Genomic DNA, 144,179 nt, shown 5'->3' with positions numbered 1-144,179 from the left:
GCCACAGACGAGACAGAAATGCACATTCAAAACAGATTAAGTAGAAAAGCAGGAATTTTTCCCCCCAGGAGTTCATTTTTCAAAAAAAGGCTTTTTTCAGAATCCAACAAGTTGCAGGTGATTAGAGGCTCAGAGCTGAGAAGACCCATGTATTCACCCAAATGCTCCTATACATATCCACTTAACCTCTCACTCTCATATGGTCCTAATCAGAGTCCATCTTCAATGCATAAGCAAACAACTGTGTCAAACTGATGCAATTATTTTATCCTCTACCCTAGTTAGGAATCTCATTTAAACTGTAATGAGGGCAGGAACATGTCTACTTCCAATTATGAATCGGCAATAGCTTTGCCAGAACTAATACAAAATATTATCAGCTCCAAGTAAACTAAACCTTTAATTCCAGTTGTATCTTTAATGTAGTCAGTCATGCAATTTTTCTGCTCAATTGTCATCTCCCCTGTATCTCCTGCTGTTAAGCCAGGTAAGTAGCAAGCATGTGAGCATCTGAACTGGGTAAATGCTACCTCAGCATTGCTGAATACCAAGATCTCTGTAGCAGTAATTCTACTGCTCAAAGTGATGGTGTGACGAGAAGAGATATTCCTATGTAGGGATAAAAATAAAAAGTTACATGGGAAGGGAAAGGGGAAACGGAGGAGGTAGTGGAGATCTGTAATTCAGCAGTCTACTGATATTTCACTTATATGTATAACCTTGTACAGGTCAAGCTTATGGTTTAATTCTTTTTCCTTTCAAGTAGTTTGGTGTATGCTCCTCCTCAATAATGCATGTGTCATAGCTACCATTTACAAACTGCTGTCAGTATTGGAAAGCACAAGTTTTTAGATAGCTGCCAACAGAAAGTAATTTTAACGTTGCTTTCACCATACTTGTTACGCTAGAAGTTACCTTCACTTTCATGCAACTGTGTTACTATTTCTTTGAAATTCATAAGACTACTCATAAGTTGATAAGCATATGCAGCAAAGTTTGCAAGCAGGTGGACTGTTACTGTATTACCACTGAACTGTACCAGATGCACCAGACTCTCATTTGGCACTTACAAATTGAAAAATGTCTTTAAATAAAGTCATCCAGGCAATTTGCTGGCTAATTCTTCAAGTTTACAGAGCAAAAGAGCAACTACTACTTTAAAGGGCTTTAATTATTCCTACACTGTACATACCTACAGCCGTTAGCAATGGCCTATTTAGACCATGAGATACCTATAATGTTTGCACAAAAAGAACGCACCTATGCACTACCAAGACCAGGATTATAGTTTAGGAGGTTTCAGAACATAGCCCTGAATCAAGTCAATGGACTACAGCATTTCAGGCAACTACTGCACAATGACTTGACTGCTGACTCATGTACACTTACATCCAAAAGGCTAATAATTCAGCATATTTTGCTGGCTACCTGAAAACATACACATTGCTTTAAGCGGCGAGTCCTCAAGATTGAGGTTGGAGGGCCTATGCAGAACTCTACGGCTTTACAAACTACAAATTATACCATGCAAAAGGAAGTCCTTCAAATATATCAGTAAATTACATATATCTCCAAGTACAGGGTTAACTGATGACTATTCAGACAAAAAAACCCCAACAAACAAAAACCAAACACATAAACGTAAGCAATTCAAAATTACCTTTGGAAAGCCAACCAAAATATTTAGGACTGGTATTGTAACATCACACTGTTTAGGCAATATGAAGTCTGGATGATATAAGTCAGAGTATTCCCAGAGATAAAATTGTTTATATTAGTATTTGACAAATATCAGAACAACAGCCAGTTGAGCATCATACATTTAAACTGAAAATCAGCTGGCACTGGAAAGCCATTTTCCTCTTGAAAGAGGAGTTAATATATTATGCCAGGCAGTGGGAAAATAACATTGCAAGCAAGAGTTACTGGATAAAATTAGGTCATTTCCAATAATAAAAACTTTCCTTCTCTTACAGGGACACTTGACAGCCAATTCATGAGTAGAGATTTTATCTAAGCAATCAACTGGCAAGTATTTGACAAATGTTTTTTGGATATTATTGCGATTATATTTACGAAAGGCAATTACTTTATTTCAGTGGCAAATAGGACATGTTTCAGGGAATTTTCAATAAAAAGTTTGTTCCCTAAACTATTGTGAATGGCCAACAGACAGCTGGTGGGCTTTTGTGCATTTACAATTAGAAGATCAGCTGCCAAGTCTCACTTCCGTATTCTAAGCAGTAAAAATGCACAAGTTTCACAGCTGAAGCAGAACTGGCATATTTAGATACCTATGTTACAAGCATAAAGAGAGAAAAATACATAGGACTTAAAATTTGGGGAACTGGGAGTTAATTTTGGGCTGTGGGCTTAGCTTTGTCCAACATAATGGTAGCAAATGCCACATGCTAGTTTCATCAGTTAAGATATTTCCTGCCACTCATTTCTCCCCAGCATTCATTTCTCCCAAGGTCAACATCTTCACCCTCTTGAAACATTGCACAACACAACTGAGAACTGGAAAGGACAGCAGCACAGATTTTGCTTTGATGGAATGTGACACAGTTTCAAAGGTATAGCTGGTAGAGATCATTAGACGTGCACAGTTCTGCTCCAGTCCTGTAGGTTCAAAATGTGCACACGACCACAAGCTAGCTCTTGGTTGTGACTCAGTGGGAGTAAGAGACATAGTACTGCACCAGGACACAGGAGACCTGAACTCTATTTCCAAATCTATGGAAGGAAACAAGAACACATAAGACACTCATCAAGGAGGTGATATGGAGCCTAACTTACCGTGCACACTTTGATTCTTCATCATGCTTTTGACAATGCTCAAAACCCTTTCCAGCAGTCTGGCAATACATTTAGGGGTTGTGTTAGCTTGAGATAAATTCAAGTATGGTTGGTTGGATGTGACCAAGCAGTGGCCCAAATTAGAACAACAGTGCTCACTTTCACAGCGTCAGTAGTCTCTGCAGTGCATGCCACCTATTTTTATCTCTCCGTAAACTACATTTATTTCTTATCCTCACAGATTCACAGCAGAGATTAATAACAAGATGGTCATATAAAACCTGAAAAGGATGGGCCGAATATTTTATGGTTTTAAGCCAGTTGCACTGTCTTTTAAAGCTACTGATAAATTTGATCTATATAAATACAAGTGTCATGATAAAGTCACAGTCTAGCACATTTGAAAGCACTTACTAGCCTGTCAGGGACAAGACGATTAAAATCAAGTTAGTGAGGTGAATAATGACAGTGTCATTTTTGCTAATGCACTAGACAAAACCTTTCTGTCTATATATATATAGTCTTCAAGAACCCCATCAGCACCTGTGTGATTCACTTCATAATCAATAATGACTAACAGGAACTCCAAGATCAGATCTGTGATGTTATCCTTGTCAAAATAAAATGTCGGTTATCTGAAATACACATCAGGAATATTAGACCTTTACAGACATGATTCATAGCTTTGCAGTACTTAAGAAAATCGCTATGGCTACATACACCCTCAAAACAAAGCAGTTTTACTTCTGATTTTCTTTACTATTTCTTCTGCCTTTACTCCTTGGTGGGAACAAATTGGTTAGAACGAATGTAAATAAATCCTATAGGCAAAAGAAGGAACAAGAAAAGTGTTGCCATTTTTATTTATTCACACATGACCCTTTGCTGTTGACAAGTCCAGCCTGTAAACTGCAGGCTGTTTTGCAAACTGCAAACACTACCAGCACTCAGCTGGAAAAGCACTCTTGCCTCCTTTTCCACCTCCCAGCTAACACACCCTGGGAAGTAGTGGTACCCACGGGCTGCTCAAGCTGGGTCAAGCTGCTTCGCACCTCACCATCTCACAGCTAATTCCTCATCTTGAAGTCGTATCAACCCTAACTTACCATCCAACCTTTGTTCTTCACAACCAGTTCTCCGGGAAGCCTCCATCCATTATGGCTGCCTCTACTTTTTATGCATTTTCCCAACTGCTGCTCAAATTATTTACTGTACTACCCACAGAGCCAGGAAACTGCTAGCCATCTATCGTACTCCTTTACACCTTCCCAAATTGGCTAATGGTTAAATGACACTACAACAAGTAGATGTGCTTCAGAACATTAGGTGGACTTAAGCAGTCTTATGCACTCCCAATTCAAAGTATTGCTTTTTCACATCTGGTATGATAGCTTTCAATATGACATTGCATTTCAAGTCTCAATCCATAAATAAATATTTTGGAGAACTCCCTACCAGATAAAGTGAAAAGCTAAGTGATAGCAACCAAAAATATAAAAAGACACACTGGAGAACAGAATTCAGCTTAATTTTCAGACTAAGGCTTAGTCTCTGTTGGATAACCTCAGCTACTATGTTGTTTTTCTTTTGTGCTTTCAAATTGTGTACCTTTAAAAGTAATGTCTCGTGCCCTCTGCTTCAGTCATCTGTTGTGTGCAGCTAGAAGAATCTTATCTTGCTTTCAATGAAACATTCGAAGGGTTTCTATTCAGAAACTGATGTAAAACATGAATTATACTGTAGTTCAAATCAGTCAGTCCCAGTACACAATGAAACCTGCAAAACAGCTCTAATGCAATCACAAGGCAGTCCTTTAGCAAACAAATAAGAAGCAGTGTTCTCATTATTCATCTGTTTGATCATACTTCTAAAGAAGCCACTTAGAGAAGGAAGTTTCAAAAAACTGAAGGCCAACTGCAATAACGAGACAAGCATGTTAACTTGCAACATGCTAGCTTATGCTTCCCCAAGATTGTTAATCAAAAGCCACTGAAGACCAGGAATCATTAGCCTGGAGTTTTTCTGTCCAGGTAAAATACTTTGTCTAGTCTAGAAAGTCAGTTCATTCCTGTCCTCTGCATATGATTTTCACACAAATTCCACCTATTAAAATCCACGATTAAAATCGACTTCTATATTTTTTCCAGATCTCTATCTGTTGGAATTTTTAGTTTGTGACTGCCAGCGAAGTGGAATAGGTTCCCCATATAAAATTGAATTATTTTCTCCAAGTTATTAGAACTAGAACATCACAAGCTTCGTTTTGGCACACAAGCTTATAGAGGTTCAGATCACAGAAAATAACTTTCTTTTGCTTTGGCTTCACCCTCTCTCTCCCCAACTCTTCTCATTAAAACTTTTAAGCCATATTCTTCAAACATAGCACCTGAAATGATCAAGATACTTTAAGATTGATACTGCGTCCTCTTTCCTTGCTATCCTAGCTATTTTGGCAACAAAACTACTGCATTTTTAAAAATAAATCTAACTTGCAGCTTTTTGTTTTATCCTTCGTTTCCTGAGGCAATATCACCAGCACCTTTCCATCATGCTCTAATTGGATAAAAGAGGGTAAGATCACAATTACTAAAGTACATTTGGTCAGATAAAAAAACCAACACAATTTATAAAAAACAGTTTTCTAAACTCTTGCAGCTTTGAAATATCACACTTTGAGGCCCGAAAACAATTTGGGTATTCGAGTCTTTTATTGTACAAATCTGTCTTTTAAACAACATTTAAAAAAAAAAGCAGAACAACTACTTTATTTCATCTTTCAGTATAAATGGAACAATTTCTTCCAGGTCAGCCCTAATTGTCCTTCTATGAAACAGCAATTATTGAACTGCAAAATACCTTAGGGAAATGTAATACCTGCTAAAGTTTCTCATTGCTGCCCTCCCTTCACTTGAAGGTAATAGGCTTCCTTTGTGATTGTTGCTTACTGCACTTTGTACATCATTATTCGTGATGGAAAGGTAGTGTGAAGTCACAGAAATATGCATAACAAGCATCCTTTATTGAGTGCAACAAGTCACTGTCACTCTGATCGCACCTGTACTGTCATCACAAGTGTCACCCTTTATTACCGAAAGTGCCTTTGCTGGTAGGATTTTCTATTTATTGAAGGGAGGAAAAAAAAGCTACATGATGATGAGACAAGATGATGGTTTGTTTGGGCTATTTTTGTCAGAGTCCCAAACTCTGCTGCATTCAGCATGCTTAGACATACCCTCCCCAAGCTCTTATCACTCTAAACAAGCACTTCCAACCCTTTATCATTCCTTTACAAAGTCTTTGGACAGCAAATCATAATCTTCAGAAAGATTTGCATCTTAGGATGGTCCTCCTTCACTTGGAGCAAGCCATGAGATTTCAAAAGGAGTGACAGAAACTGGCCCTTGAATGTTGTTTTAAAGCAAAAAGCCTTATTGACAGCAACTCTAGATCACTCAAGGCTAACGTTCACTGCCCACACCCTTTGACATGGACAGGCATGGCCCATGCACTCAAAAGAAACTGAGTCTTGGCATTCTAAATATGTTGCAAAGAGCAGATTTCTGACAAGCTGAAAGAAAAAACTCAACAACGTACAGTTATTACCACCTTGATTTGACTAACACTTCCATTTTAGTCATTTAGGGTACCAGTCCCTATCAAAGGATATGCAATGTTGTTTTTCAAATTCGTTACAACTTGTTCAAATTTCAAATGCAACGTTGTTCCACATATTCAAGTTCATGAGCACAGACCACCTTTCCCCCATTGAGGCCAACACTACCTTCCAAGGAAAACCTTTTACAACAGACTTTATGCTGCATACTTCTGCATCAGCTGGGCAAAGTATTTCTGTTTGCTACTTCCCAGTTAAGCTTCATTGTGTATGAAGCACACGCTACTGATAAATTAAGGATTTGAATATTTTCTGCATAGTTTCAAGTAGTATCTGTCTACGTGCTCTTCTGTGGCACTATTTTCAGTATATTCATGGATGATGTCCAAGTTACGTTTTCCCTTAAGTATTTCCAGAAATGAAGTATTGAAGTAATCTGTGTAACAGTTGCCTTTGGGTTGTAAATTTTAATTTATTATTAAACTATCTACATTACTCCAAGTCCACTACATCACATCAGTACTTAAAGTATCTTTGACAGTAAAGCTATAGTCAGAAAAATCACTACTAAAACAACTTATGTCTGTTCTCAATGTATTACGTTGCATATCTATTTTATCAGTAAAGTTTCCCCAAGCCTGAACAAGTACAGTATTTCAAGAAATCCCAATTCTTGTATTACCTAAGAAAAATAATCAATTTAAGGGGCTTCTTTTGGCATTACTGCCATATTTTCCTTGAACTAATTTCTGTAATATTTTCCTTAGAATAATTCTGATGTTTATGAGCAAGTGTCATCATCATAGTCTGCCTCTTCCTGTTTTCAGTGCAGTTTCAGGGGGAAAAAGAAGCATCATCAAACCTTCAACTCATGTGATAAACATAAATTGTTCCAAATCAGAGTATACAGGAACAAAAAGTGCCCCTTATCTCCCAATTCTCAGCCACAGTAGCTTGTCCACTTAACGTGCATTAGTATTTGACCACATTTAGTAACTGTAACTATTTCAAGGCAAAAATTATGTTAATAGCTTCCTTTTCAAACCCTAGACATTGACTCTGAAGACTAAACCCTCAGGCAAGCACACTGTCAAGGTGAACTCACCGTGCTAGATTCCCTTCCACCTGCAGGTCCTTTCATAGACTAACTGCAGTTCTAAAGACTTAAGTTTTTGGAAATTATTCTCAGAGTGTTATTCCATTTTGTTTTTACAAGAACAAAATTGTCTTTGATAGTGTCCCACATGCAAGGAAAAGCACAACACTGACCATTGCTTGCTCACCTCCAGTAGATGTTAGGTATTTTATTTCCATTTCTTTTCACTGGGGGAGGGAAAAGGAATAAGGGTCAATTACTACCTAACTTTGAAGCAAAAGCAGCACCAAAGATGTCTGAAAGTTTTCAAAAAATAAGACTGACCACCTTTCATCCTACTGGAATCATATCTTTCTCTGATGCCTTTGTAATGTTGCCCAAATTTTTCCCTAACCTGCAAAACGATTAGAAATACCTACCTTCCCATGGAAAAACAGACTTCCTCTAACCATATGCAAGTATTAGTTAGTGATCCCATAGCCCAAACAGAACTGTGCGTGTTTCATAGGGAGTAAGGGAAGGGTATCCTCCCTTAGCATGCATATTAAGAACAGTTAGAAGTTTTAATGGAAAGTTTTTAGCAGCAATTAGAGATACGTAAACTGACATCAACTGCTAATCAAACCTTTGTAAACCTTGCATAGTTCAGACTTAATTTGACTAGTTAATGTTGTAACAGATTATACAAGTCATAAGGTGCTTCTTATAGCACAAAGGACTTTCTCATCCTTGCGCTTGCCAGACTACTAACTACATTACAACCAGTAAAACCTCAGAAATGGAAGAACACCAACCTGCAGCACCATAAAGCCTGGCTCAACCTTGGCAGTTGCACTGTTGGAAGAAAGCCCCTTTGTGTACATCCTTCACCCATGGACCTTTTCCTTCTCCCATTTTTAAACAAACCAAAAAAAAATAATCTAGATTTTGTCTTTGAGAAGCCCAGAATCACTGAGTTTCCCCAAACCATGGGCCCATCTAGAAGGGCTAGGATTTCATCTAGAACATTTAGCAAGTGAAAAGGATAAGTGAAAGTAGAAGAAAGGGGAAGGATACATTGCTGAAAACCACAACTGCATCACTGAACTCTGGCAGTGACAAGTTACCATTATTGAGTGATTAATGCTACCCTGTAATCTCATGAGAATGCAAAATACTAGCCAGTTTCTCCACTTTGTGCTTAGTTATTTGTTACCGATTAAAACACTACTAATCTAAGTTTAGTGACATACCATATTCAATTACCCCAAATTTAAACAGCTATGCAAAGACTGCAACAACAGAGAATAAAGACCATAGCATGTCTTTTAGCAATCCCTAATACTGCACCCCCAACTATCTACTGTTAAGATCAAATTAATTCACCACTTTTTAGAAGTCAAGTCTTGTGAAGCATTGATCACTTTCACTGCCTACTGTATATTTAAATACTGTATCCTATACTCAGGCCTCAGTAGAGGGCAGATCCTCTTGATACTTTATCATCTCTACAGCTATAGATTTTGCCATTATTGTATTTGCCTTGCGTTACACTGGACTAAGATTGTATTTTTGATTTATAGTAGCAGAGAGGCAATTTATTCAGCTGTTTACTTCTTATAGTTGTTTAGGTAGGAGTAATATATAGAAAGAGATACTTGCCTAAGTCACTAATATCTTCTATTGAGTCGTATATATTTTTCTTCAGAGAACAAAGACATTTGGCAATTTGAACAAAAAGGAAACAGCGCAAACTGCAGAAAACAGCAGCATCACCACTGTCTCCTAAGGGTGATTAGTCATAGTACTATACACCCAGAAAAGTCTTGATAGTACTGACTTTCCTTAGGGCAACTGTCGTGCCTCTCAGAGTGCAATTAGTCCTGTTAAGGTAAAGAGTGAGTAGTTTACATATGCACACAATGCCAGACCTAAATGACATTCTAGCAGCAAGTTTAAAACCAGGGCTGGTTAGTTTGATGCTGTCATCATGCGTCATGTTTCCCTGCTTCCCATCTCCTGAAGGAGGGAGCAATGGGCTGTCTTTGTGTCTATTTTCACATTAGCAGAATGACAGCCCAAGCAGGTATGCAATTTAACTGGGAAAACACTAGACAAATCGACTCTGCTGTAATAGCAGGATCACACAAAATGCCTAGAGGTTGCAGTCCTGTTTGGACTGTGGCAAAGAAGTGCCACACGCTTGTAAACCAGGTGAGAATAGGGTGTTTTCTGCTCATTTTCTATTATGCAGATTATCACAAGGTGCTAGATAACAGAGTGTGATGCTTTTGTTTTCCATTAATAAACCGCCTATGTATCTCCAAAGGACCACAGAGATCACAGCCCAGAATGAACTACTGGATTTGTTGCAAGAAAACCTAGTCAAGCTTTTTATCTGCAGAAAATAGCCACTTTTTCAATTTTATAAACATTTTTCCTTCTAGCCAGGACAGCCTTGTTGTCAGACAGCTCCCTATCAGCTTTCCTCCTCTTAAACAGCTTCCACAAAGCACTCTACTACAGACTTCAAGCATTCTACTCATGATACATCTGGATCCTTCACCATGAGATAATCTTTTAGCTACCATGGTTATCAGCTGCAATATTACATCTCCTGTCAAATGGAAGTATGTCACTAGAAGTCCTCACGTGCAGTACATAATGCATAATCCATGCTTCAAAACTACTTTTCAAAAAATACTTCACCAAAAAAAATATCACAGGAGCATTAAGTTACTGGAGTAAAAAAAAGGCAATGAAATGCCTTTAAAAAAAAAAAAAGGCACCACCAAGTTTAGTATTTGGATTGAAGTCAATTCTTCTTTTCCTACAGATATATACTCCCACACTTGCTGATGCAAATGAAGGATGTATTTGACAAGTGAAAGACTAATACAGCTGAAGAGGCGGTAAATCACTGTAGGAGGAATAAACCAAATCAACGCTTAGAGCTTTTTTTTCAAGGGCTCCAAAAATCTATATGAACAACAATTTGCTTCATATACTTGCAAGTGATTTCTGCCTGTCACACAGCTTAAATTTATGAAAGAGAAAAACAATGCCTAATCAAGCTCTTAAAAAAAAATACACTACAGAAAGCTAGAAACCTTTTAAAAATATGTGCATGCATTTCTAAATAATAAATAGAAAGTGTCCAATAAGTACGCCAGGCTGTGCATGTGCAGAGCAACTAAATCACACAAATCCTTATGATGTGCTCACATGTTCTGAACACACGATTCATTTTCAAGGGATCACAAATACACATCTTGAAAGCCTGGGGCTCCGAAACTGTGGACCTTTTGTTGTTAAAGTTTCCTTCAGTAAAAATAATTCCTCTGGAGACTTGCTCAAATAAGAAAAGCACACTTGGGAGCAAGCCTGTACAGAACTCTCGTGTTCACAGTTGAAAAACTCTGTTAACTTCTGCCTTAGTCAGCAAAGTACTAGAAATGACACCATTCAAGGAAAAACGTCTCTATACAGTTAAGAGCTAGGGAAAAATTCTAGTCATCTCTGCAGTGAGGACATCTTATTTATTTACCTATTCCCTCAAAACCAAGTATACTCCTTTCTGCCACAGGAAGTTGAGGGTTACTGCTTCAAAATAATTCCTCTAAGAGAAAGCAGCAGACAAGTCACCAGCTTGCAGTTCCTTGAGGATGAACATTTTCCAATAATACAGCTGTTTTTTGGGGCACAGGAATGAACACGCTTTAGACCACTGAACTGCTCTGGGGAAGAATCAATCACTACAAGATTCTTTTCTGTAGAGTTAAGTACATAGCCTGGAGGAGCAGGATCCAATAGAATTTTTCTTATTCATACACAGAAGTATCTTTTAGTATTAGAATATAAAATATTTGTGGGATACCACCACAGTATCACAGAATTGACAGAAGAGACTCCTCTTCCCTCATTTAATCTCCATCCAGAATTCCCCTTTACCTCACCCCAGACCAGCAGCACCCACTCAGTATCCTCAGAAGTGCCAGAAAGAAAAAAAACAGTTAGCGATGCAAACACACATATTCTGAGGCCTCGCTGAACAGGAAGGGAAGTGTAGCTCCAAATCATATTAGAAGAAGAGAGGAAGAATCAGTTATCACCTTAAACCTGAGGCAACAAGGCCCAAGATACCCACCATAAGCCAAATGTATTCAACACAGCCCAACCTCATAAGAATTTATTATCACAGCTGAGAGCATTGTTATTCAGTTTACAGAAAGGTTATCTATTGAATTTGGCATTTACACATACAAATCCAAACCAAGTATGGTCATAATAAAAAGTAGCACTGCAAGCGGTCAACTAACAACTTTTAAAATACTTACTCCTGAACACCTTCCAGCACAGCCTGTACACACTCCCAACCCTGCTGGGTTGCTCATCCCCTTCCCTTTAAACTTTCCAGTCCCACAGGTGCTGCCAGTCTCTAAAGACTGGGGAACTAGGTCCACCTGCTCCTCCAGACAGGCCAAGCCGCTGGACGCCGCTGCTTCCAGCCCCCTGTGACAGGGATCTGCTTCATCCCCACCCTGCGAGGCACAGTGCAATATAGCAGCAACCACTCACAACTTTACCAGAACTCTCAAAGGCTGTGGCTAGAGCCTATGGCAGCTTTTGCAGGAGCACAATGTATTTAGGCACAGGCAAAGCACAAACTTGACTTCACTTCAACATTTCTCATTCCAAAATTCCCACTGATGGTATGGGTGCCTCCTTCCGCAGGGACTAGCAGGCGCTATGGCCTCCTGCATGTCCTGGTCACTTTGTACTGCTGTGCTGAAGCATTGTGGCCTCAAAGCAGACACACGTCTCAGTCACAGCCCTTTTAAAACATCTATTAGTTTCTTTTAACCTTCCAACCCGCTGCCTTGGCTCTAGTTCTAATGATTGATATAATGACTCTAAAAGAGTTCTAAGAGGTAACCCCTACCTTTTTCCCATTTCTGATGTCACAGCACTGTAGAGTTACCCCTCCTCTTTAAACATTCTCTGTACTTTTTGAGCAGAAATGCAGAAACAGAAATCCTGCACGTCACCACAGACAGAAATCACCAGCAGTACAAGGGAACTGGAGGGGGAAAAAAAATTAATTGTATTTTTACAAATTTCTTCAGTATAACTCTAATTTATGTCTCAAAATACTGCCTTAAATATATACAGATAAGATGCTTTATTGCAAGATCAAATAATTAACTCTGCCTTTAATAAGGAAATGTATCTCTCAGTGCCTTACATATATTTTGTCCTATTGCCTTCATTCCCAAGTCCCATCTCTCAGATTCTGATCTGCAAAGACTCACATACAGAAAATTAACCAAATTCAGGACGGATCAGGACTGAAGTTCAGAAGTACATCCCCTTTGTCCCCACTGCTTCATGAATCCTCTAGTGGAATTTCTGAGGGATTTGGGGACAAACTTTGCCTAGTTTCCTCTGAGAATATCTGTTTAGAGCATTCTAGTTCCCACAATTCACTAGAAACATTTAAGTTTTTGTGCTGGTAAAAGATTATTGATTCTACTTTTGGGGGGAAAGCTTCTGGAGGATTAGCATAATTTTGTAAACTCTAAAGAAATATTCACAATAATTCTGTGTCTACATTGATGTCAATGTTAATTATTACTAAATTAAAAATATGGCCTTGATGTAATGCTGATGAGATCTTTAAATCTGAAAATAGTATTTTAATGTCAGGTAGAATAAAGATCTAAAACCACATTCTGTATCAAATGGTAAATACTACAGAAAAACTAGAGTGGAAATCATGGAACTACACCTCATAAAATCAAGCTCATAATTCTTTTTGAACTACACTGACATAAACTCTAGTCCATCTCATAAGGAATACAGCCATCACAGAATTACTCACAGAGCAGCCTGGCTCATGGTGAGGTTTTTATGTTTGAATTTCTTTTCCAGAGTCACTCAGCTGTGCTGTATTGGATGTCAGAAAGAAAGTATTTTTCAGAAGTAAAGAAAAACCTTTGCCTGACAGAAAGCTAATGATCTTCATTTTATTTATGATGTAAAAAAATCTCAACGAAACATTCATGCACAAAAATTAAATAATATGAGAGTTTACCAGCCTCAGTAGTGCAAGCTTAAAATGTCTAACTCTGATTTCAAGCATCAATTCTTGTTCTGGAATACAAGGGATCTTTTTTACATTGACAAATCTGCAAAATTGATTTTTTTCATTCCTGGCCAAAATTCATCATCTTCAGAAACATGACGCCACGCAGCACAGGAAAAAAAGTTCTTTTAGAAATGGTAATACATTTCAAAAAGGTATTTTAAAATATTTTCTCCCTATTGTAGCCAAGCACAAAAGAGGAGAACCATCCTCGAAAATCAATTAAATTGTTATGCAGATGTAGAGCCAAAATTGCCACACAAAGACCAGAACGTGGTCTGAGGCTCATACACCAGCATAGTAAGGCCAGGAGAGAAAACTTACTGTCCTGCTTTGCTGTGATGCAAGAATAACGGTGCTGTTCCTGGACACAAAGCAGGGCACGTGCTGCTGCTCCCAACACCGTCTGTTATCCCAAAGGTGACCTGATTTTGGCATTCTGCAGCACTGTGCTTTATTTTGGTATCTCCAGAATGGGAGGCGCGCATCCCAGTGCTTTGACTGCAAAGACTAGGCTGTCCTCAAGGTATTCCTGAGCCTGAGCAAATTTCTCCAAGAGCTCCAGCCATCGGTTGTCTGAAGTATTCAGTTAATGTTTTCCGGCACGTATGGTAGTGAAAATGCACAATATACTCTCAGAGTTTCCAAATACCATTGTTCTTTACTTAAAAGGAGAAGTGACAGTACATAACACAGTAACTGCACCTGAACCATGCACTTCCCTTTGGACGGTATCAGATGCTCTTTTCTCAATAAGTTGGTTTGCCTATGCAGCAGCCAGTTCTGAAAGTGCTTCCCTTCGATTAGAAAATCATCTGGATTTAATGACCTCCCTGTTCTTAGCCCTGTATCACACCTCACATTAATTTCCAGCCTTTTTTTCAGATAAAGAGATGAAAGATGGATAAAAAGCTGAAAGTCCAGCAAAAGTGCATAGGATTTGTAATTCACATAGAACTAACAGGTTACGTACAGCCATATTACCCCAAATACCACTCTTCCATATAGACAGGTTTTACTTTCTACCCTATAAACAATCAATGAGAGAAGAGGGATAACACTATGAACCACAAAACGATATGTAATTTCATGCCCTTAAAGTATATGTTTCCTCTTAAGTCACTTCAAATCACTAGGCATCAGAATGCAAATACCTAAAATTAAGCTCTACATATTTAAATTGAAAGAAAACCTTATCTTTATCTGTGGAGGTCTGATTATACTTTTCAAACTGCTTCTATGAAAGTGGAAGTTAATAACAGTATTTCTTCTGTCTTCACAAATACTGCTAAATAATTGTAAACCTTTTTCTTATTTCAATAATTGATCTAAGAAAAATCTAAACCAACTTATACCATTTTGAAACTGAAATCTGATAATTTATATATAGCTTTCTGTTATGCAGTGCATTATCAATGGCAGTAAAACTATACAAAAATACCACTGAGACATTGGTATATACACCATTACCGATATAGCTTTCAGAATAAATCACCCTTTTTCTCCCCCATGTATTTTGATATAGAATCATAAAATTGTCCAGGTTGGAAGGGACCTTTAAGATCATTGAGTTTAACCATTAACCTAACACTGACAAAACCACCACTAAACAATGTCCCTCAGCAGCACGTCTACTCATCTTTTAAATACCTCCAGGGATGTGATTCAACCACTTCCCGGGGCAGCCTGTTCCAGTGCTTGATGACCCTTTCTGTGAAGAATTTTTTCCTAATATCCATCCTAAACATCCCCTGCTGCAACTTGAGGCCATTTCCTCTTGTCCTATCACATGTTACCTGGGAGAAGAGGCCAACACCCACCTCACTACAACCTCCTTTCAGGTAGTTGTAGAGGGCAATGAGGTCTCCCCTCAGCCTCCTTTTCTCCAGACTAAATAAGCCCAGTTCCCTCAGCCTCTCCTCATAAGACTTGGTCTCCAGACCCCTCACCAGCTTCGTTGCCTTCTCTGGACTCACTCCAGAACCTCAATGTCTTTCTTGTAGTGAGGGGCTCAAAACTGAACACAGTACTCAAGGTGCGGCCTCACCAGTGCCGAGTACAGAGGGATGATCCCTTCCCTACTTCTGCTCATCGCACTATTCCTGATACAGGCCAAGATGCTGTTGGCCTTCTTGGCCACCTGGGCACACTGCTGGCTCATATTCAGCTGTCTGTTGACAAACACCCCAGTCCTTTTCTACCAGGCAGCTTTCCAGCCACTCTTCCCCAGGCCTGTAGCGCTGCATGAGCTTGTTGTGACTCAAGTGCAGGACCCGTCGCTTGGCCTTGCTGAACCTAAACACATTATGATGCAGTATTGGTTGGGGCAACGATATTAGTGGTCCATTTATCAGTGGTGGTATTTAGTTTGAAGATAATTATCATCTCTACTTTTGAATAGAAACGGGATTTCCAATTCAATTTGTATTTGCCCACTAGGAAAAGGAAAGCCAAAAAATGCCTGCATTTTTGTGAGTATTCTGCTGAGTAGAAATAAACACATTGCTTGCTGCCCGAACAATTCCTAATGAGGTTCATGCATACCTCATACATACAATGAAGAAATGAAAGAACTTTTTAAAGAAAGGTTACATATTTTGATACTCCCAACTTTGAAAAAAATGAAATCAATACAGTCGATCAGTTAAGAATCACAGCAGCTAAAAATGTCTATCTGTCATGATGTGTTGGTTCTGACATCAGGAAACCATAACTATAAAATTTGTATTTATGTGCAGCCAGAATGAACTGATTTAGAGCTTCCTTTTCTTCAAGACAACCTAATTTATATTTTAATTTGCTGGAGGTAATTGATTATCATGGAGTAAATGCATTGTACTGAAAACTCTATTAAATCACTGACTTAATGGGAGCAGAATGATTTTTTTTCTTTTTTTGGATAAAGTTTAACCTTTGTAAGCATTTTAAAACTAATGTATCAGACTCTAAATATTTTATGGTCTGTATTAAGCACTGTTTGGGGTTCGTGTCCCTTTAGACTCCAACACAGTACATTATACTATACAAAGCAATTTGCCCAGAGTAATGAGTTCTGTAGTAGCTTCACGAAGACCAGTATCGAATTGCTGCTGCTGCAGGCAAGCACTTGATCTGATATAAAGTATAGTGGGGAAAAGGCTGGCAGATTGTTTCTCATCCTATTTGTATTGTAACTGGCAAAGACATGAATATTCTTTAACTAACGGGTGGTCATTGGTACAGGGCCCATAGAAACCAATCCAAATTTACAGACCAGAGTGGATAAACTCATCTTTTTAAATACTCAATATCAATATGGCTATGAAGTGTAATCTAGTAGATAATTAGACCAAAAAAATCAAGGAAAATTGATGAAGTGTAAAGGAAATAGAAAAATCTATGCATTTTCAGCAACCAATACCCTCAAACTGAAGACCAGAACTAAATGAATAAAAGCTGGAAAATTAATTCAGATAATATCTATGTTTTATTAACCTCATGCCTCTATGTTTCTGTAGTGTTTGCTTATACTGATCACATTTACCAAAGTAATTTTTATTTTATGAGGAGTGTAATTTTTTCCTTGGGAGTAGCTATCTAGCCTGTTTGCTGATTGGGTTTTGATATGCATAAGACATACTCAGTTGAAAAGGTTCAGATTTTACTGAGCATTGAGAATCTTTTAGAATCCAGGAATATTATGTTTCTAGTACATGGCTTATTCTCTTGTGAAAAAATAGCTGGTCAGGAAATGAAAAAAAAAAAGAAAGGTGGTTCTTCTCCAATTTTTTAAATTTACATCTGTAGCATATTCTATACAAACATTTTGAGGCTTCTTCTATGTACAGAATAAATTAAAACCAACTCTAATATTACTGACAGGGGGGTTACCTGATAATTCATGCTGCTTAAGAGGAAGTGCATAAGCTCACTTGTGAAACTCTACAGAGATGAGACTGAAACTCTAAAAACCTCAAGCTTCATCCCTGCTGACCATGCCAAATGGCTCATTGACTGGTTTTGTGGCCATGTTCTAATGGAAGGGGCAGGAACCTTTCACAGGAGGCAAAGTAAAGTTCTTATGACAGTAATATAAAGGTTTCTAGTTGACATTAGTGGCAATTATATTATCATTTTACAGCCCTGGTGTAGCGCCAGCTATAGCATGAATTAGATGGATAAAAACTGTATCCTACCTTTGGTCTAACTGTGCAGCCACATGGGCCACTTTCTTTCTCATCCTGCCTGTGATCAAAAATGCTTCAAAGCATACTCCTCAGCTACATGCCTTACCATGACTCCTGCTGTATCCTTTTTTTCTAATCTGAAATATGGTAGTCCTGGGCTTACTCACCAGCTGTACTCTAACATACATCTGGAACAATCTGTTATTCTTTGAAGCAAGCAACAAGAAGGCAAACAATGCTAACACCAAATTTCTGGGCAGCTTTGTGGATACCTGCCTCTCTGTTTCTCACTTCCCCACATCTGCTAAAACATTTCACATTAAATTACTTTCCGTTTCACAAACTGAACTCTTTTAAAGCAGATGGTAAACTTCCACTGCAAATTAAGCATGCTGCTCCTATTATTTTTTAACAGAAGTCAGCCTAATTTCCTGTACACCATTCTGATAATTTAACTCATCTAGTCCAAGCAGAGAAATATTTAGAAAATGAACCTTCTCTGGAAATGAACTGATAGCTGCAGGCCTAATGCAAGCTGTAAAGTAGAAAGACCATGAAACACTTATGATAAAGAAAGAGCAACACATAATCCCATGATCTGGATTCTTACACCAAACTTACAACTGAAATCCTGGGAAGTGCTATGCATGTTGATAGTAAAATATTGGGTCTTATTCCTTACAGATTTTTCAATTAATCTCCATCTTCTCAGGCCTAAAGCCTCATAAACAACATTATGTGCTATCAGACCACATACCTGACTTCAACTTTTGATCTAAGTAAACCCTGGGGTGAAAATATTCATTAATTATCTCATTTTGTCTTTTAGAAGTGAATACAGTTCCTTCAGCTGAGCTCAGAGCAGCATCAAGGACTGATCCTGAGCACTTTCAGCTACTCTCAGATCAGCAACAAAGGGATGATGCAATTGCAGAAGCTATAACATAAAGGCAAATTCAGGGAATGTTTGCTGCTAAATCAGAAATTCCCCATGAAGAATTCATCAGCGTCAGGCTGCTCTCCTTGCCTGCAAGAATGATGTTTCATAAAGTTGGGAACCTCTTCTCTGCCACAGCACACACAGAAGAATCCCCCAAATGTCAGTCAGTCAAACAGAGGAGGGAGCAGCACGGCAACTAAAAGGCATGTCCTTGATTTTTATAAAACAAGGTCATTTGATAACCTAATGGGACTATTGCACATTGGGAGGCTGTTTCAAAGAGAAAAGAAAAAGTAATGCTTTTTATACTGCATTGTCAAATTAAAATTTTAAAAATCTGTAATTTTATTATGACTCCTTTTATATATAACTATATATAATCTGCTTAAAAGCATTTATAGTTTTTATGGCTATAATGATTTGTTGACTATAGAGTAATATATACTAAATAGTTCCTATAACACTTTGGTATAGAGATTTTGCTGTACGTCTTACCAGTTAACCTTCCCAGAAGCTAGCTTTCAAATGCCTCAGTACTCACCACTATTAACCTTTATCTCTCTAAATTCTGAGCATTCTGAGAGAAGTGGGAAGCTGAAAAGTCTTTTCCTCTTTTAAAAATATATTCCTTTCCATTCAGTTCCAACCTCCAAATTGTATTTTCTCCCTAATTTAGCACCAACAGCATCAAACTGCAAACATAAGCCATGGCTGAGAACAAGCCTCATTTTCACTGGCTAGAGAGATTAAAGTTGTCTGGGTATCACATCTGGAGAGACAGACATGTCTTTCCTTGTTGAGCAGAACCATAGACTCTTTGAGGATATCTGGAAATATCTTCACCAAAAGTATGAAAAATGAGTACCTTATACTTTGATATTTCTTTAGAATCAAATAGATCTCAATATATCAGACTGTCTGAAATAAAATAAGAATTGATTTAAGAGGCAACAAAAGCAGAGATGGAGTTCACTGGATTAAAGGGATCTCAAAAGCTAGTCTGTGAAAGACTGAAGCATAGGTAAGAATACAGGCCCTTTTGGCTTCAGACCTCTGCTCTGTACACTCATTGTGCCGGTAAAAGAGTAAAAGGTGAAGGAGCTTGTTACTGTATCAGTTTATAAGTCACAACTTCCCAAGGCCAAAACAACTTCCTTAAACAAACCTTAGTTGGGTTAAGAGGCAGAAGGCTACAGAAAAAAAAAAGTCTACAACTTAGAAATCTAGAGCTTCTCACTGTACAAGGATGTAAACCTGCTTTTGCAAAACATCAAAGGCAAGCAGGTCTGTCATCTTAAAGATGCATTAAGGAAAGTTTGACAGAGACCTAAATTACTGTTTACCCTGAAACTGACAAGACAAATACTCTGTAACACACTATTAGGCAGCAGCATCTTAGCTAAGTATAAGTAAGTGCCATAAGCAATCTTACCATGGCAGCAGAGTTCTGCGCAGCCTGATTGATACTTCTGCAGCTCGTCAACTTCTTCACTCCACGCTGTCTCAGGTATCTCTACAGGGCAGGTTTGATATAACCTGTTACATCAGACCTCTCCAAAATTCTGCATTGTGACATCAGTGCTCTGGGGGTCAGCAGTGACATATGAAGATCGTAACAAATAACTTCTTCTGATTCACCTTAACCTAGGTCATAAACAAATTCACAAAGGTGGCTGCAGCGTCCACAATCTGCAGGCACCTGCAGGCACAACCTGCAGTACTGAAAGACCTTTCTCCAAGCACATCCTGACTTACTTCAGGAAGAGAGTCGTTTAGGGAAGTGAAGGCATGGTTCAAACCAAGCTGTCCTAAAAAATCTCCTCTGAAAGAGAAAGAACTGAACTTACTGAACCCAGAAGACTACAAAAATTTTGTATTATTATTTTAAACATCCTATGATTTTTTTTCAGCCAACCTCATTTTAAGGCCTAACTCTGTTGAGTGTTGCTGACAATAGCAATTAAATAAGAATAAAAACAGGGCAGAATTCAGTTCACCCTGATAAATGTGGAACATTAGGGCTTTCTAGGGCTTAGAAGCCATTAAGCCTGGAAATATATCATGTTTGCATGCACAGAAAAATCTAGTCTACACAGAGTTTTGCTAAAATTCAGAAACTGATACTTTCTGAGTTGAAAGCTATTTGTTCACTAAAATTAAAAAACAAACACAGTAAATCTCAGTGCCAATGCCAGATTTCTACTCTGCAGCTACCAGCGTTTTTTCTGTATTAACATCTGTCTTAATGGTTGTGTTCCTAGATCCATCTAGATCCCAGACAGCGTTTCGTACATTGAAACAATGACTGCCTATTGTTGCTGAATTTATATAGTGTAATCACTTGTTATCCATTCACAAATCTTGCTTTTCAGTCACATATTTCAGGCCTGTCCAAGTGCTGGAATACCAAGCACTACAAGAAAAAAATGGCCAAGATGTTCTAGTCCAAAACTACTACTTGCTATGACTGAAGAGATCTTCACTACTCATTTATCCATTTAATGTACTAACTCTCTTCTGTCTTGACTGGCTATTTATTTGCATAATCTCCCTCAGTGATGCAGTTATCAAGTTAATCAAAGTAATTAATGGAATAAGAATATATGGCAATGAAGCCCCTCTGAAAAGGAAGAGAGAGAAATTGTTTGCAGGTATTAAATGTCTGAGAGGGGAAAAGCAGACAGACGCATTATTTTTATACGTGCCGTATATTGCTGCTGGTCACACTGGTTTTGTAATTGTTCTTTGATATAAGTACGCCTCTAAAAAGAGTGCTGGGAATCTTGTGCTGGTACCTGTATTATGTAAGTGTACTGTCAGACAGAGTGACTCAGGAAGTAGCTCTTGTTTTGGAAGAAAAAGAAAAAAGAAAAAAAGAAAAAAAGAAAAAAAAAGAAAAAAAAGGAATACATTTATGGTTTCGGTTCAGAAATTCTCCTCCGGAGGCATAACATAGAGCTAAAATAATGAAAATCCATCCTTGGAGGTATCTCTTACCAAGAAAGAGCTATAGTCTAAAATTGCAATGCTAGAAACACTGCCCTAGAGAAAGTTATAATACAATGATGAAAGACAGATTCATTTCCGCAACATAAGAAAAATTCTACCATGGCTCTAAACCAATGCCACTATAAATCTAGGAACATTTGTGCCCTGAAGATAGATCCTACTACAGCACAACACTACAACTGTGGAAGCCTGGACTTGACAGTAGAAATGTAATATCCTGAAAAAGAGTATTTCCTCCACTGAAAGCTCAGGAAGATCTGTGCCATTTAACAATGTTTTGAAGGTTGCTCTGTTTCACAGTATGCTTAGTAACTGAGGCATTTTAACACCTACCACTTCATTCTGCAGTGAAGGGTGGACTTTGAGACAGTTTAGTAAGATGTGTTATCCCTTCTTTGTGGCAACTTTAGAAAACCATTCATCCTGAAGGACAGTATGAAAGGCTAACTTGCTACTAGTTGCATTTGAGACTCCCCTACTAGGAGAAGGCTCTCCTCTAGAAATGATGAATGCACAGGTCATGATGATTTACACTAGAAGTCATCTGAGGAAGCTACCTTGATATCAGAACTAATGGCATCATTCCTTTTCTAAATTGAGATAGTATCTGCAGAAAGCTTTGACCCTAAGCAAGAACTTCATCATTTTACCACATCACATCAATAAGTCACACTCCTTTATCGACCATCAATGGGTTCACAGAATTGAAAAGATTATTGTAGGACAAAAGTTAGCCTTTTAACAGACTCCAATTAAGTGACTCATCATTAGAAAAATATATTAGAAATTTATGGTAATCATGTAATAGGAATAAAATTGACAGCATTCTTGTATCCTTAATGGTGTGTCTGAAAACTTGTCTGTGCTATCGGTATCAGTTGGTCAAGAAAAAATAAATATTATCTCTTTTCCCAACCTTATCCTGTCACATCAATTCTATGAATAAACTGGAATTATATTTTAATTTCATATTAAACCTATGGTCATATATGACTCAAGGTTCACAGACTTGTGAAGTGTAGTTCTGACATTGGAAGATTGCTTGGGGTGACTCCTTATGTGTTACTGTGGTTGACTGTAATGAAAAGATGCAAGAGGTTACATTGAAAGGAGAATTACCAGAATAAAGAGGCTACTAGTGGTATTCCCCAGAGACTGATCTTGGGATATGACACAAAATTAAAGGCACTGCCACTACCAAGGACTGTGAGATGAAATTTAGCACTATAAGGTGCAGCTCTTTGTAGCTTCTTTTGCTATTATTTGTACATTCATAAACTGGAAATTATGAAGACAGAAAATCTAGATTATTGCTTAGACAAAGGATGATTATGTACTACCATCTTGATGCAGCTGTGAAGAAGATGAACACAATTCTAAATTTGATGAAATGAAGCATTTTTATTAGGCACAAGGGAATATTAGCACTAGGAAATAAGAACATGGGAAAGACCTAATTTGGCATATTGTGTATCTGGTATAGTTCTGAGTATCCTTGATCCTTATCAATGAACAGAAGTGAATGAAAAATATGAAGGAGGGTTAGTGTTTTAAGCATTTGTCTTCTGAAGAGAGATTGGAAGAGCTTGCCTTTGTTTAATCTACCTAAATAGAAACTCGGAGGTGGAGATGTGAGCACTCTGATGATCTCCTAGAGTAAATGCTGAGCGATGAATGACAGAAGTATAGTAGACACAAAAGATCGGGACTCTTTGGGGTGTTACAATACAGAGACCTGACTGGTGTGTCCACTGGAGAGACACAGGCCACTGACAGTGCTAATGAATTCTCCTGTTTCTCTTTTGGTTTTATTTAAGCCACCTTAAGATTTATTGCTTTAGCGTTTATAGCATGGTTTAAGTTAATTACAGAGCATAGAGAAATACTTTATGTAGATTCCTTCATATCAGGTAATTATGATGTGGTTGCCACTGATCAATAAGGAAATAACTCAGTGTTCCAGGTGTTCTCAGCATTCCTTTCCAGTCTTCTGCTTAGAAGTTTAATTGTAATTTATTTACCATCTTCCCGGTGTGTGTTTGAAACAGCAGACATCCACAGAGTCACAGAATAGTTGAGAATGCAAAGTCAATTCAGTCAGTTTTCAATTCAACTGACTGTCCCAAGTCTAAGTAGGTATCCACATTTTAAGAAATATAGTTACCATTTGATAATGAAAAACTATTTTTTTTTTTTAAATCTTACATGCAATAATGGATCATTCTTGCTCACATATATATTTAAAATTGTACCTTCAAGGGCACCTCTAGGTGTCTAAATCTTCATCAGTTTGTATGCAGCTATTTGAAATGCATCCACATGTTCTCACAAATATTAGAAAGTCTGTATATATATGAAACGTGGAACTGTATTACTAATCACTACTTTGATTCCTCCTCCAGTTCATTGCTAAATATCCATGGCTAATTTATACAGCATAGACATACTGCCAAGTCATTTATTGTTTGATACAGCAGGAAAACTTCTCAGACATACAATTACTTTAGACCATCCTCATGTGGGCAAACCCATTCAGGCCAGTATGGAGCTATACTTCCATTTTGACCTTAGTATGTATTCGACCCAAATAACTCCCCAGTGTAAATCTTATTTACATATTCATATTCTTTACTTTATAGTTCATTCAGAGAACTCCAAGAAAATACAAAAATGCATAGGATACTAAGGATTAGTGGTGGTGTAATTAATGAGAAACTATCAAATAGATGTGGTAATTACAATGCTCTCTGGGACAAGGTGTTTAATGGGACAATTCAAAGTACATCCAGGGTATTTAATCCCTTGGAACTCATTTCACATCTGCTTTATTACAAATGAAATGTGAAGACTTAAGCATTGGTCTTGCTTTCATTGTTCAGGAAATAGAGCTTATAATTATCTCCATAAAGCAGGAAAGTATTTAAATACTTTGCCTTCTATGTACAGCAACAGGGTACAGTTCACAATGCAAATCCTGCAGGAGCCTAAAACACAGGCAGATCAAAAAGAAACCTGCAAGGTAATACAACTGAGATGTGATAAAGTGTTATATATAAAATCTTGTGCACTTAAAAATAAATATCACTTTCCTGTCTAAGAAAAAAAAAGAAAAAAAAAAAAGAACGAACTGCCCCTTCGATTTCAGAGAAACCAGCAGTCCTTGCCACAAGAATAAATCAGACAGTAGGAGACAAAAACTATTATAGATTCACTGTGTGAAAAAGTGACCTCACTGAAATTGGCTTTAGCATTGTGGATGAATGCCCGATAGCTCGAAACAGATCTAGTTTAGTCAACCTTATCTTCTTCAATGGGAGATGTTATGAAACATACCGATTACAGGGTCAGCACTGCAAGGTCAAAAGCATGTGTTGTCACGTCCTATGTACTGCATTTTTAAATGCAAACTAAATAAGGGAAAAATACAGTAATATGTCACATATTGGGAAGCTAGGGACAGTTATATAAGAGAAGGTGAAAAAAAAAAGCAAGGGAAAGTAAAATGATTGATTCAGCCAATAACCGAAATCAAGACAGCATGTATTTGTGCCCCAAATGCTTCACACAGTATTTTAGCTCCTGAAGCTGTGTTTTAGCTTGCTCTGCCTCTTTGAGCCTTTTCAAATGGCAGAAGTCATCACAGATGATTGTGTTCAATATAGTAAAATCACCCATACTGTTTCAGTTCCTCTCCACTGTTATCTGCTGGACTGGCACTGTAAATCAGGCATGACCAAATTAGCTAAAGACTAATGGACCACTTGCCAAGGTACAGCTGTGTGCCTTTAGATGCTGAAGTTTAAAGAGGAAATTCTTGTTGTATTCACTGGCAGCATCTGCATTCTTATGGTAAAAGTAGTACAACAACCCACATAAACTAATGTCTTTCTCATTTTTAGCAATCTCACTGACCAGTGCCTACTGAGCCACAGCCCAGTATATCATTTGGAGTATTACCAGTCACGTTAAGAGAAAAGGAAAAGAGAAAAGGTAAAGTGAAAGAAAAGTCATGAATGGTATCCCTACTGCTCTAATAAAGAGCTGGAAAACAAAACAACTATGCCATCATGTTGAGGAAAGGAGGGAGAGAAAACAAGTTGGTTCAATCACATAATGCAAAGTTTAATGAAGATGACAAAACTTGGTCAACAAACACAAATACTATGTGGGAGAATAATTTATTCTGTCCTTATTGTCAGAACTCTGCACCTGCTTTGGGATAATGGAATTCTCTCTGATAGCTACAGTGTCCTCACACTAAAACCTCCAGCTATTTGGAGAAGCTGGTGCATGTAACAGATGCATCTCTGTTAAAAGTATTCATTAGAGGAGTTTCATCTGGCAAAATATGGCTTTGACAATGCTATAGGAAGCATGGCTCTAACAGTAATTTCCTTTTTCCAGTTTTACTCTAACTTGGGCAGGTATTTGCAGAAGATTGCAGAGAAGTGCCAGGTGAAGGTTCAGGGCTTCGCGGCTGGACGAAGAACACAATTTGTGAAGGATGGAGAGAATCATTGCCCAGTGCTGGTCGTCAAAGACATACTGCATAAAGAGGCAGTTTTTACACAAAAACACAATTCCTTGCCTTAAATGACATGCATATCGACATAGCTTTTTCCTTTCCAGGTGCTGAGCAGACTGGATACCTTACATCTGACAAGGTAACCTTACATCTGGTAAAAGAACTGCTGCACAAGTGCAGTTAAAATGTGCATCTTCTAGTTCTGCAATGCCCAGTTCTGTAGTGCTTGTGCTGTCAGATTCATACAGTGTGGCAGAATCACTCAGATAATATATGATTTATCTGCACAGAGATACAGGGGCCCCTTTTTTCAGAACCTTCAAAATCCTAAAGCATTCCCTGCTGCAAATAATGTACATAATCTCAGACTTCCCAGGTATGAAGCTTGTGCACTGAATTTGCTCAGAGCAGGTTACTCTACTTTCCCTTGTCTTTCTTGAAGGTTTACAAGGAGAAAGGGGTATTTGAAATTTAAGGACAGCATATGTGGAAACATGAACAGGAGAAAAAAACTGAATATGCTTCAGTGAATTTTTTTGCCCATGTTACCTACATGACTTTCCTGGAATTCTACGCTAAGGACACCCCAAGGACTTGTCATTCCCTGTTATGAAGTAAAAGACAAACTGAATCACAACATAGGAAAACAGAAAAACTCTAAAAAGAAACCAATCTAGCAGGAATTCAGTTAGTCATCCTCCTCTAAAAATTACCATTGTTGAATTCAGTGAGGCCAGACATGCACACTAGCCTCGGGCTTGACAATCTGTCAGAAAACAGTGCTAGTCTCACATGTCATTTTGCATTTGGATATGAAATAAATCATGGAATGGTTTTTCAGGCCTGAAAAAGTTATTTGTGTTCTAAAGCTTCTAAAAAGATAGGCAAAGTCTATTCATGATAACATTTGTCTGGGAAAAAGCACATGGATATGTACTGGGTTTGAAGGAAGAATTGCATTCCAGAAACCCTTAAGCACATTGGAACGTCTCCTGCACTGAGCTCTGGGTGGATAATCAAAAGCCTGACTTCTCAGCTCTTGTGGTACATTCCATTTTCAAAACAACTTATAAGAACTACCTAATCCTCACAGAATCACAGTGAAGTACCATTAGCTCCAGAGTTGGTTACGAGACTGTAATCCCTGGCTCTCAGTGCCTCCTTCCCGCTGGGAAGAACATGCTTCTCTCCCGGTTGAACTTGGCTGTTTAACAAGACTTAGATCTTTGGAAAATATTGATTGGTGATGACATGAACAGGTTACTTTGAAGAGTAAGAACGAAGAGTGAGAGGATAAAGAAATTTATTACGCAGCAGAACCATAAACAATTTATTTAGTAACTAATCCTACCTCCTTTTTGACAGAGTGGCTGAAAGGTTCCTCAAAATAAAATATCCTGATGCTAAAATATTGCTTTCTTGCTTGAAGGCTTTGATTCCCTGGACTATTTCCAAAAGACCAAGCCAGCAGGCAGAATATCAATACTGCACAGGAACATCAGTGAATGTAGCCTGGAAGCAAACTCCAAAGTGAAATGCGTCTTCATATTAATATTGTGTCTGTTCCTTTAGGATCTAAATGGTTCTTTATTTTCACAAACACCACTGACAACATAGATGCGTATCACCTGCCACAAACTTGCATGGATCATGTATGGAATATGTCAGAAGCTTACCATTTGTCTAAATTCTTCAGAGAGATTTCAAAGGATGTATCCTTCCTTGAAGATTTCACTTTCTCAGACCTAAAACTGCTTTTCAGGAAAAATGGTTTCAGAGTTCTTTTGGGATGTATGGATAAAAGTCAGTTCTGTTTCAGATCAATACTTACAATTTTGGTAAACTTACAAACATTTCTAGGTATCATGGAAAATGCTGGGTAAGCTTCACTCTCAGCATTCCTGTTGCTTTCAACTGGACGTATCTTTGTCCATCCATCACATGCTTCACTTCCCATAACTTGACAGTTTTGTGCTTTTTCAAAAGGGATCAGGTCAGACAGGCTCTTATTGATGTTGCAATGCCTTATCAGCCCTGGGGATATGAAGATCTTATTCACCCAGAGTTAAACCTCAACAAAAGAATCCAAGAGGACCAAAATCTCACTTTGAGAAAGACAAAAACTGGAAAAAGGAGAAACTATCATCTCCTGCATCCACCAGTTCAATCACAGCATTTCTAATCGTTCAAATGCAAGCCATAAAATGCCACATCAGAAGTCAGAACAGTATCAGCACCCACACACCACCCATATGCCTGACACCATGCGAATACATAGGCAATGCAGACATGCCTATTGTTTGTATACAGTCTCTAGAGGCTCCAGGAGTCTGGATCCGCACATCAGAAGCAGATTTATTGGACTGTGACTATGTGCTCTGCACAGTAAGAACCAATGAATCTTGTGTTGGATTGATTAAAATTGTAATTGTACAATCTCTGTGATCCAAAGAACAAGGAGTCATTTTTCACACTGAAACACTTGGCAATTGGACAGACTCAAACTGTCTGCCTCATGGCATTTGTAGCTGTTCTTTACATTGCCACATAAATCAAAGGCATGTATTTTGACCCTTCTACACATAATACAGCCAAAAAGGAAGCGATACGACAAAAAGAACATTGCTGTTGAATTTATAACAGCTTTTCAGAAGGAAAAACTGTAGTGGATATAAACCCCTTATGTTTTCACAAATCTGATATGATCTTCATAATAAAAAATACAAGTATACAATTAACAATTGCTTAAACTGTACTGATATTCCATTTTTACTACTACATATAAGGGGAAGAGAGAGGGGGAAATGCAAACATAGAAATAGCCAGCGAAATGATCAGGTTCATTTCAAAATTAGAATTGGCGGGGAAGAAGAGACCTGAATTACCCTCATTTATTTGTTTCTTTTTCTGTAAAAGCTGTTCATAAGACCAAGAATTGAAAGCCCTTGCTCTCCATACCTAATAAGGTTTTCAGGCAATGAAACCTCTTCCTCAAACCAGGAATTCTACTATAGCTCATAGGCTAAGAATAGGGTGTCAATTTACATTGCTAGTGCTCAGAAAAATTCTTCATTATAGTAGAAAAGCTGCAAGTATTTATCTTTGAGTGACATCCCACCCCCCAAAAGAAAAAAAAAAAGTGAAAGAGGTAAAAAAGCACAGACACTCAGAAGAAACAACCGTATTTACAGCAGTCAGAAGGTTTTCTTAGGAGACTGCTCAGATAGCTACTGCCATCTCGTATGTCTAGGTTGATAAGGAACTGAAGCTAGGGCAGAGTTCAGAGACAAAGCCTAGGACAGAACGACTCACCAAAGGGACTGCTATTCCCCAAGACTCTTAAATCTGATTGTTCAAACTCACTGTGTTATGCAGTTAATGAGTTACCTTGGTATTACATTATTGATTTTGTGCTCTAAACTATCTATTTGCAATTCAAAGAGCTGCACAGAGAAGAGATTAGAGACGCATTAGTGACACCAGTGGAACACAGTTTAGCTGCCCATCAGAGCACCCCTGCTGTATATATGACAAAGATCACACTAAGGCTCCAAATGCCAGTTTGTGCCATGAGCAACGTTAAACTGATGAAGTCAGCATATGGGCAAACAAAAATAAGGATCTTAAGATGGAAACCACCTATGTGTTTCAAGTTCATATACTCTGCTAGTAACTGCAACTCCTGTTGCAGTCTTCAGCAGCTACGTCTGCTGCTCAGATGACACCTACAAACTAAGCCATTGTCACCTAGCCAGTTTATTCACATTCTGTGGAATCACTTGCACTAGGCATCACAGTCGTTTATTTTGAGTCATCCATGGCAAAGTCACTCGCACAGCTCCTGCAGCTCTTACCTGAAGTGATAACGGAGCAAATAAAAATTGTATCCTCCTTACCACAATTAATATATTTACCACAGGTGATGCCACAGTTCTATCCAATTAGTGATAGTACAAACATATTTTCCACTGAAAAACAGAGTGGCTATATTTAATCGCTTCCTCCATTTCACATTATTTGTTTAGATTTAGACACAAATGGAAGCCAATAGTATTTTTTACAGCCTGCTGAATTAAAAGTGCATTCACAGAGATTTGACCATTCAGAAACACAAAACTCAGATCCAACAAAACAAATTATTTTACCTAATCTGCAATCTAAGATCATAAAAGATACCTTTTATCCACCCATAATAATTTCAGGGGACAGATGATCAGTGTAAGTACTTGCCTGCAGCTAAGGTAGAGTCAGACAAGTCATCCAGTATTTTATTGACAGTGAGAGTTTCTGCATGCACAGTTTCTGCCCAAGATCCTATAGGAATATCTGTTACCATGTCAGACCTCAGTCTCCAATACTACAGTTGTCAAGGTCAACATTTTTTCAACTCTTTAGAAACGGTAAGGTAAGGGATCATCATAGCCCACGGCATCCCAACAAATTCCTTTTTCTTGGAAGGTTGCAGAACCACTGCTTTTACTTAGAAAAGTTGTAGCAGGATGACAAGTCAGGCCTCAGAGCAAAATCAAGACTTTAAACTCAACCTTGACACCAACAGATTCTGAACTAAAAAAAACCCGTGTTCAAAAGCTTCTCCTACAGGGTTTACTATTTTCTGCACCTGAACCCAAGTGGCTTGAAAATACAGTTCAATTTTTCATTTCTCTTGAGAGCCCTTCCATGTAGTGGAAGAACAGAGCAACTGCATTGCTAAATCACTGAATCAATGTCAAGGTCATGTGTTTATTTGATAATCTCTGATAGGCTGTAAAAAACATTTCTTGAGACAAATGTACCACCATGACTAGGATTCTGTACCTTTTTATCAGAGATGATAGCTACTTCAGAAGAAACAGGAACAAAGGCATACTTAGCTTTTTAAAAACTGCAGTAGTGATCTGTTTTCTTCATTTGAAGCCTCCTCCTGTTAAGTCACTGAATATTAGGATCAGAATTGTCCTACCTGGGATGCTGAACAAAAGTTTGTTCCAGAACATGTTGGTCCAGTTCCTAGCATTTGCTGGTAACTTTCTTTGCCAAAGTGACACAAAGTAATCCTTGTTCTAGGAGTCCATTCCTAGGACAATCAGGAGGGCTGTACCGGGGGACATGTCAAGGGCTGGCTGTCCTACAGGTTACCGTAAAGTAAGGACACACTGTAATTACAAAATAAAGCAACTGGCTGTGAAAGATTATAGCCAGACAAACAGGCGTTTGCTTTTCCTTATAAATATGTAGGAGATGTTCTGTTTCCACTTACTATTTCAGCTAATGGCCATAGAAATTTTGCCTATTTGCTGTGTCAGGTATGTCAGTGCTCGTTTGACTTTACTAACTGGGCTTTTCCTAGTAATGTTCACCAGAAATAAACTAAAAAAACAATTAAACAAGCGGTAGATCCTTTATCATCTGTCGCAATTAGAAGCTTTCTAAGATCAGATTGTTATGACAAAATGTTTATATATACATAAACTATTTTATAGGTGAATGATCAATAATTCAACATACACAAATGGACCACTAGAAAAAGCTGTTGTGAGCTTGTACCAGCCTTCAGCTCTGACATTCACTGCTGTCCTTTCAGATGCTCACTAGTGTCAACTTCTAGCTATACTTTTTCCTCCTCTTTCTGAGAGCAACTCAAGAACAGAATAAACATCAATAAAACCAAAACCTAGTTTAACACCAGAGGAAAAATATTATAATAAGAAATGCCATCTAGCATTCTCCTCTTCTGTGCAGCCCTGGAAGGCTGCAGTAAGAACAAAGCCCCCGGGAACAGATGCCCTCAGTCTTGAAGAACGCTGGTTTTGTTAGCAAATCACCACCAGTGTCCCTTTCTAGTGAAAAGCTTTCCATGCGACAGCAGAGAGGAAAACTCTAACATTTTGCAAAGTCAGTGATATACAGGGCATTGCAGAGTTCCAGAGGCTTATCCCAGAATGACTCCCAACCAGTTATTAGCACAGGTCAAGCCCTCTAAGTGCCATTCTCTGGAACTATGTGGTACAGATAAGAAACATGACTGCAGCTGACTTTCCATGTAAGCCTTTTCTTTTTCCTTTGTCTTTTTTTTTTTTTTCCACTCAAGAGAAAGGGAAGTGAGTCCTAAGTCCTACTGTCAAGAATCTGTGAGAGGAAACAAACCGCAAAGCAATTTATAGCGAGTATCGATCACTTGGTTGAATGTCCAGGAAGTCAATCTGTGCTCAATCTTCCCTAATGTACACTTAAATACTATAAACTAACTAAGAGGGACAGCAGAGGTCCGATGGCCCATCTATACTAAGCGTCATTTAATTGTGCACATACCTGAGCGATCTTTAAATGAGCCACAGCAGCCAAGCCCTCAGCAGCAACCAGCTGTCTGAACACTTTGTTTCTTGGTTGAATTTTGCAGCCCATCCTGAACTCTGCTGTTTTCCTGTAGCAAGCTTAAAGTGTTTGTATAGATGGGCAAACGTGCACCAATGTACACAGCGTATGTGCCTGCCTACCCTGAAGCAGCTTGTGGCGGCTGTCTGTGCCCGGGGCTGGCAGCCGGGCGGCAGGGCCTCTGTGAGGAGAGGCCGGGGCTGCCCAGGGCCGGTTCCCGCCAGTTCCAGCCAGTTCCAACCGCCTCAGCGCAGGGCACAGCTGAGCCCTCAGTGAGGCTGGGGGCACCTCTGTGGAAACCGATTTGGGAAAGGGCAAAACACTGCCCAGCAACAAGGGCAAAGCATGAGGGGAAAGTGTGAGGAAAAGTGTGAGGAAAAGTGTGAGGAAAAGTGTGAGGAAAAGTGTGAGGAAAAGTGTGAGGAAAAGTGCGAGGAAAAGTGCGAGGAAAAGTGCGAGGAAACATGAAGAACTGCCCTAGAAGCAGCGAGGTTGGAGGAGAAGGGGGTGGAGGAGGTGCTCCAGGCCCTGGAACAGGGATTCCCCTCCAGCCTGTGGGGAGACCATGGAGGAGCAGACACCCCCACTGCAGCCCGTGGAGGGCTCCATGCTGGAGGAGATGGACATTTCCTGAAGCAACTGTGGCCTGAATACCCACACTGAAGCAGGGAAAAAGTGTGAGGAGGTGGAAGCAGCAGAGAGGAGTTATTGTGGACTGACCACAACCCGCCATTCCCCAGAATCACCCCAGGTATCGTCTGTACGTTCTGTTGTCATGTCCCATGTCCATTGTTTCAGAGGAAGAAGTACACAATTCTCACAGTAAAAAAAAAAAACTTAGCCTACAAAGTCTAGATAACAGGTAATATACATCATCAATTCTTGTAAAACCAAATCTCCCTTTACAGGCAAATACAGTCAATGAAATTATGATAAGTATCATCTTCTATCCAACTTACATTTAATTACTTCAAAAAGGCTGAATAAATTTGAAGGAGGATTGAATCTCTAAAATACACTTCTTTTATAGCAGTTTCTTCACCACTAAAAAAATTTATTAGTTTTCCTGTGCGATATAGGTAGGCACATATACGCATACTCCAGGCTACAATAAAATGAAACATAAATTATACTATAAAGTTGTACAGTATATGCAAAATATACATTCTATCTCTAGCTGTTCATTAAATTTTATTGCCAAAAATGATTTTTGCAATAGACTTCAAGTTTTAACACAAGAAACTAATCTTAGATTTTTCTAAATTTTCTGATTCACATGCTAGTTAAAGCATTAGTGTGTAATGTGGCCTTGCCTGACTAGCAGATGTTTTATTCTGGCCAGAGATAGCTTATTACTATATAAAAGCAATTTTGTAATTTAAGTCATGTGTATATTTCTATCCTAAAACAATAAATTACAAGAGGTGAGGAGAAAGGAGAGTGCAATCATGAAATATTTCATACGTAACAAAACAACATATGTAAAAAAGTATTTGTGATGTGCAAAAGCAGGAAACGTTTTAAATACACAGAATATCATTACTATTGCCTGTAAGTAATAGAATTTGACTGTTTCACCTCTAGATGTCAAGGACAATAGTTAATTTGTACAAAGTAGATAAATGAGGTGGAAACTAATCAGAAGAGGTTTGTTTATCTGTTCTTTGATGATATATTACACTGCAATAATAAGACAGTAACTGTGTTCTGTCTGGCTGACAATAACTTCCAACATCATTTCTCATTTTTACATATCAGATCTGAAAGCACCTCCCAGTCTTTGAAGTTCAGCAAAATTCAAAAACTGTAATTAAGCCCAGCCAACTAGTAGCAAGGGATTTTAACAAGAGAAGTAACAACATTAAATTCCACCAAGTCTGTAATACATTACTTCTCTCAACTGACTTGTGTGCATGTCACGTCCTGTCTCCTCTGAATTTAATGGTCATGAGCACCAGATTGCATTAAATTGGTAACTTTTCTTTGTACTGGGCAACTCCAAATGAGCATGTAGTTTTAAATGCATTTTAATTTTTTAAAAAAATGTTAAAATACTCATTGTCTTCTGTTAGTACATTGTGTTACAGTGCAAGAAAAGAATTATTTCAGAACATGCATAATATCATACTTTAATTTAAAAGTCTGTATGGATAAGCATGCCCTTAATAACCCACTACAACCTGCACGCTTGCTGGGAGATGGGATGATGGGGAAGGTTTTTAAAAAAAATAATTCCGTCTTATGCTGAAAATCCAGAGGTTTACCAAAGAGCTGATGTGGTTCTGCCTTTGCCCTCCAAAGGCCAAGACCTCCAGAACCGAAGCAATGTGATAGCACACACAGTGCTTCATTTTTATCCCCAATTACAAAACACTGCTATTTGGTTTCCCTTAAAGATGCCAATTATCAGCTGCTTATTAAAAAAAAAAATTCACAGGCTGGAGGAAGTTGATGAGAATCTACCACACATTTTTCAACAGAGAAAATGATAAAATAAATGAAGAGGGGGATGAAGTCTATTTAAGCAAGTCAAAGAGACTAGATAGAAAAAAATAAATTTACGTTGTGATAAGTGGTAGGAATTTGATTTAACAGAATTTATAAACCATACATATGGTCTTTCACAAACGCATAAATGCAAGTAGAGGTCTAATAAAATCCTATTTCCTTCCCTGCCATCTCACTTTTATAAACGTAAAAAGAACTGACAGCCAAGTAAAAATAATGCATTACTTCAAAAGATTTTAAAAGAAAAGAAACTGAATTATTGTTATGCAGTAATATTTATATCATCTGCCAGTGTGCTATATCTCCTTTTTATAAAGCATACATAAATTTTCAAAGAAAGAAGCATATTAGAGCCCTGCCTGCAACAGTGAGCAGCTGTTTCTGGAGTAAGTCACATAAGCAGTCATAAGCAGACATGGATTCACCTTGGGCTTTTAGGAAGGCACAGAAATACACCAAAATATCTCATTATAGAAAGAGAGAGTTTCATTCTGGTAGGCCGCAGTTCAATTTTTCAGATTCTTGCAAAATCAGAATTGCTGATAATTTTAGATATCCTGTAAATGTTTTGCTTTAGAATATGATGTGGTAAATGCATGATATTTGAAAAATGTGAAGAACCATCTACACTATGTGAATTGAGTTTTTCCATGGATGCTAATAGCCAGCTGCAATCCTAGACTGAATACAGATTAACTGCACTTACGTCTTAGGTTGAGCAAAGGGCATATGTGTATTTTGTAATTTAAAAGCAAACATATAACATACTGTTAACAGACCACATGCCAAAAATTAGGAAGATACACTTTTCAAGGCAACAACAGATTATTTCTATAGGTTTAGGAAGAAGTTACATGAGGCTGAACTTCTAAAACTGGTGAATCTATTTCTTCTTTTGCTGGGTTTTTAAATTTCTTTATCTGCAGCACAGCTTAGCTTCCCCCCCTAAAAAAACACATGGGGGGTCTGCTCCTAATGTTTGAATTTCTTCTGTTTTTCCTAAGAGAAAACAGCGACAGGCTGTGCTTACCTCACAGCACTGATGGCTGGAGTGGCTCATGGGAACGCTGTTTCCAGTCAATTTTAGCCTAAGTGGCAAGTTCTTCAGAGTGCCTTAGTCATTCACAAATAATCCAAAGTGTCAGATGGGGAGGGATTCTCTCCTGCAAGACTAGAGCTATATAACGAAAATGCTGACAGTCTTTTAATTATCAGTAGCACAAGTGGGTGCTACTATAATAAATCCCTCTTTCCTAAACACAGATGAATCAAAAAACTAATTAGTAGCTTCATCACAGCTCTCTAAGATCAAAGCTGGTCAAAAAGATTATATAGGAAATGCTACTCCAACAGAGTTTAAAATGAAGACAGTCATTTGGATATACTTAAAACACCCCACACTGATAGCCCAATGAGAACGTACTCCAATATTCTGCTGACATAAAAAGATACCACATAACATTACATTATGGAAACACACATAAACTTTTATAGTTTTACTTTTTTTCATTTTCTTATTTTGTAAGGAAAACATAAAATGCATTAAATAGGGTAAATGAATGCCATGGAACCATGTAACAATTACAATGATGATTATAAAACATTAAAAGATCTCTTCAGTCTACACTTTACAGCAAAATCAAGAAAATGGACATCAGACACTGATAATCTGTCAAAACAATGGCTCTGGATATCTATTTCTATCTCTCTCTTACATGAGTGGCAATGATGCACTGTAAAATCATAAACCAAGGCAGTTCATTCACACAGCAATTACAAGCTCTAATAAGGAGCAGCAAATCAGCAGTTCAGCAAAAGCCTCAAGATATAAATATATCAATGTAATATATTTGTATGATTCTGAGCATGTTAACTGTAAGATATCCTAGCATGTTTGTTGGCATGCTAGAAACATGAAAAATTCATCTTAGAAATCCAACTCTGTATCTGCCGTTGAGAAAGGATGATTTATCAGTGGAATTCTGTTAATACACACACTATGTAGAGCCCTAAAGCTCTGATACTTGTCCTATTAAATGGCAACATACATTTCTAGAGTCGAGTAAATCAGTCTAAAATACTGCCAAAAATATTATTTCACATTTAAAAGACTGTTGTTCATTTCAAATGACTGAAAACAATTACAAGTATCTTCCAGTCTTTCATTAATATCATGAAGATAAAACAAATGCATACACCTTGCATCCGCAAAACAAAAGAAATCACACTTCTGAAAGAAAAATTAACAGAAAGATTCACAAAACCCATATAGTTAGATAGATAAAATCTTACAACAGGGCTTCTGTGACATGGAAATAAAACATTAAGGAGGAGATTTTATAAATGCAAACGACATTATTTTGTCAATGAGAGCTGAGTGCCAGCCTGCCCCTTCATGACTTTGAAAGCCTTGCCATAAAGGACTGAAATAAGGAAACCTTTATTATTGTCTAATTAGCTGTAGGGAAGTACGTGGAAAATACATTTAGATAACAATGCTGATCTGATAAAGAACAATAAAAAAACAATCCCCCTTCAATATCAAATGTACTAGATACTAGACTAAGAACCAAAACATTTTGCAAGTCCTATTAAATCATAAATTGCAAAATCAGTATGTACTGTGATTTACACAAGAAATTGCTGAAGATGTTACGGTATGAAATTCAGTTCTTACAGATTGCTTTTGAAAGCATTTGGGTACAATTTGCTAAATACAGCTTTCTAAATGACGTAAATTATTCTCCTAACTGCAAAGAAAGAACAGGTAAAATTTATCTCAGCTGAAGTCCTGACTGAGTTATATTGTTTGGTGGCACTTCATCCCTTGATGACTGCTCAAGATATCCAATAATACAAATACAACAAAGCCCAGGAAGAGCAACACCAACATATTGTTTGGACCCAGCAAGTTCAGTGAAATGTCCTTCTAGTGATTCGATCTTCTTTCTTTTCTTTCATAAGAACTGTTGAACTTCCAAACTTTCTTACTTGAATTATGTTTCTAAGTGTACACATTGTAAAAAGTTATTTTTCACTGTTGGAGAAAGATACTGAATTCTCACTCATCATATAACAAGCAAGCAACAGAAAAGGTGCAAGCTGGACACCTATGGATTTCCATCAGATGAATGTTTTTCTGGAGGCTGAAAAGGTACAACGTCATCTGAAACCAGAACATCTGTTACGTTCTGCAATGAAACTAGATAAGAACGATGAAGCAGCATATGGAATACCCATGAAAGTTACTTTTAGTTTAGCATATATGTACAATGTTTATATGAAATCAGAATATTGCCAGAGACGAGTTCAGTTTTGTGAAATGAAACCACAAAGCAAGATATTTCAGGTCCACGTTATGAGTTCAGATACAACACCTGGGCATTGGTCAAGCAAAACAAACTCACCTTCAAGAAGAAGTTCTTTTTATATCTTTTTCCCAGGGCACCTCTCATGGGAGTAGCATCTAAGAACAGCAGAAGTAACTAAGTTCCTAAAGGACACTGTAACACCTGACATCAAGTGATACATTTAGAACTTTTGTTATATTGCAAGATAAATGGATTCTTTCAATTTTTTCTTGTATGATGTATAGGAGAAGGAAAATATTCATTCATTATAATGATAATGAAAGTTTACTGAAAATATTTTAACACCACAAGAGTACACATACCATCAAAAGCCAGCCTCTTAAGAGAACAGCCATGGTCCAAGTAAACAAAACCTATTACAAATTTCTACCCTTTTCCAGAGCAGATAGTTTTTCTCCTGATCCTCTGTGGTAAACATTTCACTTAAACTTTAAAATACAACTATATTTCCAGGCACAAAACTATTTGTCCATACTGTAGTGACAAAGCTTTTAGATTTATGTTAAACAAATAATTGACTTCCTTTAAAAAATTAGATTTTGTATTACACAGACATTCCCTATATGTTTTCACCCCTGCCAAAGGTTTAGAGTAAGATATGCAAGCCTACCTATCCAAGAATTCCTTCAATTCCTTCAGTATGCTTTAAGCACTAACAATGGTCAGGCATGATTAAGCCACCATTATTAATGACTGAATGGGATTTTCTGTGTGTGAGGTTTCTGCCTGCTCTGTTTTCCTGTACACATGTTAATCAGTTACAGTCATTGCCTAAGCCTAAAATACAGATAAAATGAAAATTGCCATAATCTGGGCTTGCATAGCTTTCTGTGATTCTAGGGCTGATGCAAATGCAGTACGCGGGACAAAGAGGTGAGATGAAAACAAGGCCGACATATTTATTCCATTTCACCTCCTGCTTTTCCTTTTGTTGGACTCAGAGTATTTTCAAACAGCAAATAGGATAAGTAAATAGGATGAGATAAGCTGTAGAAGGTGATACCGGTGAATAAGAGCACAGGCAGGAAAAGCAATCAACAGGAAAACATGATATAGATGAAATCCAGAAAAATAAAATGAAACCACTGTTTCAAAACAAAACATGGGGCATCCCGGGGCTGACAGTGTATTTAACTGGTTTATGGTGAGGCCACATCCTGAACTCATGTTTTCTCAGTTCCTGTGGAAACCAAACCTAGACTGAGGCGCAGTTTCTGTGGTTATGCATGAATACCAGCTGGTTTATCTCCATGGATGGGAAATTCAAATTATCTTTTACCAATGTGCATTTTCTGAAGTCTACACATGTGCCACTGATTAGCTTCTGCTAATAATACTTCTAAGCTACCAGGCTAGCCAAAATTCACATCAATCACCTGCTGTCTTTTGGTGTCTGCCATACCAAGGAAATACCTTCTAGCACCCCATGGTGCTGCTGGGACAGCTGCTAACTGTGCTGCTTAATATTTTTGAGACTTCCATACTTTATTAAACACAGCTGTCTGTTAGCAGAGCTATCAGTGTAGGAAAAAAAAGGATGACACAGACAGCATAGTTTAATTATGTTCATGCAGAATTATTTTTAGATTTACTGTAAAAATAATAAAGACTACTCTTCCACACAAATCGTGAATGGCACAGTTTATTTTTTTAAACAATTTGGCATATATATGCACAGTATGAACAAACATGTAGCCAGCCATCTGATCACGTACATGTTTTTAAAAATAATTGAAATTTATACATTAGTAACACTTTCAGTGGGGTATTGCTAACTCAAAAACCATCTGTGGTATTCAAAATACTTTCAGGTTCTCTGGAAGTCTTTATTAATCACCTCGTTAGCAGTTCTGAAATGATGCAGGATCAATTTGGAGTGCATCTCCCTTTGTGTGTAGGCTGAAACTGGACCACTGCAGAATTCCACAGGCAACAGTCATAATCATTAAGGGCAAGCCATTTTTAGATCATTAAGAGACACAAATCACTGCTACGTGATTTAAAAAGCGGAAAAAATCCTAAACACCACTACAATTGTTGTTGAGATACTGATAAGCCATTTCATCAAAAAATGGATTAGGGACGCATTGGCCTTTTACTAATTTGCTTCAGCTTTCCTGGAGTTCACCCCTGTCTCTTCAAGGTAAGTCAACTTATATTGCAAATCTCAATGCTAGATAGAAGGTCCTGAGATTCATTGCTTTTTCTGAAATAGCCTTTCTGATCTTCCCTTGGCTGCATACAGTGCTGTATTGGCTGCCAGTGTGTTTGCATAATGCGTGCTCTGCACTAAATTGATTCCTTACTGAAAAATATAACATTTTAATGCTTGTGGAATTTGTTGCAAAGAAAGCAAGCTGTCTGGGACAAGTTTCAGTTGAATAAAAAATTAATTTGACCAGGCCTTTTAAAGGATGACTGTAAATATCTCTTTAAAATCATCAGTACAGCTAAAACTAAGTGTACCCAGAGACAGTTCTGAGTTAAGGGGAAAGACACCCCTCAACCTGAGCCAATGCTTTCCCTTTGCTTATTCATACATATGAAGAAAGTGAATCAGAGCTGGACTTGGGGTACAATGTAAGAAGTGACAGAAGAAGTGCAGTGACCTGCTCATCTCTTACCATTGCTCTCCCCGTAGTTGTGACATGCCTGAAAACAGTAAGAGCAGGTTGCATTGCTGCAGTGAATTAGCCAGTCCTCTGTAGAAAACATTTCTCCAGTAAATTGAGTCAGTGCTTGGTTCCAGAGTCATCTAGAAGAGGCTGCTGGCCTGTGGTGTTCCAGCATTGATAGCCAGACCTTATGAAATATGATGACTTTTGTCCCTGTAAAAAAGACAACTACCGTCACGAATGGGCATTCCCTTATTAAATTTTAACATCACTTTGCCCCCCAGCAGGGCCCCAATGCTCTAAACTCAAAACTCAAGAATTTCCTCCCAACATGTGAGCAAACGATTTTTAGAAATAACTTTTGTGAAGATGAGAATGAAATTTTTCTTACCATGATGCAGGGGAGTTCTTGTCACAGGAAACTGTTTGATGCCTCTAGTGAGGTAACAGCTCCCCTGAAGTCAAGGCACTGTCATAGATTGCTGCAATAAAAATGAATGCTCTGGACTCCAGCTAAAATAATCCTTTGTTGTCTGGGAACTCACAAAATGTTAACATATTCTAATAACATACTTTTAAAAGAACATGGTAATGATGAGCAATATAACCACTGAGATTTCAAAGTTTAGGGAGAGGTAATATCCATCACACCATTCTCACGCTGTCAGAGGACTTTAAGTTTGCTATATGTATAAAATGTAATTCCTTTCCCCACGTAGCTCCTATGTCTCAATAGTCTGAGAAGATTTTAAAAGAAAAATCTTGCATAAAATTCTGATTGTGAGGACTTCAGACCCATGTCCTGTTATGAATACTTGTCTGACTGCTAGATAAGGAACATGGCACAACCCAGAGTTTACACATTTTTCTAGCTTATATCCTAAAGGATGTCCTGTAAAAAGGAAAAGAAAAAAAGAGCTATTATTCTTTTTGAGGCTAAATCTTTAAATAATATGGTTAACTGAATAAAATACTGAAAGTAGATACCGGGATCATCTAACCTAAGCTTATGCTAGAGATTAAGTAATGATGTAGTACATGTAAAGTTTCCTGTGGGAGGGACAGAGCATTGAATATCTGCATGTTGTTGACAGTGGAATTTTAAGTAGTGTTTTTCATAAGATAGTCAAACTTACAAGGCAAATAAATTTAAGAGGACATGAAGGGCAAGTGCATAAGCATATCTGAATGAAAGTCATTAATAGCATAAAATATTCTTCATAATAGCCTGATAAATGAGCTTTCATGCACCCTACTCAGGATTCACCGCATTTCAATATGCCTTTTTTTAATTACCGAATGTAAATGAATTGACCTTGAGCATAACTTGAATGCTGGCTCATGATTCTTTACACAAAGACTCAGTTCATTCAACAATGTCAGTGCAGTAAATTTACAGTCATTTTGTTTCTAATGCATAAGTCAGCAGAGGAAGTTAAAGCATTTTTGCGCAGCACTGTTCTTGCCAGTAAGCTGAGGTTACCTTGCTTTTATTTTCTATTAGTAGTCTATGCATGACTATTCTAGATACATATGGTCATCAGACACGCAAAATCAAATGAATTTTATACAGAATATAAAGAGGAAAGTTTACAAAGAACCTACAAAAATAGTTGCGTTTCACTTCGTTGCAGGACCTTCCTCTTTGCCATAGTAAATTTTTAATTAGGTGGAATTTATTTATGTTGCTGCCTGCTGTATACTCCTCTCTAACTGACATAGCCCAGAGGCAGAAACTGGGTTGTTGTCTTTGAGACTTACGCCATCAGAAATTGCAACAGTACACTTATACAAATAGTTGAGAATTCAATTCTCAATCAATTGAAAAAGCAACTTCTGTCTTCACTGTCCTTTTTATATTTCCACTTAAGTTATATTCCAGTCATTGCATTACTGATGCCTGGACTTATAATTATTTGCAATTTATCCTTGTTTTCTCTCACTTCAGACTAATTGTATCAACTAAGCTCACTGTGCCTGGTAAATTAATTTCTTCAGAGCCAGGCAGGGTTCCTCTTCATACCAGCCATACAATGCTTCAGAGACAGAAAGACAATCATCTTAAAAAACTATCTCCACCATGTCAGAATTTGCTTTTCTGGAAGAAAGAGCCATCTTTGACGGCCTTTGTAGTTCAGCATACTCTGTTTCCACAAACAACTTCTCACCGTGGAAGTAATAAAAATTCTCCAACATGGAAAGAGAAACCTGCAAACCATTTTTAGGAAAAAAAAAAAACAAACAGAAAAGTCTACAAGATTTTTTTTAATTCTAGATTACAGACAAGTTTGTACAGTATCAAATTAAAATCAACAGAAAAATAATGAGATAATTTCAGACATGTCACTTTACATTCAGTTCCTGTGGCGCTATTGAAAGTGTTCTTGAAACACCCTCTTCTTATTTGCTGGTGGTATGAATTTGGGTTTGGAATAAGGCCATATATCTTTTCTTTATGAAGCAATTTTCTGATCCTCTGCATTTATTACAGCTGTAGTCCTGACAGTTTATACCTGACCTTGATTATCATTTGATATTTATACAATACTAAATGGAATCTTCTGCAGGAAGCTGCCACAACAATCATGCCTAGCATGACTTAATTCTGCAACAGGATTCTTGCTTATTGTCTCCATCTACCTAGAAATTTGAAACTTACTGGAAAAAGGGAGGCAGATAGGGAGACACAGAGGAGAATCATCTGGGAAGTAAATGAGAAAAGGGACCTGTCAACTGCAATTACTGCATAAATGAAATACAATGCCTTCTAGGTAATTCATCCCCATCCTTTTTTTTTATTTTTTTTTTTTTTTTTAAGAAAACCACAGGCTTAGGTTTACATTTCTTATAACCAATGTAATTTCTTATTTAATAGTCTCCTCTTTCAATGAATGAAGAGGCAGAAAACTAACTTAAACAATTGTCTTATAGATAAGATTGTTCTTCCTAGAGCTTCAACTCAAATTATAACTTTTAATGGAAGTTGTAAACACAAGACCTTCTAATTTTTCAGCAAAGTTTTATGATATGCATGACTTTTTTTTTTTTATAATTCACTATGTAGTCTGTCACATTTCCCAACCATCACTTGCCTAGCAATTTCAAAATCTTGTGCAAGATATACTCTTAACTCAGTTCACTTAGTAATTACTCTGGATTTACCAAGACTGGAATACAGTACCTGATGTGTATTATTAGAAATCAAGAGCTTTTTGACCTTGGAAAAATCATGCATAGAAATCAAAAGAAACACAAAACTGCTTGCCTGAAAAAAATAAGTTATTCCATATCCCTCAAGTTATTACAATTATTAAAAAATGTTATGCAATTAAAAGGTACAGTAGTGCATCATACAAGGACCACATCTTTGTGACTTTCACAGATCAAACTTTCAGAAATTTATTTTCTATATAATCTATTGAAAAACATTATTTTAAATGTTTCATTGTGGTCCCAATGATAAAAATGTAAAAGCTTTTAAGACAATATATTCCAAAGCAAATTGTGTATAGAAATATTAAATGTATGTATTGGAATCATAACATCAGGCAACCTTGATTCTCTGAGTATCTTTCCCTCCTCTGTGAGCCTGACGTTGCAAACTTCGCTTTCTTTTAGCATAATGAAAACATTTGCACATTCTTATATGCATATAACTATGTATTTGCACACATATGCCTGTTGAAAATATGATTAAACATTTTAAGGCATATATAGCAGAACATATTGTTAAAAATCTATGTTCTAAACATGGAAAATGAAGAATTAGCAAGGAGTTCAGTCAACTGCCGTTACAGACAGTGCCTCTGAGAAATTCTTTCCACTTCATAGAGTGTTTTATAGTGGTATACCCAGTAGAATGCACATTATCAAACGCTTTACTTCTGTAAATCCCATTATCTGGTTTCCTTTCAATTACATTTTTGTGGAAATAGCTGAAGTATAACAGACAGTGAGGGACAGAGAACCTAGGCAAGTAGCCATATTTTATTTTAAACTTGTCTTTTTGCCCTATAGCAAGGGTCTTAATCCAGGCTCTATATACATATAAGAATTTCTAACAGTATGGTGAATAACAGCTACCCTTCTTTAAAATCAGCTGCAAAGCAGAGGATTATTTTGTTCCATAATACGTATAATCTGAAAAGGAGCCTTTACTTTTATTAAGAGGAAGGGTGTACAAACTAAAATTTCATTATTATCTTTCTCCACCACATCAAAATGCATCAGCAGATGATATATACGGAATATATATATTCCATAATTGCATACTTGCAATGTACATTTCACATTACAAGCACTATTAATCTACATTACCAGTTGTAAAATAGTTTCAAGGTATATTTTTGTGTTATAAACACCAATACTCCAAATACTCAAATCTGTTATTGCAGAAAGTTTAATTAAGTTTGACAGAATTAAGTGTATGGCGAAAGGCACATCATACCAACCCCATACTCATCCTAGGTCAACTGTACTTAATGAAGAAAGATAATGGAGTGATTATGTACCACCACCATTAGCTTGATTTTTTTCTATCATTTTTTATTTAACTTGGCATCACCTCAATAGCTGGGGATTTTCTCATACAACATTTGGCCTATTTTTTTCAGTCCAAAGAAGTACGTTTAGGAATACGTTTTTGTCATATTGTTATTCATTCCTGTTCAGACCTTCAATTTTAACTGAATAATATTAAGATTTATGCAGCAGCTAAGACAAAAAGGGCTGAAACATAAGCACTGCCCACTGCAGATGAACAGCAGAAGAAACTAAAAAAGTCACCACAATTACTTGTAATGCAGTAGTGTATTGTGAAGATCTGTAAACCATAGTAAAATGATATGCAAGAGTTGAGGCCAAAAAGACATTAGGTAGGGTAAATGTGCAGATGAAGAAATGCAGCAGAAAGAAAGTAAGGTCTAGTTACTGATTTTTTTAGGTTGAAGATAGTCAGCAAGCAGCCCAAACATATTTTTATACCATAAAATCAAAATAAAGATACCCTAATATAAAATGATGGAACATTAGAAATATTCCTGATCTATTAAAATCATATGAGGTAATCCCCACAAACCCTAAATCAGACTGTATGCCTGGCTCTTAGTTCCCTTCTATGCTGAATACTCTAAGGGCACAGTGAATGGATTAAAGTAAGCTTTGGTAAGCGCTTAGAGGCTCCTTCATCATTGGCCTTAGAGGATCAATTTTTCTAATGTGGAAATGCAATTCAGTTTCCATCTTCCAAGAACAGCACTCTTTTGTCAAATTAAAATTTATGTTTAATAGAAAATTACATTAGTCTTTAATATTCCTACATCTTTGGCTTCAGCTCTTTAACAGAAAGATTTTGGAAGAAGAGCTGTGCTAAAATTTGAGAAGCCTGAAGTACATTAGAGATGCTGAACTGGTTGTCCAGCAAGTCAATCAGCGATTATGATTTTATAAAGCTATAACATTTTTTAAGCACAAACACTCTCTCCGTGGCTTGTTACATATATGGAAGATTGACGGCCACACCCAAAGAGTGGCTGTCAATTGGTCCATGTCCAGGTGGAGGCAAGTGACAACTGGAGGCCCTCAAGATCAGTACTGGGACCAGTCTTGTTTAACATCTTCATCAGCTACATGGACAGTAGCATTGAGTGCACCCTCAGCAAGTTTGCTGACAACACCAAGCTGTGTGGCATGGTCGACACGCTGGAGGGAAGGGATGCCATCCAGAGAGACCTTGACAAGCTGGAGAGGTGAGCCCATGCCAACCTCATGAAGTTCAACAAGACCAAGTGCAAGGTTCTCCATCTGGATCAGGGCAATCCCAAGCACCGATATAGGCTGGGCAGTGACTGGCTTGAGAGCAGCCCTGAAGAAAAGGACTTGGGGTGCTGGTGGACAAGAGGCTCAACACGAGCCATCAGTGTGCACTAGCAGCCCAGAAAGCCAATAGTATCCTGGGCTGCATCAAGGGAAGCCTGGCCAGCAGGTTGAGGGAGGTGATTCTCCCCCTCTACTCCACTCTTGTGAGACCCCACCTGGAGTACTGCGTCCAGTTCTGGAGCCCCTACTACGAGAAAGATATGGACATGCTGGAACGTGTCCAGAGAAGAGCCACGAGGATGATCAGAGGGCTGGAGCACCTCTCCTATGAGGACAGACTGAGAGAGTTGGGGTTGTTCAGTCTGGAGAAAAGAAGGCTCTGAGGAGACCTTATAGTGGCCTACCAGTATCTTAAGGGGGCCTACAAGAAAGCTGGTGAGGGACTTTTTGTAGGATGTCGGGTAATGGTAGGACTAGAGGGAATGGATTACAACTAGAGATGGGTTGGTTCAGATTAGACGTTAGGAAGAAGTTGTTCACCATGAGGGTGGTAAGACACTGGAACAGGTTGCCCAGAAAGGTGGTGGCAGCCCCATCCCTGGAAGTTTTTAAGGCCTGGCTGACTGGGGCTCTGAGCAACCTGATCTAGTGGGAGATGTCCCATGGCAGGGGGTTTGGAACTAGATGATCCTGAAGGTCCCTTCCAACCCTGACAATTCTATGATTCTAAGAAATTAAGTAACTGCTGACTGGTTAGATTACAGATAGTTTAATTTTTGCTAAAAACTGAGCAATATATTATATCCAATAATAAATGACTTTGCTAAACCTGCAAAACCAAAACATCTGAAGAAAATAATCCTGCAGCTGAACACATTTCAGATAAAACAGCCAGGCATGTAAATCCAAAGCAATAATGTAAATTTCCAAACAGCAATAGTCAAACTTCAGCTTGAAAACAAAAACATACTGAGATTATCTGATGAGCACCCAAATTTCCCTTGTTATAGACAAAATTCAGAAATACATCAACAATTTACAGCAGTTTTATCATAACTACTCATTGGATCACTTTTTGTATTACTGCCTGTACCAATAAACAATAATCTCCTACGCTGACAAAAAAGTTGGTGAAAAGCTAGAATCCAATTTTTCAAGACACTGACAAAGGACTTTTATTCCAAAATGGAATCAAACATGACATTTTCACTCCCAACAACACTACAAACTTTGAAAAAAAAAATGGACAAATTCAAGACAAATTTTTCTAAAAAACAAAAACAAGCAACAGAAAACCACATTCTTTTCCCTTCGACAGTCCTGTACCCTACACTACATCATAGCCAGACCTATGGAAGCCATGCAGTTAATGAGTCTGATTGTTGAAGCTGCTGGAGAAGAACCTGAGATTTTTAATGGATCTTTATCAACTGTCATGCTCACCACACTGACCGTATCCATTTTAAGAATCTGTGCTTTTTCAACAGAAAAACATTTAATACAAAATAGTCTAAATTAATGAAACAGTCTAAATTACTGTCTTTATTGTCAGAAGAATGTTAAAGTTAGCAAACATACCTGAGAATGCAGAACTGGCAGGAATACTCTGATGCTATTTTCAGCTACTGTAAGGAGGACAAAAAAAGTATGTATTAAAAAACACTATTTATATCATGAAGAAGTTAAAAACACCACATCATTATATACCTATATATACAGACACATACCCTAATATATAGATGCCGGTTTAGTGGCTTATTTTGTGTCTTATCATAACCAGATTCTATTTTTACATGTCTCAGGGGGGTTGTGAGAGTAGAACATGCATTTTCCACAGTGACAAGAGTTCTGCACATAAATTTTGCATGTGAAAGATGTTTTTTCAAGAAAATATATATCAATCAGAGATCTCTGTGGAGACAGACACCTATACAAAGTAAAGAGAGCATACACATATGTTTATTTCTTCAAGAAACTTGAGAAGACACCACGTAGGTAGAGAACTGCATTAAACAGAAACTCCCGCCTGACAGCTTGAGAACATCCTAGCTGGTTCCTTAATGCAGCTGCTCTTCTGACTGACAAATGTTCATCTGCATACTCAAAGCTTTATAAACACCAAGATAAAACTAGCAAGCATAGTTGTTTACTTGAGATTTAGCTATTACAATATTTTAACTCTCTGTACCAAAGTGGAGAATTCAGCTACTCATTCATACTCTGCTTGTTTGATTCTTGGCTATACGTTGAAAGCAGCTCCTTTGCGTTTCATTCTATGCATTGGGACACTACTAAACCTGATAACTTCCCCAACTATCATGTAAGAGACAAAGAATGCTTTAAGTAAATACTAATAGCCAATTGCCACACAGTAGCATTTCCAAATTATAAACAAGTAAATCAGCTTCACCCATAAACCACCTCTGACACTGCATAACAATTTCTGTGGAGTAGTTCAAAACATTTCCACTCTGTTTTCCTTTGGTTCTTGCTTGTTTCAGTTAATACTGCCCAAACACATATTGCCAATATCTGGCCAGATGGAAGCTTCATGTGAACTGAATTTGACTCACAAGTTGCCCATTAGGTAACAGTTATACATTAATACATGATACACAACTAAAACTTTTAATACACCCTTGTAAATTTTTTTCCTTATGCTCCTCAAACACCTGTCAAATATTCATATATAATGACATTTGTCAAATATTTATGTATATTGTCAAATATTTGCATATATAGTCCGTATATTGCCTTTTTGGGTGCCTTATGGGCCAAGGACAGTGAAATGTACACAGCCAACTTCATATAAAGGTCCCTAGAAAGCTCAATCAGCAGTTTACCCTATGAATTAAGATGCATTATAGGAAATCTCAGAGGACTGAAATTTTTGCTCTTTATCCACAGAGCTGATGACAGAAAGTGGATGACATGAATACACATTTCACTATACTCAATTATGAGTGTCAAGATAACTTGACACTAGAGATCCAGTTAATAATGTTATAGCATTCCTATTTACAGAAATACACCTTCTCATGGACAGATGTATTTCAAATTGAGAAAAGCCACAGTGAGCCCTTCATCACAGCTGTGCCTTTTCAGGCTGTCTTTATTCTTACATAATTAAAAAAAAAATACAGTTTTGTATATTCTCCAAATTGTGTGGCATTTAAACCCATGAATTTTTACCACCTTGCTTGAATACAGTACTTGCTGACAGGCTACATAAAATTTGTGACAGAGATAATCCTTCCTACGATTTGCTCTCAAGTGCTAAAGGATACTTGATGGGGGTTAGCAATCACAGACTGCCACTCAGCGAAGAAGTGTGATTCAAATAGAAACCATTTTAAGCACGTCAGCATTGATAATTTTCTATTTAGTTGTTATATTTTCCAGCTCAGTGAACAGAGACAACACACCTTCTGCTTAGAGACTCACCTTAACACAGAAGTTGTATGTCTCTCTAGCTGTAAATTGAATTACTTTTCTTCCTGTTTCTCAATTAACAGAAAATGAACGTGCTCTCTTCTGAACTCCCATGTTGGCTGAGTTGCCCAGCCAGACCTCCCTGAAATATCAGAGCACCATTTGGCAGCTTCGTTTAACTCAAGTAAAAAAATGGAGTATCAGCATGGTCTGGATGATTAGGCAAGTAGGTGGGTGAATACAGCAAGGTGTTCTAAACACAGCCATGTGCCTTTGCAATCATCTCTCTCAAGAAAGAGCAGAGTGCGTGAAGGTCCATGTGATCAGACAGGCTTGAGATGAACTGGGAGAATCCCAATGTAGGTGCAGATTAATGCAACTCTATTCACCAGACAAACCAGAAGCCCAATTTTCTAGTAACTGTGTGGGGTGTGTGTTTTCTGTTGTACTGTTATATTCTGAGTTTTTAAACAACTGTGCATAATCTTTAAACTGAAATACTTTTCCAGACAGCTTCAAAACTTCCAGGCAAGCGAAAACAAGCACCTCATTCACTAGAATGATGATTTGTACTACACTATAATGCATGTAACATTTAATTAAGTTTCCTACTATGTTCTGAATGCGCTTGGATATTTTTAAGATATACTTGTTGATCTATTTCAATTTGATTCTTTTCTGTCACTGTTCTTGTAGATGACAAAGCAGTGTTTGAATACACGGACGTCTTCACTTTTCTGACACAAACTTGTTATTTTATTTTTCATGCATCTTGTAATGGGCCATTTACTTTTTTTTTTATTTTCTCCCACTATCTTCTCCCATTCCAAAATGTTTTCATTCCCATACGTAATTTTCACTTCCAAATTTGTTGTCACATCTGGTTGTATCAGCTAAAAATGTTCATTTCTGTGTTTTTCCTACTAATGATTTTGCAACATTGTTATTCAGCCTCGGTGAACATTGTCTATGGCAGATATGATTGCATTTCAAAGCTCATTATGATCAAAATTAATTATTACAATTTCCTAGCTCAGTTTTAGAGTGCCTAGTCAATATTTATCCTCACAGTTTTGGATACATGGAACATGTAACCATGTTTAGATTCTGGGATATAAATTCTGCTCTGTCATTTCAGCCTCTCATATTTACAACAAGCTAATAATTATTCAGAATAACTAATTCAGCTCTCCAATTCAGACATAGTTTAATAGTCTCTCTATTCAACTACTGATTTTGTTGCTGGTTTTCTGGAAGAAAGATGTGGACTATGCAAGGAGTCCAGCTTATCAAATATCTTCTGCAGTCAACAACAAAGCTGCAAACAAATTTACTATGTTATTTCCAATATTCATTCATGAGTTCCAGACTGTGTAAGACATTCTCTGGCACACCCACAGTATGACTTTGAGTAGCTAGACTGAAAGTCAAAAGGTTTAATATTCGCTAGTACTTCATTTCAAGATATTGTTAGCCGCAATTATATCCTGATATCCTAAGTTTAAATATCCCAATAAATTTTCTAGGATTGCATTAGGTAGCCTGCTTCATTTTCATCTTTGCAATTAGTATTTTTTCTTGAAAATGGACAGATAAAATTGCTGCTGCGTGCACAAAAGAAAATATTTGTATTCAATACAAATAAAAAGGTAAAAATATGTAGAGAAAATCAGATGCAATAAGTAAGCTGGAGAAGGTGGGAAGAAAAGGCAGTGGACTCCAAGAAAACAAAACCGTGAACGCTCCTTTCCCAGGGGTACTGCTGATTCATAGCCTCTGCAGCTCAGAGACAGAACTGGCTTCCAAAGACCACTTGCCGCACATTCAAGCAATGTTTTTGGATGTCATTTGATTTCCCCAAAAAGAAGAACATCATCACCATCAATATTCACCATCAATATTTGCCTATTTGCATATATTTCACTGAGTCCAATTCATGAGAAACTCATAGGAGTCATCCTAAAAATTACTAGCAAAGATTGATAAATCCATTTTATTCTGCTTTATTACTAGATATCATGCTTTTGTTTCATCTATTTATGGCAAATCAGCGCAAACCGAAATGTTTCTTTATATAAATGCGCATAAAGATACATTGCAGGTAGCAAGTCGTGATATAATACTGCAGGGTTCGTGCAAGTCTTTAAAAGATTATTTTAAGTGCACTTGGAAAAGCGCGCACATAAAACATACTAGTTTGTGTCCTCAAATAAAAGCAAGTACAAAGTCAAAGCAGAATGGCATAATTTTAATGGTTCTTTGGCCTCTCACAACACCTCCCGAGAATGACAGGATGATGGACCTATTACTCCTTTCTTGATCTAACATCCCACACACAGCTGAAAATCTCCCAGGCCATAAGTGACAAGTGTCATAAGTACCATTACTGCTGAACTAGACTGTTTTAATTTCTGGCTTTGTCAGTCTGCAGTAATGAGCCCGTCTGCTCCCTCACCAAAGGAAAACACACTAATCTTTTTGAAGAAACCTGTTTGAAGTTCCAGACTTTATGCAGAGGACTCACAAATGTGAGTGGCTACCCTGCTCATGGCATTTCTGATATATTCTTAAAGCTCAAATGCCAAAAATTTAAACCATATCATATGAGATGATCTACAAATGTGAACCAAACTCCAAAGAAAACTCTCTTATAACCATATAGAAAGGAATTTACGTCCTTTTACTAGACTGAGAATAAACCAAGCGAGATGACAACTGAGTGCACAGTACAGCAAGGAATGAAACTCTAGTTGCTACAGCCACTAAATTACTAAAATTCATCACAGCTGCAGTAACTGAAGTCATGAATATGAAACTCCAGAGGTAACGAAATTTCATAGTGCCTAAATAGAAATACTGAAACTGCATGTCACCTAAGGTGTTTACTTTTGTACTTACATTTTTGTACTGAGTACTGAGGGGGTTTTATGGAATCATCAGACTTCAGCTCAGCAAGATCAGTGATGCCTACTGGTATGGGGTTTTTTTAATGAACGGGGTTGAGCTTTATCCAACTGTTCACTGCCTCCCTTGGTGCTTACTTGTACAAACCCACTACAGCAGACAGAACTACTCATGACAGTACCAAACCTCCAGCACCAACACTGACCCTGACTGGATTCATACTTTACAAAAAATTTTTTTGAATTCTTCTGAATGAAAGCGCAGTAACATATTCATTTATAAAGGATATAGATACCGAGAACTATTAATCTTGAAGCAAATATAAAAAGCTCTATTTATGTGTGAAATACCAAAGAACCATTAGATTTGGCATTCAAATTTTCTTGTTTTGTTCTGTAGTTATGTACTAAAATATTTGACCTGTTCAGGTAGCTATGACTACGAGTGAAATACCATCTGTATTTCATGATCATTCAGTAAATAACTTCTGGCAGTGCAGTAAAAAGACTCATAAACTGTGTGATTTATTTGATAATGGAATAATGTTCTTTGCAGACCCACACTTTAAATTTGATTTACCTGCACAGAATTTTTATAAGCTTATATACACAAGATTTATCGTATTTCAAACATATTCTGAAGGGAAAGTGGTGTGGTGCACTTCAGAAGAAACTCAGAAGCTCAAATTTTAAAGAAAAAATCAGTCAAATATATAATTAATTGAATAGTACAAACAGCATTTTAACTCTTCACAGAAAAAAAGGGTTATTCAACTCTTCATATCATGAATGACTTAGTTATTGATAGAGCCTCTTCCTTCTTTGAAAGTGACATTTTGCACACATTTTTAGACACGGTTGATCTTACAACTGTATGATAAAGATACAGAAAGGCTGGATCTAGGTGGGGTTTTTTTCCACAGAACACCTCATTCTTCTGGTCCTTTGAACGTTGCTCTCATACATATTTGTTGACTGAAAACACTTGAAATTTGATAGCATTCCATGTCCAGTTTTCACTCAACAGAAAGTAAGAGATTTCAGAAGGTGTATGGCAAAGATATTGTTCTTAAGGAGCTCCAAGGACAGGCCAAGATAGTAAAGCACTTGTGTTCACTGATGTCACTACTGAGGAGAATAGACACCAAATTTGGCTTTTCTCCACTCCAAAGCATATTAGGAGTCGTAAGTCCCCACATATATTCTATCATATCTCTTGCAGGCATATAGTCATAGCTTAATCCCAAGTGGCAACCAGGACCAGGCAGCCATTCACTCACTATCCCCACACTACCCTCAGTGGGATAGGGGAGAAGATTTGGGAAAAAAGGAAACCTGTGGATGAAGACAGTTTAATAGAACAGTAATGGCAGATAATAATAAGAATAATGATAAAAGAACATATAAAATGAGAGATGCAATACAGTTGCTCACCATCTAATGATCGATTGTCCAGCTTGTCCCAAGCAGATTCCTGCCCCCCGATCAATCCCCATTTATATACTCAGCATGACGTCGCTGGTATGGAATATTCCAGTTTGTCCTGTCTATGCTCCCTCTCGGTTTCTATGGGAAGCTGAATAAGTCATTGACTTAATGTAAGCATTACCTAGCAAAAACTAAACCAATATGTGTTATCAACATTGTTCTCATACTAAATCCGAAACACAGCAGTTACTAGGAAGAAAATTAACTCTACCCCAGCTGAAAACATGGCAAATATTTACAAGTATTGACAGTTAATCACTAACGAAAATAACTAAGTTTTTCACAGGCAAAATCCCTCTTTTCAAGTAAATCATGCCAGTCCGTTGAGATCTATGACGTTTTCAATCCAATAAAAATGTCTTTCTTGGAAGAACTTACAAGGTTTTTTACTGCATTATCTGATGCAGCAATATGTCCTTGCAAATAACCAGCTCTCTCCCCTTCCCTCAATTGGTATTTCAACAACATAACTTACACTGACTATAGTAGGATAGCATGCAGATAAAGATGTTATTAAGTAAAAGAATGTACTACTAAGTCAATACAAGGCTGTTGGTGTCTTCCTACCCACTAATTCAGTAGGATTTTCATCATTTATAAGAACACTATCCCTAACAGAAAAGCTGGTCTTGTTACTGTTTTCCATCACATACTAATGGATCACATGGACAGGAATTAGTTCAATTACAAACATTTGTGAATTTAGTGGAGGAGCTAAGCACAACTCTGAGGACAGATATATGATAAACAATTTGACTGTAAAGTCAAACAGTTAAACAATTTGACAGTTAAGTATTCTTGCATGTCTTAGCTCAGTACAACTCTACTCAGTGCCTGAAGTGTTAAAGAAAAACAAGAGCACTATACTCAAATAACTCCAATGCTATCTTGCCTTACTGCATAAAACATTTAAGCTTGGTCACAAAATAATACATTTCTTCCATCTCCAGTTAAGGAGTCCAACTGAAGGCAGATAAGATTCTAAAGCTCCATGACTATTCCCCCCCAAGAAATAGTAGACCATGTATACAAATTTATTCACATAGAACACACAGGCATATCACATAACTATTCCAATAACTAAAAAATGCAAAATAAAGATTTCAAGTTTTTCCACACATAGGCCATGCCTCGAAGGCAGGAAACTCCCTGCAGTACAGCACAAGGCAGACCTTTTTTATTATTTGAGTTTGCTTGGAAAGCTTGCTTAAGATTATATCACACTTCCAAAGTGTGTGCTGTGTGGACAGAATAAATAATTGCATTTCCTATCTTTTTTGTGGTTACTAATACATATTGGTTTGGAAAAAAAACATTTAGTCCAAAGATCACTCTCAGAACAATCCAGAATTTTTATCATGTCCAGAATGAGCATTAAAGCAACTTAGACCATTTGCTGAATAACCAGCCTGAATACAAACCCTTGTTTCACTTTATTTTTTTAGGTTATTTTCACACTACCTGGCTTTCTGTTGTAAACAAAACCTGTTTTTATGTGCTAAACACATCAATTGGTTATCTTATTATACCACTTCCATAAAAACTGAATTAGAAAATTAGAGATTCATTCTTTTTCTCATTCTAATTTTTCTGGACCATTCCACCCAAACAAAAGACCATCACCTCGCGCTTGCTGTCATTTTTAGCATTATTCTAAATACTATTTACCAAGAATCAGAAATGAAACATCTGGTCTTCAAGTTATTTGAATTCCACTAGGATTTTCCTATTTGTCTGTCTAGTAAAGAATCACTACACAATTAATCTTGTAGTCATTCTAATAGTGTTAAAAAACTAACTGCACGTGGGGAATTACAGAATGTGAAATTGAAACCACAGAGCTTGGCCTTTACAGGCTGATGGTTTTGGAATAGATTCTTGTATTCAACAACCAAGTCAGAAGTTTCTGAACAAGAAAAGGAAGTCATAAAAAAAATAAAAAACAACAACACAACAGTTTTGCAAATTCAGATCTGTTCACGAGCCCCATATCCACATAATAATAGCTCGTATCAGTTACACAGAAATGAATCACCTTTTTTTCAGACAAACATCATATATTATAAAGAATGTGACCATATGACCAGTACCTTATTGCAAATTATTGTATTATTACTCTACCTGTGTGAATCTGAGACAGATCTTAAATTTATTAGCTGGTTATTTAGCCATTCTATGAGATAATGTATTTACTTTTACTACACTCCTTATTTCTCTTCAGTGTAATCTTTGCGTACTGGAAAAACAGGACCTCCACAGACCTAACGCTTCAGCTCAAGGGAGCTATGACAAATCCCGATATTTTCTTGTTTTGAGTATACTGGCTTTATAGATCAAAGAGGCCCCGTGACTGAAGAGACAGCATTTGTCCTTACCTTTTGCTTTCAAACGAGGCTCACAGGAGTTTTAGGGACACATGTTGACATATAATGGTGTTTTCACTGTCAATGCTAGACAAATTTAACCTATGCTAAACCTGTCAAATTGGTCTAATCTACGATTCTCACTCTGAACTGAATAATTAGTAACTGAATTTTTCACGCATGCTTTTGTTGTTCTTTTAATCTTGACGCCATTAAAAAAACACAAAAACAAACAAACAACAACAACAAAACAAAACAAAAAACCATAGCAGCTGGTAGTAAAAATGTACAAGCAACTTACACATACAAATCACATGTGAGTATTTGTTCACTTAAGTTACTAACTTCAAGCAAAACTGTGGTAAACAGTCAGGCATAACTGCACTTACATAATCTTAAATTTATGTCATGCATATGAATGAGAAATCTGAGAGGTTACATATAGGCAAGTGGAAAGAAAATTCTACATTATAGTGCTTGAAAGCTGTCATAATTGTGAAATTCTAGAAAGTACATTTTAATGCATCACCAAATTCCGTTTTCAGCATAATTTATAATACAAAGGGATATTCTGTACACAATATTCTGCTCTCATTATGCAGTTTGTCAGGCTAACCAATTACCAGAATTTTAACGTGCACAATATTCAATAAAGTATGGTCACGTGTCTTTGCGAGGCACTGTTCAGTCTTTGTTTTGCAAATCATTATGCCCCTTCCCATGATGAGAAGAATAGGATAGAAATGACCAGATTATTGAGCATTGAAATGGTCCTATATGCTGAGAAGCATCTTTCATAACTCACACAATATTACAGCTAATTAAAAATCTGATCACTCATTTTGCGGCAGTGACATTAGTGAGCATAGAAAATGGTCCAAGTTAATCAATTCCATGGTACAAAACAGAATATGAAATGCAATTTAATAGCTCTTACTACTACGTGAACACAACTGTTCCAGCCTTACCTAAATGTGTGTGTGTGTATATATATATTCACACATACCTACATATACTGAAAAAGGAAGTTCCTCACAAATTACTACATTAGCACTACATATCTAAAACTAAAGATACCTTAATATGTAAACTCTCTGAACAATTCAAGATATGTGAGATGAAACAGAACATTTAATTGGTATGAAAGTGCAGAAAGTTCCCATTTCAGAAGTGTATAGTTCTCTGAGACCTTTACAGACTAGTTAAGGTGATGTACTATGGCATGGTTTAATTTCACGTGATTTTATAGTGTTAGAGTCTCAAATGCATGCAGCGTGCAGACTCCCATTTGTCTTTTAACTACTCAAGTAGGCACCAGAGCAAAAAGGTTGACTGCACCATAGCAAAACTCAACAAACCTTTATCTTAATCTGTTAGCTACATTTTAACAGACTCCCAGAAATGTTTCCTGCATTTGCTACCTTACTCTCAGTTCGTACTAAATTTCCCAAACCAAACTGAAGCTCTGTAAGGATAAATTCCCTGCCACAGACTGGGAACAACTGTGCTAATGTAATTCACTATTTCCTGTAGAAAGTGGCCATCCTAATCATAGAATCATAGAATTGTTGAGGTTGGAAGGGACCTTTAAGATCATCGAGTCCAACCTTTAGCCTACCCTGACAAGAGCCACTTCTAAACCATGTCCCTAAGTGCCTCATCTACCTTTTTTTTAAACACCTCCAGGGATGGTGAATCCACCACCTTCCTGGGCAGCCTATTCCAATGTTTAATAACCCTTTCAGTGAAAAAATGTCTCCTAATATCTAATCTAAACCTCCCCTGACGTAACTTGAACCCGTTTCCCCTCGTCCTATCACTTGTCACCAGGGAGAAGAGGTCAGCCCCCATCTCTCTACAACCTCCTTTCAGGTAGTTGTAGAGGGTGATAAGGTCTCCCCTCAGCCTCCTCTTCTCCAGGCTAAACAACCCCAGCTCCCTCAGTCGTTCTTCATAAGGTTTGTCCTCCAGACCCCTCACCAGCTTTGTAGCCCTTCTCTGGACACGCTCCAACACCTCAATGTCCCTCTTGTACAGAGGGGCCCAAAACTGAACGCAGTACTCGAGGTGGGGCCTCACCAGTGCCAAGTACAGGGGGATGATCACTTCCCTAGTCCGGCTCACCACACTATTCCTGATACAGGCTAGGATGCTGTTGGCCTTCTTGGCCACCTGGGCACACTGCTGGCTCATATTCAGCCGGCTGTCCACCAACACTCCCAAGTCCTTTTCTGTCGAGCTGCTTTCAAGCCACTCTGCCCCAATCCTGTAGCGCTGCATGGGGTTGTTGTGTCCCAAGTGCAGGACCCGGCATTTGGCCTTGTTGAACCTCATACCATTGGTCTCAGCCCATCGGTCCAACCTGTCCAGATCCCTCTGCAGAGCCAACCTACCCTCATGACACTAAGTTTCTGAGTACGTGTCCTGTGAGTTCAAATCAAGAAAGGGATTCAAACTAAACTAAATGTTCATGTAATTATTAAAAAAAACACCACATGGGCCACTTTCTTTCCAGCTCGGGTCTTGCAGGCTTACTTACCACCATTCGCTGGTCTATTACCTTGAAATTCATGCCAGGTTTGTGCCTCTCTGGGGTACAGCGAGGCACTCTGTCTGAACATAAAGCTAAATCATGCAGTGAGCACTTCACTATCATTCAACATGAAAACAATCTCAACTGATCATTCCTCTTATATTAGATTCAGCTCAAATTTCTGCTTATGCTATGAATTTTTATGAAATTCTTTATAATAGCCAATCCATCCACAAAAATATATATTTACTGTTTTGCGTCTTTATTGAGGTAGATGGACACTTTCAGTCTCAGTTTTGTCATTGTGCCAGACCTTCTCTGCTGTCATCCCGCCTCCTCCTTCTATCTCTAATTATTTTGGCTACAGATAACCTGGAGTTCTGCTGTTTTTTCAGAATTTTTCTACTTTTAATATCATTTGGAACAATATCCCCTTGTCAGAACATGAATGGATTGTTCTAAAAACCTTTTCTTTGCAAAAGTAAATTATAACTGTGTATCTTGGTTGCACTGTTAGTCTGAGAAGCAGGAACATTTCCCAGAAGAAAACACCCTGATGTATTTCGCTATGGTTTGAACATCAGCCACCTATACACATCATTAAAAATCTGTACGAAAATAATGCTGGTGTATCCTTATAAATATAATAGATATATTATATAATTATATATATATAAAATATTATATATATAAATACATTATAAATAATATATATAAAAATATAAATAGAACAAACTTAAGTATCCTAGTTGCAAACACCTACAAATTCTGTTGACATACATCCATGGTTTTGACACTGAAATGAATTCAGACATAAAAATTACTTCCAAATGTTGTCACCACTTCAGCACGTATATATGTTTACACATATATACATGTATATATATATGGAATGCTGTTATATGTTGTATAAATAAATGAAGCACATATATTTTAGATGGACTTGCTGCACTTCTGTATAAAACTACTGCATTGACCCCGACTGACAAATCACTGCACGTTTAGCAGTTAGCGACTCACCTGACAGTTCACCTGAGCAGGCACAAGACCGTGCTGTGCTGCCCGTCCGGCATGGCCTTCAGCCCTACACTGGGCTGCACAAACCCCTCAGCTGCAGGACACCCTCAGCTGCACCACTGTAAGGGAGAAGCCTGAGGGCAGCACCGTTTGCTACTGCCACTACCCTACCTCCCTGGCCTTGCCTTTGTCTAGAAATGCCGCAAGACAGCCTCATGCAACTGCAAGCACACTGTGGGAAAACCCACCCAGCCTCCACCCAATGCTGCATGAATGCAGGCTGACCAACATCTAAAGGGATAAGATTCACTCGCTAACCATTTTCCCCCTTTTTATTCTGTCTTATTAAAGCAGCTGTCTCATTATGCCATTTGTTTTTGGGTCTTTCTTTCTGAGATGCAGACAGAGCCCTGTACCGTCTTTCTGTCTCTCCGGACCCCAGGCCCCTTCACCAAGTGCAGAACAACTGCTGTGTTTGATGTACTTCCCCATCTGCTTCAAATTTGCATTGGACAACCCCACACTACATTAGAGCTCAGCAGGACATAGACGGCAGCAACTCTGGACAGACTTGGCTTTTTATCCAGTATCCTGCATTCCACTCTAGGGCCAGACACAGCCACGTCAGGTGGATTAAGTTAAGAAAACCCAACCACCGTCGAGCGCCACTGACAACATCTATGGATCTTGCTCATAGTCCAAAGGATTTTTTCACAGAAAAAACACCTCACACAAAATCCTGGACTGCCATTAATACAGTCTATTTGGTTTCATTTATCTTCACCTTTAATATAGAGCAAGTTTTCTGTCAGTCAACTTAAAAATAGCAATTTGCCCACAAGGCTTTTATTTCTAAAATGTGTTATGTAGTCAAGGAATACATGAAAGCTTAATGACTTCTTAGTACATCAATGCTGGCATGTAAAGGTGTTTGTCTTTTTAAGGGGAAAAACAAAGGTTTTTCAGCTCCAGTGTCATTTTCTTTGAATATTCTTTCAAATTTTTCAAAAAAAGTTAGAAAGACTTTATTTAGGTTTAACAAGGTCAACAGACCAAAGAAAAAACAAAAATTAAAAGAAACAGCTGGTACCAGAATGGAGGAAGAAGCAAACCGAAAAGCAACGTACACTTGAGGCTCACAGGATTTCGCTATTTGAAACCTCAACATTATCAAACGCTTTCCCTAAAAATCACCCCCATTTTAAAGTTCCATGTTTCCTTCTCCTCAATGGATTCTGAATTCAGCCCGTCCAGAGCTATTTGAGTAAGCTTGGACACTCCTTATACTGACCACCTCAACACACCCTCCAGTCACTACCGATACTACTACCTGCAGTTTAAGATACTGCCAAAGGCTGGCTGAGCAGGACTCTTGGACTTCCAATGTTACCACCGCTTCAGCACATGAAGGATTAACAATATGATACTTCTTAAACAAGTGACAAATTCTGAAATGCAAAAGTCAGATGATCTCAGAACCACCTAAGTATCAAACTAGAAATTTATTTCCATGCAGATTTTTATGATAGCTGTCTTCATTTCTTAAGGGAATTGTCCCAGCTTGACTGAAATGACACTGTTTGAGATACTCAACAAAAAGTGGATGTGACCAGTTCTTGTACTTATGGGTAACCTCTGTCAGACTGTGTTGATAAATAGAAAAGTCGATCAGCACACGGTAAAGAAGATTTCTTTCAAATTAAGCACACTCTAGAGAATACTTTCTGTCTAGAAGATACTGACATATAGGATATCTTCTTCATTAACAATACTGAAAAGATTACTGGGCATTGCAGAAGAAAAAATCAAGAGCGTTACATTTTATGTGGTTACACAGTCTGGTACATACCCCAGGATTATACCAAAGTATCATACAAATATGTGAATTGTTCCTTCAGTTGCAGCCATTATTTTAACTCTTTGGTTAAACACAAGAAAATGTTTATTGTAAGGGTTTGTTGCATTTTCAGAGGTAGTTTGTAACTTACTCTAGATGGGCCACATTCAATTTTTCTATAATTGCAGGTAATTTCTTTTTTTAGAGGACTGAAATACAGCTCAGTGAAACTTACATATTCGTCTACAATTTTTTTCCAAAAGACTACAATAATCAAAATGAAAATTCTATTAAATCGAAGACATACAACATTATAGAATTTTAAAAATCTAAATTCAGAATTAGCACTGACCCCCACTTTTAGTGTTTTACCCGAACATTTTAGTTCAGAAACAGGGAGAGGAGGTAAGCATAAACCCTAATCAATGATCCACTGAAAGAGGAAACATTCTATTGAAGCTCAATGGGGTTTTTTTGTATTCATTAAAAAACCACACTCTTTTCTTGTGGCAATTTTTCTCCTCAAGTTTAGACTCTGAAATGCTAGCGCTTTTTTATTTTTTCAGTATAGGTATAGGAATGAAAAACAGAATGAGAACTGGAAGTTATTCCAAACTTTTGATTCTTAGAGCTCACCAGCAGTCAGAAAGTCAGACAGAGATGAGACTGGGCCCTGGTATGGAAAAGAGGTTCTTCCGGTCTTTACCACTACTTTGTTGGTCTGTGAATGAAGATCACTTAATTATAACATCCCCCAATAACAGATTACTGCAGTAGCGCCAACAGGGCTTTAGGAGCATGCTCTTACTTTAATAAGCATGTATTAGCAAGCCAGGAAGAGAAACCAATGAAGATGACTTTTCCCTCTGAGCCTGAACACCAGACTGCCAATTCAAAACTTGAATTATAAACCCATCTTTTAGTCACAGCGGGAAAATTGTGTATTAGCTACTTAGGGCTTTTAAAAAGGCACAGTCAGTCATGTACCAAGGGCAGAACTTGTCTTTGGGGTTTAATTCACACACTTTGGTGCATTATCAGGAGACCATAGATTTGCGACTCCATAGATTACATCAAGTTACTGTCCCCAACTATCAGGATTTCCCATGGAAAGAGCAATAATAAAATACAGTGATCAAAACCACAGACAATGTGGCAGAATGCATGAAAGAAAATACATCATTGTAGTAAACACTCTTCCTTCAGATGCCACTAGAGTAACTATGCAATTCATAAGGCTTGACCTTAACAAGTGGGAAGTGTTCTGTATTACTGCTGGTTTATCACTTGATGAAATTGTTTTAGTAAGTCTTTATAAATTTATTCTAGAAGTCACCTAGCAAGGTTTTAATTTTCACTAGATATGTTAGCTCTAAAACCATGAGCCTATCAGACTTCTTTTTGTTCAGAAAGCCTGCACACAAACCAGATTACAAATATCAAGATAATTGACTTTACTCAGGTTAGTGTAATAATAAAGTTTTCTGCTTTATGTAAATTCCTACAAAAAACAGACCAAGTAATCACTGATAATATCGCCGAACGCTTGCAAAGAAGCAGTGTCATATTAATAAAGCATTTCTGAGTTGCTTCATTCTGCAAAGAACATAAGTGGAGCACGGATGAAATATATATCAGCATTCAGCAAACTGCAATACCTAATCTCATTTAAAAAAAAAAAAATCACCCTGGTAATTCACGTTTTCATCTAAATAAGCAGAAAAGCTATATACAAGTAAGATTCACTGTACACAAAAAATGCATTTTTTACCCCTAATTCATATCAATGCATTTCAGCCAAGCATAAGGGGTATATGATTTTACTTAAGAGCAGACCTGCTGATTCAGTGGCAATTGTTCTCAGGATTATCTCTGATTATTATGACTGCAACAAGAAGCATGTGGACCAGAACTCAGACAAATGAACTAATCCAAGTGAAACTGAAGCAGCAGTTACAGAATGAAATTCTGACACAGTACCCTCCCAGAGAATGACTTTATAAAGTATTAATGGAGTGTGCCCACTGTGGCAATACAATATGAATTTATCCCAGAGGAATATAAAAAGCAGCATCTCCCCATAATAAGGCAGGGACAGCCTTTTTTCTGTTTTTTCAGCTACAATGAAATTCCATTCAGTGGTGAGATACCAGTCATCAGATTGTTACTGCGAGAGTACTGGTGGCAGCCATTGTTGCAAGAAGTTTTTAAATATAATGAAGTAATAATATAAAGGGGAAGGGGGGGAAGTTTCAGAGCAGCTTTGTGTGTGTACTTGTTATTCTTGCCACTTGCTGTGAATATCACTGGGAAAGGTCACTTGAATCCAGCAGTTCACAGCATCATGAACTGCTGGCTCAGATAAAGGCATTAGACTGTGGAAGATGATAATATGTTCTTCTTTCTCGGAGATATTAATCTAAGCTACACCTCTCGATCCCTACACAAGAATTTTAATTTGCCCAGCAAGGATAGCACTGAACACCATCAAAATATTTTCTTTTGATAGTGGTTCAAAATCACAGAAAGCCTTTTAGTGAACCATTTAAATCCTACTGTTTACAGCAGATTAGTGTGCCCATGCAGTGTAGCCAGGGTCTGCAGATACTCACTACGCCGTAATAGGCCATAAAAGTGGATGCTACCAAAATCACCTCCACACAACTGTCTGACACTGATATCTGAAAGCTGCTTATTAGCATCACCATACTTTTCACAACACACATCACTTGACCAATTGATGTCATAAATAAATTGCTGGGTTTCAGCTTGTATTCCTTCTTACTGTGCTGTTGCTCTTGAAATAACTCATTTTAACACCCTCTGCAAGGAAATGATGACGAACATGCCCGATACAATGGGGGAAACACAGTACTGGCCAATCTGTAAGCATGACTTCGGGAAGGATGTCTCAGCTTCCATTTCTTCCACAGCTATTCTGTACAGACACATTAATTCATGATTTAACAAGACACGGGCTCCCTTGATCTCTGTAATAATTTCTGGAAATGAGGCTCAGGTCATCCCTACATCTTTTAGGAATGTAACTAAATTGAACCATATATTGAAAATACTATTTGTTTTCTGTATATTTAGCTGCGAAGTGAAATAGTTTAAGGCAAGATATTTTATATGTGCATCAACATTCAAAAACCCATGAAAGAAATTTCAGCTTTTGACTCATCCTTGACAAGATTAAGCCAAGCTTTATACATTATGCATTAACCATCCAGGTTAGCACTTTTTGTATCAGATGCAATATTGCCCAAGCTCTCAAAACAATACAGATCAGGAAGAAAAAAATACACGAGGTTATGTGGAAGCATGATCCTTAAACTTTAAAAAAAAAAAAAAACAAAACCAACAAAATACAGAAAGACAACACATCTTAAAAAATAAAATGCAATATGATTTTTCTGGCCTTATTGTTTTTAGATTTTGATGATTATTCCATCAGTATTTCTCAAGTGGATATCCAAGAAAGAAACACAAACCTACAGCAGAGCTACCTTCTGTTCTCCGCATGTAAAATTTTCAACATTTTAAGAACTATTGAAATTATATGTTTTTGAATTATTCCGCAATATTTTTTTTCCAAAACAAGATTAAACCATGAAAAAAATTTTGAATTTTTCCCTTTAAACACTGCAAAATCAGTCAAAAAGCTATAACAATATTTAGTATCCGGATGTAACAGTAATTAGTATCTCAAGCAATACCAAATGCAATAAAATTGTGCTTATAAACATTCACATCATGTAAAGTGATTTCTTTTGTATCTTTATGCTAGATTAGGAAAGAAAAAAATAATTCTGTGACAAAAAGTGCAAGAGTAAACGCAAATCATTGCAAAGCTGTATAAATCAGAAACTTTGAAATATGCAAGATTAATCCCTTTTTCCATGTTTTTTAGCATTTCTAGGTTAACTTTTTTGTGCGAGGTCTATTTGCTAATAGCTAGCCTAAATTGTCTTTGGTTTAGCAACATACTATATGTTAGATATGTATCACTTACATGCAATGCAAAGCTAACAAGAACTAGTTAAAGAATCACTATCAGGATTTTCAAGAACCTTATAGAAACTGTTCCCTGCTCTTTTTTAATATTCCGGAGATGGATGAAATGCAAGTATTGCATAGCCTTGTTTGAACAGATATTTGCATCAAAATCCCAAATTACAATTAATATAAAAGCATTAGCTGGACTTAAAATCCCTTTAATAAAAAAGGAAAAGGAAATACTACTATCTTTCCAGGATTCCAGGACTACCAGTCATACCACAGCAGCCACATGCAGAGGAGTCACTGTGGTAAAACTGCATAAATAAATCAGAGCCTGAATTATGTTTACTTGAGATTTATCTGTTTACACTGGGTAAATTTAAGTAACGGATTGTTAAAAGTAGAAATACTTTGAATTTACCCAGAGTAAAAAGCCAAATTTGACAGCTGCATCCCTACTCCTATGAATATTTAAGTATTTACAGATATTTGGGAAATCTCTTTCAGAGTTATTTCTCACTGCATTTCCAGGGTGAGGGCTTACATTTACATCCCAGCCAAACTTTTATCATGTATCACCTTGAAGAAAATAAAAGAGGTAACTATATAAACTTGATTATGCTATTAAAAATTTTAGGACCCTATTTTTAGAAGTACTACAGTGCCTCAAAAATTTGGTTCTTCAGGGGAAAAAAAAACTCCACCCCTTAAAAAGCAGCTGACAAGCCATTAAAAAATGGCTTTAGAGGTGATAAGGATCCAAACCAGAGAACTAAAATTCTTTGTCAGATTTGTTAGTAGGTCTGATTTGTATGTGACATAAAAATCACTCTGTCTTGTATGTTTCCCCAGTGGGTAGCCAAAAAAATCTAGTTTCTGCCCACTGGATGGGAACATCAGATAAAGCTCAAAGTAGCAAATGTCACCATTAATGTGGTCACACAAAGACAGTGGACTTGGTCAGAGAAATCATGTATGACATGAAATTATGCTAGGCAGATCACTAGAAAATATACTTACCTCCACATGTATTTTCTCTACCGTATCAGGGAATGTTCTGGATCAGCACCTCAGAAGTAAGATACTGTTCTGTTAACATTTTCCCATATTGCCCAGTCCCAAAGCTTTGATGCATAATAACACGTTGTATTTTGGTAGGCACCTATTAGAAAGAAAATCACAGAGGCACAAGCCTTAAGTTAAATAAAACTCTGCATTTCATCTGAATGTGTCTTCAGAACAGTATTTAAATTCATTCCATATGACTGCAGAGAGGGATACCTCACTCATTTTTCTCTATTATGGAAGAAGGAAAAATGGTCTATTTGTTTTTTGGAGTGCAAAACCTTGTTATACAGGGCTTTCAAATGACTGAACAATTCAATGATAAAAAGGGGATGCATCTGCTGACAGTTGCAGTGCAAACTATTCCTGTTCTTTGAAGTTATTTGATGGAAACAAGTAATTGAAGCGCTACTTCTCTATTTATAGTATTTTGTGCTTAGAAGTGACCTTTTATTTCTAATCCAAGGTAATGAAATACTTGCAATATCCGCACGCACAAAAATTTATAGTAGTGTATCTTTTAAGACTGCTGCTGCATTCAAGGTAAGTTTTCTACTGAATTACAATAAATTACTTATATTTTTCTAATTCTAGCAGTCTTAGAAGAAAACCTCTTTCTAGTGCTCTGTGGATCTTATTATTTTGCATAAGAACAGGTAGTATCTATTTGAGTCTGCTAAAGATATATTTCTCAAAAGAGAAAACGAACTACTTTATTCCACTTATTTCTGTCTGCAAAAGCTCACACTGGGATGACTTTTTGTTTGGGTGTATTGTTTTAGGGCCCTAACACACAGCAGTGTTTTTATTACATCCTTAAAAATGTTTGCATCATACGTTATAATCAAAGCACACATAGCGGTTATAGACATTCATGTGAGTACCTCATTTACTTTATGCCACGAGGTAATAAAAACTTTTTATAATATACCATAGAATCCCAAAGCATTTAAAAGCACTAGTAAGTTAAATTATATGATGACTTCGTGAACTAGGTTCACTTCAAGTAACTTTCTACACTAATGAAGTTAAATCATTTTACATGAATAATGTTCTGCTTAGTGAAGAACAAACACTGCAATTAAAAAGTATAATAAATTGTCCAGCAGGAACAGTGTTACAATTCTATCCAAAACCTTACTTTAGAATATTCACGAGACCACTGCTCTCAGAAAATGCTGTAAAATTACTGATGTTATTGATCATGATGTTACATTTTGTATTACTCTGATGAAAAACAATCAAAACGCAATAAATGGCAAATGCAGTTTGATTTTGGTGTAACACAATTTCTTCAGCTCTTATGACTAGAAAATATAATAGACAACCACAAAACTTTCTAAAAGAATTATTCTTTAAAAAAAACTCTTGAGATGGAAGACCCTATACGTCAACTTTTCTTAAGGCGTGATCTTTTTCCTCCTAAGATTAGAAAGAAGTTTCACGTTACTTTCACTGGAAGCAGGATACTATTTTGTACATTGATAATGCTTTTCGTTCGCAATTTACAAAAAATTCCCATCAGCAAGATTTATGTCATTTTTAGAATACAACACACACAAAATATAACAACAATTTTACCAACGCAAACCAAGACAAATTTGTTGTTCTATCGTAACTGTCAAAAAAACCATAAATAAGCAGGTCTTGCACTGTACTCCAAAAGCCAAAACCCCCCCAAACTTTGCAAGTTTTAAAAGCATATTTCAGAAACATACTTTCATTTCTGAAGTCTCAGCATCCAGATACGAATACAGGGGGTTGCTAGGGAAATGCACCAACCATTCTTAATCTTCCGGTTATCGTAAGGGTATGTGGGGAAGAAGTTCCTTGTGAGGTACTATGGTCAGAAACGATTTGATCTCGTATGCTCGTAGTACACCTGGAAGCAAACTGGGAACCACGGCTGAATGGGGAAGGCAAATAGTATCATTTTGTACCTGCTGGGTTCTAAACGCCCTCCTATTTGAACCATTGCCTGAATATAACGCAGCTGTGAACAGCAGAAGTAGCTTTCAAGAATACTTGTGTAACTCCTTGACTTGGAAGACAGTGTGTGATTTCACAGAAGTGATGAGACTTAAGATAAAAACTTATTGCATCTTCCACAATATTTAATAAAAGCAGTTGAGAGGCATATTTTCAAATCAGTAGTGAATCTGACATTTCCCATATGTTCACACACAGCTGTCTTCACTGTATGCACAGTATAAAAACTTCCCATAATGCTCCGCTAATTAAATTAAAATAGAAAATGACAATCAGGGTGAAGAGCTGACAGGTTTCATAAGTGCAAACCAGACTAAGTATTCATCTTAAATCCTAATAGCACCATCTGATGGAGGATCATCACAATACTACAGAAAAGATTCAAAGTGTGCTAGAAATTAATTAATTTGGAAATGTTTTAATACATTTCCTTAATTTGTGTAATAGACTGTAAACATAAGTATACAGAATAGTGGTGATCTGCTAAATGAACTTAATGTAGGTTTTGACATTTTAAGTCAATAAAAGTTTTGATTTAGTAGAACGCAAATCCAGTCTGAGGCCAAGCCAAAAGGAAGAAAAACATTTTCTTGCCAGTACTTTGCCCAGACACCTCCTTCTATAAAGTCTGGAGAATAAATTTAAGCACATCTGGTATGCAAGTCAAGTCTTTATTGCTTGTAGACACTCAGGTTCCAGATATGGACTAAAATATAAGTGAAGAATTAAACATTTGTGCTCCCTTAAAGGATACCAAGTAGAATAATTTTTTAACACGGGGTCACCAAATATCAGGATGGTGTAAGAGAAGAACACAGGCATATCAAAGGTAACTCTGGAGGAGAAAATTAAGGGAATCAGAGAGCTGTAGACAAAACATACCAAGTATCTCATCAGAAGGATGGTATGCCACAACTAAATTACACGAATATATGTAGTTACACAACATTTAAAACAGTTGGGATTACAGTTGTTCCAAGAATTTTTGACAAAAGATAGTCCCTTCAGAAAAATGTCATGGGAAATCAGCTTAACTATGCCAATATTTGATACAGAAAAAAATTTAAATACATTTCTCTTTGTTCCAAAATGATTCTTCATCTTTTTCTATGTGTTTTAATACTAGTTAAAAACTTCTATCAACTTCCAGTTATTCTTTTTCTTTGTGGAAAATTCTGTGACTTTTGAAAATTAAATACATCAAAACCTGCAACTGTTTTCATAAAATTAGACAGTTAAACTAGTAAATAGTGATATAGTAACCAGACCACACAAAGGCACTAATAAGGCCTTTTCAAGGTTTAATACTGCTTAGCAGCTAAAAAGGTGATTAATGCATAGATTTTTGGCATACATATCCCAAATGAACATACAGAAAGACTAGCCCTTCAAAAAGAAAGGCTCTTTCTTTTTGAAGAAAGAAAAACGTCTTTTCATTTTTTTTTCTCTTTTCTTTTTGAAAAGAAAAATTTTATTTCATCTAGAAATCACAAGAGTATTTCAAGGCAAACAAGAGCTTAAGTTAAACAGGAATACTACAAAATTAAGAAGCGATACTGTATCTAGAACATGAGTGCAGCTGCTATTTTACTGTTCAGTCACTCACTAAACACATATAAAAACATATATAAGGCTAAGCTACTTATCTAAATATTAGGAGTCTTGTTAATGTTTTAAGGGATAGTATCATCAGGGCTATAGCATTTCAGCCTTCTATTTTGCTCCTGATATTTCCAATGAAATTCTCAGGCTTTCTTTCTCCTTTATTAATATTAATTCCCATCATTCCCTTGATGCATGTTTGAAAAACACTGTGTTGACTAACCAACTCCATAAATTGATTCCTCTCAATGTAAAGTTCGAAACATAGTAAAAACTAAGCATTCTTCTGATTCCTGAGAGACAAGTGCCCCCACTCCCTCCAGTCAGATCCTGTTAGATACACCTTAAGCAGCTTACAATATAAAACAATCAATAGTAATCACTTCCAATAAAGAACAGCAATGGGCCCACACTATGGTTTACATTACGAAGTTTAGCATTTGTTGCAACATTAATCTGCATAAAGACAGGCACAGACAGTAAAAGAGATTTGTACTTTGAGGAAACCATCACCTCAATATATTTTGTATGTTACATAAATACCCACTCCCTGCGTAGATGAATCTTCTCTATATATAGGACAGATAACAAATGTTAGAACTTAACAATTCTTTTAAAATATAACAAAACCTTTGATTTTTCTACTTTCCTAGCCTCCCAAGTAAAAGACACCTGAGATAGTGGTTTTGGTTTTGTCTTCATTGTACAAAGAACATAAAAAATCTGGTTAGAATCAAACGCAATAGCTGTCATAGCACTGTTTTCATTACTGTTACTGCTACTGTATGTGGAGTAGATAAAAGATTCGCTCCCACTGCAGCTCAGGATTTCAGACAATGTCAAAGCTCTTTGCGTAGTTTCGTCCTAATAAAATGAAAAATCTACGACACCAAACACACAGCCATAGAATATCTTTGCTTCACACCTCACATCATGATTCATAAACAGGATTTACTATGCTTTGCTGCGTCAGATGGCCCTTGAACTCAAGGGCTCCTCATTCAAACTCATCCAGGAAAAATAAATTCACAAAGAATAGGCCTTCCCTTTGGCAACATCAAGTGCATGCATTTTAGTTTGTTTCTTTATTGCCAAATTAATTACCTAATCCTTAAATACCTTCATACATACAACGAAGTTGCCCCGGTCCCTGTTTTTCTACCTTCTGCCATGCCTGGTCAGCCTCCTTCACCAGAAGCCATTGCTTCTACCAGATCCAAACACATTCCAGATATGACCCCTTCTCTTTTTATTATAGCTCAACAGCTTTTTTTCCCCTCTCTCATTGTCTAGAAGGTGAATAATCTAAAAGCCAAAGGTGAATAATCTAAAAAGTTACTTTCACTTTAACTTCCATACACTTTTCCCCTTTACTGTAGTGCAAGCCCAAGAGTAAAACTGTTAGTCCAAACCATCTGCTCCACTACCAAAATTGAAAACAAATTACCTAATGCAGGACCTCATTAGCATACATATTGTTAACCATCATAGCAGTATTAAATAACAGCAAAATGGGGAAAACTAAAAAACGCAGCGACAGGTGCTTTAGACAGAACCAGTGAAAAACGCAGATGAATCTAGAAGGAAATAAGTTAATTAATTGGTCCTACAAAGACATAAAAATCCACATGGATTGGATTTTTTTCTGCCCTTGTAATAAGAAAAATATGAAGTGGTGAGCATTTTGATCTGTTGACCTCTGAGATTAGGAGCACCTTTAGTTCCTAGCAGATATTCTGAAGACAAGAAACTATATCCTTATTGTTACTTATCTGCTTAAAAAAAACAAAACACAAGAAGTGTCCACAAAGACATGGAGGGGCAGCTCACAGGACTGGAGTGCTGTGATGACTGGATACAGACTATTTAGGAAGGACAGGCAGGAAGAGGAATTGTCCTGTATGTGGGAGAGCAGCTGGAGTGTGTGGAGCTCTGCCTGGGGAAGGTGATGAGCCAGCTGAGAGCTTATGGGTCAGGGACAGGGGGCAGACCAACATGGGATGACATTGTGGCGGGTGTCTGCTACATAACACTTGGTCAGGAAAAAGAAGTAGATGAAGCCCTCTTCAGACAATTGGAAGGACCCTCATATTTGCAGGCCCTGGTCCTCATGGGATACTTTACCCATCCTTGTATCTGCTGGAAGAGCAACACAACAGGGTACCAGCAAGGCAGGAGGTGCCCTGGTTTTTGGGATGCATTGATGATAACTTCCTAACACAGATGATTGCGGAGTCAGCAAGTGCAGGTGCTCTGCTGGACCTAATATTTACAAAGAAAGAAGATCTGGTTAGGGATCTGAAGGTAGTTAAATGTTGAAACAGAGACCCAGAGATGCTGTAGATCATCTGACCTTGGAGAAACTCAAACCTAACTGGATGAGGCCCTGAGCCACTTGACCTAGTTAACCCATCTTTGAAAAGGGGTCTGGATTAGAAGACCTCAAAAGGTTCATTTCAACCTAAGTCATTTTAGGACTCTAAAACTATTTTCAGATACGTCTGGTTTATTATTAATGTTTTTTTCCTAAACCATGTCATTTTTCAATAAAGTAGGAACCTCCTAAAGTAATGCTTAAAGAAAAAGAAGGAAAGAAAAAAAAAATTACCAGCAGGTCTTTGCTAGAAATTTTTCGCTGAATGACAAGATAGGCAATAAAGCAAACAAGCAAGTTTCTTCACACTTGTACCATTTTGAAACTAAAGACACAAAATAGCACAAACCAGAGATAGCTGATTACACTCTGTTGGCTTTAGAGTATTTTGTACAATGTGTCTAAAGCAGGAAACAAACAGTTAGTTATAAGAGTGAATTCTGAAGCAAATAAAAATACCGGAGAGCAAGATAAGGAAAAACAGCAGACAAAATGCCTGTTGTCATCATTTGGGCTGGGCTGGCCACTGAGACAAATGACAAAGTTAAGTCATTCTAGTTATGCTTCTTTTGAAAGGTAGAATCCTACGGCGCAATATAAAACCAGCCAACACGAATAGCGCTACTCAAACCAGAAGACCTTAGAGCCAATGGCAAGTGTTTGGAACCAAGCATACCTGCTGTTCAGTCAGCTCTTATACATGTTCTTACACAACTTTACTTAAATAAACGCTTACTACTTTGCATTCACAGGACAAAGGAAAGTGAGACATATTTTTGCAATAAAAATTTAAAAGGATTGTTACAGCTTTTTTACTGCCTTTTGTATGCATTGACGTTTATGCTTCATTACTTTAATTTTTGGGTTTTACTACAAGTAGTGCCCTAAAGTTAAGGTGGTAAACTACAAGCTTTTAAAACAAGCAGATGTTTCCTTATTATGGAGAAAGACTGTAGCTATATTTTATGCCAACAATAAATTTTAACTTTTAATAGCTTTCACCAAAAAAGGCTTCTTTTTTTTTCTTTTTTTTTTTGTAGATTGAAGTGGGTGGAAAAGGCATGAATTATTTAATATCTGTAATCCATTTAAGAGAACTGAAATCCTTTCCAGACTTGCTGTTAGCATAGTCACTAATGCATGAATAAGAGCACGAACAGGCCAAAATCATCCTTGTCATGAGTGTATTGACTTTACCAAAGTTCTGTAAGAAAGAGTATTACCTATCCAAATAGTGCTAAAAGCTTAACATTTTCAGTTTGTTTTCAAACTTTGCATGGAATATAATAAATTGATGAATACATGAAAACATGATTTTTGCCTATAAAATTTCTTTTCATCACAATTACTTTCTATTCTTTAAATTTTAAAGCACAGTATCTCTCACCCTCGGAGCCAAACATTTTCCAGCACAAAAAAATCCCTGGAAATACCCTTCTTCAGCTTCATTAAAAGAGATTTTACTCCCTATAAAGATGAAAAGTTGTCTGAATGAACTAAGATAAAATAAAGGAAAATTAAAAATAAAAAATACATCTTTCCCTGATTTAAAAAACTATTTAGACTTTTTAACAGTGTGACAAAAATGACATTTCCTCACGTTCTCTTTTCTTTCAACTTCTTCCAGGCAAAAGACAGAAGACAAGACGAAAGAAATAGGGGAAAATGAAGAAAAGGTAAGAAAGCAAATAATTATTTGAGAATGACATATTAAAAGGGGGGTTTTAGCTAAAAATATGAATAACGAATAGGAATTTTTCAGTGAGAAAACTTAGCTGAAGGTATTGTGTCGAACACACAAGCAGGCAATATGCAAAGGGACTGATTCTATTTTGTCATGTTGCCAGCATGCTCTAAGAATTTTCTAGTTATATTTCATTTTTTAAAGTTTGGATATAAACACAAATAGGATCAGCAGTGTTGGTTACTTCACAAGTCCCACCTCCAGTCGTCTCAGATTTTTTCGAGCCATCACAGAAAAAAGTCCTACCATTGATACTCTCAAGACTGCAAATGAATTGCAAAGTGAGAATTGTGCTTTATGAAGAACATACAGTTGACAAACTAAATGCATAATTAATTTAGCTCAGTGTATCTGCTATTATTTTTATCTAACAACACCTTTTATACAACTTTATGATCTGATCACTAACATCATACCTAAATTCATTTCTTCTCAAGCTAAACAGTTCACATCCATGAGCAATAAATCTCCAGGAATTCTGTTTATCAAAGAAAAATCTGTACCCATAGATAAGGGGCATTCAAAAGCCTACAAAGGACCTTAGGATAAAAGCGTACTATTAAGGACTGTCAGGCAGGCCTAAGAAATGATTGGTATGGAATTCCAGTAACTCAGCAAAAGCAATATCACAATGAATCAATTTCCCTATTTCATATTGACCCTAAAATAACTTCTAAGCTGCTGAACTCTATGCCAAGCAAGTGCCAGAAAAGGAAAGGATTTCAGGTATCTAGGGACTTCAATTTTGATCTAGCATATCACTGAAGTGGAAAAGGAACATCAGACAAAGTGGTATGAGCAGCAGAGTGTGTAAGAGACAGGAGAATGGACAATAGTGGAAACGATATTTTAAGATTCTTTAACGCAATATATTGTGTAGACAAATTTTAATACAAACATGTTTCTAGACATTGTAGATATATTTATCACTCCAGTAACAGGTCTACTGTCAATCATCAGAAGACCTGGAAAAATAGAATCTTTAACTTCCACAACACAATGAAACAGTCCAAATAATAAAAAAATTAAACTCATGATCATTTTAGCCAGCATCACTAGCAGCAATTTCTCATTTTGCTGTTACTATATAGAAACCCTTTCAAAAGTAGATAGTTGCAAGACTAGCAAAGACATAGCTGACTGTAACCACAGCTGATGGAACAACAGGAGAATCTTGACTGCATGTAGCAAATACTTAAAATTAATTACAAGCCCAGACCTGGTTTGTTTTTTTGTTTCATGTCATGGCAACCATCTCAGTCATGGGAGTGATTTAACTATCCAGCTGATCCCAATATTAATAGTATCTTTTATTAAAGTAGCTCTTAGCTTGTTTTTCACTTAGCTGTTATAGTCTGCTAAGAAGGTTGCTTTTAACAGATCTTAATAGAAACGGACTACTACAGAATATTAAGCAATTATAAATTATAAAACTGCTTAGTCTATGATGATAATTTAAAAAATTATTATTTATCTACTTCCAAAATCCCTTTGACACTGGACAAACAAGATTTACTGATAATGAATACATAAAATGTAAAATAACTCGGTTTTGGACAACTTTGTAGTTGTTTATTTTGTAAATTGTAATATGTAACTATTGGGGGGAAAAAGCCCTCACTGACAATTTTTTTTATTTGGAGAAATTAGGATAAATAAACCCAATGATTTAAAGTAAATTAGAAATTCTACTTTAATAACACAAATAATCTTATTAAGGAAAGTAAATAAAATCAGCAAACAATCATATTACGAAGCCACAGAGGTGAATTTTCCTCAGCATTATCTACTTCAGTTAATGGTTGCGTAACTGAGGGCACAAAGACTGCCTTGACTGGTTTTAAAGAAAACGCTTTACTGACTTTTTGTTTTTTCCCCTGTTATATCGTTCAACTGACTTAGAGTCCACAATTTTTCTTTTCACACAGCCCAGAATGAGTTTTCAAAAGATTTACAATAATGATAAAAAGCATTTTCCTCAGAACAGAAAGCTGAAGGAATCCAAATTCCTATATAGAAGGAATCCTATATAGAAGTGAGCATCCATCGACTAGTCGTCTTAATCTATAAGACAACATAACACGGACATCTTCCAAAACACACAGGATCATAATAACAGGGCCCAAATTTAACCATTTAGGATACTGAGCACATACCCTTCAGTGCTCATTTATAAAATAGTTTGAAGAAAAAAAAAAAATTTTTCCCCTATACAACACGATTGTAATAACGCAAGCTGCTATAGAGTATGTAAATAATACAGATACACATTCTTCATTTTTTTCAAAGATTTTCTGTTTGCTACAGACAAGAGAATAGAGCGCAATAAGATTTGAATTTATATAGTTAAAAAGTAATAATCACTAATGCAAATACCCCTTGTCACAGAGTGATCAATTTCATTCATTTTCTTCGTATTGTATGTGTTCCATATATTCTAGTCTTTAATATGGGACTAACATACATGACTGCAAAATGCACATATGTCTATTACGAAAATATATCCATATGTTGCCCACTTGGTGAAAATTTAAAAAAAAATAATGTGGCCATGCAGGATTTTATCACTAAAGACAGAAGTCGCTTGTAAAAGCAGCTCATATCCTTTCAAAATTACCTAACTAACTTTTAGCTTTCCATTTGCTTTGTACATTAGCAATGTTTGGTTATTAAGGTCAATATTTAAAAACACAACATCCAATGATTCAAAAACAGTTTTAATGTAGTTAAATGCTTTCATTATTTTCCATAAATGTAATTTTATTTTCATAAATTTCTTCCCCATGCCCGTTCCCCGTGTCCCCCCCACCCCAAACCATAAGCTGTGTATTACCTATTTAATGCACAGTGGCTGCTCTTTGACGTGCTATTTATCTGCACTGCCAAGACACGTGAGAGAACTCATCCTTGAGCAGGTATGAGCTTGTACTCAAACAGATTGAGTACATTGAACTTGCAATACACCTTAAGATACTGAGGTCTTTAATTTAGCGCATTGCATAGTATGATGACAAAGGTAAAAACAGTATCCTAAAACCCAGACTATTTTCAATCTCCTCAAGATTGTAAATTTCACTTAATTTTTTAGAACAGGTCCATTTGCAATTTGCAGCTTTGAGGAAGATGAGGAAGCCTTGGGAATGCATAATACTCCTCCAGAAAAGCAATTACTGTTTATTCTTAAAACTACTCTGCATTGTGATAACAACAATAATTTTCATCTTTTTAGAATTCCTCCAAAATTTCACCTGCATTTATAAACCAATGCTGTCCTGTCTTGAAGCAGGATCTTGATTTTGAGACCAATAATTACAAAAGACATTGAAGACAAGACTATGTAAATGAGAGCACATCACTGAAAGTGGGATGCATGCCTCTATCAAAAAGACAGGACACTGCAGTGTGATGAAATTTTCCGTCATCTGTCATTCTTAGATGAAAATCCAGATGGGAGTATTTCAAAGGCAAAGACGGAAAGCAGGAAAAGATGGAGATAGGAAGGAACAGATCCTAATTTGAACCTTACTATTCATACTTTCAGCAGTGCACGAGATAAAAATGAAATCTGGATAGTTTGGTGACATGGTTCTATTTTAATGGAAAAATACCTCTGAATCTGTGATTAATTTACATGACAGACTACACAAACAGATGAATAAGCTTATGCATCAACATATTTTACATTTATTACATGAAGGATCCTTTTTATAACTTTATTTTGACTAATTAGTACTGACAGCAGCAGAGATGAACAAGGAGATCAAAGACACCCCTTCCCAGTACTTTCAAACCATGACAAGGTCAGAAATAGTATAGAATTAGGTGATACATATAAAACAGGCTCCAATCTAATTCATGCAATTTATGCCGACAATTTTTTCCAATTTCCAATATGCAACTCAATTTCATTTGTTACAATTTCTGCATAGCATCAAGAAAATAAAGAACATTGATTATAAATTCAATCTGTTACGGCATTTACTTTAAGACTAAATGAAATGCAGAGGAACACTGTTAACCTACTGCAAAAGTTAGAAAATTTTCAGTTGAACTATATAAACTCTTTGGCAGCCATTAAATCTGCAAAAATGGAAAACACCTTTTCATTTGTGGTCAATTCAACCCCGGTTGCTGTATTAACACTGAAAATAAGTCTTAATCCTAGGTGAATGAATTCTCTTTGATCAAAAGAAGAAGATTACAATGTTTCACCTGACTTCTACTGAATCAAAATTTCAGTTTAAATTTTAGGATCTTTTTCCTTAAAATAGAACAGTTTCTTTGTCCTTTCTATATAAGGTAATAAAGTTGAATTTGCTAGTATTCCATTACTATACCATTAATAGGAGCCTAACTACAATGCTGTATATCGAAGTGGAATTTTTGTTGCTAGAGAACTGGATATATTGCACTCCCTGCACACCACAGCTTAAGTTACTATCAGATCAATTGCCACTCCCACCAACTGCCAGGAATAAGAGTAACAAGGATTAGTATTGTAGTTAGCTTAAAATAAAAAGTAATAGTATAACAAATATAAGAATAAGGCAAAGCGTTATTCTATGACTGACATTGAGGTTATGGCTTTTTTCCTTAGTAACAGCAGTAGGTATATGAAGAGCCTACAGGCTTAGCAATTATTGCTAATTACTAAAATTTCTGATTTAAAAAAAAATTTTAAGCAAGAAACACAAATAACCAGATAATCAATGATAGCAGTGTAACTATTGGTGCTGCTGATTATCTTTTACAAGGAAACAAACTTTACACAGATATTTGGAAAAGCCACACACCAAAATACACTATTTTAATGGCAATATTTTTTTTTCTTTCTTGAATGTTCCTCCTTTCCAAAGGACAGGAAACAGGAAAGTTACATGCTCCCAAAGTCTGTCCTTGTAATCACAGACAATAATCAAGACTTCCCTATACTCAGCTCTTTAGGTTTTGTCTAATCACTTCTAATATGAAAGCATGTGACTACTGTAATTGTTCAAAGAGTTTCCTCTCAGAAATAAACAGGTGCAAATCAGTTCTGACAGCCTAGCTTTATTCTTCATCACAAATTCTTAAATGAAGTATCTTCTTGTACTAGTAAATTTGAAACAGGAAGAGTTATCAACTAAAGGGAATATTACTCTATGACATCCAGGTGGTGTCTTGGCCACAGCAGCAGGTGACACACTGAACTAGCATTACCTGTACACTGATTTACCTGGAGAGACTTAGAGAAATAGCCTCATAATATGGCTTTTGTACTGACAGTAAGTTACCCATTACAAAAGTATTTTGGTGAAGTTATAGCTAGACATAGGACAACAGAGTGAAACAGAAAAAAGCTAATGGTGTTCGTTACTGGATTATTGTACTTGTCATTTGGTCTGAAAAGTTACCTGATGCTTAGAGCCATGCTGCATAATTTCCCTGGGGAGAGAGGAGGATTTGTCAATGAGTCTGACATTTCTTTTGTCCAGTTTTACTCATTCCAGAAAAAAGATGAAAAGACATCCTATTTCCCGGAGGAAAAAGTAGCAGAATCTATTTCCCCTACTGGCATTTTTCAAATCTGCCTGTCTCCTTCTGTCTCACAGGTGGAATTACCAGTTGAAGGTTTTCAAAAACCAGTTATTAATTTTTTATGATGGCCAAACTGAAGTATAAAAATAGCTAACGATAATAAAAACTGTCAGCTCTCCCACAAACAAAAATTCTGATAATTAAATTTTTGATCAAACTGATTAGTTCGACCCAAAATAATAATTTTTAAGAGATAAGGCTTAGAATTCATCAGCTCGCTCAGGATAAAGGCTAAGTACCACCTTTTTCAACATGATATTTTTACCCACACAGATTCTCCCATTCTTTAGAACTATTTCCTCTCAATATCTTCCTTTCCAGCTCCTATCTGGAAGTCAGCAAGTCCTCATTCCTGCTTTCTCGGTCTAAAGATTTTATTACATTTGGCCTTCCTTCATGCCCTTTTTGGTCACTATGATTTATTATCCTTTTGGCTAAATTAACTACTCACCTTGTCTACTCTGCTGGCAGCTACATTTCTCCCTGCTCTCCCTGGCTTCCAGCTCATCATCTGCCTTTCACCTGTGTTACCCCAAATCAGCAAATGCTCCAACCCTTCCATTTGGAGCCTGTTCTCAGGGAAGTCTCTTACTCCACCTGCCTTACTTTCTGCTCCATCTTTACTTCCTGTTGCATGATTCTTCTTCAACAAAAATAGACACATAATTTTATTAACTTGAGTTCAGTATGTGAACATGAAGAAACAGACAGAGCTGAGAACACCAATTCACAGCTGACAACATCAATTCACGGGTCACAGTCCCAAAATCTCCTGGCTTAGAAGAGGGAATAATTAAAGACTGAATACTCCCCAGCATGACTTTAATATCCCATCATATAGAAACACACAGAAAGCGCTCTTCATCTTTTCCCCCAAAAAAGTTAGTTTTCAGCACCAAGAAAACTATCTGGATAGATAACAATCAGAAGACTGCTGCAGAAGAACCTCAACGAAATTCTGCATGTGTGATACCTGAGGATTTATTATTTGAGCACATCTTCTGGTCTGAAGAACATTCCACCAGACTGGACTGATTTTTACAGCACAGTAAGAATAATGCTTTTTCTATTTTGCTACCTTGCTTTGATGACCTATTGATTTACTCAACTGGTTTCCTGAAACATCTAGGGCACACAGATATGACACCAAACTATCTCATGGAGACAGGATTAAAGCTGGAAGTTTCAAATTGACCTTTCATTCAGTAAGATCTGAAAATAAGGTGTATCTTTCCTCTGACGAAGGTAGCAGTGCAGCCCAGCAAAGAAGAGTTGCAATGATGAATCTCAACAGGACTTGAGAGTACTTACGTGATTTTACCATTTACTATCTGTGCTGAATTAAAGAGTTGGTTATAAAGGCAGAGTCTGTGTGTGATCTTGAACAACTACTTATATCACAGAACGTAAGAAAATGAGTGGTAAAGAACTTGAGACCTTTACACTCAGAGTATGGATAACTTACATAGTAAATATTCAGACTCACCAATGTTTTTAAGTAGGTCAATGGAGGCTATCAGCATCCTTTCAACAGAAGTGCTCTTCAGAAAGAAGTAGCTACCATGCACACATTCATAACAAGTGTAATTCAACCCAAATTCAAAATAATTCCACTTATTACAGTTTTCCAATGACCTTGAACCTCCCACAACAAATTTTGGCAGACTGGCAAAAAAATTTAAAAACACCATAACCACACATTAAATGGATGTAAAAGGTGTCTTGTTAATCTGACTATGGATTTGTGAATACTAGAGCAATACTATAGAACATAGAGAATGTAATTACATAATATAATTATGTATATAATTACAAAATTAGTGAACATGAACAAACCCCTGATTTATTATTTTTTTAAATGAAATATTCTCAAAGAATGATGAACTCCAAAATCAAGAGAGACTGGTAGGTGTATGAATTTTCAGGAAATTATTCTAGATCTGGAAGTTGTATTGAGGATTTTCAGGATTTTCAAGAATTTCAAGAAGGAATTATGAATTTTACTTTTAACATCAGATTTTGCCTCTCTCTTCCACCATTTTTACCTTGTGGGAAAAAAAGGCTTAGAAGATATATTTGTTATCCATGCATTAAGATACCAGTTAGTTCTACAGAAAGGTACTGTGGTAATTTAATCAAGAACCAAGACACAATGAAAAATTAAAACCAAAATGGTTTTGACTAGGGAAAGCAAACAACATCAATAACATTTTGTGAGTCTTTTCATAACTATTTAACAGCTAAAAATAAATACTGTAGGAACACTGTTTTCTAAAAAATTACAAACTTTAAAACATGGAATGGAAAAACAATTATCATAAGAGATGCAGGAAGAAGCAAGTTTAGATAATAGTTCATATAATTGTGATATGAACAGTATCAACAAAAAAAAACCCAACGAAACACATGACTAATATACCATTAAAATACTGCAGGTGATAACATCTCTTTGGTGATGAAATAGGCATGGCCTAAACCCACCTTCCCTTGAAGAAACTGGTATATTTAAAGTTGTGATGAATTCTAACTGCAAGTATCCAAAGATACAGTGTTCCACATCTTTTGAACTCACTGCTATATATATTCAGCAGTTTATTAGTCTGATTTAAGCTGAATTAAACACTTAAACTACTCCCCTGAATCCAAAAAAGACAGTCTTTTAACACCTACCAAGGACACTGTCTAGAAGAGACACTGCGACTCAACCCTCAATTATCTTTCAGACAATGGTTGACAGGCATTCTCCCTGCCTTACCACTTCCCTCCTCTCGTCTTGAATCTGACTGACACTGCCAGACCCTGTGTTTCACCATGTTTCCTCACAAGGAGCAAAGCACTCGCTCATCCCGCACAGAAAACAGCATGCAAGGTCCCAACTGTGTTTTGTGCCATGTTTGGCATTCCCAGTAATCAGACTACACCATTACACAGCAGAATAGAAACCCAATTCAACAAATTATATAATGGTTGGATCTAAGTATTAAACTATGAGAAGACAATACTACCAAATGTGTTATTATAGAAAACAGTTTGCCGTAATTGTTCATAAGATTCTGGTAAGAGCAGGGCCTCCAGCACTGTACATCAATATGTCAGAGAATCACACCCCAAAATCACACTTGTAATCAGTTGTGATTGCTTGTCTTCCTGCTAAACACACCCTAGTGCTTAGTCTTTGAAGTGTTACCATTTGCTCAAGGCAAAACGGAATATAAACTGAGAAAGTGATATATTACCCATGCCAGCCTAACAATTCAGTGTCAAGCCTCTATTAAAGGTGAATGTAGGGAATATTTGGGGGCCAAATGTTTCTGCCTCCATCCTGACCTTCCCTAAAGCCTTAATAAGTATAGTTATACATATTAAAACTTCTTGCTAACGAAATAAATAGTGGAACTAGAAGGTCTAAAAGCTTTAGAATTAAAAATAAGGAAATTAATACAATTTCATAAACAGATGCAAAGTAGCACAGCAATGAAGACTTTACAGTGACAGTTAAAGAGAATTTTCTACAAGAATTTCACTAGAAAGACAATATGGTAAGGACAGTCCTGCCTGAACATATTGAATCTTTATTTTGAAAGCGATTTGTTCTGGGGCTGAGGACATTCTATTCTATTTTGATCCTTGTCACTCTCCCCCATGCTTTTGGTCTCCCTGCTCTCCCATGGAAAAGACTAAGTGGAGTTCTAAAATTTTTTTTCTAACCACGGAACCTGTAATTCACGAGTAGCCATGGTCTTCATTTCAGAGCTTGTTAAGCTATGCTAACAGACTTTTTATAGGCTTTCTTTTCAAATTTAATTTGATGATTTAAGAACCTGCTTCTACTTTGAATAGTAACATTCTTAAAAGTTGTTCTCTAAAAGAACATTAATTTTCCCCTCCCCTTGGTTCCTGTTTTCTTGTTGATATCACCACTATTTGTCACGTATTAAACCACTGGAACTTGTGTGGTGAACGTGCATTCTAATTTTTGTGCAGATGATCAGATGATAAATGAAATAGATTTATCCAGAAGAAGCAGATAATTTGCTGATACTCATAGTCAGTCACAATTTGAAAGCAGATCAGTCTTGCCACAGACCTTAAATATTATCTATCCCTTATTGAAATTAGTGTTTGCATTAACATTTGCTCTAGCTTGGTTTGCCAAGTCATGCATTAAAAATGGCTCCTGGACATTGAATTATATTTCATTAACTTTCCAACACTCTTAAAAGATTGTTGCTTGAACAAAAATCTCCTTTCTGTATTTTCTAAGGTAAACATGAATAGAAGAAAGAAGTTTCTATGATATTCACATAGAGAAATATATTTGGGGGCTTGGGTTTTTCTTTAGATTAAATTGATTCTTAAGACATGCAGTCTTGCTATGAGGTTATATTTAAAAGAATAAAAAATTGTGTACAGAATGTGGTAAACGCATCATACTCTGCAATTTTCAATGTGCTATGTTTCCCCTGCCCTTGACTGTATGTACTACTACATCTTTAGACCTTCCTAATAATAGAAAAACCTTCAACTGGTGAATTAAGCTAACTTTATAGTTGCTTTGTACTGCCATAGTGAGGTCAGGATTTCGGGAATCTCTCACTGACAAAAGCACTTTGCATATCTGAAAGAAAATTCAACTTCTATGACTGAAGAATACCATCTTGCATCACTTCCTTTGGCATAATGCCAGTTTAAGAATCATTGTGTTCAAACAAAGAGACAAAATTTAATTCTTTATAAAAGTTAACAGAGAGCACTTGAGTATTCAGTAAAGTAATTGCTAAGGATGGCTGTGACACACCTCATTAAAATACTTATTTCATAATGCAGAAGATTAATGTATCTTCAGAGAAAATCTGTGAACTGTAGTTAAGGGCATGATGTTCAAATGAGTCTGGTAATACCAAAATGTTACTCCTGTCGGAAATTTTTTATAATTTTGCCCTTACACAACAGCCTGCTCAGTTATCCAAAACAGGATAACTCACATTTCCAGAGATGCTAAATGACTACTGCGAAGCTCCTGGCTGGTCGTCATGGGTTTTATATGAACACAGAATAATAAGCTGTATCATGTACTGGTTTTGCAAAGTTCAAACTGACAAGGCCAGCTCCAGTAGGAAATCCAATAGCAACAAGGGGAAGCCACTCTTCAGAAATCAGCAAAAGAAATTCATACAGTAACTGAAATAAATTCGGTCAGAGACACGGCAACGATTTACAAATGGAGCGACAATCTAGAAAGGCTTAAGTGATCCCTGCTCATTATATCTGGACACAGACACAATGCACACGATGTCTTAGTCCATTGAGAAGAGGGGGACCCGATGTGGACAACTGGAAGCTTTATTCTGTTTGCCTCTGACTGGTTGGATGCAAAGTACACGCTGCTGGTGGCAGCAGTTAGAACACTTTAGTTGATATATTTAATTTCAAGCTATGTATGTCTTGTATTTCAAGAGGTGAAGCACACCTTGAAGCAAAATCCCATAAAATAAGGGCGTGAAATTTGCTTCCCATCTAGGTCAGTTTAAACAGCTGTTAAGCCTGCAGGTTTTAAAGCAGTGCCTCAGCCTATGAACTTCAAATCTTGTAAAATACCTCTGCAACTGAGAAATGGCCACAGTGATGTCTCTTTTTTTTACTAGAAACAGTTGCTCACAGTTTTAGAACCTCTTGGGGAAGCTTCAGCCTCTAGCATTTTTTAGCCACTGAGTTTTTTGGTCAGGAGCATATTATGAAATCTTGGAGTAATTCTTAAACAAAAAAAAGACAAACCCCTACTATCAGTAGGGCCTTTTCCAAATAAAATCATGAAGTCTGATCCCCTTGGTTAAGACTACTAGTAATTTTAATTCTTGCATTCTGATCCTGTGAAGAAATCTATCCACCACACCTTTCATCTTTCTATCATGGAATCACTAAGACAGTTGATCTACAGCTGTTCAGCACAAAAATTGATAAATAATTCCAGTACTAGGACTGGTTACTTGATCACTACTTCCCTTCACTGTATATTTGTCTACATAAACCATCAATATCCTTTCCTCTAATTTCACTGTGCTACAGTACGTTCTTCGATTCTTACAGGATGAATGATTGCTTTATAATCTTCTAAATCACAGAGCTCTGTAGTGAGGACCCTATAGCAACACTATTACAAACAGGTCAGGCAGTAATTGCTTCCCTGTGATTAATTTAATATAAATTGAGTCATTTGACTTTCATTCAGAAACCGTAATCACAGGGAAAAGTCAATATTTTCTTTACCCCCTCATCATTATTATCACCACCCATCAGAGCTTGAATCTTAAACATGTCTCAAATCAACCCCCCATTCAGTCATATTAATAGAAGCAAAAGTAGGTGCTCAAAGCCATGAAATAATAACAACTATGCTGGAAAAATAACTAGAAAACACTTGACTATTTGGGAACAACCTTGTATTTGCAGACTTGTGGAGAACTGGCAGAAGATAAAAAGGCCTCTCTAAGTTATTAACTTTGCTGTTAAAAAATGTATCAGAAGTACCACAGTTTTAATAATAAAGGATCTCTGAATCATCAAAATAGAAAATATAAAGTTCTGGAAAGCTCTGTGCAAAGGTAGCTTAAAACTCTATGCTTACTTCCCAGTCCAGTATGATCAGCATCAGATAAAGACCCAGTGCCCAGCAGCTGTACACGTTGGCCATCACAGCCACAGGAATTATGGTTTTAATTAAGGACTTTTTCCCAACACTTCCAATTTGACCAACATATCTTCTCACAAATAGTAAATATCAAATACATCTGCACTTCCATTAAGTTTTGAGATCAGTGGGGTAATGTGCACCGAAACACTAAAAGCAAATTATGTTACTATCACCCAGCAACATCTCTGGACCACAATAATAAACACGTAATTCAATACATACAGTTTATTCATTGTAAATATTCAGCAGTGAGCTGTATTCTACCTCTAACAGAGTGTACCTAGCCCCTGCCTACAGCTGCAGTTCTAAAACCTGAGTCTCAGATATGGTACTCGGTCCCACAGTTTTATTCCAGGAAAAAAATCCTCCTGAAATCAATGGAGTTTTGCCTGACCAAATAAATACATTCAGCAGAATCTGGGAATGCAACTGGTACTGTCAACTCAACTAGTGGTGAGCAAGAAATACGTATTGTTTCTTTTCTGCAATAAGTATTGGGTTCAGAATGATAAAAAACTCCTTGCCCCTTTCCAAGAGATTATAAGAAGCATATGCCGGTTGTGTTTTCCTCGTAGCTAGCTGTTGCATTACAGACATGTTTCAACTGTTCAATGGAAAAAGATGAGTTGTCAGATTTTTACTATTTACATACAAATAGATATTTTATGTCCAGCTAGTGAAGAAAAGTACAGGAAATCACCTCCGAAATGCCTATGGATCAAGCTCCATTTCAGAATCCAACAACCTGGATCAGATTTTCTTTTTACTGCTAGCTTTTCAGTCAAAAGTCTCTCTTTCATACTACAAGACTTTTCCGTTGCTCGGGCAGATCTATTTTTGTTCAGAATGTATAAAACAACACAGCTTTGCTAAAGCAATCTGGGCCTTGATCAAAGAACAAGTTATAGGATGCATTATTACTTACTAACAGGTCTAGTTTCAAGAACGCAGTTTCAAAACTAATTTCTTTTTTCTGAATGTAAATGCTTGTGATCGTGTACAGGAAGCAACAGTGCATTATTACATCCATTGTTATGTTTCAAATTGTTACCCTGCTCCAGGACAAGAGTCATGTATTCAAACAACTCAGATAACAGTAAATATATGCTGGGCTTCTGCCAGACTCAGTCCCAAAGTACAAAAACCGCAGGAGAGAAATGACTGTGCCTTCTTTAAATGCCGCATCAATCCTAAAGAAATGCTCGATGTGGCACCACTGAGGTTGGTTTGCATTCTGTATGCTATGCTCTCCCCTAACTGCACTAAGAATTCACTGGAATTAATGTCCTTACATACTAAGAAAACATAAATGAAAAAATGTAGTAAACTATGTAATCTACCTACCTAAGGGGATAAAGATGAAAAACAAAGTCCATGTCCTTTAGCTTTTGACACTATTCACAAAAACTATACACAAAAAACCCAAACTGACATCAGTGTTAAAACTACTCTGGTTCAAAATGTGAAGCCGTTGATATTTTAACACAGAGTTTGCGCTTGCTGATCTCTTTGCCACTACAGAGAACTGTGATTAGTGCAGGTATTGTTATTACTTTTTTTGTGAATGTAACAAATTAAAATAGAGGACAGCTTGGCACAGTGCTAAACCAGAAATTCAGTAACTCATATTAGACATTTATTAACAAAACAGTTCCTTCTTTCACAAGCCAATAAAATGAGAAAAAAATTAATTGTGACAAATACACACATGTCATTTTATTTCCTAACATAAATCAGTGAGAAAACTATCTCATTTACAGCTTGTCAGAAGGAAACTTGTAACAAGTGGATGTGATGTCAAGTCCACATATAAGCTAACCTTTTTTGTCACTCAAAAAATGTTGTTTACTGTGGGATGTGATGCCACATCCAAGAATATAACCAGTTTGACTGATAGTTCTGGATGTGAAATATGATCAGAAACATTTCAAATAGACCTTAGTCCAAAACTGTAATTCTCATATATTGATGCAAAAAGGGAAAAACCACAACAATTCAGTAACGATAGTGGAATATAAAGTCCTGGTAAAAAACAATTCCAGATTTGCTTTTTTAGTTCAGAAGAACCACTGAGACGGCTGCCTTTGTTTCACCGACTGTATTTCCTGAAGCAAGAACTACCACTGCAAAAAATACCTTCAATCTCTGTTCAGCAATTGGCATTTTAAGACAGATACAAAAATATGGCTCTGGATAGTGTTTAAGCCTGAAGCAGCAACCTTATCGGTGGTCACTATCCTGGATCTCACATGACTGCTTTTATTCCTACCCGACCCTGTTGTGGGAGATGATTGTATTTTGTTTAAACATGAGTTTCCAATGACGTATTGTGATCACGTAATAGAAAAATCAATTTTTCCACCCTTAGCTAGCATGAATTGACATAGCTTCACTGAAGCAATCAACGTAAGCAAATGGAAACCAGAAGATCTGTTTCAAAATAAATGATTCTGCTTTTCTTGTGCAAGCTAAAATTCCTATGGGGTAAGAGGAAGCAGATCTACATCCTTAACAGAAACATTAAGATGAAGGGAACAAGACGATGCATGAATGCAGTGATGCCCCTGTATTTACAGCCACTACGCAGCTCTGACATGTACACATTCATCCATACGTACTAAAACTGCATGCCTGCTCACATAGTACGCACTTTGGCTCTTATTCGCAGTTAAGTGAATATTCTTCGCCACTACAATACAAATTGCTTTCTGATAGTTCAGTTCATCTCTAAAATATTATATCAGTTTTTCCAGAGTCACTGCACTAGCACATTTAGTGCACACTAATTACTGAAGGCATTACTGGATTAGAATGTATCACTTGTACATTAAATTTGCTGTCACAGGATAAGGAACACAATCACCATTTCGGTGACTGCCTAACAGTAAGCTGTCCGGTTGGGCTTGGTTCTGTTATACAGAAGTAAGTGAGCTTTCAGTTCAGTTATGTATGAGATGGATATATTCTACTATAATAGCGTTCTAGGATTAGAAAATGTCAGGAGTGAGTGGTACAGATATATTTCAGATTGCACAGTGAAGATTATACTAATAGTAATTCAACGGTTTTCAAATTTGCTGCTTTACTGCACACTCTTCAAAAAGGATTCTCTCACCTAGTCATGTCATCTGCCTCCCCTTTTCCCCCCGCTTAAGGTACCGCACAATTCCCCTTTCATTGCTCTACCTATCACTTTTCCCTGCCTTCTTGACAGACCAAAACTCTGAAATGCACACTGTTTAAATTCTTTTATTATGTCTATTTTAAATATGGCATAACCAGACTGAAGATAATTAATACATTTTTATTCTAAATCCTATTTACATTTAGATACTAAATAAAATATTTTTAGCCTAGAAAATGAACCATTTGACCTCGGAGATGGACCTAGCTGACCCCCAACATACTCTTTGTCCCCCAACACTCTTCTGCTGGGTGCAGTAATGGTGAGAGACAGAAGGAATGATAAGATGCCAGAGCAAGTATTAGCTAGCAGCGACATAAACACAACAAAAGACTTGATTGTTATGAATATATATTAAAAGATACAGCAGTGATATTAATTATTTGGACATTTTCAGGGAAAAACAAGTTGAAATTCATCTTCTAAGCTGCATATCATACATATTAACAAAGGGTTATTTGGAACTCATCTGAATATTTTGCATTTTTGCTTTAAGAATCTTTTTCACATGTAAAGTTTATAATAAGAAACACACTAACAAGCTCTTTTTTGCTTAATCATTCAGAACAGAAGGAGGCATTTGCAGCAGAACATATTCAGTGTCTTTTGTGGCTAAGAACATCCATTTTAATAACTTTTTTCCTCTGAATTTTTTATGCACATACTGTTACAAAACATACTTGATTTTATTAAATTCTGTTACGCAAAATCTTCTGGGGAAAAAAACAGTAAGATGGAGTGGAACTAAATACACACCCCATTGCATTTCTGCTTCTCTGGCAGAATATAAAGCTGCAACCCACCCCCTGGATAACCGTTGTAAGGGATATATCCGGCAGAGCTTCTTTTACACACATACACACACACACACACACACAAACATACACACACACAGGGGCACCAGAAGTTTGTACCACAAAATCCAAATACATCAGTTCTTTTTGCAATAGAAATTTTACTTGCACAAATACACTGGTGAGAGCCCAGCATCAGCTTCCTCCATCTGAGGCAACATGACACAATCTGTATCTTTCTTGTACTCTCAGTCACAAAGAAATAAAAGATTTGAAATACAGATTACGTGGGTTTTGACCTATTTCTGGAAAAGTATATTCCCAAATACTCCCCCCAACCCTGTGAAATCCTCAAAATCCACAGCTAGCAATAGATTTTAAAAACACATAGCAACATAGTAACTTCTGTCCTGCTTTCAGTAAAGAAAGGTAAAATACAGACTTGTAACCAGAAATTACTGAAAATTACACAGTAACATCTTCTCAGACACATGCAGTACATTAGGCATTGACAAGATCCATAACCATGATTACAAAACCGCAAGACACCCAAATATACCACAGCCTCGTCAGTCCATTAGATTAGAAATCTGTATAGCTCCATTGCCAAAATGTACAATTGTAAATCAACCACTAATTAATGGATGAAATAACTTCAACAAGATTAGAAAGATATTTAGTCCTTCGCAAGCAAAATTTTTGTACTACTTAATAAGGCAATGAGAATCTGGTCTCAGATTTTTCGAGGTGGCCATTTCATATTACACATCTGATGCCTCCAGGTCTTGCCTCAAGCACAGTTGTTTTAAAGAGAACCATCTGAGCTGTAATTAGATGAACACATCAGAATTTAAAGTCTGCATATTTTATTTGCCAGTTTGTAAAGGCTTATTACATAAGAATTCTCCCAGCTACGTAGCACAGGTGAGAGAAGAATTCAGTGGGCTAATGTCTTCATTATGTGGACATCTCCCGTTTGACACACACCCATCATAGCCTCATCATGACTTCATTTCCTAGTGTAGCTTTTATGTAAAAAAGGAAGAGTCAAACAAAGTCCTAAGGATCCTGGTCTGGAAACTAACGCACTGTTCCCCCATTCCTCTGAAGGCAGTTCCAGGCAAACATAAATTTGGTTCTAATCTCTACCACATTTCTGTGTTCAAATGTAAAATCACAACCTTGTTATATCAAATTTCAGAGTCCAGTCTTGATGCACGCCCTGTAAGTCTGCCCTAAATAGCCATAACTTACTGACTAAACTAATATTGCATGCTTTTGATTCATGATCATAGTTTCACAAGTTTTTGCTGTCCATTCCTAAAAGTCTATCTAAACTACAGGTATCTCTAACCAGCCCTGCTCTGAAAAGGTCACTATAGGAAACACCATTACTACATAAGCGCTTTAACACTATTTATCTCTAACAAAATTACTCTAAAAAGCAATTATTTGGGGAATAATGAGGACAAGAACTATCAGACAGAACTGAAGTAAAGAGGCTAGTAAGACAAAGACTTGTAATATCCGCTTGCTATACTAATTCTTCTTGAAACTACCAGTTTCAAAAGTTTACCTACTGTTTTCTTCTTTTTGACTCTCACAAGAACCGCTACTACTTATCTTAGTCCAAAATTTCTGCTTATTTAGTGTATCTGATGCATCAGTTCCCATGACAGCCTAAAGCAACAGGTCAAAACAATTTCAGCCAGATTTTCAGAGAAACTTTAATTTTCCGTTATGTTTAGCTGCTGATCAGAAGAACTATCTTCATAGAAGAATTCTTTTTATGAAGTGATACAAGCCCTAGCCTAACAGCCTAGAGGCTGTAGAGAAATAAAACAATGAGAAGGGGAGGCACAGACAGATTCTTATACAGATAGATCAACATATTTTCAGAGATTCATATCAGCAGATCCAAGAACTCCACATTCCCCAAGTCAACAAATAAGGAAACTCTTCACAAATTATGACAAAGCAGTCTCCAGCTGCCATTTTGAGGACCCAAATTTCCTTGCAATTCCTTTTTGTGCAGAGTTAAAATGTTCCTTCAGAAGGCACCTTCAGATAAGACTAAAATTTAATTGCAGCTAAAAAAAATAACTCTAATAGGAATTGTCTGGAGATGAAACAAAACCAAGAGCTACTGAACAGAAGAAAGGTAAATAAAAGAGTTTGTGACAAAGGAAGTTATGGCTAAAGGCTAACTTGGTTTCATGAAGCATGGGAAAATACAAAAACAAGCATAGGAGAAACTAGCAGAAAGGACAAAAGCCAATTCTGCAGCATTGTCCCCTCCAGAAATCAAGCCACCCAATTCAATCTGCCATCTACCTTTAAATTCAATCAACTTGCTCTGGTTCACCAAGTCATTGCCCCCACAACTCTGCTGGTGGGACAATGACTCTGCATCTCCCACCTTTGTTTCTTCTGTCCAAGGGAACCTGTTAAAGGAAAATTCAGCAGCCCTAAGTCTACACAATGTCTTAAAAGACTTGTTTAAAACAATATGCAAAAGATCGTAAGTATGTAAATTAGGTAACTACGTAATTTGCCTTAAATGTCCCAGTGGTGCTACATGAGACTTGGAAGACCTAGACAAACTGATGTTTTGTATAGATGGTGCAATTTCCAATTTCCGTGTCCACTATTTCAGCTGCTGCACTATCCTATACCACTTTTCCATAACAAGAAAATAGTAGAAAAACTTAGGATTGAAGAGGATGCCTGAATCATGACATCATTTGATGCAACTCACTTGCCCAACTTACTCAGGACTTGGTCTAATGTTAAAAGTGAGTTGCATATGCCACTGACCCAGACCATAATTCTGCTCAAGTTGAATCATGAATGATAGAATAGTCTGGCAGCTGCTACCACTTTCTTAATTCAGACATAATTTGTGGCAGAATCTCAAACAGACAGTAACTTATAAATGGCAACTGACTTAAACTTAAGAAATTTTTCATTTAGAAAAGCTTTCCAAAAGTCATTAAGAACCCTCAGGCCTAACCAGAAGGGGGCTAAACTTAAGGCTAAAAGTTTCTGCAATGTTCATCAAAAAAGAAAAAAATTCTCTTTACCATTTGCCTTATTTTCCAGTGTCGATGCTATACAGTTTCTACAACATTAGACAGGATCAGCAGTGTTAAAAAAACCAAACAAACAAAAAAAACCAACGTAGTCACTTCTAATCAATACTTATTGGAAGATGCTGGCAATAAAATTCAGCAATGATTTAACAGCAACTCTTCTGAGCTTTTCCTTTCATCCTTTCAACTGCAAGGCATAAAACTGGTGCTTCAGATGTTTCTGGTCATAATAAAACTTACAAAGATGCCTTCCTGCTATGGAAATATGCAAATAGCTAAGGCAGCCAGAGATATTAACTAAAACCACAAGCCTCAACACTTCATTACAAAGTTGTATATGTTACAGCAAAAGAATGAAAACTTAAATGGAAAATAACCAGTAAACAGTAACATAAGACTTTCCTTTTTAGCAACTAAATTCCATCTTGTATTGTGAGACTGTACTATGGGACACAGAATACAGAAGAGGAGGGCAGACAATCCCCCCAAGTACTCACTAGAAGGTTGAGAAAAAAAAATTGTGCTGAAGACCTCTACTACATGTTAAATTACATCCTTGAATAATTTGCTTTACAACACTTCCCAGATGCAAGAGAGAAAGGTGGATGCTTTGGTTCACTCAAAGAATAGCTATGCAACCCACTTCTCCCGTGCCTCCTGTCACTACTTGGAAGTAGCTGGCTTGGCTTTGTAAAGCACGTTAAGAATGGCTGCTGACAATTCTCTCTCGAAGACTTGCTCAAGGTATTCTACCTTGTGCAAGCTGTCAGAGAAATTAAAGAACCTTAACCAACCTACTGCAAAGAGGAACCACAAATGCCAGACACATAAATCCAAGTTCTTGTTCTGCCACACAGACCTTTATCTCTGGCAAATAACTGATCCGTTGTCGCATCTGTGTCTTGGAGAGAACTGCTTCTCTTAATCACACAGGAAAGACGTGAGATGCTTAGTTTTTACAGTAATGGAGACAGAGAAAAAACTTATTGACAGTTTTATCCCTTTAACTTGGCATGAAGAAAATGAACAAGATTCAACTTTATAATGTTTTAATGCTGGCAATAACGTTCTTCAAGCAATTACCACTCTTCACAATGGTAATACTTAAATTTATCTTCATTGCATTTGAGGCTCTAGGAAAGATCAAGGCCTCCTTCTAGTTGGCAAAGCAGACATGTTAAGACAGCCTGACCAGAAGAGGCAAACCAGAAATGATAGAGAAATAAAGAGGAAAGGCTGAGCAATGTACTGGTTAGTGCAATGTAAGTGTTCCGGCCACAGGTCTAAAAGCCTTCTGCTTTTATGGAACTTCTATATTCTCACACACAAATATATGTTTCCTAAGGCAGTGGTCTCTCTCAGTTGTCCATATAACTTGATCACTACAGCCCTGCCAAAGATGTAATCACGTAATCAACCTGCAGTCATCTATTTTATTTTAAAATGTCTTTTATCACTTTAGTTCAAAAACTACACATTTAAGCTTTTTCCATTGTTTAAAAATCTGTTTTTTATATCAAACCGTTTTATAGCAATTTCCTATTTTTACTGTATCATATAGTTTCACAAAAAATTATATATGATAATACATGCATTGTAGGCACACACGCAGCAGCATGTGAAGTCGTTTGTACACGTGTCTGAGCGTGAGCTTGGGATTTGAGTAGCTTTTGCATTTGCAGTTATTATTCCCTTAAGTCTAACACTAAATAGAAGGAATCAGACAGACAAGTGTTCACCAAGCAAAGATCATGATTTGACATTGCTGTAAGTACTTTACTGAGTTTGCCAGCCTTTAGTGGCTTTGTTACAGAATATGAAGCTATATATGTATTGAGCGAGGATGCTGAAACTCAAACTGCAGTTTATTTCAATCAATATTTCTTTTTCGAAGGCAGGGACTCTCATGTAGTGCTCATCTGACAGCCTTTGATGTGAACAGCATTAATAAATGTTGACATTTGGGTTTATTACTCTCCCTCTACAAGCATAGACTAGTCAGACACTGACTAATCCCTTCGTTCTTTCTATTTGAGTTGCTGCTGTTTCTGTCCCGCTTGCTACCGCTCAGTTTTATCTGTAACTTTCAGTGCACCAAAAATACAGGATTAGAAAACCCGACACTAACAGAATGTGTGATGTTATTAAGCACCGGCAGAATCTGTAAAAACCGTAACCAGAATTAATATCAGTGACACATGTGTCTTTCTGACATCTATACAGTAATTCTTAAACTAGTACGGTCCTGCTTTCCGTCCAGTGTAGATAAACCACAAACTTCTGGGTGAGATTGTTGCTTTCTCAAATGACATGCACATGTAATAACAAAGAGTGCACCCTCCTGGAAGTAGGGTAAAGAAGGAAACATACACAAAGAACACACTCTTACTATTTTGAAGGTCCACATATCATTCAGATTGAACCTGATATGCTATCTGGCACACTGAAATGTGTGATTACAAAGAAGAGTTATGCCGATCCCCTCCAATGATTCCTCCCGCAATGATTCATTAGATTGCTCTTCCACTTGCAAAGCCAATGACAGCTTTTAAGCAAAGAGTACATAACTTATTACACAAGACGCCTTTTTTTTTCCTTCAGATTATTAAACACATCAAATGCTCTCTATCTCAAAACATTTCTAATTCATTTTCTATTATAAGTAAAAATGCGCTATTACTTACTGAAAAATGTATAAACAATATACTCAGAAAAAAAAGTGTATAAAAAAGCCAACAAGGTCTTGGGAATCCTCCTTTCAGCAGACGAACTCAGCAAAAATCCTCTCCATTAAAAGCTGTTAGCATACTAGACACTGTAATCTTCCTCGTGTTGAGTTGAAAGCCAGTCATTCTATTTAGAATCCTAACCCAAATTCATAATGTGTTGCTATTCCAAAAATGGATCCTGACACTTCTTGGGGATTTTTTTATCTGAAGCTATAAAATAATAATTAATAGTGAAAAAATAATTTCAAAAAATTCAGTACCACAATGCAACAGAGTAATCAGAATACAACATTGAATGAGGTAGCAGATAATGTTCTGGAATGCAAACTAATTCATTTACAGGGCTTAAATACCTGTCTTTTGAAGATACATTTTAAGATACATTCCAACTTTCTGTCAGGTCAGCACTTCTCTCAAAAGCATGTTCAACCTTCTCTTAGAGCTACAAGCCAAATGTTTTTTCAGGCTGTGCTTGTTTTCTTCCCTCTTTTTCTGCTCCTGCTTTACAGAGAGACATAAATTATGGCTGCATTAGCAAGCAGTGAGGACCAGTAAGATCTGTACAGTGGACTTCAATACATGCTGCCGGCATTCGTCAGTTTTATTTTGGACTATCTCTAGTCTGGTCCTGTTTGTTGCTGGTTCCCCCTCATTTATGGGACACTGATCCCATCAACGCCCTCTTGAAGCACATCTAGTTTTACCGTTTTCAGTCCAAAAAGGAAGCCTGTTCGTGTGCTCCAAGACTGCTTGCTCCATGGCGTGAACCAAAGCACACAGTAACTGGAGATGAACAAGAATTCCTGATCAGAACCCACACGCTGACATAGATGCACGAACTGAGACACCCCTCACAAAGCAACACAATGAAACCCTCTGGCCACACATGCATTGCCTGTTGCTTTATCTTGTCTTAGGCCAAGATACATACTTGTATTTGCATTGAACGCTGATATTATTATTACAGGGAAAATTTAAATAATAATTATTATTATTATTACTGCTTTTACAGCAAATTTGTTATACTAATAAAAGATTCCACTACAATGATACTTCCTGATCTTCCCCTCCCTTACCCCTTCCCCCCAAAAAAAATTAAGGCAGAAACACAGAATGCACTGAAAAGGGTAACTGTGAAACCACAGGAAAAAAAATTCATGTTTTAAATTATAAGCAAATATTGTAAAATCAAGTAACACTCACAGCCAGTGCTTGCTACATTGGCACTTGTTAAAGAAAAACTATATGGAATTATCTAGACATTCTATTTACTGCAGCATTTGTAAAATCCCAAAATAGGCACTACTACATTTGGGCGGGACACACTAAAATGGAAACTAAATGGAGCCATCCCTTTCCCAGACATGTTCTGGGCTGACCACACCCTAAATAGCACATAAAGAGACCATCAATTAGACAATACTTTCTTCTCTGTTTTTCAGCACTTCCCAACATTTGGCAAAAGACATTGTACAGAAGAACATCAGCCAGAGATACTGGTCAGTCAGACTAGCTTAGTATCAAAGAGCACCCACAGTTGCGTTTACAGTTATTCTGCCACATCCTAATACATGATGACCCCGTGACCTTCTCATCCCTTCCACTCCATACCATCTATCTCCATACCACACACTCTTGCCAATCTCCAGTGATTCATAGTTCAAAAGCTTCAAGGCTGAGCCAGAAATTGTATCTTTGTGTTTAACTGTCTTTCACAGAGCCATTCTGTTGCAGTTAGTTCTAAAACTTAGTTACATGCTGTGTGAAGAAGTACTCCTTTCATTTGTTCTGATCACGCTTCTGATAATTTAATTTTGATGCCACCAGTTGTCATATTATAAGAGGCAGGGAACAATCATTCCCTTTCCACCTTCCCTACATTACTTGTGGTATCACTGACCTTTTCCATATCCCTCTAGGACATTTCTTTTCCAAAATGAATAGTTCTAGCCTATTTAACCATTTCTCATATGGAAGCCATTCCATTCCCTTGCACTTTCTTGTTGCTTTCCTCTATAAATTGCTAATTCAATTAAATATCTTCCAAATGAGAGCAAGAAGCATACATGGAATTCAAAAAGAAAGTTCAACATGGACTTCTAACAACACAAAAACATTTTCTGTTCTATTCTCTACTCTTTTCCTAATAGTTCCTAATGTTATATTTCGTTTTGGCCACTACTTAGCACTGACCAGACATATTAAAAAAAAAACCCAACTAGTATTAGAAGCTCCAACATCTCTTTTCTGAATGGCAATAGCTTGTCTAAAGCTTGTTGAGTTTGGAAATCTAGAATTGTATTTCTTCGTGAATTATTTCACATTCTTCAACTCTGAATTTCATCTATGTCAATTAGAAAGCTGTCAGTTAACTTACTTTCACCAACGGCACATTAGTGGTGGACTAGGGCACTATTTTAGCCTGTAAAGATCTCAGAGGTGAGCCATCTAAACATAATAGTAATGAAAACCATCACTGCACTCTTCCAGCTGTGAGCTACAATAGTGAAGAATGCAAATGAAAGCAATTTCATAGGTCACATGAACGCTGTTGTGTAAAACCCACAATACAGCCTTTGGGCCCAAACAGCGAACTATTTACCTGCTTGTATTGCTCCCATGGAAATTACTCTGAAAGAAAATTATGGAGGTACTGGAGTACCAAGCACACTTCTTGGAGTACAATAATCCTTTTCCAGCTTACCTAGTCTCTGTGTGAACAAGTTTTTCCTTCTACGAGATCAGAATTTCCCTGTTGCACAGTGTGTCTGTTGCCTCACACCCTCTCACTGTGCTCCTCTGAGAGTCTGGTTCTATCTTCTTTAAAACCATCAATCCCTTTGGGCAGCACTATTGACTAATACATGGATCGACATTTTTACTTTGCATGTGAAAACACATCCTTTAACATATCTTTTTCTCATGTGACTCAAAGGACCAAGAATTTAGTCAGCACACGTACTTCACCTGGAGGAATTCAGACATTCTATTAAAGCAATCTCAGTATGTTTGGAGGAATTATTTAAAATACAGACTGCTTAAGGGCCACAAAACAGATCAATGGATGTTCTGGATGAAAGTAAGTCCCGGTAACAAATTTCTAGGTAACTGTCTGCAAAGCTGAACCCATCATACTACCAATAGTCCCAGATCTTCCTGACACTAATTTCTTATGCTTAGTGGAGAATATTCCATTTCCTTAATGAACACTGAGAGGGAAAGGACTGAGTCACTAATTCTAGATCCCGACCAGAGACAACCACGTCATATAATCTTTCTCCTGAACACATCCAAATCTGTTCTAAGACCACTTACCCTTTTCTCCGCTTCCCCTGCCCACACTACTTCAAGTAGCTGCTCACTGCAGAATCTCTTTCTTTTGACAGGAAAATTCTTTTATTCAAGCCAAGACTCAGGCTTGAGTTAAGGGACACTGAAGAATAGGTACAGGCTCATGCACGGACTGCACTACACCCAAATCTAGCTCACTTGAGAAGACTGTAAGAGTCCATGCTGACAACATTTTGTCCTGCCATAGCTATACCTTTTAACAGGTCTTAGGCCAGCTGGACATCTTTGGTGCATCTAAATAAGATGCAACGAAGGTGCATTAGGTCAGGCAACTCCTTTCTACCACCTCCTCCGGCAAGTTCTTTGTAACTCTGATCTTTTTAGATGGAAACACCTACTTGGAAACCTCTACTATCTTTCAAAAATACTGAAGTAATTCATAAAAACTCTGTTATGATACAGCTTTTTAATCAGTATAAGACATTTAATGCCAGAAACAATAGCATTATTACCACATGCAATCAGTTTACTGGAATAGAGAAGAAACATCACCTTTCTCAGTTACATACTGAGCTGTAAAAAAGGGGTTGTCATCTGTCTGGAGGGAATCAAGACAGTCCTGATTTGATGAACGTGTACTGACCAACGAAAGGGAAAAAGCAATTGTCCTGACTCTGTATAGAATAAACAAATGTAAATTCTATCAGCAAACAGTCGACAGTCTGAATGAAGACAGCAGACAAATGCAGAAATATCTTGCTTCTGTTCTGTTGAGTCACTTGTCTTGGTAATAAGGTACAGCAGAATGTGAGGAAGAGAGGATCTCTTCTACCAAGAAAAGACTTCATACCAGTACTTGAACCCCCAATGCAAGATGTTAACTTAGACCTACAGTGACACTGCTTTCTTAAAGATGATGTGATTTATGTTGTTCTTAGCTCACAAAATGACTTTTCTATTTTTTATTGCAAAACAAAAGAACAACAGAGAATCTTTTACTACAAGTAAATGTCAAAAGGACTGACACCACATTTGTATAAAACCATGATTTACTATGGTTATTGTGCAGTTGTTACAGAGATGAGTTCTGTTTTACTTTTCTGCTTATCTTTACTAAGAACTACAGGATATGCAATTCTGTAGAAATAGCCCTGAGAGAAACGCTTGCAAGAGAAAAATGTGTCAGAAATATGAAATCACCCTTCCTTCATGATGTCATAAAGAAGGCCGCAGATGAGTATTCTCTGCCTATTCCCCAAAATCCCACTGGAAGTTTATGTGACTTTATTGCCTTGCACGAAAATTCAATTTATACAAGCTTGATAGCATTTTCAATGATCATTTAATTCTAATTTAAATTCAGAGCAAATTTTTCGAGTGGTTTAAGAATGCCATAAAACTCAACCTCCTTCATTTTTCTGAGAAAATTTAAAGGACTACATCTAGGACTTGGAGTTATCTAAGGCCCTGAAAAGTTACCTTTGGGGATTTTGTCCATTGAGAGCAAATAGCATCAGCAAAGAGCACCGATAAGAATATACTTTCCAAATTCTCAATGAATAATGTATATCCCATTGCTTCTATGACAGATGTATTCCCAATTAAGAATGCAAAGCTATAAGAACTTGCTTATTAACAAAATCTAGTTCCCACTGGATTAGTCCTGCACCTACCAACAAGGAAATAACAAGCCAAAGCTCACAAAGTTATAGTAGTATTAACCAGCTTTAATGAAATCATGGAGCTGCGTAAAAATTTATCTTAATAGGTTTATACATATATTCCTATTCTATTATAATGTTACACTGTTTTTCCTTCTGTGTTCCTCCCTTGGATTCCTTCCTTTGTAGCCTTTTCTCTTAAAAACAAACAAACAAAAACAGACGACAAATCAGAATCACATGTTGTTGGGTTTTGGGTTGGGGGTTTTTATGATTGACATTAAATACATTACAATTATAGCATGATTTCATCTGCATTCTTTGCTTATGGTTTTTGGACAAAAGAACCTCCGTATCTTGAAAAGATATGCAGGTAAAACATGAATTATAACTTCTGGGACATAAAGTCCCCATCCAACATTCACAAAAGAAACTAATAACCAAAATATCCAGAGACGATACACTTCAAAACTACCAGAACATGACCAAAATGTTACTTTGCATCAAAGTCCTCACAGAGTTATAGTCAATGTAATCAGGTGGAAATAGCTTGTATTGTTGGCTTGTCAATATCAATTTAGACCACCCACTGGTTCTTATTTATTTTTTATCATTGATTCTGCATCTTTCCTGCCCCTATCATACAGCTAAATTCCCTCTAATATGACAAGCCCTTAAGGATTTATAGACATTTCTCAAACTGTAACAAATCGCTATTCTTGTTAGCGTTCCAGCTACAATCCCCATTGGAAAAATGTTATGAGAGAGATACTATCAAAGTGATCCCTGGCTGCTGATGCAGTAAATGAAGACAAGTCATTTTTAGTTAAAATCAAAAAGGGCAGAAATCATAGCAGAGTGAGGGAATATTAAGTTACAGTCATTTATCAGAAAGAAAGAAAGAAAATTAATTAAAAATCCATAACAGTGTTTAAAAGTTTTGAAGGTCTGCAAATCCTTAGATTGATACTGCAGCTAAGAATCCCTATTTATTCATTAAAAATATACATCTGGAATCATCTTGTAAGCAATATTTAGCTTTTTTCTCCAGAAATCAGGTCACATGGAATCATAAGATAAACTTTATAAACTGAAATGATTTAGCATTCCAAGGACAACAGAAATTTCTGCCAGTTAGGAAATTAGTAACTTACTTCTGTCTGTGAAATATTAAGAAAAAGAGAGGACTGGTTTTCCCTTTGTCAATTTTTTTTTTTAGGTTTTCACTGAAAAAACCAAATCCTTTTTTAATAATATAAAAATGATGTCTGGTTTTAATTTTAAGAATAGGAGCTGCTGTTTGCTAAAATCAAGAGATCAGTAAAGTGTGAAAAACTTGAAAATCTACTTTGACATGGACAGGCTCAGAATTTTCAAATTTTTGGCATCTGATGCACAATTGGTATGAGTAACAAACAGAGGTCTGGGGTTTTTCACTTTGTTCAAGAAACCAAGAGATCTGTTTAGTGAGATCCAATGGAGTTAACTGAGGCTCAGTGGCCCCAATCAGAGCTTCAGACAATGAAATCCAAACAGAAGAGAAATATGGAGGGAATCTCCACAGGGATCTACTGGGGACAGTTACTACAAGTGTCTTATTAAAAATGCCAGTGTTTGACACCAGGAAGAAACATCAAACAGAGCAAAACTCCACATCCACAAGAACAGGGCCTTCACCGTTGCTGTTACATTTCCTTTTCCACCCAATGTGCTACCAATGATCTTCCCTTTCAGTTCCTGGAACTACAGAGGTGACTAAGTACAACTACCTAGACTGCTTAAACAACAGAGAAAATGATACACAGCAAAGGCTCAGTGAGGTTTCTTACCTCTCATCACTCACTTCCAAACAAACTGAAGAAGTAAGGAAAGGCAGACAAGGTTCCTCACAGAAGTGAGATCTTTCCCTCTTGTGGAAAAGTTTATGACGGTTGAATTCGTAGGGACAGGATGAGGGATGGACACAACACAACAACACAACAAAAACCCTCAACACATTCTCTCTGTAGAGCTCACCAGTTTGTATGTCTTTGGAGTGGACAATAAGGTTAAACACTTAAGGTTAAAAAGAACAAAACATATCCACTGCTGGTGTGCCAGTTACAATAGACATATGATGTGAAATCTCATACTTAGAGCTTAATAAAGCTGGCCTCCAGAAATCATGAGGAAATAATTTCCTTCCTCTAACTCCTTTCATAATCAACAATGTGAAATTTAGGAGTTCAATAACCTTATTCTTTTTTCCCCACTTAAAACCAAGAGCAGCAGGGTTGTAGTCAAAGTCAGATGAATTTCTAAGGGATTTAAGAGAGACACTACACAAAACCAAGACTGCTGGACACTTACATGAGGTTCCCTGCCTCTGACCTCATCATTTCTCCAATCACTTTTCTGTTTTTTCCCTCTACATGCTGTTATTCACTTGAACACATTTTCTTCTACCTTTTCTCGCCTGAATCAGTTTTTTTCTGCAGGCCCTTTCCTTAAAATGAAAATGAACAATTTGTTAGACAGAAAAAATCCTTGAAAAAAATATTTGTTTCCTCACCATAAGATGCTCATCAGAGACTGTATTTGTTGCATACTGGCCCCTACACTGGTTTACATCACTATGGCATGAAGTCTAGCACAAGGATTTGCCTGTAAAATTAATCTCGCATTTTTAAATCATCCTCACTTTCTAGAATTCTGTGAGGAAAAGGAAAAAGAAACTAGAAGGGAAAGAATAATTAGTAAGTTTATCGTTAAAAGAATTTACATTATTTGCTTCTATATTTAGCACTGTAAGCATACCCAACCAGCAGTTCAGGCTTCCATCACACAGAGTAAGATTCAACGCTGCCACAGAAGTGTAATATTTCAATATGGGGATAGAACAGGCATATGGATCACAAGCTCACCAAGATAATGGGTGGCAGAGATCAGATAATAAATAAGTACAGTTTTTAGCCCATCAGTAATAAAAATGTAGCTTGTTACATGCCTCATTGTAACCAGAATGCATAGAAAGCACATGCTGGCTCCATAGATGAAGGCCTTCTCAACTTAAACAGAATATTGTAGAGTGTGAAAGGACCAGTGACAGAATTAAGGATTTAAGCAATCTATCCTAATATGTTTAAAATTAAAATGGAAGAGAGCGTCTTGTATTAGAGATCAGATTAAAAAAAGAGCGGCAGCAATCATGAAAAGCAAGGACAAGAAGTTTAGTTTTAATAACAGACTTAAATGAGGATGTGACAGTCAGACCAGTGAGTCAGGAAGATACTACTAACAGCAGTGTTTTATAAGGAAAGGAAGACATAAAAAGGACAGGAAAAAATGGTCTGAGAGATTACTGTTGTTGAGTGTAGAAACAATGAGTTTATAGATGAGAGTTTGGAAAGCTTAAACACTACACAGGGAGCTTGAAACAGAAGGCTGGACTGAGATGCTGAAAGAGTGGCTATAGCCACCTCAAAGCTCATGCAGAGGAGAAATGGGGTGAAAAAAGCCTCCAAGAAAAAAGAAAAATCCAAGTAGAAAATAAGAATGAAGAGACTGATAAACCTTGGACTGATTTTACTACATAGATCTGTTCCGATACACAGACACATCACTTCTCCCACTCCCTTTTTCTGGCACCTCCTTTACTACAGCTTTCAAAATTTAAAACCTTCATTCAAGACGCCATTTTAGACTGAACAAATCACACATCTATTTGTATATTTATCCTTCATTACACTGCACTTGCAAGGCAGAATTCTGGTAACAGATATTTATCTCTGCGACCACTAAATATTTATGCTTCTCATCAAAAATTTCTGAACGGCAATCAACAGAACTGTTTGGTGCTATTTATATACGTAGCACTGCTGTGCATTGCCTCTTACAGTGAGATTCGAGCTTCCTGCTTGACATGAGTATCAAGGGCAAGCTACTCTATCAGTTTGCTCAGGAAACGGCAAAATTTACAGTCATTAACATGGTGCATTGAATGCTTCAGAGCAGCCTTGTAAAAAATTACTTTGAACTCATGTAATTCTTAGAAGACTACAAAACATCTTCCGCAAAAAAACTCTTCTATGAAACAGACAAAAACCATACAAATTCAGTTTCAATCTTCCCATCAGCATTCAAAATCTCAGCCAAGTGTTTTGATGTAGGACAAGATGAAATAAAATATAGCCATTTAACAGAAATTAATGAGATCAGAATAAGACGAACCTAGGTCATAACATTCAAAGCTGTATAAAAATGTACAACTAAATTGTGCGTGAGGGGTAAACAAGGTCAACTGAAATTCTTTAAATAATTTAAAGCAAAACTGCTTTAGTTATTTCTCCTCTCCTACTAATTTTTCTTTTCAGTTTGCCTTATTTTCATAGAATCCTCGAATTGCCTAGGTTGGAAGAGATTTCAGAAAATTTACTTTACTTGACTTTAAAATAAAGACAAGTGAAGGAGTCAGGATATGATCTCTGACCATATTTAGAAATAAATTGCAACATAAAAATGTAAAATATTATGTAGGTATAGCCAGGAGATTTGGGATTGGAACAATTTCTAGTTCAGATCATTTCATTCCCTACTCTTTTCCCTAAATTACCTAATAATGTCTCTAGATGAAGCTCTTCTGAGCCATTTCAAGAGGTAGCACAACATCATATTTCAAGTATCGAAGCTCTGTTCTATTAAGTGGATGCATGAGGTGGGTATTTGTAGAAGATGGAAAACAGTGCAAATGGAAAGAGTGAAATGCAATCAAAGATTTAAAGGTCAAGAAAATTAACTCCAACTGAGATGAACAGAACCATGATTTCAGGCTTACCCAACTTTGTTGCTTAAAGTTAAACCCATAGAGAAGGTGTATGGCTATACATACACTAGCACATATTTAAAATGAGTGGGCTGTTGAGTGAAGTAACTGATGTTTCCACACTACAGGTGTAGCACACAACCACGCAAGCGTAGGCTCTGACTTTAGACCAGCTACAGTCTGATGCTATGGATCAATATTCCTTTAGCAGAAAGAGTATATTAGGTATGTTCTCGGAATAAATATTCTGGCTTAATTTCATTTAAAAATAATGAGTTCAGTTTGTGGTCTCTAAGACCACTTCATGGTACAACCTAAAGTTCAGTAAATGGGGACTATCAAAAGAGACCTGATAAAACCTGAAACATTAACGTACATGTATTGCAAGCGTAGTTGCATCATTGCCTATTCCCACTGTAAAACCTTATGAAAGGCTTGAAAACTGAAAGTAAGAAACAACTGTAAAATATTAATTGAAAAGCAAGAGACTACCAAAATGCCTTTAAGTAAGCAATCTGTAGACATAAATAGAAGGGAAAAAACCCAAACTGGAAGAATTATCAGGCTTAAATCTCAGGAGTCCCTCAGTGAGAATAAACAGTACTGTGAATGCGATGCTCAGTACCCATCTTCCAACACAAGAATCTTAGACTGCCTTGAATTTTGAGAGTTTAAGCAACTGAACTGAACTATATTCTGCCTTGTAGCACCTTGCATCACTCTTTCTAATGCAGAGGACATTCCCTGTTTATTTGTGACTGCAAAACACCAATGTGAATCGCACAGTCATTCCAATACACCAGGGTCATGAGGTCACAAGAGATCACTTCCCATGGATCAGTATTCTAATTCTATTTTAGTGCAGATAGCTTTTTTTTTTTAATGAATTTTGTAAGGTTGGTTAGCTTCTAGGTTTGAAGCATGCACACAAGTCAGTTTAAGTCCAGGCCTTCATTTTGGTCAAAAAATCTCTCAAACCATCAAATGACCACCATCGCTCACTGCTGTATCACCCACTTATATTTTGTCTAACCTCAATATTCAGACAGCAAATGGAAGACCTTTAAGATTCTATCATGCAGAATGTGAAAAAAAAAATAAATAAAAGGATATGAGAATAAAGAAAATAGATGTTCCATTTTTTTTCCTTGAAACTGCCACATGAATAATATATCAGGGCAGGTCAGGAAAACCTAAACTTTGAATCTTTTTGAATATGCCAGTGGTTTCAGTGGACATTTTCTTCGTGATTCTTCAGCTGTACTTATCAGAATAGTAATTTGTAAGATCTGTTCTTTACATTCTTGGACCTTTCATGCAGGAGATTCACTATCACCTCTGAAAGAAACGCAAAATGTCTAATCACGCTGCCATGCAGAATGAAAGAACTTTGGAGAAAAACTCTGAAATTACTCTTAGCAGACATTGGACATAAAAGCTAACAAAACATTTCAATTTTTAATGGGCTATATTTTCTAATGGAAATTTTTATTTAAAATATGACAGCCATCTCAAAAGTGATGTGTCTTAAGTCATAAATGCTCAGAAGGGAGACAAAAATACTGCTAACCTTTATTTTAATCCATAAAACTTTGGAGGGGGGGAACTAGTAAACCTTCATAAAAGTAAATTCAAAATGGCAAGTTCAAAATCAATTTTCTCTTTCTCCACAACTCTGAACCAGAGTAAAATCAGTACTGAAAACATTTAGTTTACAAAGGGCTATTTTGTAAACATTTTTACTAATGTGTCCCCAATTATATCATTTTGCTAGAACAAATGAGTAAAAAAAGTTTACCGTGCATACAGATTTCTGACCCCAATGCAATAAAACTGAAAGTAAATCCTGCATTTCTGGTGAATTTATCTATGAATTATGATTGCACTTTGATAAAGGAGGAAAAAGTATAGATCACATGGGTTATTAAAAAGCGTATCTTCCTCAAAATACATGTTTTGTGAAGGCAAAAATGAATAATAAAAGAACAGGAAAAATAGACAGAGACCAGAGTAGCAGTAACAAGCTGAAGTAGACAAATATTTTGTTGGGGAGGTTTCTTTAGTCTGAATTCAATAAAGTTATAAATGTCATCTTCTTTTATGTAATGAGGAAGCCACTCCACTTATTCCAGTTTTGTAAATAATAAAAAAAAAGAATAAAATTTAAAGAAGATAATTTTTTTGGCTACATCAAAGGGGAAAAAATATTGATCTCTGGGTAACAAACAGACTTCCTTAAATAAGATATTATGTACAGCATTTAGAGACGTTTGATAATGTTTTAATGACCTTCCAGTTAATAGTTCTTTGAAAGAGTTACCACAGAAGTATTTCTTAGGCTAACCTACCACTAAGAAAGACAAAAAGCAGTAGCAGAAGTTATCAATGGCTGAAGTCATTTTTACTTAGTAAAATGACACAGGCGCTATATAAACAGCTTAGACTACAATAACAACATAGCAATAATCAAAGAGCGCCCTCCTATGCTGAAAAGGAGTTACTCGGGTTAGGCTGGGCAATATAGTTTCTTTTCTTATCACAATTTTAAAATTGAAGATCACTGTGCTGCAGTGATTTATTCTGATCCTCATAGACATTGAAATTATTGTAATAAAGATAACAGGGTATAGTTGGCTGAAAAAAATTAATAAAACATAAGTTATTAATAGATAAAAGAGTTAGTTTAACAGGGCATGAGAAATGTTAGTTGATACTGTTTATATGGTAAATCCTTAGGCTGGTTATTACAGCAACGGGACTAAATAAAGGTACTTTTCACTTGTAATGGCAGGAAATTACAAACTTGACTAAAATAAATCACATTTTTACCATAGCAGTTCTTTCAGCTGAGGCTCTGGTTGATACATGTGACAGCCCTGTACGCCTTCACCCTGACATACTGGTATTTAGAACAGCTTGTAACATTCCCATTTTGTCTGTGAATAGACGTTTTAATTGAAAAATCATTTGCCCATAAAATTATCATCATCAATTTACATTCTACAAAGGGACTGCATTATGACCATAAAACAATTTGTAAGTGGATTCATTCTACCCACTAAATCACTTTACATTATTCTGCGAACAGAATGATTAAAGCAGGTTAGCATTTTGCTGGCAAAGTAATTATGTTGTTATGCATTTCAGCCACACGGATACTTATAATAGCTAGTCCATTTATCTTGGTGACAGAACATCTATACTAAACGGGCAGAATACATTTTATTTACTTGATGCAATTCATTTAATTCACAAAATATTTTTAAACTTAGTTTTTGTCATAAGGATAGCTTTATCTATTTATTTAGCTTTCCTGCAGAACAAATATATTCTCGCATCTAAGTAATGATTAGAATTTGTGAGTGAGTTTTAAGAAAAAGTGAAAATAAATTATCTAGTAGAAGTAGGTCAGCTACACAGATCAATAGTAGTCTAAGATTTCATTTACAATTTGCCTAATTCTGTGTATTAAGAATACATTGTGTATAGTCGATCTAGTTCACTGTTTTGCAACTCATTCATTTGACTTCTAAAATAACAAGTTCTTCCAACTGTGTAATTGTGAGGGCAAAGTAAATCAAAACAATATAATTTCTTCAGGTAAGGTTTCTTGGAAAAACATACAAAAAAATACAATTCTTCAACACAATTTATCATGGTTAAGTTTAATTCAGACATTTTAAGTAGCTTTACTACCACATACTGAAAATGTTAGGTGAGCATTTAATATCCACAAATATTTCACATTTTAGTCTTGTGTGTTATTAACCCAGGGCATTTTTTTCATTCAAAATTCTGCTTTTGCCTTTTCCTTTGAATTTTGGGTCCAAATAGAGCTACAAGTGAAAAATTAAATTTAAGGGAAAGAAAGAATACAAAATACATGATTCATAGCTCTCACAAAACAACGGCCCGGTCCTGTAATCATTACACAAGCTCTTCCATGCATAAATTGTCCCACTGAGTTCAACTTACCACAGGATTTAAACATTCAGATTACAGAGGATTGTGTATTTAACCTCTCTTTCACCTAACAAAGACTTTCTGATGTTATCAGATTTCAGTCCCTAACTATGTAAGGGATATGATTGGTCAGGTTTGTCAAGAGGTACAGGCTTATAGTTATTTTTTCTTTTCTTCTTCTTCAAAGAAAAGTAGCAAGTTTTAAACAGAGTACCAACTCTCAGGGACCAGTTAAGATCACAGCTGACACAAATACCAACACTGAATAGACAGAGAAGCTGGATCATTATTTCCAGTACAGAAATTACCTCTCCAGAGGCAAACTAAAGTGCACCACTATTAGCGTGCAGAAAAGAAACATGCCTGAATTGTGTCTCCTTCCATTATAAAGGTATAGTAAATCTTCTCCAGTATTTATCCAATAACGTTTAAAATTATTAATTCCTCTGAAAATACAAAATTTCACTGATTTTTGTTTTACATGAGAATTTCATGGTCATATCAACAATTCTAAAACCACTCCCTTCATTGTAAAAATTGCACCTGTTTTGTAATTACATTGCAGATAACACATGGAAAAAACATACATATTGCTTTCCAATGGACAAATACAAGTACAAAAGAATCCATCTCTAAATATTTCATTTCAGTGAAGGAGTGCCATACTGATGACAATGGAGATTTCACAGAAAAGGTAGTTCTTATGTGGGAACCTTTCTATAATTGAATCAAACTTCCCACACATGTAACAAAGGATGCTGCTAAATTATCTTTGTATGTTTTCCATCTTCCTGACTTCCCCCGACTATGCATGTCCTCCTTGGCTAATGCAATGCCACGACTCAGCAGAGTCTATGATCAACTGGCAACCACCATTCTATCTGCCCCTTCTGATGGCAGAGTAAAGCATTCAGGCCAACAGCTGAGCCACATGTAGGCCATGAATCCTGTTGCAAATATAGTATACTTAAGTAGCTGTCGTCATGATCTTAAATCCTCACTTAAATAATGCCATTAATTAAGGGCAGAGAACTTAAACCAGCAATTTCTCCAGAAAACATTACGTCAAGACCTGATTATTTAAGTATCTATGTGTGCTAATTTAGACAGTCACAGCATTCATGCAACTTTCCTTCTACCATACTTAAATATAACTTAGATTTAACACACAGAAACAGCCAAAAAAGCATGGAAAAGATCTCCGCACATACACCCGTTCATGACATTCTTACACCATAAGTGAGCTCTTGACTTGAAGGGGAGAAAAAAGAAAAAAAAAAAAAGTTACTTTTGTTTCACCACAGGTTTATGACATCAGCCCCATAACTTCCTCACAAGCACAGTCAAATTTTTTCAAGTTACCTAGGGGTTCTTTAAGGGTTTTGTTGTTTGGCTGGGTTTTGGTTTTTTTTGGAAGCAGCTAATATATTGTGGACACTTCGGAAGGGAGAGCCACCCTGCAGGAAGACCTGGATAGGTCGGAAGAGTGGGCTAACTCCTTGTTGAATTTCAAGTGTAAAGTCTTGCACATGAGAAAACATAATCCAGGAGTGCAGCACCAACTGGGATCTACCCGGCTGGGGAGCAGGTCTGTGGAAAGGGACCTGGTGGTCCTTGTGGACATCAAGCTCAACGTGAGTGAACAGTGTGCTGCAGCTGCAAGGAAAGCCAAACAGGATGCTGGGTTGCATCAACAAGAGCATCACCAGCAGAGATAAAGAAGTCATTTTCCCACTCTACTCAGCGCCTGTCAGGCCACACCTGGAATACTGTGTTCAGTTCTGGTCCCCACTATACAAAAAAGATGTTGACAGGACAGAGAGGGTCCAGAGAAGGGCCAAAAAGATGATCAAAGGCCTGGAAAGCCTGCCATGTGAGGAAAGGCTAAGATAATTGGGTTTGTTCAGCCTTCAGAAAAAGCGGCTGAGGGGAGACCTTATCACCACATTCCAGTATCTAAAGGGTGGCTATAAAGATGGAGACTCTGTTTTCACAAGGAGTCACATGAAAAAGACAAGGGGTAATGGGTACAAGTTACTCCAGGAGAGATTCCAATTGGACCCAAGAGGAAAATTTTTCACAATGAGAACAATGAGCAATTGGAATAACCTCCTCAGGGAAGTGGTGGATTCCCCAATGTTGGACACTTTTAAGATTTGTCTGGACAGGGTGCTGGGCCATCTTGTCTAGATTGTGCTTTTGCCAAGAAAGATTGGACCAGATGATCCTTGAGGTCCCTTCTAACCTGGTATGATTCGTGATTCTATGATGTTTAGATGAAGAACCATGCATCAATAGCTAGGTGGGCATAATAGCGTATTTTTATTTGATGTTCAACTAATTTTTTTTAATCTGAAGAAATTGTGCTTGTAGCAATACCATTCCTGTTAAAAGAACTCACAAACTGGTTTCATTCCACAACTGCACAGCCTTTATAAACTGACAGCAGCATTACAGCTCTCCAAACACACTCCATTCTCATTAAATGACTAATCTAAAACCAATCAACCAAAACACAGAGAATAACTGCACAGAATACTAATGTTTTACTCCCAAAGTGGAACTCAAATTAAAGCAAATCAGCTATATCTCAGATCTGAGTGACCACCCTTCAAAAATAATTTACTACAAAAAAAAATAGCTGGAAAAATCATGTATTTCCCTTAGCAGCATCAGCAATCAATTACCCAGGTAAATGATTAATACACTTATGAATTTCAGTAACAACATTAGGTGGGCAATAACAACTAATTTCTAACAATACTGTAATAGACAGACTTTGTTAAAAATATAGGTCAATATTGAAAAATTAAAATTATTTCTACTTCGGGGGATATTGTCTGAAGTCAAGTTTTATGTTTATCTTATTCCTAATATAGTACATATGATACTATATGGTGTAGTTATCCTTAGAAACTGGCTGAACTCAAAACATGTACATTATCTTGCACACCAAATTTGACCAGACAATCACTACTTTTAAGTATTATACCTACTTGTGGTATTCTTTGGTACCTATTTGAACTGTTCCTTCCTTAGATCCAATCTACCTAGGATGTGCCCTAAAATGTGACTAAATCGTACCCACTCATAAGTTACAGTAAACTTCCAGCTTAAAACAAGTAGCTCATACACAAGAATTTCCTTTGCTTGGCTGATATTTGCAGGCTACGTGGCAAATTCAGAGACAGCACAAGCCGTGAAAAGAGTGATGCTGTATAGCTTTGACACAAAAGGTCCTGGTCCTTGGAAGAAAAGACAACGTCCATCCTTCCCTTACTGTCTCCACAGCATGCAGGATCATAGAGAAGAAGGGATAAATTAAAGCATTCTTAACTGCCACTCTCCCTAATTCTCCCTCCATTGACTGTTTCTTTCCATTATAAAGCGTGTCCTTCTGCCCCCTGACATTTCTGCAGTAAGTTAAACTGGTAAACCAGCTGAAAGATAGTATGGTTGTGTATTCCTTTGTACACAAGCACAAAGCCACATAAATTGAGAGAAAATTGTCTTATAGTCTACCGGGCACCTAAACATAAAGAGTAATTTGGGGCTGGGGGTGTCATTTTGCTTTTAAAGAAGCAGAACACATTGGGCTTGTGTGCAGCATGTCAAAGATTCTAGCTCCATCATTCTCAGTTCCTAGTCTGAACCCTAGCAGTGCACTACTTAGCCAGCCCTCTAGCTGGCCAAGGAGGCTAAAATTATAACAACATTCAGCAACTGAAAGTTAAGCCATCAGAAAAACAGAACCAGAGACTGTCTAAGAACTTAACACCAGTGCCTAAGGGTCATAAAATCCTGTCAAACACGACTTTTAAAACCACTTATGTATTTCATTCCACCTCAAAATCAGTGGAAATTAAAGTACCTAGACATTATTGTAAAAGTTTTTATTAGTGCCTTCAGTCACCTCTCAATATGTTGGAAAAATTTGCTGTGTTGCACTGGCTTTTATTAAGACGCCCGCTCCTAGGCGGCCATTTGAAAAGCAAGCCATTTTGAAAGTGCACTCCGTGAAAGGTTTCTATCTTTATTTTGCTCATATGAGAACTATCCAAAATTCTAATAAAACCTCTATCCATTGCAAACTGAAGCTTCTTATAAGTTTTCGTTAAAGAACTCTAATCTGTTTAAAACACATCACTGACTGTGCTGAGAGCCAATTCAGTATCTAAGCAGACCGAATTGGTTTTTTATTTTTTTTAAGGCACAGGACACGGAAGGTCAAAATCCATTAACCAGTTGCAGAAAGGGTAACAAGGAACTATTTAGCCACGAGTAATTCTACTGTCTGGAAAAGGAAAAAAAAAAAAAAAAAAATGGCATTGTCTCCCACATTCTGGATAGTCAACCCTGGTGACTGCTTAAGTGCTGTAGTTCACTGGAAGTAAGAGACCTCGATACTCTGCTTCATAACTTTCAATGGTTACCACTCCAGCCAAAACCAAAAGTAGAATAATACACTATGTAATGTATCAAGACCCTCCATTCTGTCACCTAAATCAGCTTCTCTTAGTAAATCACCCATGAAAGCCTGTGAGATTGCTGAGCTGGGAAAACCCGTCTCTTGTACATAAGGTTGTTTAGTCAACAGGTAACAGAAGTTTTGTTTCAAAAAATATTATACTAAGAGCATGGGAACAACTGATCCTTTCGCTAGTCTGGGCACCCACACAGTTTATCACAAATCCTGAAAGAATATGGAATCCAGTGATTTGAGGGGTACAGAATCCAGGCAGGGATATAGAGGTGTACATAATTAAAATTTTCACAAATCCCAACTGTTATTTTCCAAACATGCATGTTTAGACTTCCCACCCCCCACACACACACCCCGCCATGTTAAAGTGCAATTTAAGGTTCTAAACTTCCCAGAATTATACTTGTAATCAGGATTATATAATACAGACTATGAGACTAGTACAAAAAGCTTTACATTTTTAAGTAAAACTTAATTAAATATGCACATTTATTTGGATTTGAGACAGATTTTTGAAGATCCTGTTTTTTCATCTGAGCATTTCTTTCTCTTGACAAAAAGAAATCACATTACAATTTTGGGGCATAAAATTAAGTTTGCGTTTGGATAATTTTTAATATCTGATCCCACCACTGGCCTGCTGTTTTGATGTCCTTACTGATGATGTCATTTTTTCAGTATTCTATGTTCACCGCTGTCTCATTTGAGCAAGGCTACATAAATTTTTTATAAATAGTTTGATATTATGGATTATTTGGGGTGGGGGTGGGGGGTGGGGAGACGGGAGGTAAAAAAAACCCCAAACTTTGACAATTTAAGGGAAGAATGCTTCAACTCTCCCTTTATTTTAAAAGTGGAATCCGAAGTTCTCTCATTCTGCTGTTGACCTGACGTAGAAACTTCCTTGGACAATTCATTTTAGAACTCTATTTCTCCATGTATTTAGTGGGGGCCATAAATGATGTTTGTCTTCACTACTAAATCATTTTGAAATACACAAATTATACACTGAATGACAGGATTTATAAATAACAGCAAGCCATAAACTACATAAATAAATGCCTAAGTTTTTTGCCGTGCACATTTTTTTCTTAGAAACCTAGTTATATGGATCTAATTTGTGAACATACTTCAAGGTACTCCATGGACACAATTTGTAGTTTTATATTTGTCTTGCAAACGAACAGCTCATCATATATTCCTATGTTATAATTCTAATTGGTTATCTTAAATTATCCTGTGACTGCAATGAGCAGTTCCAAACATTTGTGATTATGAAATCTTAATTGCCTCTTTGTAAGTGTTACAGAAATTTTGCAAAGAAAGAACAAAATTGACAAGCAGCATTTTTAGATGAATTATTTCTCTATCCCATCTGTCATGTTTTAACAATACTACTCAATAGACTGTTCTATGCCTTACCAGTATTTTCTTAAAATAATACTATTAGCACTTTATGAAAGCTTTAAGTTAACGTATAGATACTCAGCTGATGTAAAGTATCTAATCTCCCATGAAATCAATGGAGAAAGATTAATTCACTTCACTGAAAAAATATAGCCTACGTTGTTTCAAAACAGTCTCCTGTTCTTGGTACTTTGTAATCCAAGTGTCATCCAATAAAATATACTGGTGGAATATATGCATCTCTGTATGATTTTATAGATCAAGGGGGCCAGTATCAAGGAGCTAGTAATAATATATATGTGCATATTATTATATCACTGGTACAGTTTTGCTTTGGAAGAAATGTATTTTATTTAAATAATGAGAGAAAGGGGATATCGAGCCATGCCCTTGAACACCAAGTAAAGAAACACAGAGAAGTACAGCATGGGATACTTTCATGTAGATGCTCAAAAACATCCGAAATGCTAAATCACATTCTTTACAAAAATGATTTGGAGCTTATTCATTTAATCCCTTATTTAATTACAAATAAGACAAACAGTGTTAGATCTATGAAAAGCACAAATACACTTGGAGGCCTTAACGGGTAAATACAATTATATACTGTAATAAAACCCAGCACAAATCTTTTCAGACAGTGGTTCAGAGCACTCAGATACGCTTTGGAGAAGCATAAACAATGCAAAAACCTGTAATTGCAATGTCAGTCATGGTGTCCATACAGAATACCAAGTACAAAATCATATCTTTCTTGATTTATTTCCATGGGTCTTTGACAAAATAAAAAACTACAAAGACAACTGCAGAAGCACAGTGTCCTCTGCTGGGGAAACTGACTTAGATTTCTTACCTGAACATAAGGGGGGGGAAAACCCATGACTCATAACCAAAACTGAGCAACTTCAATCAATCATTGTTGCAAAAATCCCATTTTTCACAATGCACATAAAAATAGTAGGAGACAGAAGACCATCCTGGAGATACTGCTTCAGTGACTTCTAACAATTCCGGCTTGATTAATAGCTCAATAGCTATTACTTATATAATTCACCATAAGTGATCTTAAAATACTTTACTTTTTCATGCATGCTGTCATTATTGAAAATGACCAATTGAATCATTCGTCACAGCAAACTAAAAGGGCTCTGCGCACAAGTGTTCTTAATCTTTTTTCTTTCCTTTTTTTATAAGATTAGAATTCAGCTACAAAATGTGCCATCTGTAATTCAGAACAGAACAAGGACTGCAGCATAACTCAATAGCTCTCTTCGATTACTGGATGTGATCAATTCGACTGGACCTGAAGAAGCTGTAGCTTTCTCTTCTAGGAAAATAAATGAGGTATCTCATTCTAAACTGAAGTTCAAAGAAAAAACCTGCACCTCCCCTGTGTGAATTCTCTCTCAGCAACAGTCAACAGTACAAGGGTGTAAACTTGTAAACTTGACTGAACAAAATAGCATGGAAATATTAGAAGTATCTCTCCAATTTAACAGCATTTACATTTGAATGTTAAATATAGCATTTGAGGGGAAAAAATGAACAAACACATAGAAAAATAATAAAGAAAATAACAGAAGCCCCAACCACTAACCACAACCTATAATAAACAACAGCTTTTGCATAAAAAATGAATTCACAGGTCACATGCCTTATATGTTACTTCTGTATTTTGCAACAAGATCAGTAAGAACGAACTCTCAGTCAGCAAATGTCTTATTTGCAGAGAAGTATTCCTTTAAATTTAAGCCAGCTGAAACTGTTAAATTTTTTGCTTAGTTAACCAACATGACACCTCACAGCAGCGATATAATGAAGTGAAATTAACTGTCTTCATGGACATAATGTATTGCTGTGTACCAACTGTTCACTAGTGATGCAGGGCAAACATCTTTGGTTTAGTTTGCACTCTTAAAAGGCCCAACATGCACTGACAATAAAAACTGAGTACATACTCAGAGTGGAAAGGAATCTCTTAGTAAAAAGAAATATGGACAGGGCAGAACATAGCTTGTACTCATCTGAAACATGGCAGAAGTAAGCATGGCTACCAACAAGGTAAAAACAGGCAAAATAAATTGTCTTCTTGTGTATTAAGTTGTACCCCTAAAAATGCCATCTGCTATCCAGTTAAAACAGGCAAGAACCACCTCTCCTCAGGACAGACTGGCAATGCTTGAAGTCTTCAACTGACCTTCACCTGTAGTGAAAAATCACATGAACCTTTCACTCTAATATTGAATGACTAACGGATGATGGAAAGAGACTCAAAATGTGTTAATTTGGCAAGTTCATCTCCCTGGCAAAATACACTCTAGTCCAGCTGTTCCATTTTGTAAAAATCTTGCAAATACCTTCTTTTTTGGAGTTCTTTAATGGGCTTGTGGAAATTATAACCAGGTTGTTGTATTTAGTTAAATTAGTACGTCAGCATCTTTTTTTAAACCATCCTAATTTGTATGGCTGTATGTGAACAGTAACTGAAAGACTAAAAGTTGTCAGTAGTAGTGCAGTTTGGAATTGCTGACTATTAAACCACTGTGGTCTTATCCAGTTGTTTAATTCACATGGACATAATTCACAATGCCTCTTGAAAGAGATTGTGACCTGGTCGCAGGTTTGTGGTACAACAGGAGCTTACTGATCTGGATTTTTTCACATTATAAATTATTAACTGTCTTGAATCTGTTCTTTTAATGCATATATGATTTTCATGCACAGGTTCCTTTCATGCATCATTTCAAATTAATTCTGCTGTGCATTATGCATAGTTCAGCAGCAAACGAAGGGAAGGCTATGTTGGCAGACCAATGAGCAAATTCTAAGTACTTTTATATTCATCAGAAACCCAGCCTGCTCCTAACAAATCAAAATTGCTAATGACACCACTGGAAAGAAAATGGCCCCATTGTACCTTTCTGCCTCCAACAGTATGGAGATGTCAATGTTTTAAATATTCTGAAGTTCTTTAGAATGCTGGATTTCTTATATCTTGCACCTAATGATAATAAAAGTAAATCTCCTTTATTCCAAGAGTACATTGACTTTTCTAACCCTCAAAACGTGTCCTATGTCTGTCTTCGATCATGCCCATGTCTACATCATACAAAATTATACAAAACCTTAAAGCACTTTTGATCAGAATAGATACTTGATGGTCACAGGAGGAGTATGGCTAGAAAGTCTGGGGAAAAAAAAACATAGACCTTTTCTTAGCTTCTGCCTGCAAGGAGCTGTAGCAAAGCAAAAGGGGGGCTCAGGCTATAATACTTATAGTGGTATCAATTCTTACATGCTTATAGATACAAAGCTCCCTGACGCTACCATGTATGACTTCAGAAAATAGCATGAGGAACTACCAGGGCCAAAGAAAATTCTTTCTTTAAAGAATGCAAATGATAGATGAGTCTGGATAATGGCAAAGTCCAGAAAAATTGCACAATTTCAAAACGTCAACAATAAGATTGCGTCATAAAGATCAGAAAGCCAATTTACAGCTACGGAAGGTTCACAGTATGAGATGCAGTACAGCAAAAGGTTTACTCTGCATTTGTGCAACTGTGTAGGCATACTGGTATAGTGAATGAATGCACTTATGTACCATCCAAGACAAAGGATTTACTGAAGACCAGGTCATTTTCTTAGATGCAACGTGATTTTCAACAGAAATTTTAATTTTTGAAGTTTTCTACAGAGAAGAGTTTCTTTTATGTAAAAACGGGGATTCTACTGCTCTTTTTAAACTACTTCACCTTCCCTTTTAATACGCTTTAAAATCCACAGCTAAAAATAATATACCATACCTACATATTCTCTTATTATATGTTCAATTAAGTGTCTAATTTACAATTCTGATGACCACAGCTCCATGTGCACATTGGCCAGTTGCACATAATAACCCAATTTATTTGCACACTGTAATCATTATTTGCCTAAATTTTCCAAACTGTTTCCAGATTAGCTTCATTCATTCAAAATATACGTTTCATGAAAAGGACCCAACAACTCATCTGAACTGTGACAGCACTCATGCAGCTGAAAGTCAGTTAGGTACACGGCCAACGGTCAAGTACATCTACTTGTATGCAGGGGGAAATACTCTCAGATAAGGATAAAGACAACTTTTTTCCCCTAAAACAGCACCAAACATTATTTCTCCGAAATAAATGGTAAATTTAAAGATGATAGGAGGGAAAGATGATTCTATTTTGCCATTAATAGCCATTCCAAGTAAGATAACTACGTAGCAGCTAAATTAGACAGCCCAGCAAGATACAGCTCTAAGTAGTTATCAGCATTTATCAGAATTGTACTTAAGCCTAAAACCAACTCAACTATAGACAGTAGATACTATACAGTAGACACGGTACAAGAGATGCACTTACTGTCCTTAAATAGTCAAATAAATTTTGAAAAACAAACTTTATCTACAGGTTTGCATGGAAACACAGAAAGACCAAACAGCAGAAAAAACAGTTATTCACTTAGCAATTATGAAAAAAGAAGGAATTTTTATAACAAAATATTCCGCCTAGAAACCACGGTTGTGCCTTTTCTGCTGCATATAAACCTTTTTAAGGCACTCCTCTGTAAAACATTACTGGAAATTCCACCCATATCAATTCACAGTGATCATATTTTTATATAATATACACAGAAAAGCACATACTAACATGGAGTAATAATTGGATCCTAATAGCATTTCACTTGTCTCCTGATCTCTTTTAAAAGCCAACTTCCTTGCACATTTTTCCTCTTTTCTCTTGCACAGGACCTTTATACGCATCTCTGTTATCACTCATCAGACACACTCCCAGGGATGTAAAGCAGCAGAATAATTTAATACCTTTGATCTATATGGTGTTCCTGTAGCAGTACTCAGCTCACTAAAAATCTCATTCAAATATATCACTGCATCTCTAATGTCAGACTATCTTAGGTCATCAAAGTCTAGAACTATCTGTAATTGTTCAGTTAGTCCATCAACATATTCATTTTCTGGAATAAGGAATAGAGCGGTGGGAGAACAAGACTTTGTGTTGCACAGACGATAAAGAGGATTGCTGTTTCAGCTTGAATGGATTCCATAGAAGTTTTATGTTTCCAAGTCCGCTAATGGAATAAGAGTGTCATCACTCCTGTCTGCTGGTAAAAATAAGGAAAAGCTACCACAATCATTTAATTGAACTCAAAGCACTGCCAGTGTGATCCCCTAAGGCTGCTTTCTGAAGCTGGAAATAAATGATTTTTCCTCTTTGTTTGTTATGCCAAGAAAAGATAATGCAGCACATTCAGTTAACATTTGTCCCTGAAGCACGTTATCCCTCCAGGAGTAATACATGGGAGTAGCACAGACATAGTGTTTCAAATTAATCAGGAATAGGATTAATCATGCAAGAAATGGAAGTTAAAATGTAATATTTTAAAAACAAAGTTAGAGCAGTAGTCAAATATAATTAAAGTATTCTTCTAGCTACCATTTCTGTTGCCATCTTAAGTTTGATTTTATCAATTACCTTCCTCTGTTTTTTCATTTCTCAACCACAACGCATTACAGTACAAACTTGCTATTTGTTAAAGCCCAGTTAGAAATGCCTGAGCTTTTTTCCCTATTCCCTCATCATTTTTATTTTTTTTTTTTACCAAAATGCAACAACTTCAAAGGGATTCTGGTCTGCATGTAACATCTGAATGACTTCAGAGAAGCACATGGAGACAGTGGACTATGAAAAGCCAGGGATCAGCAATAAGAGAGGGGAAAGTAAGAACTGAACAGGTGGATAAAGGGAGTGTTGTTCCTGGTGAGAACTGACAATGAAAGTTGAAACAGAATTTTAAAGCACACTCAAAACAATGCCATTTAATAAAAAACAATGTTTTATGGAAAAACAGCGTAAGTGTAACCACTCATGAAGCAGCTGCTTTGACTTGAATAAAAAGATCGATTCTCTGGTAAGGTTACAGAGATAGCATCACGCATGACATTTATTCTCCACATTCTTCATAGGAAAGATATTGCAGTAAAGAAATTGGGGCCAAAAGTGGAGAAAGGGATTTAGGATACCATGGTTAATTTTATAAAAACAAGACTATTAAATATTACAATCTTCACAACACTTTGTAAACAAATGGAGAGCAGCCATGAAAATCTTTCGTATCACAAGGATGTTTACTGGTTATCTCATGGCAAAGAGCTTAAAAGAGTTGTCAAAATTAAAGATTCTACACATTTTTTCTTTTACAAAAAGACAAGTGTTCCACATTTGGTCATCTTTTCTGCGATGAGAAGTGGCTGTCAGAGGTATGCTAGCTGAAAGATATTTTTGAAAAAATAAACTCAATCTGTCCCTTCAAGGTAAAGGTGACATTTTATGAATTAGTGAGAGAGTAACTGTTTTTCAAAAGAAACTTGTGCTATGGAGAGAGCACTTTGGAAATGGATGTTTGGAAGTGTTTCAATCATCACATCATTTTCGACAACCAAATCACATAAAGCGTCACCTATAAAAACTCTTAGCTGTACACATAAACTTGGAAACAGCATTTTCTAGCCTGTTCAAAATCTTCCAAGTGAAAAGTTTCAGTTGTTTTTTAGCCCACTGGTTAAAAATATGAAAATGCAACACCTTCCAATTGGGTTTTGAAAAAAAAAAAACTGATTCCCATCAGGGAAGTTAGACATTTACTAGCCAAACTTCAATAAAAACCTTTGCATAATTGGTGGATGGGAGTCAAAAAACTAGTATTACTATTTAGTAAGCACAGCCAAAGAGGCACTTCTTCCATTTAGCTCTATTTATGTTTGTGAGGGATCTTTTTCAGCTATCACAGACATTAAAAGCAAGTATAAAAATAAACCGAATTTAGAACCAGATCTTTGAATAACTGCATCACAAAATGTTAAATCAAGATTTTAAAAAATAATGAAGCATATTCAATCACATTGCTCTCACTAAAAATGTATTTAATAACTCTTTCACTTCCATTAAAAATATTAGTTAATAAAAATTAAAATTAGTTTAAAATAAATATAATAAAGTTATCTAAAAATATTGTTCATTTCATCTTTATCTCATCCTTTTAAAATTTCTATTTTTGTGTATGCTTTATAATGTGCATAATAGTACTGTAGTACAAGTATATAATTTATAAATAAAAATACATATCATTGGAGGTGCATGCTGAAAAACGTTTTTGCTGATTTTACACGATCAAAAGGTTTGGAGACCGCTGCACTACGCAGTCACACCATCAATGTGATTCACTCAATCTGAGTGCACCATAAAGCAAGTTCATCGTTCATTTAAAGTAAAGTAAAAGAGTTAAATTCAGTTTCACAGAATATACAGCACTGTATACTGGACTGAAGTATATTAAGATTCAAGAGAGAAACTAGAAATTCTAAATAAAGCTTGAATTGCATGAAGGCATCCAAAAGATTTCTGTGGATTTAATAAATTATTCTTCATGCATATTGCAAAATTTAGCACACCAAAAATCCTACTGAAAATTTGGACAGCTTAGTTATTCAAATAAATCCTCACACCAGCAGGTGGTAAAAGAATCCAAAGCACGCTTCATTTTCAAGGAGTCATAGCTTAATATCAAGAATTTTTAAGTACAGGCTAACTGTGCCCTTTTCTATAAACTTTCCAATTATTTAGGCCTGTTAAAATGAAAGGCATGGCAGGTTGCTCCAGAAAGTTTCTAAGGCACTAGTTAATGCCAAACTTGAAAACATTTAGCAAGACAAACTCCAGAAGCAAATTCAGCTGTATAAGAGGGGCTGCAAGATCCAGCAAAATCCCATGAGTTACTCTGCTGTATTATTTGAATGGAAATCGTCAGTTAATTATGAAAGCAATTACACTACAGATCTACTTGCTTAAATCAAACTACAGTTTACAGTAGGTCACATTAGAGTTATATCCCCACCTTGACAAATATCTTCCATTAAAAAATTAGAAAATCCAAAAACTATATTTATTTTCTAATAAAGAGAAATAGCTATGCATATAACCTTTCTAGATTGGGGAAGAGAGACATGATTCATGATTCATTAAAAATTAATTACTTGGTTATTGAAGTCAGGAGAAATTTTTCTCATGTTCAATTAATATTTTGAGGATTAAAAAACATTTTAAAAACCTAAAATCTTTACCTTCTCTATGAAATTTCTATTATGTTCAATCAAAATGTTTTAATTATGTTAAACTAAATTAATTTAATACTATTACAATTAATGTTATATTTAGTTTGGTTTCTCTTCTCCCACATACCAAAAAGACTATGAGGTGCAGAGGAGTTTAAAATAAATAAATAAATAAATGGAATGGAATGGGTGGTTTTAAGTGCCTTACATTGCCCGTTTTCACCTCTGATCCTTTTTTTTTTTCTCCTTTAAAAAAAAAAATTAAAAGCAAGTTTCCCTTGTAAAAAATGCATAATACCCAGCTTCTAAACTTAATTACTACAATTTTTACGAAATACAGTCTTCTTGCAATGTTCCTACAGCACGTTTTACGCTAGGCACTCTTACACTAGGTGTAAGGCTCTAAACAACATATTTTAAGTGAATTGTTCCAGAATTTCCTTGCACCCCTGACTGAACAGTACCTCGTCTATACACACTTTTCAGAAGCTTCTGAACAACTTCATGTCACTTTAAAAATGACAAATGAACATAGTTAGTTCCTCTATGTAAAAAGTATATTGGATGTTATCTTGCACAATTGCCTTTTTTATTCAGCTCTCTTTAGATTTGATTTCAGTAATCACTACCTACCCCCCACTCCCCTTTCCATTTCCAGCTCCCGTAATCTGGTAGAAATCCCACATGCAACAACCTAGAGTCATTATTTAGCGCAGACCATCAAATCTCAATAGCAATTAGAAAGTATTAATAATAGTAAAAGTATAAAAACCCAGCTCTTGAATAGCAGGTTATTCAACGATTTGGAGATTTCCACAGTGAGAAATTTTACTGTGTAGATTTTAGGGGGCACCTACTGGTATTTTGTAAAGAGCTATGGTGAGTCTGTGACTTCTGCCTCTCTATATGTTTATTTATCCTCTACAGGAATCAGTCTCATCATCCTCCCGAAAGACAACATACTTCTCTCTCCATACTGTGATCTTCTGCTAGTTTCATGAATTATAAAGTATAGAACTAATTTAACGTCTATCAACATCAAGCATTTCTGTCACTGAACTACCCACACACATCCCTTAATGATAAACACATGTCCCTTAATACCTCAAACTCCTTAGTTGACCAAGCCTTTGATTGTTTGGTGTTTAAAGAAAATAAAATTATATTTATCCTAGATTTTTTTTATTATTTCTGATGCTTCTAAAGCCAAATTTAGGAAATCCTAACACACATTAATCCCATTGCAAATAGAGAGGATACTTTCTTAACTAAGAACAATTCTTGAATGAAATTTGATGAAATAGCACGCAGGAATTATAAATGCGTTGAAGCTTTTACTTCAGTTGAAGATTTACAGTGAAACATTAGCACCATTACAAAAATTGTTAGCAGAAGTTTTATCAGCTAGTTCTGTTAACATATTAACCAAGACTCTCAACTCCAAATGCTAAAGCTTGCATTAGGTTCTAGGTTCATGGATGTTTAAGTGAACACATTAAAAATAGAATAAGGTACGGAGTGGGAGGGTTACAATTATGTTTAAGAACACCCAGGTTTACACACCTTACTGAGATATGGAGCAGAAACAGGTGCAAGAACTATACAGAACATTTATTTTCCAGTTTAAAGTAAAAAAATGAAACGAAGACTATGAAAAATTCATTTCAAGCTAACTAAGCTGAAAAAAGCCTATTTTCAGTGAGATTAAAAGCTTTCATTCAGGTCACCTTACTTTACATATTTGAACAGCATATTATCTGTAACTGAATTTAGCTCAATTTCTAATTAAAATAGCGTCTTCAAATAAGCAGCCAAACTTTCTATTTTATTTTGAGAAGTTTAAAGCAAAAGATGCAGCTCTAACAGAAATGTATTCTTTGAAGGGGAAAGGGGAGTGGACTATTTCTGTTTCTGCTTTTCCTAACAGTAAATCTTCACCCAGTTCCAAGTGAATTCATGAATACTTCTCATTGACATAACACCTCATCTTTCCACAGGCACTCAGTTCGATCAAGTGCTTCTCTTGCAGAAATCAGATCTCTTCATTGTGTTTCAATTTGCATAATCAAAAAACCTACCACAACCATAAAAAAAAAAAAAAAAAAAAAAATCACACTCAAAAGCTTCCTTGTAGTTATTTACTAAAGAGGACTGACAATAATTGACTAGTTTCTATCAGCCGAAAACAAGTATGTTCTATTTTAAAAAAGCCTTAGGAATAAGAAAAAGTGATCTGAATTTTGTTGCAGCTGTCATCATCGATGACTTCAGTATCAATTGCTCACTTCAATGTTCTCTTACTAGCAAGTAGCATGCAGAAATATAATAATAAGCAAGCAATAAAGATACTTGAGAGAAATTCTCCTGAATCCGGTTGGATCAAAATAATAAGCAGGCAGTATCTTAAAATAAGCTATCAACTTTTCCAATAATACAAATAAGTGCAAAGAAAAGAAAAAATAACATACAGTCTCGATCAACTAACACAATACAGACTCCTGTTTGCATTACATCCTAATTAGTATTAGTTATTACAAATTTAATTTAGAGAATTTCTCTTTAAAAGAGATTAAGAATATTTAGATTGAAGTTCCTTAATTTTTCTCAACACTTGGCCATGGAATTCGTATCCGAACCTTCTCCAAGTCTGTTGGCGAAGGAGAAATCCAGAGTAAACCAAATTCCAAACAGTAAAACAAAACCCTTCCTTCCCTTGTGCCCGTAGAAAGGAATGAATTTGTAAAATGTTTAATACATTCTGTTTCCAATATCTGTGCATTTCTAGAACTAATTACTGTTCACAGATGCATTGTAATTGGCTTGTTCAGACTTATTAATGATGTCATGACTAATTACAATGCTTAATAGGCCATCTCAGATAGAATTCCAAGAATACATTCACAAAATTACATTTAATGTGTGAAGAGGGAAATGTTAACGGAGAGATGAAGACAAACCATGTGTCAAAAAATCAAGAATGAAGATATGTGATTTTAAAAAAAAAAAATAAAGTAAGCACCTGAAGAGAGAACAGATGTTGCCAACTGACTCCTGATTCATATGGCAAACCTGCCCTTTTATTAGTAATTACAGCCCTTTCCTTTATCATATGCTTACTCAGATAAAGAACTGGATTTGTGCTTTTTGTGTCTTTTTTAAATAACCCAGTCACAAGTGCCTGCCTAGTCCAAATGGATCCATTTGGATCCACTTTTAAAGACTATGGAGAACATTTTTGTCATCACTAACCCAAGTTATTGAAACGGAAGCTTTTGCAGGAAGTTCTGGAGAAAGTTTCTCAGATTAGTAGATACACACAGTGACCTCAGAACAGCTCTCTTTCAGAAACCTAATTTAAGGAGAAGCCTAATTTAAAACTTGCATATTACCTTATTTAGAATGTGAACGTCAGCATTCCATGCGGCAGACAACTGCTTAGTGAGATTACTTCTTGTTGCCTTGTGTCTGTCTCTCAGTTCTTCTTTAGCCTGAGATTAAGTAAACTAGGCAAATCAGCATATACTGAGAGCATGTGCATTTTTCCATGTATGTATGCCGATGTATGCACACCTGTTCGCCTGTGCTGCTGACATCTCTGAACATATCTGCCAGTCTCAATCAAAGATATCTGGACCAGCATCTTAAAAGTAGTTACTCTTAGAAGTTTTATTAAAGGCTGCAATATGAACCCAACTCATACTATACACCAGAGAAAGGGTTATGAACATCCCAACCACAGGAAAACCTTTCATCAGCATTTGCCGATTTGCCTTTTTAGATAAGAGAATCCAACCATGAATTGGAAACCAAGTCTTATTACTCCCACTGCTTTCATAATTAATTGCTTGTGAGAAAGTTAATAAGGTTTACTTTTTTAATGTAGCACAGAAATGTCAGAACACTAACATAGTCTTAAGAAATGGAAATTACCTTTTACAAACAATTCTGCTGATGATTTAGCCATAGTGTTTATTGTTAGCACATTTAAACGTCTTTTACTAGAAATGCGAAATTAGAAACTATTCATGTCCAATGGTTTTAATCATTAAAAAACCCAACACAGCTTAACTGAATCACTAAACCTTTGGATAAGTATTAGAAAAAAGCAAAGCTCAAATAATCCACGGGCTTTTAATGGGAGAATGGAGAGCATCAATGAAAAAAATAAACAGCCAAAACAGCCAAGAAGGATAGTTAATTTTCCCTCTAATTTTCTAATTTTTTAATTGGAAGCCACTTCTCAATATTGAACATTTTATATTCAAACATTACTTTCAAAAATATGTGTAATTTCAATGAGCAAAAGCTACAGTTCTGGTCAAAACCATTTAAGATACAGACAGGAAGGACAGGAAGTGACTTAACAAACGCAACAAAAAAGTTTTAAATAAAATTTTGTGAAATCTCAGCCTTCTCCCATTTACAGTTTATGCACCATAGACTGAAAATGACCATCAGTATGCAGTTTGATATAAGCAGCCTCATTAATTTACCATTAATTTTCTTTTTCAGTAATCATGAATTAAAAGTCTTTCTGATTAAGTGAATCTCTTTGTACACTGTATACAGCTTTTTATACTGTACAATTACAGTGACAAGACTGCACAGCACTGTCCAATGATGTAGGACCCAGAACTACCAAACCATTCTTACATGGCATCTCTCAATATATCTATATCAAATTACATGTTCTCAATGAATCATTTTTATGCTACGTGCCGTTGTAGTCAGACATCTTACCACACAAGGGCTTTAAAAAGTTACCTCCATCTAAAATGCTACTGCATTTTGCAAGATCTCTTATGTCATCCTATAGTCTGATCAACTTCCCACTAGCTTTAGGAGGAACCGAATAAGCCTTTACATCTATTTGTACGCCTGTTCTCTGAGCATGTGACAGAATTTTATCTTTAGTTTTTGAATGCTTAAAACGAAAATCATTTGATAGCTTCAGCCTACAAGTTTAGTCAAACCACACTAAAATGTAAACAAAAGTCTCTGGGGTTTAGATTTTATTGGAACTAGCTTTCTTTCATCAGAAAAGCTAAAACTGGAATGCTGCTGTTTGACTACAACTCTAGTTTACATATAAATTGTCTTGGCTGCTCCTAGCAAAGGCAACATTGCCACAAGAACTGTGTCATGCTCTTTACATTGTACCTGCACAATGTTCTTGATATGTTATCACTTCACAGCAACAATGTATGGAATCTGAGAGCATTTTTGTTTAAATCGGCTAGTTTTGCCTTTGACTTCTACAGCAGGGTGCTTGATTTCTCCCTGTGGACATTAACACAGCTGTATTTTATATGCATTGTAAGGAACAATTATGATGAATATAAGAAAAGAAGAAGATTTTACCATTATTTGTTTGAATTTTGAAATAAACTAACTCAAATAGGAAGCAATTTGAATTGCAACAGAACCTGCACTGTTTCATCATTAAGTCTTTATTTTATATGATTTTTATTTCCCATGTTTGCGGAGTGCATTTATTCATTAAAGTGAGAAGTGTGCAAACTGGAGGTAATATTCTTATCCCTCCACCTAATTTGATTTCTTTTTAGAACAGGAGGCAAATGGTATCACAAAACCAGTTCTTATCATACCTAATTAGGCTTGAAATGAGTTAAAAATGAGTCAACATGCCTAAAGAGTAAAAATAAAAGCAGACTCAATTGTCAGCATTTTAGCCTGCTCAATTCCACAAATAGCCACGAACAAATTACTTAATAGCACTATTTACAAAAAGCACAGAATCTTACCAAACCTACCCCTCCCTGCGGTCACAGCTCCGTTCAAGGATATACATATTTATATTATCAATTTTTCTGTATCCAAAGCATGTTTTAAGCGTTAATTTACTAATCTGATAGATATCAAAGCATCTGACTTAAAATAAGCATGTGCAAACAGACATTAAGTGCAGCACAAAAGAGTAGCACAGGTTGTTAAAAGTTGTTGTAAAACCAAAGAAGCTAAAATACAATCTTTCAAAAAACAGGCATTGTATCAATCCCTTAAGACAATACTTTGTTTAAAGCATACCCTAAAATACATCTGCAATATTCTGACAATAATACTTTGGTTTAATTTTTGTATATGCCACCTAGGAATTCTTTTAAACCTATTAAGAGCACTTGTAGCCACCTATAATATTCTCAAAGATAAACTATACCGTGTATAAGGTAAAGGTTTCTGTTGCCTTTTTTTTTTTTTGATACTGTGGCATTTTGATTAATGCAAATTGCCCCATAGCTGAAGTATATCGATAGAAATGTTTCTTTATGACTTATTGCTCTTGTAATGGTGCATGTTCAATAATACTTAATTCTCAGTTTTCATAAACTGCCAGGGATTATAAAGGGATTAGCAGGAGAGTCATTTAGACATCCTGAGTCTCTTTAATTTGAAGGAAAAAAAAAAAAAATATGGCAGCCTTTAAATCCCTAGTATTTAGTATCTGTTTAAAGACAACCAGTTATAAACATAGCATGCCTGCTCTTTTTCACTTTAAGGGATGAATAGGTAACAACTGACAAAATTTTAGAATACAATCTTTGTAGCCAGTGTTGGAAAAAGTGGTATTTTTTGCTTAGGAACCAAAATCACTATTTATTAAACCTCAAATGAGAAAGTTCATGTTCTAAGGGCAAACCCATACTCACAGATAGGTGGCCAGGACACTGAAGATGAACATATAGATCTTACAGTAGCATAAATGTTAATTAACATTTTGATCAGTTCAGAACTACAAAGATACTTAGGGCTTCCAGTTCCAAAAGATTCTCTCAGTAACAGCAGTGTAAATGGAAACAATTTATTAGCTGTATGCAGTTAAACTGGATTCACACATATTTAACAAGCAAAAGTATAGGCTAGGTTTGAATAGAAATATCAAGGAGATGAACTTAAATATATGGAGTCACACTTACACAATTACTCCCTCTCTCATTTAGTTTCCTCAACAAAATTTTTTAATCCGGGGTTTATGTGGCCAGTTCTCTCCACTTCACTCACTTATTTACTCTAGAACAAAATAAAAAGGGAGACACTGTATCAAGGGGTTAAACAGTACATGGAGAAGAATAAAACAAAATACAACACAGCATAACAGAAGGTAGATACTGAAAACCACAGCTGAATAGAGATTGGTATATTTGTTATAGCCCTTTTTATCATATGGTAAGTTGCTTAAACTTACCAACCAGAGAAGAATTAAGCAATGACAGTGTTATTCAGTGTATGTGAGTATTTTTAAAATAAGCATGAAGAATCCCATATGGCATAGAGCATCAGCCCTGACATTCATTTGTTTCTGAAGTGCAGTCAGTTCACTCAATGCAACAGCGCTGCCTTGGAACAGCAGCGCAGTATATCACTATTTATTCCAAAACGTAGTCTCACAGAGAAGTCCTTTGGAAGAGGAATGCTCTCTTCATTTGGGTCTTGGAAAGCACTCTTCACTGCACAAGTGATTCTTCTCTACACACGGCAAGTTCCATGCAAATTTCAAAGTCCACCACAGGCTACCTCATCCTCAATACCCCCTGCTGGGCCCTGAGCTGAGCCTGTACATGTAGCGTGAACTTCCCAACACCCACCAGTATTCTACCAGTCTCACAGGATCCCTTCCAGCACCCTAATCAATTCTTCTCCCAGCTTCCAAAGGGAAGCTATCCTAAAAAGAAACTAACACACTTCTCCCTCAAAAATCCAGATTAAAACTCCAGTTCAACTTTAAAATTGTCTCCTGGGTACATTTACTTTTCTCGCCTTCTGAAACACAACACATTCTTTAGAGGACAACTATCCGAATTCACCCCCACCCATAAGCATGATCATGATGCCCAGATATCGTCTAAATTTTCCTTTAAAAAGGAAAAAATCCTCGTAATAAATCACAACTCAGCTGAAAAGAGTTAAAATAATACTTTTATATTGATATTGAAGGGTAAGTGTCCACAAGAACAGCTACAACATAAATTAGGGCCTGTGAATAGGTACATTGTACTTTCAGAAGACTTTATAATGTAAGTATCTCTTGACTTCTTCGTTGTTTGAATAAATCACTACAAGACAAGGGCTTTTGAGAGGTTGCTGATTAAAGTGCCCTTTATTGTTAAAAGCGTAATTAAGTAATACTTGAATTTATAACTCTCTTCAGGGAGTCCACACTCCTAAAGAAATTAGACAATGGCACAGCCAGAGAGTCATCTAGTTAATAATACTTCTTAATTATTGCAGCTAGCCTGTGTGGCATTCACATTTGCAAGGTTGCATTTTATTTAAAGAAATTAAAGTGCAGATCAAGTCACAAAATTCTCCTCTTATGCTTCGTCCAAAGTCTATTAAACAAAATATAATTTAAAAACAGCATGGAGTTATAAATAGCCTGCTGTTTGGAATAGCCTGTCAGTCTGTTCCCAATTATATATGTTTAGCTAACAGATCTCTAATTAGCGCTCACTTCTGAGTACACACCTCCTAAAATGTTTACACTGGAAGTCACAAATTATTGTCTAATTATGTTGGCTACATTATTTTGCATAAAACATAAATAAAATATCTGCCTATGCTATAAAAACAGAATGTGCTGTCATCACTGCATGACTATAAGATATACCATTGATATTCCAAGCCTTGGAAAAAGAGTGCTTAATTAAAGCACTTAAAAAGCACAATAGCAACATTATTGCACCAAGTAAGATCATATTTATTAAGAGTGCATCACATCTGAAATGTATTTTACTTGGAAAAGCGAAGTGGAATTGAACAACTCCCTTAAACCTACTGAACTTCTCCTTTCAAATGTGCATGTTACCATATTTCCACCAACAGTCCTTGGGAATTTTGCACGAAGGATCAACAGTGAGAGGTGAGATGGAGATGCAACATGCGGTGAAGGTAGGCAAACAAGAGGACAGAGGTAGAGTGGGACGCAACAGGGATTGTGCAGAAGTGATGTAGAACCCAGAAAAATCAACATGCTTGACCTCCCAACAGTATGGCAACAACTGAATACTCAATAACTTTATAGAAAATTCCAGAACACATCAGAGAACAAGTCATGTCACCTGCAGAACACAGAGAATTCCATACACTCCTTAGTAACTATTCTTGTGAATAGAATATTAGCGTTCTGTCCTAGTTTTTGTCATCACCCATAAAGTTGCCCATGGAAAAAGCTAAAATAATATTACTTGATATTCAATCTTCTTTGCATACTATTTGTATAAAGAAAAAGAAAAGACAAAAAAGGTTTTTTTCTATTTAATAAACAATAACTAAAGGTGGTTAATAGTGATTATGAATCAATATTTAAAGAAAACTCTTTCAGAATGCTGTTGTGTCCTTTGGTCTTTAGTGACACAGTATCTGTTTGTTCTATAAATTCCAACTTCACAATTTTTGGTCATATGGGTATGGAGTGAGAAATCCAGCATATTTTATGGGTTTTTTTGGAGGTCACCTTCACTAAACACTATAAAATCCTAAATGGGAAATTGTTGATTAATAGTATAAATACGAACTGATTTCTGATCAATAAACATATAGCAATCGTACCTTCCCTTACAGAAGTTTGTCAGAGATGAACAAAAAAGAACCATGAGACTACCTATCCTCTTATCAGGAGCTGAAACAAATGCAAGAATTAGAAAAAGTTTTGGTTTTCCCATGAGAATAAAAACCACAAGGATGCCAACTTATGGCACCATCACTGAAGCTAAGATAAGGTATGGTGTGATTACTGCTGTGTTGTATTCCATTTGCTGGAGGGATTTGGATTACAGTAACTGAAAGGTCAAATCAACAGTTACAATTCATATGCCAAGAAGAAATTCTTCTTAAGAAAGCCATATAACATGAAAAGAAGTGACTATAAATAGCTGAACAATAATTATTTCAAAACTAATATATCTGGCGTCTTTGGAAAAGAACTGTGTATTTATTTTTTTTAAGTTTTCAATTTTGTTACTTAAGATGCATAAACATTCTTTATAGTCAGGTCTGATACCACTGCTTGTTAACACTTCCTAAAATAAGATGCTTTTTCAGACACTCAGTGATAGAACCCCAATAATGTAAGACATGCATTAAAGAAACATGAAAATCCCATCCCATGTCCTTAGTGGCTGACACTGAAAAGTTAAAAAGCCAACCAGGTTTGTTGTGCATTTTCTCTAGTAACAGTTGACCTCTGCTTGTGAATTATTCTCTCTTTAGAAAAACAGGACAAACACAAAAGTTCACATTTCCTCCAGGGCCCTAAACTATTTTTTCTTTTACATATCATCACATCTCAATACCTTAATTATTAATTTGTTCCCTCAGCCGACCTGTTTGGTGTGCTCTCCTCACCACTACAAACCTATTTACCAGGGTGCAATTTTCAAATTATAAATGGTCCTTCATAACATTAAAAATCTACTCCCTAAATACTTCCCTATCACTCAGAAAATTAGCTGTCACACATAATTACTTTAATGTAGCTTAACGTTCAGAAAAAATGTGCACATTATTCACAATGAAAGCAAACATATGGAGCAGGTGACCTTGCTTCTGTCAAAGAATGTACTTAGTACATTCAGGATTTGGTAGGAATGAGCCTTTACGTAGAGTTAATTGGCCAACTCAACTATAGTGAGAGATAGAATGCTTTTCATTGATGGTAAATTTATTTTGGGGGGGGGGGGGGGTAGTGTTCCCACAATTTATTTGCCTGGCTTCCAAAGGAGAGAGAAGTTAGGCTGGAACACAGGAAGTTACATGTTCCTGCCGCCTCCATCTTTTGCATAAAAAGCTGCTACATTACATTTAGGAGTTGGAGATGCCCATAGAATGTCATCTTTGATGTTCAGCTCCTAAAACTTCCTATGACAAACTTGCCAGACCAAGGTTTCCCCACTACATGGAGTTTTCAGCTCTTTAGAGTTCAACTAGAGCATGAAGTCCCGTGGTCCCTTCCAACCACTACCATTTTGTGATTCTGTGACTTCTACAGGATGACCATAGCAGTTCTCTTCCATTCATTTTATTTCTGAATTATTCTGTTCGCTTTATTGATCACTTTCTCCAATTCTTTTTTTACTTCTTGGATAGAATAATGCAAGTCCTTGATCAGAAACCCCATCTGCTCTGGTCTTTCCTACTAGAAAATCTGCCAATTCCAATTTCTCCCTTTGCCCCTCATCAGCCCAAGGCAGTGAGAAGAGGCGGGGGGGAAAAGCACAAAAACAATCAAACCCCAAAACAAAACCCACCCACATGTTTACAAAAATACAGGGAATTTATATTAGATATTAAAATCTAAAAAATAAACATTACATTGTAATTAATACAGCACTAAATTGAAAGGATATAAATCCTCTTAAAAAGAATATTGCTGTAGTCATTTTACAAAACCTCAAATTCTATAAGCAAATAAGAGCGATACAAAAATAGGACACAAATTTCAGACTCAGACCTATTGATCTAGGGCATCATCCAATCACCAAAGGAAAAAGAAAAAAAAATGCACTTCCACTTCTTTTTCAACCTTTTCTTAATTACTTTGTGAATGTCACAGCAATCCCATTACTTACTTGTATCATGACTCACCTGAAACTTAAAATGCCCAATTCCTCAGTTCAAAGACCGCTCAAGGTGCTCTGTGAGTTTAGCAGCAAAGGATTTCCTTTAAAAATCTCTGAGGAATTCAAAGTAAAAGACAATCTCCCTCAGCTACATAACTCAATTCTATCTACAGCAGTTCAACATTTGTTTGCTACACATTCATAAGGACTACTTAGTATCGATTCAACACATATTAAAACTACAAAACTGGTACCTTCCAGAAACACAGGTTTTTAGTTTGTCTCTACCAAGATCCTCTTCATAACATAAACACATTATTAACATTGTATTTCCTAAACTCATAATGGAGCTGACAACACAATGCAAGTTTAAACCCATGACCTGGTTCATTAATTTTTTTATTTCCTTCCTGCTTTGCACTTGTGACTGTCAATTCTCCCTGCTCTTGTGACAGGTCTCAGTGACATATAGATGTCTCACATCAAGAAGACAGTCTTAGAACAGTGTAGCCATAAAATTAAATGTAGGCAATTTGTCTGATGCTCCTTCCTACAGTGCGACTACCTTTTCATTGAGGTGCTTCTCTCGAAGCAACAGGAAAAAAGAATGACCCTTCTCACAGGTTTTGCACAAAACCTCCACAGTGTCACAGACAAAGCTTTCCAAGCTGCAGATGTCTTTACAGAAAGAGTGACTTTACATTCCCAGCGACTCCCTAAAGGGTGGTATGGCTAGCGCTGTTATTGTTAAAAGCCTTTTTACCCACCATTATTGTTTCTGTGATGAAAAGCTTTGTTTCAGTAACTGTTTTCCATAGTCAGTAAGTGCAAGTGGAATTTTTAGGCTTATATGCATTTTCAATTTAATGAAGAGTCACTCCAATTTGCATTCAAATTGATTTTTTTAATGGTAAATATTTTATTTTGGATTAACTGTGAATAATTTTTAATCTCATTACTATCAATAGAATTCAATACTTGAGGGAGGAAAAATATGCACTTCATCTGGTTAAAAATAAAATTTCCTTTGGTTTATGGGTTATTAAATTTTATTTGAATCCAGAGCAATCACAGCTGAGTTCAATGAATTGTTAATTCCCAGTTTGAGAGGCCTGCAAGTTAATGGAAGAAGGAGAAATACGTTAATATTTAGGAAAGCTTTATAGTTGTCTTGCCACCTAAAAGGTTCCCTTTCACTAGCTACCTTGTCTGAATTCCTTTTATCTTCTGATTGAAATGTGCTTCTTTGAATAGGGCAACACACTTCATCGTTGCAACTAATGTGTCTGAGTCAAGGACACTAGGAAGAATAGCCTATGGAGAAACCTCGGAGCCAGTCTCAGTTGACTTGCTGACTGAGTTAAAGAAGGTTTCTGTTTGTTTTTCTTGGTTCACTTTAACTTTATAATGCAACTCCAATTCACGTGTGGCTTCTTATGCCACCAAAAGATAATTTGTTGACGATCGATAGGCTGCAAGGATTCTTAGCACTTTTCTGTCAGCTTTACCAGCATGTAAAGGAAAATGGCATACTGCTTCTTTGATACTTCAACTAAAATTTTGCCTGCAAGGGTCAGACAGGCTGAACTTCTGATCATGGAACTGGTTTTATGCTTTGTCTTGTTAGAATACCATAATGCAATATTTGTTTCAACAGCTCATTTGGACCAAAAAAAATGAAGTAAAATGATAATGGAGGAAGATCATGGCAATTAAGGAGCTGCATTTGTACTGTCTAACGAGAACATCAGACTTGCAGTAGTTTGACATCACTAAGAATATTTTAGCTATCTACCATTAATTCATTTCAGTTACACTTACCTTTAATCTCCTGCTTTTACTGGAAAATCTAAGTTATTTCCTTGCTTTTTGTTTGCTACTTGAAGCAGTTGAAATCTAGTTTCTAGATTAATCAACAACTCAGTGTGAAAAAAGCGAAAAAGTCAGAGAAGCAAGCATGGGTCACTGCACTGTGAAACCAATGTTTAACTCACGATCACATAAAATGGACCCTAAGCATTTCCTTTTCTTATCAGCAGCTCAGAATTTTTTTTTCCTCAGCTCTTACTTTTAAATGAGATTTGTATTTCATAAAAAACATTATTTTTTAAATGAAGAACAAACTGCTAAAAGTTTTCATCAGAGCCTGCTCAAAAATATTCAGATGGGTTACAGATTAAGCCATTCCCCCCTGAATCTCATACACTGACAAAAAAATTCAGATGAAAATGAAAACTTCTGCAGTAATTTTGCCACAGGAATGGATTCTCTATAGATTCTCTATAACCCTGCAACTGCCACTTAAGAAAACCTAAATAATTACTTTTTTGTGTCCATTAGCACATGGGCTTGCACTGTGACCTCTTAAGAAGCTAAGAATAAACAAGCTTTACCTTCTCTTTGCTGAACAAAGGGAGACACTTAACATGACACAGATTTAAATGTGGATGGAATTTCAGGTGATATATACAACTGTATTTTGTTATAAAAAGTAAATGAAGATACCTGTTTTGAAGTAAAAGTCTCGGTCAGGACATACAAGCGAAGAAAAGAAAACACAGGAGGATTGAAACAGCAGGCCACAAGTTTAACTCGATAGATCAAGGATTTGAACACGCTCAAAGCAGGGCTTGCTTATACAGTTATAACAGTAAATTAAGGCAGACTTTCCTCTGAATAAGAATATAGGAAGGGTTACCAGGTCAGACAAAAGGCGCATCTACAGTTCAGGATCCTTCTCAGCAGTAAGAAGTGACTTAGCATATAATGATGCTTCCCCATAAATTCTTCTAACAAATTGCAGCTCAGAGGGTTCCTGAGCAAGAGATGATGCCCTTATACTTAATTTTGAGAACAAATCTTCCCATCAGTTTATTTCCCATCACTTTCTGAAGCCATTTATCCACTACTTCCAGGCCCTTCTAGTTCTTCAGCTGCTACCTGAAAAAAAATCTCCTTTTTTTTTTCCCACCAATATAATTCTGTCTGATGTCCTCCACCCCTTATATGTTGAAAGGGACTGTCAAGGTGGCATTACTACTTTCTCTGGCTGCAAAGTCCTAGTCTTAGTAGTTATTCTTTTCACATCCTTCTACTCAACTTCATTTCAGACTCCTTCCTAACCTACAAAACATAGTATTGGGCAGATTTGCTAAATTCAGAAAACAACAAACAAACATTCATCTTTCAAATTGCAACAATGCGGGTACTCAAAATGCATACGGTAGTGGATAGGGCAAAAGACTGAACAAAGGTGTAAGTTAATCAGAGTGAGAATCCAGGGGGCCAGTCCTATCTCTTCTCTCACTGGTTCACTACTGGTGAAAGGAGCGTGGAAAAGGAAGGGTTGGCATTAGCCACCCCCCCTCTATCCCTGGAGGTCAGCTAAGTCTCCCACACAACAAGCTTGAGTGGTTGTATTACAGCAAAGACGAAGTCTTCAGGTTTGGACAGTGCCTCATCACTGACAACCTGATACTTACTGGGGCTATGGCAATGCAAACATTAAATACTATCTGCAGTTCAGCTACTCTTCCCTAGTCTCAAAGTATATAAACTTAGAAAAATCACTTTCACAAAAAAGTTTGCTTAAAGGGAGACAGAAAAATTACTTAAAAATTACCATATGTACATAGATACTAAATTAACAGCTACACGTCATGAGTCATGTAAGGGAAAGAATGGTGCACTATGAAAGTAAGTGTGAAGATCTCGGATTAGAACCCTGCTCCACTAATACTTTCCACATTTCCTCTGACACCTCATTGTCATTCACCTATTACTTCGGAAACATGGAGTACTTCCCTCACAACATGTGGAAGAGGGGAAAGAATAAATTTCTGATGAAGTCTTCTGGAACTACAGTAAAAGAACACAGAATCCTCTAATAAAAAGAATCACAGAAGCTGTGATTCTGATTTAAGACCATGGTAGGTTTCTATTTAACTTTTAGTCTGAAATCAAGTATTTCTAGGATGTTTCAAGTATCAGTATGGTTCTTCTATTTAGTATAGCTGAAGTTCAGCTAAAGATAGCTTTCATTTTTTCAAAGAACATAATTTCTTCTTTCTCTTAAGGTTTTGTTTCTTCAGTATTTCAGAAATTACTATCATCTTTTGTTATTAGCTACAAGAATAAAGGTAGATATCTGCTTTGTCACGTTACGATTTGCAGATCCTCTTAAATCCTTGCATGGAAGTATTTCATTTCACTGCTGTCATGTATTCCTAACAGCCCATCAGCTTCACTAAATGTCAAGGTTTTAATCTTTATAAGACATCATTTTTTAGGTAACGCTGACTTCTGCATAGCAAGCTCTGTGAGCTGCCTGCAGTCCTGTACAGAAAGCAGTTAAGCAAAAATCTCTCAGCCACAGATAAATGCTTATGACATACTGTGCAGGGAAGGTGCAGGGTGCTCCCTCCAGGCACTTCATTCTGTTCTTTTCATCCTTAGGTGATTTTTCTCCACTTACTTGGTTAGTACTAGATCCTTGATGCAACAGTGACTATTGTTCTGGCACAAGTTCTGCAGAGATTTTAATTTGATAACAAAAGAAGTTTCTTTAAGGATTGACATCTATAAATCTAAACAAACAGCATACCATCTACTGAAAGGTCTGGATGCTAGAAATCTTGTAATACACACCTCAGGTGAAAACTGTGTGCATACCAAGGTTTCTAGAGAGAGAAAGTATCTTTTTGTAGATCCTCGTGATACAGCTCTTCAAAAATCCCAATTTAAATATATTTCTTTTTCATTACATCAGCCTTTGCTCCCTATAAGAGAACAGGATACCAGACAATTCAAAACCAGACACAGTGATAAACCAGTTTATTTCCTGGAAATTTAACCAGAATCACATCACATTGCCCTATTCTATTGTAATCACTAAAACCCAAAGATTTCCAATAGCAAATCAATTTATATGTTGATTACATTTAGAATAGTAAACCTACCTGTTGCAGTTTTCTGATCCCAAGCTAGTTATGCTTAAAAGCATATGCTTAAAGGTGAAACCATATTTCCAGACTGTCTTTTATGAAATGTATATACTGTAAGCTCACAAAAATCTACCACATCAACACCCTTTTCTTATTCTCATTCTTGTGATAGAAGGTATCTACTTGTTTCACGCACAAAAGTAATCCTTTGAATCTGAATTTAACCAAATAGCACATCTTCCAAAACCATTATAGGAACTCATAATACTAGCAGCAAAAGCAGAAGCATTTTTTTCCCATTTCTGAAGTATGGGATAACAGTGCCACAGCTGTAAATCCTAAAGCATTAAATTCATATTTATATTCATCTATTTGAAGATTCTGGACATAATGAAGATTTTGTACCATTAGGCCTCTGATAATATAACGACATGGTCTTCTTCCTGGAGCTTAACAGTATTATAAGATTTTCTTTCAACACAGTGGTGCATAAAAATATAAATATGCAGAATGTGGAAGTACATCTTACACAAACATGAATCAACTTCTTTATTTTTTCAGACTCAAACTATTTCCAGTCAGTTAATGACTTACAGAAGTTAAAACAGCTAAAAGAGTACAGATGTGCCCTGATCAGGCTTCTGTTTTGCTGTAAGACAGATGAACACAAACCCCTAACCTGAAATCACTCTTAAATATAATCAGGAGATAACTGCTTTATCTAACAGGACCCACTGATACTGCTAGGTGCTGCTTTAGGAGAGGGGTTCCTAGCCCCTCCTCTAACAGTTTCCTGTCAGGAAAGGAACCATGGAGCTCATCCTCTCACGTAATAGTAGGGAATGCAGCTCCCCCTTAAGCTTCTGAAGAACTGAAGCCCAAAACCAGATAGCAACACCTAATTCAGACTTACAAAATGTTTGTTGCATATTTTAAATTATTCAATGATTATTGTCCTTCGCAGCTGAGGGACAACAAAACTACACAAACAGGTGTAGAGAACAACTGCACTCCTTTCATACATGCATCAGATAAAACGCAGTTTTTCTGAGGAGCACATGGAGTTTCCTTACCTGCTTCTCCAATCAAACAGGGCTTTCAAGTGAGAGAGGCTATAAACCCCCTAAGGGACAGGAAGAAGTGTAGCCAAGTCATGCTGGAGAAAAAGTAGCATGCACTCCACTGTCCTTTGGCTGATTTTGAGCGAACAGTCTGTTCCACCTCCGAGACAACTACCATCTCTTGCATAATCCGGAGCGGATGGTCTTCCTCCTCCTAAATAGAGGAACCCAAAAATTTGGCTTACTACTTAGGTATAAAAGGTTAGATACAAGCATGCACTGCTTTGTTACTAAGGATGACATGACTTGGGTCCCAAAGCATTAATCCTGAAGCATTATGAACAAGATGGTTAAACAGATGCCCATCACCACATTTGCAAGATGAATAGTGCAAATGCATTGACAAAGCTAAACCGGGAAAGGATAGCTAGACCAGCATTTGATGAAAAAAAAAAAAAACAACCAAGAAGTATGGTATTGTTGGTCTGTCTTCTCACTTTTCAAGTGCTAGATTCCATAGCCCTTTTCACTGCAAATAGTTCTGCTTGTTTGAACAGGCTAAATTCTTTTCCATGTGTCCACTCACAGCAGACACATTCAATATTAAAGCTTCCTTCAAGCCTTTCCCACTCAATCTACAAACAATTTTAGTGTATAAAGGCTTAATACTGATTGAAGCAGAGAAGTGAATTTCACAAAGAGACTAAATTTCAGTCACAGGCCTAAGGACAATTGTTCAGTCACTTCCAGGTAATCCCACACAGACTTACACCATGGAATATGCTCAGCATGCTGTGTTAGCTATCAAGACATTGGTCCTTCTCAGGACTTTCTCAGGTCCTTCTCACAAGTTTACAGCTAGCAACTCCAAAAAGGAGCACATACTGAAACTATGATTACTGCAGGGATTATATAGCCAACTACGCGAGTACACATTGCACGCTTCCATCAGAAAAATAACATTCTAAAAAGTACTCTCAGCAGAGCTGCACACCTGCTGTCAACCTAAGCTAAATCTACATATAACTTTCAAAGTGATGCAGTATCAGTTTCAAGACCCATATTTATCTATTTCATCCGTATTCACAGAAAAGCAGACATGCTAATCTTTTGTTTTAACTTGCAGGACACAGACTGTTTCCACATGCTAGTCAGGACTGCCCAATACCCACAAACAATGACTGAACCAGGGAGCATCAACTAAATAATTTTCAAGACAAGCACATTCATCATTTGTGAAACCTCTAGCATAAAGTCTCCTGGGTGTGACCCAAGCCCTGCTAATCCTGCCCTGTGCACACAGGCTGGATCACGAATTCTATTGCAATATCTCATTTCAAATTAGGGGACAGTGAAATGCTCCACAGGAAATCTCACAAACCACCAGTGAAAAAAAGTTTTCTCCTGCAAGCAAATTATTTTTAGTTATGCTGCTACCCAACTCAGCCTTCAGTCTTATACTTT

At 36.6% G+C, this 144,179-nt stretch overlaps 1 long non-coding RNA gene across 1 annotated transcript; it reads right to left on the bottom strand.

Moving 5' to 3' along the window:
• Positions 1 to 40,319: 40,319 nt before the first annotated feature.
• Positions 40,320 to 138,583, bottom strand: LOC134515190 (uncharacterized). The gene is made up of 7 exons (XR_010070909.1): positions 138,533 to 138,583; positions 136,737 to 136,824; positions 132,071 to 132,164; positions 67,554 to 67,695; positions 48,537 to 48,583; positions 41,533 to 41,623; positions 40,320 to 41,354 (listed from the first exon to the last, which is right to left on the bottom strand). It is a non-coding gene; the product is annotated as an uncharacterized LOC134515190 (long non-coding RNA).
• Positions 138,584 to 144,179: the final 5,596 nt, after the last annotated feature.

The sequence above is a fragment of the Chroicocephalus ridibundus genome, chromosome 4, assembly GCF_963924245.1.
Source record: "Chroicocephalus ridibundus chromosome 4, bChrRid1.1, whole genome shotgun sequence".
Taxonomy (NCBI): Eukaryota; Metazoa; Chordata; class Aves; order Charadriiformes; family Laridae; genus Chroicocephalus; species Chroicocephalus ridibundus.
Note: the sequence above shows the minus strand (reverse complement) of the source record. Positions and strands in the feature narration are given on the sequence as shown.